The following is a 144,179-nucleotide window of genomic DNA, read 5'->3' as shown; positions in this document are numbered from 1 at the left end:
CTGAATTCAACATGACGGGAATGGTGTAAGCATTTCATGGTGAGGTCATATCATTTGAATGTGGATTTGGAAGAAGAGTAGCCAAGGAATAAGCATGTGGTGGATTTGCATTGAAGTTTGGATGTTGTATACGGATATAACCAGGGATAGAACAAGCATCCAAACAGATTAAGTTTAGAATAATTTGGAGTTTGAATGAAGAGAAACTCATATGGGGATTTGTTGTTTAGGATAGGAGTGGGAAGATGGTGTATGAGGATATTGTTGTTTGAAAAGCATGTGACCAAAATGATAGGGGAAGGTTAGCGTAGTGGAGTAGGGATAATCCTGTTTCAACAATATATTTGTGACGGCGTTCTGCTATGCCATTTTGTTCAGGGGTATGAGGTGGCGTGGTATAATGTGAAATGCCATGAGACTGGAGAAATGGTAGAAGACCTTGCACTCACCACCGTTATCACTATATAACGAGATAATGGAGTGTTGGAAGTATTTCTCAACAAGTACCTTGAATTGGGGAAATATTTTGGCAACATCACTTTTATGTTGCATGGGATACAACCAGGTGTACTTGGTAAAATAATTGACATAAATGACATAGTAAGTGAATTTGTCTATGTATTGATGAACATGACCCCATACATCTACATAAATAAGTTGAAGTGGTTTGGTTGCAACAAAAGAATTTGAACCAAAGGGAAATTTATGACTTTTATTAATTGAACATGAAGGACAATGAACATTGGAAGCAAAATTTGAGCTAAGACCTAACTTAGAAGTGATAGATTTGAAAACTTGAAGAGATGGATGACCGAGTTGGTGATGAAGGTTGAGAGGTGATTTCTTGACAGTAGCATGGAGGTTGAGCTTTGGAGGTAAGTGTGTATGGTAGACCCCTTTAGTTTTCTCTCATCGCATTAGACGCACCCCCATACACAGATCCTTCACAAAGAAATGGGATGGAAAGAATTCCACCGAAACTTGGTTAGTATCACATAATTGAGAGACAGAAACAAGATTTCGGTGTAAGCATGGTACATGTAAGAAATTGGGCAGTAACAATTTTTTGTAAGGTGTATTTATGCGTGTGTTACCAATATGTGAAATAGATAAACCTGTACAATTACCAAGGACAATTTCATCTGGACCACCATACTCTGATATGATACATTGTGAAGGTTGTTCCGATCAGAAGTTACATGATTGGAAACACCGGTGTCAAAAAGCCACGAGGGAGATGGAGGAGCTGATGTCGTGATATTGGCAATAGGTGGGGTGGATTTGGTAGAGTTAGTGGACATAATATTGTCTCTCAGAAAACGAGCTAGCTTGCGACAATCCCTTGTGAGGTGTCCTGGGATGTTGCAAAATTGATAGAATTGTTGTTTCTGTTAAATGATTACCAATAGAATGAGTAACAGACCATTGGGACTGAGGACCCCCATTTGATTGGCTAAAGGAGTGGGATCGATTTCCCCTAGTGGAGAAATAGTTATTGGTGCGAGAATTGAACCCTTGGTTACGAGAGGTGTAATTGACTGTAGTCGGAATGGATTCAAGAGTGGACGGGGTTTCCTTGAGAACCCGCTCATAGTCAGTGAGTTTGTCAAATAGTTCTGCGTGGGAGAGTAGGGCGTCTCTTACTTTAATTGCAACAACAATGGTGCGGTAATTGTCACCAAGTTGAGAGAGGATATGCCCATGAGGTCTTCTTCAGATACATGACTTTGGGCAAGAGCCAAATCATCCACTATTGCTCGCATCTCCTGAAGAAACTCTGTAATAGAGTGAGTTCCTTTTGGGTTTTTGGGAAGTTTGGATTTTAAAGAAATGATGCTAGACCTTGAGGATGAGGCAAAGCTCGAGTTCAGTCGATCCCATGCCTCTCGAGTAGTAGAGGTTGAGGAGATGAGTGGTTAAATAGAGTCGGAACAACTCCCTATAATTGCACTAAAGATCATCTGATCTTTGCGATACCATGAGAGGTATTATGGATTGGGTATTGGTTTCCCATCCTTGTCGTTGACCAGCTTGTCTGGTTGTTTGGAAGGTCCGATGATGAAATCTTCAAGTGCAAGGCTGATAAGAGTAGATTCAACTTGTTCTCTCCACATTGGATAGTTGTGGGTTGTGAGTTTGGTGTTGAGATGAGTGGCAGTCGTGATTTGTTTGGTAGCCATCGATGAGCCGTAATAGAGAAAGAGGGAAATTAGGGCTAATTGTGAAGAGGATCAGAAGATACTCGTTAGAGCAATATGCTCTGATCCCTATTCTAATAAATGAATAGTTTTAATCTCCTTTTGCCAAGTGTCACTCTAATACAACTCCTCATTAATATTATGTCATGTGTCATGTAGATATATTAGACAACTCATATCAAAATTCAAATTTATATTTTCTAATTATATGTTAAATTTGAAGTTATAATAACTTTAAAATTTTGATATATCTCTTAATTAATAATTTATTTAAAATAATTGATTATAAATTTTTATTATAAAAGTTTAATTAATTTTATAACCGTTGTTCCCACGGGTTATAAACTAGTACCATATAAATAAATGATTCTGAAATTGTATGTTGATTGCATTATAATACACGAGTACACAAAAATGGCATATATACCAATGTATGCTAACAAACCGGAGACGTAATAGGAAAATGTAGCCCTGTCGAAAATACCCGTTACCCGAATTATCCGTCCGATTTTTTCGGGTATCGCGTAATTCAGGTCGGGTTAATCGGGTGTCGGGTTAATCGGGTATCGGGTTAATTTTTTCAGGTATTTGGGTAACCCGATTTTTTTCAGGTCGGGTAAAGGGTAAGTGTATTGGGTTTCGGGTATAACCGAATTACCCGAAATATATATAACAAATAATGGCCCAATATCCCTTTTATCCGTCTCAATTCCCAAATCACAACCCAATTTCCCTCGTTCTATTTTCTCTACGTCAAAAAACCCTTGTCTGCCTCTTCGTTCGTCACCGTCGATCAACTTCAGCTGGTCGTCGCCACCTCCTCGCTGGTCTTCAGGTGGTCATCGGCTCGTCGCCGCCTCGCCGGTCATCAGGTGTTCGTCGGCTCGTCGCAGCGTCACTTCAGCTCGTCACCACTTCAGGAAAAAATCACGGATTTGAACTTCAAACTCAAATGTAAGTTATAACAACCAACTGATTCTCTTTTTGACATAGAAAATTAGAAAACTAGTGCAACTTTGAATGAGGCTCTTGTCGCTTTAAAGAAAAAGCAAAAGCAAAAGCATTGCTTTTATTTTACAGTTTATAATTTGTTGGGATTCATCTTGATTATGCTTGGCATGGCGATATGGCCCTATGTCTGTGTGTGTTTGGGAAACTAATAGTATTATTTGTTTTGGCTTTCGTTCGGTTATATTTGTTTTCCAAATCTGATGATACTCTTCTGTGGATAAATTGGTGGGTTTTACTATAGAATTGAGAGAGCTTGATCCACAATTATTGCTGAATTTTTTTGAACTTTGTATTGGGGTCTTGAGCACTTTTATGTTATTTGAGGTGTTGCTTGTAAGACCCTAAAAATTAAGTCATGAAGCATATATGAAAATATATGTAAATTGTCGAGTACTTTTAAATTGCTGAGACTCTCAAGTCGTGAAAATCATAAGTGGGTGTCAAGAACCCAAAGGGTAGTATGATATGATAAAAAAATATATCTATATAGTTATGGCACCATTTGGCAACAAGTTGAAAGTACGATGGCTAAATAAGTAATTTAGCATATGTATGGAGTTTAAAGTAAAGGGTTGTGTGGCATGGAATGCATGGTTTGATTTAATGATGATACCTCGTTACCTTGTCTATTACGACCCTTGGAAAAGTACATTGTGCATATCGATATAATATTTAATTGGTAACAAAAATACGTTGGGTGATGAGAAGTACTTCATAAAACATTATGTTTATAATATAAGAATAAGCAAATGAAATTATATTTCGAGTAAAACAGTTAAAAGAGGTCAAATACATAACTGGACAATTTCTTCAAAATTTATCTCAGCCTTCTAAATTAAGAAATATGCTATTCATATTTTCATTGAAATATTTTGCTAGCCTATTATTGATGAAATATGCTATCCATCAGCAGTTTATCTGTTTTTTTCCTGTTTATAATTTTTTTTTTCCTGTTTTTTTTCCTGATTTTTATGTTTTTTAACAGTTTTAATGTTTTTTTTCTTGTTTTAGATGTCAAAAACGGATGACTATATTGAAGTGGAAGATGAGATGATTGAAGTTGACAACCCAACCAATGATCAAGTTCTACAAGAAAAAGAGAAAAAAACTAAAGAATTCAACCCAAGATCGAAAGTTTGGAAAGAAATTGAAAGGTATAAGGACGAAAAGGGTGTTCAAAGATGCAAATGTAAGCATTGTGGTGGCGGGAATTACAACCGCGAATCAGGTGGTTATGTGACCAAAATATAGGTTATCATTTAACTAAATATAAACCTTACTTGGCTAAACTTAGTGGTGGGCAAACACAACTAGCTTTCCAATATGGTAATGAAAACAAATTGTCAGCTTGAAAATTTGATCAAAATGAGAGTCGGAAAGCTCTAGCTCACATGTTGGTAGTTGATGAACTTCCTTTTAGCTTTGTAGAAGGTGCAGGCTTTAGGTATTACCATAGTGTTACTCAACCATTGTTTAAAGTTCCATGTAAAAGTACAAACACAACGGATGTCTACCAATTGTTTGTAGACAAAAAAGAAAAAATTCGTGACTTTATTAAAAAAAAATGTTGGTAGAATATGTTTGACCACCGAATACTTGATATCTCAAATATTATTGAGTAAAAAATCTCAATGTTCAAAGTTTGAGCACAACATACTTATTTCATTAAATTTATTTTTAGGTGCCATTATAAAAATAAATAATAATAATAAAATCGGGTAATACCCGAATTACCCTTACCCGACCCACTACCCGAATTACCCGAATTTAGTTTGGGTAGGGTAACGGGTAATTTTTTTAATATGGAAAACCCGAATTACCCGACACCCGAAAAATTTACCCGATTAACACCGCTAGGAAAATGTGTAGAAATATACAGCTGTGATCGACTAATTAATAAGCAAAATATACAACATATATGAAGTATATCTTATCTCTTGATAGGATTCTTACGATTACTCCTATGGTCCTATGATTGATCTTCTATAACTTGACTAATTAAATTATGACAACATGTATAAAGGAAGGATTCTTATGATGAATCTCCTATAATTTGGCTAATTAAGACAACATCTACAGTTGTAATTACTAACAAGTAGAGCTACATTTAGCCACACAATCTTTTCATTAGTAAAACGTAGTTTTGGACAAGTGAAGCCGAATCTTTCCGTATGACTCTAACCGGGTCCTTTTAAACTTTGGAATTATGGAACTAGGAGATCTGTTTTTCAATAAAAATAGCTAACAAGCTAAGTTCAGAAAAAGTGAAACCTGTACATATACTTGATACAAAGACTGATCTATACAAGATGTCAAGTAGAGTGAATCCTATTTAATATTATATGAATAAGTCAAACTGTTGATTCTGCATCACTATCTTGTGCATGTATATCGAAAGATCTTCTTAAGAGGCGACTCCATATCTGCATTTGAACTTTGACATGAAACTTTTCACGAACAATACGAACCATGGACACCAAAAGGGCAAATGCCATTGTCACACCACTGATAAGAAAGAGACCACGAAACCCATAAAGATTCAAGATTTTGGGTGAAGGAGAAGAAAAATCCTTTGGCATCAATGCAGATTGAAGTTTTAACCATTTATCCTCTAATGCTTTCAATGTCCCGTCTTCCCGCATTTTTGCTATCTCAGTCGACATCTCTCCTGCCAAGGCTGAACCTTTCTGGAATGCCTACAAACTTGGCAACATCAGACATGTAAAAGAGGATCCAAGTAGAGTGATGGAAGAAGCCAAAAGGATTAAGATTCTTATATATAGAGAGAACACTTACAAAGCCAAAACCATTGGTGGTGGATGCTGTTGCTATCAACGAAAAGTCAGAAGCTGGATACATTGCAAGGACTGTTTTGATGTAAAGGATCTCATCGATGATTGCATCAACACTTCCACTTGTTAATGCTTTTGCGTAGGCCTCGGGTGTATATAGGTTTTCAATTTTGGCACCCCCAAAGTTCAAGTTGTTAAAGGCAGCTCCTCCGAATGAAACACCCAGGAATCCGATAGATATCTGATGCATTCCAATCTGTTGTACAGTTAAAACTGAACTCAAAGTTGCAGTGTAACTTGACGTGAGAACAAGCACTACGAAAACCCAAACAGTTACCACGAATCTTGATAGATTACTTTGCAACTTCTCCCCTGAATCATCAAGTTTTTGTGGGTGTTTGTTAGAAAGGTGAAGATTGATATTAAGGTTCAAAAGATCAAATCTTTAAGTAAAATGAGATTGGAGTAAAGAGTTCAAGAGCTTACTGTGAGCATACACAAGGGTCGAAAAGGCAAACCAGAGAGTTGTTCCAATTTGCTGTCCTGCTGAACCTTGAAATTCTTCGTTTATACGATGTTCGATAAACCAAATGACAAACCCTAAAAAAAGAAAGAAACAACCACTTGTGATCCAAAGATCTGCACTAAGAGGATCTAGAAAAATCCACATGTTTTTCTTGGCATTTCGGGCTATTGTGCCAGTTCCCAGATCACTGAAGGGCAATGTGAAGTCCACATAGACAGATCTATTTGCTGTGATAGTTATATCCCCAATAACAGCATCATATTCCTTAAGATAGATTTTGTTGATTAGATCGTTGTAATTCATTCCATCCTTATAAGGGTATGGAATAATCTCAACGCCTACTCCACAATCCAAGGCAATGAACGCAGCATTGAAAACATCCCCACAAAACCCACTCACACCCGATATATTTGTTTTCGGATCAACAGTAAGTTGTAGTAAACTAGGGAATGTGCCGAAATCTGGAACCAGAATTCTCAGCTTCTTATTGCCATTTGTTTCTAGAATCCTACGCTTTGGAAATGTTGCAGTACTCCCTCCTGGCCAAATCATACTTTCCAGGCCATGATTGGAAGTGGAATTCTGTTTTCCTATTTCTTTCACAAACTCAGCACCATTAGCCATCATCCAGAACCCTACCCTCCTACCACCCTTACCAATCACATTCACCACTTCCATGGCTTTGGTGATTGTTCTCCCATTCATAAGCTTGAATTCACCACCTAAACCATGGAACTTGACTCTTAACATCTCATCTAAAAGTGATGCACGGATTGATGAAGACATGCCAATTAGGGTTGTATGTACCTTCTCAATAGCCATGGCGAGTGCATAAACTGCATCATATGCCCATATACCATTAGAATCTACCTCCTTGTACTCCATAAACGGGTCCAAAGCAAAATGTTCCTTTCTCCATTTCGAAACAAAGTTATGAAGCTTTCTTGATGCTGGAAAATACGATCTGAAACCCACAGCCCCCTGCATTGATTTGATTGCTTCAGCATCCATGGAATCCAAGAAGTTGGTAGTCTTGCTTGTTATGATCCACATGTATCCTTCATCCATCATGCCCAACTCTTTTGCTTTGGAGAAAATACCAGTTGTTAGAGAAGCAGGTGTATGCATGACAACAACCATGGCTTGCATAGTTTGAAGTTTGTGAAGCTCTTCACTTACTTGTTCTTTGCTAGCACAGGTTGAGATTAGGCTAGTATATGTAACGTGTATGTTTTTCTCTTGAAACTCTCTAGCCATATAAGTAGCCATTTCTCTCCCGTTTTCAGTGTCCTCACAGATAACAATCACATTCTTTGCTTTAAAAGATTCAACCATGGCAGCAATGCCTTTGAACTGAGTGGTTTCATCATCTGCGATTTGAAGAAGATTATGATTCTGATTTGAAAATGGAGTTGTTGAAAAGGAAAGAATCGGTACGTTAGCTTTGTCTCCCAAAACCTCCAAGAATCTTGCTTCAGCTGTTGATTCGGGACCTATTATCGCTTGCACTTCAGTGTTCTCCAATAGATCAAGAGCTGAATGTCGATGAACAGTATATTAGTTTAAAAAATTAATAAAGGTTACAAAAAACAAAGAACTAAAAATAAGAAAAAAGACTGCACCAGTGGACAACACAAGCAGGGGTTCTCCTTTGGTATCCCTGGTTGTAAAAGTTATCCTTGTTGTGTAGTGAGGATTGGTTCTGTAAAAGTCAGAAATAGCCATGGTGATGCAACTATAAACGACCTTCCCAACCCATGAATCCATGTCAAGAATCACTCCCACCTGTATGTCCTTGTAAGATGGATCTTCATGTGCTGTTAAAAGGATTTGAAAGCTAAGCAACATTAATAATATCAGAAATGGTAATGACCTGCAATACGTCATTGGCAACACAAAGTTTAAGTTTCCTGCAGCTCTTGGTACATCAGGATGACTAACACTATTGCAAGTGAAGAAAGATAATGGAGTCCTTTCAAAATACGAACATAAACAAATAGGAGAAATATCTGATATCATATGACAGCTGGTTAGTTGACATTTGATTTTGAGCCTAGCCGCCAGGACGATATTGACATGAACTAGAGAAATAAATTCCTGGTCAGAGCTCTTTAATTTAGTTTAAACTCTAAACCGTTGACTGGTCAGAGCTATGAGCATTGATTTTTATTCAAGCATTTCGTCCAACACTTCTTGTGCATCTATGCAACCATGAGTGTAACCATGCCAAGACCCATCAGATGGGCTGGCAACAATCCCGTCCTTCAGGCCGACCAGGCATGAAAAGAGGCCTGAGAAGTCCACTAGCTAACCAGGGTGCAGGGTGTGCGGTGGACAGGCCTTCGAAAAATAGGGACTGAGTTTTAAGTTTTAACCAAATTATCAGTTAAAATGTTATTATATATATATATATATATATATATATATATATATATATATATATATATATATATATATATATATATATATATAATTTTATCAAACTTAATCATAAAACCAACTGAGTTTTAAGGTGTGATTTTTTAAACAGATTGCTAATTCAAGTTACATTTTCAGCCTATGTTCCATGTTTTACGATCTATCCCACCTCCCAATTTTTTTTTATCTATAAGTTACATACTTAGCCCTCAACTTTTATAAATTTGAATTTGTATCTTTTATTAATTTAATTTACTTTTTAGTTTCCCTCGTGACAATTCGTCTCTAACTTTTTTTATATATATAAAAGGTCAAATTAAGGTCTCATTTTTAATCTTCGCACGGAGCCTATAAAAATCAACGAACAGACCTTGCAACTAAGGTGCTGTTTGTTTTTTCGAAGCGAAAATTCATGAAGTCTGCGGACCACCTCTGCAATCCTCTGTAGCAGAAGAGGTGGAACAAACGGCTGCAGCCTATAATAAGAAGCATGTTTGTTTTTTAACATCTGCAGACTGCTGCAGTAAACTGAAATTTAAATAAACTAATTTTATAAACTGAAAATAGTTCTCAACACCGAAATTTAATAATTATAGTCTTAAAACATTGAAATAATAATAAAAGGAACATGTAAAAAAACAAAAATACAAAACTTTTTAAAAAAAAAAACTTAAAAAAAATGTAAAAGAAGCTAATAGTTTTATTCTAGAAAAAAAAACTAATTTTAAAAAACATTAAAAAAGAAAATAATAAAAAAATTAAGAAAGTATTGCAAACGATGTCTACAAAGTTCATAAAAAATTACACATGTTAAAAAAAATGCAACTGAAATTGAAAATATTATTAATAGAAACGGTAAAAAAAATAAAAAAATCAAGTTAAAAATAATCGTGGAAACTATAAAAATAAATTGTATCACATCCGTAAATAAAAATTTAAGAAAATCAAAGTTTAAAAAAATAAGTTATACAAAAATTCTTAAAAAACACATGGAAAAAATGAAAGCTGAAGAGGTTAGAAGAGGCAAGTCAAGTGTTGCGCCACGCAGCACACGCACAGAGGTTTTGTAGTCTGAAGCCTTCCAAAAAACAAACTGCTGCGAGATGGAAAGTGCTGCGCGTGTGCTGCGCCGCGCAACAATAAGTGGTTTGAAGAGGTTTTTATAAAAAAACAAACAACACCTAAGTATTAAAGGGAGCTACTTAGACCATTCCCGTTGGCATGGCAAATAAATGTGAAGTCGGTTGGCTACAAAGTTAGAACAAAATCATGAAACTCCACCGACCGGCTTGACACCCCAACTTGAGAGTTGGCCATTTTTTTAATCATCTATTACACGTGTCACACACACAATTATATGGTTAGATTTTTTTTTGGATAAAAATTATTATCTAAATAAATCTATAATTATCTTATTTAAAAAATGTAAGCATTCTTAATCTTTTCTCTATAAATAGAGTATAATATTGATGTACTTCAATATCTAATCTTGATTATCTATTCCTAATCTCTTTTGATTTCGTATTTTCTACCATGGATACTTCGTACCCAAATTTTATCTGAATATTGGAGACTCAACATTTATCAAGTTCTCAACACTATGGAAACTCTCAGTTATTTTTTTTCAAATCCAAATCAAGTTCATGTCTCATAAAACCACTAGCAGCGGAGTACTGCCGCTGATGGAGACCAAAAGTAGCAGCCGAGGGCTGCTGAAAACCGCTAGCAGCAGATAGTTGTGGCTGGCAGTTGACGATGCATGGCGGAGCTCCAAGAAATCTCGGTTGTTGAGCCAAAGTTGGAACGAGGGCAGAAACACCACCACAAAATGTTTGATTGTGTCCTTGAGCACTTTAAGAACATGCAAAAGAATTAGAGCTAGCGGAAACATTAGAATTACCCCTGGAAGCAAATCGCCCATTATTTTTTACTCTATTAAATTTATTTTCGATTTTCCAATGGTGGATGTGGATGAGTACAGTGTAGCGGAGGACATGGGGAGGCATCACCAATGGGATTAATTGATTATTCACGGGACTCATGAAGGAGGAGCATGTTCTTTGCTTTAAGGAAAGATGGGAATGGATTCGTATTCGTGAATAATCAATTGATTAATTGATTATTCACGGGACTCATGAAGGAGGAGCATGAAGGAGGAGCATGTTCTTTGCTACAAGAGAAGTTGTCCTTTCAGTACCGAGACTTCGACAACACGAAGCCCCCGACATTTGATGGTACTCAGGATCCGATCATAGCCATGAGGTGGCTATCCGACGTGGAGGGATGTTTCTTCATGTGTTCATGTCCTGCTGACCAGAAGGTCAGGTGTGCTCTAAACCTGCTGAGGTCTGGAGTAAAGGATTGGTGTAGGTTGATGACTGGATCATATTCGGATGAGCAGTGTGCTGCGGTTACTTGGGATCAATTTTGGGATATGTTCCGTACCCGTTATGTCCCGCGGGTTGAGCGGGAGAGACTAGCGTATGAGTTCTTGGATATGCGACAGGAATCAGATTCGGTGACGGAGATCACCCGCATGTTTACTGAGAGGGCGATGTTTTGCCCAGAGTTTGCTTTGGAGCAAGCTCAAATGACCCGATATCTGAGCATGCTCAAGACGGACATCATACAGTTCGTGTCCACGCAGAGATGTGATACATTGCTAGAGTTACAGGAGGCCGCCTGGCGGCGTGAGTTGGAGATTGAGCTTCAGTTGAGGGAGCAGAGACAGGCCCCGACGCAGTCACTGCCTGCACCGAAATGATTTAGGGCCGCTGATTACAGACAGGAGAGTCAGAGGGCTCGTACTTGTGGAAAGTACGACAAGGTACATGATGGGGTTTGTCAATCTTCTTCAGGATGCCACAAGTATGGCAAGGAGGGTCACATAGCGAAGGATTGTAGGCAGCAGAATCCAGGGGCTGGTGTCAGGCTTTGTTACCATTGTGAGCAGGTGGGCCATATGAAGGCCCAGTGTCCCCTACTAGCTGCCAAGCCGGTGCAGGCTCCAGCGCCAGCTACACTAAGGATTACTGGCGGGGGTCAGGGTAGAGCAGAGCCTCCGAAGGCTCAAGGATGCGCCTTCCAGCTTACAGCCGAGGAGGCCAGGACAGTACCTGATGTGGCGACCAGTATGTCTTTTCTCCTATCTATTTGTTTATGATTGTATTATGAGCTTTCGTTTTCTTTATGCATAAGTTATTAGGACATAAGAGGGGTTAGGGAGAATTTATTGTCAAGGGATTGTAGATGGTTAGGATCCGAAGATGCATTCGAGGATAAGGAGTTAGGATAGAGAATCGCCAGTCTAGGACGAGCAGTTGTAATTCAGAAATTTAGAGGTCATCAGCGGGAATTCGGATTCTCTTGAAGTTCGTTACTTCGTATCAGGAGGATTGTCTTGCGTATGTTAACCCCTCTAAAGTTAAGAATGGTAATACTCGGTTGGGACGGTTAAGTCGCGTATCAGCTTCGCCACCAGTGGGTGGTGGTTAGTGCTCTAAGTGGGGGAGAATCAGGAATTCTCGGATGGGACGTTAACTATTGAAGATGTTGTCTGTTGCGGTTCGGATAACGGTTTCCAGAGTGGTTAGGTTGAGGCGGTCGAGACATGCAGGAGACTTTGTATGGGTTTTGTTAGTTATATGATCGGGTACTGAGTATATGTTATGCGGTAGCAATCAGTAGGTCTGTTTTCTGGTAGTGAGTATGATGTTTAGTGATAATAACCCATGGGACCGTATGTTATGCGATTGCTAGTTCTCACCTATAGAATGCTCTTAGGAACTGTTGGTGGTTATGAAGGAGAGCTTGGAAACTCTGGCGTGGCAACTTGTTCTATAAGTGGATAGTGTAGGGTGAGGTTTCAGTACCGTGACACTTGTTGGTGTTGTGAAGGACATTGATTAGGCCTTCTTGGGCAATGGATGAGGTGAGTATCTCCAGGATGGAGTGTTGGGCAACTGAAGTAATGACATCGGTGTCGATAGGTTATCGGGAGCATTCCAGTCATGAGTTAAGGGTCGGAGAGAGCATACCAAACTCATGATGTGGGCTCAGAAGCAATCCAGACCTATGCTGAGGATCATGTAAGGGTATTCCAGTCATAGGTTGTGGGCATAAAGATTGTGATGGTTATGTCTCTTGTAGGAGCGCGTTCGGAATGGATGTATTGTTGAGATTCGGGGGAGTTGTACTCGGTTGTGACGAATCAGAGGATTGTAGATGAGACGCAAGGATAGATCCTTGGATGTCAAGTTATGAGTAGACATGAGTTATGTTCATAGAGGTATTCCAATCTAGGGTATTCCATCCTGAGGATGACCGGACCCTATGATTGATTGGACCTAGTATGTTTGGTATTCCAACCCGAGGGTTGATTGGCCCAAACATGTGTATGATACGAGGGTATTCTATCCTAGGGATGACTGGACCCGTCGTAGGCATGCCTGGTATTCCAACCCGAGGCTGATTGGGCTAGGTATGAGTGTTCGTACTTGTTAGTTGGTTGTTCACGTGAGTTGTTTCGGGAGCTGAAGGATGCATTATCTTGTCAGCACATAAAGGGTTCGCTTCGGGAATAGGGAAAGTTGGGATTCTGATACGTTGGATCATTAGGATTATGGTCAGGTTTGGCAAGGTGGCATATAGGTTAGACCTTCTGAAGAGGTTCGGTTAGATTCACATTGTTTTTCACGTCTGGCAGCTGCAAAGGCGCATATTGGATGAGTAGGAGCTTATATCGCTGGGAGATGTTCATGTCGGAGAGCAATTGAACTATGTAGGGAGACTAGTGGCAGCATCGGAAAGGATCCAAGTAGACTTGGGAGCGGAGTCCAGGATGCGGGAGCATTATCCTGAAATTGTTCGCCACAGCAGGCTTCGAGGACGAAGCCTAGTTTAAGTGGGGGAGAATTATAACATCCCAAGTTTTGTCGTTTATAGTCCTTGGGGATGGAAGGGTGAAGTCATGAGAAGCATAAGGGCTAAATTGCAAATTTGGGATCAAGAGGAGTACATTGCGCGTACATAAGGGTACGCTGAGCGTACTAGGCGCGCCCTAGTATGTTGGGTGTATACTTGTGTACGTTGGGCGTACTCATGATAGAAGGAAACCCTAATATTTAGGGTTTGGGTGCTATATAAACATCCTTATGGCTCATTTCCCCCACCACTTTCAGCCTCCATACCCTAGAAACGTCCCAAAACTAGTTTTGTGTGTGAGTGTGAGTTGGTGTGTGTTTTGAGCTCTTGAAGGTGAATACATTGCATCAAATATTTGGAGAAGGAAGGCAAGCTTGTAGATCTGAAGTTTCCTTGTGCTATAGAAGCTCCAGAAGGTAAAACGCTTCAAACTTTATGCTTGTATGATATAGATCTATCCATTCTAGCTTTATGGAACCGATTCTTGTCCTAAAAGTCCCAAGTTGGTGCATGATGTGATTTGGACAAGAGAAGTTGTCCTTTCAGACCCATGAAGAAGTCCTAAGTGAGAAAAATAAGGTCCCAATGGCTTAAGATGTCCCATGCATGTAGTAGAAAGGTCTTAATGGATTAAGACCATAGATTAAGAGCTTTCTTGACGTCCAAAGTGATAAAGTTCAAGACTTTATGAGTCTTAGGCACATTTGGTCGATGGATATGAAGTTTGGGCTTAAGTGGTTAAGCCATTAAGCACTTATAAGAGTTTTGGTACAGACTCGTGTACGCCCTGCGTAGGGAGTAGTACACCCCGCGTACCGAGTCAATGGCCCCGTTTTTCAGTCAACACGAGACGAAGTACGCCCCGCGTACCAGAGGGGTACGTCCAGCATACGACCCCCTGTTGGGCTTTTGCGAGTTAGGCTTCGGGATTGGGCCACCTTTGGACTAGTTGGACTTGGGCTTTGATGGGCCCTCTGGATAAGAGTATTTTGGGCCAGTTTTGGTAGTAAGTCTTTAAATGAGGCCCAATTAGGGAGTTGGGCCCAATTTGGAAAATTGGGCCAATAATGGGCCTTGTATATGTGGACTTGTGGATCATGGATTTGGTATTGTGCCTTGGCCTAAATTAGAGGAAAGGAAAAATGGACTATGATTGGTTGAAGGACTCTTGGTCAAATTAGCATTTCAGTTTATTGACTTAACATTCGTTATTTGGATAGTTCGGGATTTTTGGTGAGACAACGATTCGGGAATTCGATTCTTCAGTTCATATCAACATTGGAAGGTGAGTTATCCTCACTATATCCAAGGGTCTAAGGCACCAAGGCCGGCCCTTTGTTTATCATTATTCGGATTTGTTGCGGTTATGATAGGTTAAATCGATATCCTGGTAGATAAGATGGTTATGCTTAGTGACCTGTAGTTTGATCTGACTGTCTGTATGCTGGTAGGAGATTACATGTTATATGTGCACATGATTGATTGGTAGTTTAGGTTATTCCATCTCGAGGATGATAGGACCCTAGTAAGTTGCCTCTATACATTGTTATATAATTATCTGATATATGTGCACATGTTTGATTGGTTATGGGCATTCCAACCCGATGGTTGTGGTCCGAGAGTATTCCGTCCCGAGGATGATTGGACTCGTAGTATATTGGTATTCCAACCCGATGGTTGACTGGACCCATAGTATGTTGGCATTCCAACCCGATGGTTGAGGGGCCTGGGGTATTCCAACCTGATGGTTGACTGGACCCATAGTATGTTGGCATTCCAACTCGATGGTTGAGGGGCCTGGGGTATTCCAACCCGATGGTTGATTGGACCTATAGTTTGTTGGCATTCCAACCCGATGGTTGAGGGGCTTGGGGTATTCCATCCCGATGGATGATTGGACCCATATTATGCTGTTTGTTATTGTATTTGTATTGTTGTGTGTATGGGTATTTTGGGGGTAACTCACTAAGCCTTCGAGCTTACATTTATCGATTATTGTTTCAGGTACAGCGGATGACCGCGGGAAGGCAAAGGCGTGATCGTATACTTCCTCGATTTATGATTTTGATAACTGGTAACTCTGATATGAAACTATTTTATAAACAATTTATAATAAGTTAATGGTTTTGAATGTTTTAAAAAGTTTAAATTGGCTTGAATTTTTATGGGTGTTACAAGTTGGTATCAGAGTCTTGGTTTGAGTGAATTGGAGGAACACTCGTGTGAATCCAGTCTCAACCTAAGGAAAATATTTTCAAAATGATTTTTAAATGGTTTACAAAATAAGAAAAGGAGGATGCAAGTGTACGATCAGTCGGAGCCAGTAAGTAGACCCCAAAATACCATACAAGTTATCTGATATTGTGATATGTTAGAACAGCATGCTAATGATAGGATAAGGATCTTCAGGAATTGCATGATAGAATTGCCTGATTATATGATGCATGCCTGATAGCCTAGGGTTTTCCTTATATGAGATTGACATCATTATTGTAGTTACTTAGTGTATGCATCGCGGCCGTACATAATTAAGATCTTATAGCCTGAGAATGCTTGGTTTGGCCTTATTTCTTGTTCTTGTTTGATGAAGGGCATAGGGTAGGATCAGGTATTCGAAAGTCTATAGGGTCCAACGTTATGTATGGTTAGCATACACGAGTGTTGCAGGGTTGGTGGACATTTCATGGATGGATGGGTTGTTTGGATGAGTCCGCCAGTTATGAGATATTTAGCCTTCCTCTAGGAGTGAGGACTGAGCGCATGCCATGCTTACATATTGTTTTAGGTCGTTGTGATGATACTTGAGACAAATATGGGTATGTGTGGAAGGTAGTATGGGCCCGTACTACTGAAAGCACAGGACCCATACGTGTAGCAAGGAAGTCACAACCCCTAGGGTTTTGGTTGGGAGTTGGTTCTCGGATTTTTATGTGGAATATCTTATATCTTTTCGGTAATGTTTTCAACATAGTGGTTATCTTATATGTTTTCAACATGGTGGTTACACGGCAATTTATGATTGGATCCGAGTCAGGATCAGGAGAGGGCGGACAGGAGGCGCGGACAGTGCCCAAGACTATCAGCCAGATGAGGCCACACGAGATGGATAACAGGATCTGGGAGATCCTACATGATGAGGTTGCTGCTATGTTCCGGGCTCAGTTGTCGGAGATGTTTGGGTCTATCAAGACCGCTATGCTGGAGTATTTCGATGATCGCTGTGCAACCCTCACTGAGGCGGCTGCCGCAACAGCCACATAAGTTGTATCGGCGGCAGGGTTGGGAGCTAGTCGAGCTTTTCAGTACCGAGACTTCGACAACACGAAGCCCCCGACATTTGATGGTACTCAGGATCCGATCGTAGCCATGAGGTGGCTATCCGACGTGGAGGGATGTTTCTTCATGTGTTCATGTCCTGCTGACCAGAAGGTCAGGTGTGCTCTAAACCTGCTGAGGTCTGGAGTAAAGGATTGGTGTAGGTTGATGACTGGATCATATTCGGATGAGCAGTGTGCTGCGGTTACTTGGGATCAATTTTGGGATATGTTCCGTACCCGTTATGTCCCGCGGGTTGAGCGGGAGAGACTAGCGTATGAGTTCTTGGATATGCGACAGGAATCAGATTCGGTGACGGAGATCACCCGCATGTTTACTGAGAGGGCGATGTTTTGCCCAGAGTTTGCTTCGGAGCAAGCTCAAATGACCCGATATCTGAGCATGCTCAAGACGGACATCATACAGTTCGTGTCCACGCAGAGATGTGATACATTGCTAGAGTTACAAGAGGCCGCCTGGCGGCGTGAGTTGGAGATTGAGCTTCAGTTGAGGGAGCAGAGACAGGCCCCGACGCAGTCACTGCCTGCACCGAAATGATTTAGGGCCGCTGATTACAGACAGGAGAGTCAGAGGGCTCGTACTTGTGGAAAGTACGACAAGGTACATGATGGGGTTTGTCAATCTTCTTCAGGATGCCACAAGTATGGCAAGGAGGGTCACATAGCGAAGGATTGTAGGCAGCAGAATCCAGTGGCTGGTGTCAGGCTTTGTTACCATTGTGAGCAGGTGGGCCATATGAAGGCCCAGTGTCCCCTACTAGCTGCCAAGCCGGTGCAGGCTCCAGCGCCAGCTACACTAAGGATTACTGGCGGGGGTCAGGGTAGAGCAGAGCCTCCGAAGGCTCAAGGATGCGCCTTCCAGCTTACAGCAGAGGAGGCCAGGACAGTACCTGATGTGGCGACCAGTATGTCTTTTCTCCTATCTATTTGTTTATGATTGTATTATGAGCTTTCGTTTTCTTTATGCATAAGTTATTAGGACATAAGAGGGGTTAGGGAGAATTTATTGTCAAGGGATTGTAGATGGTTAGGATCCGAAGATGCATTCGAGGATAAGGAGTTAGGATAGAGAATCGCCAGTCTAGGACGAGCAGTTGTAATTCAGAAATTTAGAGGTCATCAGCGGGAATTCGGATTCTCTTGAAGTTCGTTACTTCGTATCGGGAGGATTGTCTTGCGTATGTTAACCCCTCTAAAGTTAAGAATGGTAATACTCGGTTGGGACGGTTAAGTCGCGTATCAGCTTCGCCACCAGTGGGTGGTGGTTAGTGCTCTAAGTGGGGGAGAATCAGGAATTCTCGGATGGGACGTTAACTATTGAAGATGTTGTCTGTTGCGGTTCGGATAACGGTTTCCAGAGTGGTTAGGTTGAGGCGGTCGAGACATGCAGGAGACTTTGTATGGGTTTTGTTAGTTATATGATCGGGTACTGAGTATATGTTATGCGGTAGCAATCAGTAGGTCTGTTTTCTGGTAGTGAGTATGATGTTTAGTGATAATAACCCATGGGACCGTATGTTATGCGATTGCTAGTTCTCACCTATAGAATGCTCTTAGGAACTGTTGGTGGTTATGAAGGAGAGCTTGGAAACTCTGGGGTGGCAACTTGTTCTATAAGTGGATAGTGTAGGGTGAGGTTTCAGTACCGTGACACTTGTTGGTGTTGTGAAGGACATTGATTAGGCCTTCTTGGGCAATGGATGAGGTGAGTATCTCCAGGATGGAGTGTTGGGCAACTGAAGTAATGACATCGGTGTCGATAGGTTATCGGGAGCATTCCAGTCATGAGTTAAGGGTCGGAGAGAGCATACCAAACTCATGATGTGGGCTCAGAAGCAATCCAGACCTATGCTGAGGATCATGTAAGGGTATTCCAGTCATAGGCTGTGGGCATAAAGATTGTGATGGTTATGTCTCTTGTAGGAGCGCGTTCGGAATGGATGTATTGTTGAGATTCGGGGGAGTTGTACTCGGTTGTGACGAATCAGAGGATTGTAGATGAGACGCAAGGATAGATCCTTGGATGTCAAGTTATGAGTAGACATGAGTTATGTTCATAGAGGTATTCCAATCTAGGGTATTCCATCCTGAGGATGACCGGACCCTATGATTGATTGGACCTAGTATGTTTGGTATTCCAACCCGAGGGTTGATTGGCCCAAACATGTGTATGATACGAGGGTATTCTATCCTAGGGATGACTGGACCCGTCGTAGGCATGCCTGGTATTCTAACCCGAGGCTGATTGGGCTAGGTATGAGTGTTCGTACTTGTTAGTTGGTTGTTCACGTGAGTTGTTTCGGGAGCTGAAGGATGCATTATCTTGTCAGCACATAAAGGGTTCGCTTCGGGAATAGGGAAAGTTGGGATTCTGATACGTTGGATCATTAGGATTATGGTCAGGTTTGGCAAGGTGGCATATAGGTTAGACCTTCTGAAGAGGTTCGGTTAGATTCACATTGTTTTTCACGTCTGGCAGCTGCAAAGGCGCATATTGGATGAGTAGGAGCTTATATCGCTGGGAGATGTTCATGTCGGAGAGCAATTAAACTATGTAGGGAGACTAGTGGCAGCATCGGAAAGGATCCAAGTAGACTTGGGAGCGGAGTCCAGGATGCGGGAGCATTATCCTGAAATTGTTCGCCACAGCAGGCTTCGAGGACGAAGCCTAGTTTAAGTGGGGGAGAATTATAACATCCCAAGTTTTGTCGTTTATAGTCCTTGGGGATGGAAGGGTGAAGTCATGAGAAGCATAAGGGCTAAATTGCAAATTTGGGATCAAGAGGAGTACATTGCGCGTACATAAGGGTACGCTGAGCGTACTAGGCGCGCCCTAGTATGTTGGGCGTATACTTGTGTACGTTGGGCGTACTCATGACAGAAGGAAACCCTAATATTTAGGGTTTGGGTGCTATATAAACATCCTTATGGCTCATTTCCCCCACCACTTTCAGCCTCCATACCCTAGAAACGTCCCAAAACCTAGTTTTGTGTGTGAGTGTGAGTTGGTGTGTGTTTTGAGCTCTTGAAGGTGAATACATTGCATCAAATATTTGGAGAAGGAAGGCAAGCTTGTAGATCTGAAGTTTCCTTGTGCTATAGAAGCTCCAGAAGGTAAAACGCTTCAAACTTTATGCTTGTATGATATAGATCTATCCATTCTAGCTTTATGGAACCGATTCTTGTCCTAAAAGTCCCAAGTTGGTGCATGATGTGATTTGGACAAGAGAAGTTGTCCTTTCAGACCCATGAAGAAGTCCTAAGTGAGAAAAATAAGGTCCCAATGGCTTAAGATGTCCCATGCATGTAGTAGAAAGGTCTTAATGGATTAAGACCATAGATTAAGAGCTTTCTTGACGTCCAAAGTGATAAAGTTCAAGACTTTATGAGTCTTAGGCACATTTGGTCGATGGATATGAAGTTTGGGCTTAAGTGGTTAAGCCATTAAGCACTTATAAGAGTTTTGGTACAGACTCGTGTATGCCCTGCGTAGGGAGTAGTACACCCCGCGTACCGAGTCAATGGCCCCGTTTTTCAGTCAACACGAGACGAAGTACGCCCCGCGTACCAGAGGGGTACGTCCAGCATACGACCCCCTGTTGGGCTTTTGCGAGTTAGGCTTCGGGATTGGGCCACCTTTGGACTAGTTGGACTTGGGCTTTGATGGGCCCTCTGGATAAGAGTATTTTGGGCCAGTTTTGGTAGTAAGTCTTTAAATGAGGCCCAATTAGGGAGTTGGGCCCAATTTGGAAAATTGGGCCAATAATGGGCCTTGTATATGTGGACTTGTGGATCATGGATTTGGTATTGTGCCTTGGCCTAAATTAGAGGAAAGGAAAAATGGACTATGATTGGTTGAAGGACTCTTGGTCAAATTAGCATTTCAGTTTATTGACTTAACATTCGTTATTTGGATAGTTCGGGATTTTTGGTGAGACAACGATTCGGGAATTCGATTCTTCAGTTTAGATTGACATTGCAAGGTGAGTAATCGTCACTATATCCAAGGGTCTAAGGCACCAAGGCCGACCCTTTGTTTATTATTATTCGGATTTGTTGCGGTTATGATAGGTTAAATCGATATCCTGGTAGATAGGATGGTTATGCTTAGTGACCTGTAGTTTGGTCTGACTGTCTGTATGCTGGTAGGAGATTACATGTTATATGTGCACATGATTGATTGGTAGTTGAGGGTATTCCATCCCGAGGATGATAGGACCCTAGTAAGTTGTCTCTATAGACTGTTATATGATTATCTGATGTAGGTGCACATTTTTGATTGGTTATGGGCATTTTAACCCGATGGTTGTGGGCCGAGAGTATTACATCCCAAGGATGATTGGACTCGTAGTATATGGGTATTCCAACCCGATGGTTGACTGGACCCATAGTATGTTGGCATTCCAACCCGATGGTTGAGGGGCCTGGGGTATTCCAACCCGATGGTTGACTGGACCCATAGTATGTTGGCATTCCAACCCGATGGTTGAGGGGTCTGGGGTATTCCAACCCGATGGTTGATTGGACCTATAGTATGTTGGCATTCCAACCCGATGGTTGAGGGGCCTGGGGTATTCCATCCCGATGGATGATTGGACCCATAGTATGATGTTTGTTATTATATGTGTATTGTTGTGTGTATGGGTATTTTGTGGGTAACTCACTAAGCCTTCGAGCTTACATTTATCGATTATTGTTTCAGGTACAACGGATGACCACGGGAAGGTGAAGGCATGACCGTACACTTCCTCGATTTATGATTTTGATTACTGGGAACTCTGATATGAAACTCTTTTGAAAACAAATTGTAATAACTTAATGGTTTTGAATGTTTTAAAAAGTTTAAATTGGCTTGAATTTTTATGGGTGTTACACATTTGTTGTCCATAATCCCGAAATAAGAAAATTCTTGAAACAGGATGTTACAATGGGCGGCGGCATGATGAATAAACGACGGCAGCAAGAAAAAGGCCAAAAAAAAAAGATGAATTCTAGTGAAGTTTGTCTAGATCTGGTAGGGTGATCGGAGAGTGTCATATGTATGGTTTGATACCATGTTGAATATTGTTGAAACCCGTTAATTAGGATTATGTATATTACTATCAATATATATATATATATATATATATATATATATATATATATATATATATATATATATATATATATATGCATGAGCAAACGGACCGAACCGGCCGGAAACGGTCCGACCCGGACCCGAACCGGGAACCGACTTCGGCCAAAATCAAGAACCGAACCGGCCCGGCGGTTCTACCGGTTCCGGTTCCGGGTCCAGTTTTTTGCCGGTTTTCGGTTTTGGAACCGATATGATTTGACACGCTTCCTTGCGAGGCTTGTAAATCATTCAGTTTTTAACCAAATCAAGCGTTTTTATAGTGTAAATTTAACTACAAAACCTACACTACATGTAGGAAAAAGATTCAGGTCAAAAAAACTTAAATTGAGTGAGTTATGCACATTTGAACAACAAAGTCAGATTACGTTTAATTGTTGTAACATAAAAAAATTCTGATTTGACACCTTTCCTTGCGGGGCTTGTAACTCATTCAATTTCTAACCAAATCAAACGGTTTTATAGTCTAAACTTAACTACAAATCCTAATCTACATGTAGAAAAAAGATTCAGGTCAAAACAAGTTAAATTGAGTGAGTTATGCACATTTGAAGAACAAAGTTACATTACATTTAATTGATGAAACATAAAAAAAAATTCTGATTTGACACCCTTCTGTGTGGGGCTTGTAACTCATTCAATTTTTAACCAAATCAAGCGTTTTTATAGTCTAATCTTAACTACAAATCCTATTTTACATGTATGAAAAAGATTTAGGTAAAAAAAGTTAAATTGAGTGAGTTATGTACATTTGAACAACAAAGTCAGATTACATTTAATTGCTGAAACATAAAAAAAATTCTGATTTGACATCCTTCTTTGCGGGGCGTGTAACTCATTCAATTTTAACCAAATCAAGCGTTTTTATAGTCTAAACTTAACTACAAATCATAATCTATATGTAGGAAAAAGATTCAGGTAAAAAAAAGTTAAATTGAGTGAGTTATGCAACTTTCAAAATTTGAGTGAGTTATCCGGTCCGGTTCCCGGTTTTGGGCCGGTTCCAACGACCGGTTCTTATCGGGTCCCGGTTCCAAAAATTGACGAAATTATAGTACCGGTCCCGGCCCGACCGGTTCCATCGGCTTCCGGGACCGGTTCCGGCCGGTTCCCCGATCCATATGTTCATCCCTATATATATATATATATATATATATATATATATATATATATATATATATATATATATATATATATATATATATATATATATATATATATATACATACACACATAAGTTACTAGGCATCTATACACAAATTTTAGGCAACAGAAGCATTCATAACAAACCCTAAGTGTACATACACCCTAAGATTATAAACTAAAGAAGGGAGTGGTTTACTTACCTTTTGAAAAACTCAAATTTGTCACTTGATTCCTTGATGAATTCGATTTCCTTGTTGCTCTTGGAAAGTCTAGCACCCAAAGTAGAATGCCTGTAATGGTTCACATCCAAAAGACTAAAAACCCTGGAACTTTAAGAGAGAGAGAGAGAGAGAGAGAGAGAGAGAGAGGAGAGATTGGAAAATCGGTTTTGTCAACCTTATGGAGAGTATGGACGATTTCTCTAAGGCCTAGAGGGGTGTTTATATAACTGTAATATTTATCAGATAACCATAATTTGAATTAATTAAATAATCAGATTTAATTCTGATTCAAATTTTTTCCTTATCTGTTACATGGATAGCTTTTGGAAGTTTTCTGGACCCTCCATAAAACTGTCCACTCTATGGACCATCCATAATATTCATGTTGCTTAACTATTGAACAATTATCATTCAGCCCCTATAGCTTTTGATTAATTTCAATTAATTCCAAATTAATTCTAGTTAATTATAACTAGTTTTTAATTACTCTAAAAGGACTTTGTTATTATTCTCAAACTTATACTAACTATTTATGACCTTAGACACCTATTTCCAACAAAATCGATATGAGTTATGTTCTTCTATTTCATGATCTTAGTGTTTGCGACTTAAGAGCACATATTTAGATATCTGCAGTTGGTAATGGAATTGGTTTAGTTGAATATTTAAACTAAATTCTCTCTTATTTCATAAATTCAGTTGCTGGGTGTTAGTTCGACCACGGAATTAGATGTCATAAATTCAAATCTAGGTTCAAAAGTTAACCAAATGTTCTCCTATTTTTTACTTTGATGATGACTTCTCTTGATATCTTATGTTTTTGATTTTGCAATTATGGTTGTGTGTGATTATTAGTTCTAATAGGTTTTGAGGAGGGAAAGCAACAAAATCGACAGGGAAAGGGGTGGTATTTTTTATGGTTTACATAATAAAACAAACGGCAAAAAGGGTTGGGAATATCACCAGTGTAATAGGGATGGGTAGGGGTGTCAAAAAAACCCGAACCCGATTAACCCGACTCGACCCGAACCCGAATAAGGTACTTAGGGTCGGGTTTAATAGGGTCAAAATTCTAAATCGGGTCATTCGGGTTAACCCGACAAACCCGAATTGTATTTAGGGTTGATTTTTTTTAAAAAATCGGGTTGCGGGTTAACCTGATTAACCCGAATAAGGGGCATACTATAATTTTTTTACATATTGTATCCCCCACATGTGAAGTACGAACACATGTTCTTTGAAATAAGAAAATTATTATGCATAATTTTTAGCAAGAAGGTGCAAGCTTATAATTTTGAGCGTCAGAGATAGCCACGGATTGAGGGTCTGGTAAGAGATGCTCAGATTGAGGGTATGAGACCAGAGAACTGGAAGTTGGAGAAGATTAAGGGCGAAAGCGCTCGGTTTGTTCAGGATAGCCACAGATTGTTGACCTGTTACGGTCGGGTTTGGGTCCCGATGTCCGGAGGGGTCCGACAGACAGTGATGGAGGAGGCTCATAAGTCTCGCTTCTCTATTCATCCGGGGGCCACCAAGATGTACTGTGATCTGAGTTCGAGTTATTGGTGGCCGGGCATGAAGCGAGATATCGCTTGGTTTGTTGAGAGGTGCTTGACCTGTAGGATGGTCAAGGCCGAACACCAGAGGCCGCATGGTAAGCTGCAGCCCCTGGAGATTCCCATGTGGAAATGGGAACGGATCACGATGGATTTCATCACGAAGTTGCCAAAGACGGCAAAGGGTTTCGATGCTATATTGGTCATCGTGGATCGACTGACCAAGAGTGCCCATTTCCTAGCTATATGGGAGAGTTCATCGGCGGAGAAGTTGGCCGACCTGTACGTCCGCGAGATTGTCTCTCGCCATGGGGTTCTAGTTTCCATAGTTTCCGACCGGGATGTCCGATTTACTTCCCGTTTTTGGCAGAAGTTCCACGAGGAACTAGGTACCAGGTTTCATTTTAGTACAACGTTCCATCCGCAGACTGATGGGCAGAGTGAGCGGACCATATAGACCCTCGAGGATATGTTGAGGGCGTGCGTCATTGATTTTGGTGGGAGTTGGGATTCCCACCTACCGCTTATAGAGTTCGCCTACAACAACAGCTATCATTCCAGTATTGGCGCTCCGCCTTTCGAGCTGTTGTATGGGCGGAAGTGTAGGACCCCAGTCTGCTGGGGCGAGGTTGGGCACAGAGTGATGGGTCAGACAGAGGTAGTCCTGCAAACTACCGAGATGATGCAACAGATTAGACAGCGACTGCAGACAGCTCAGAGTCGGCATAAAAGTTATGCCGGCCGACGCCGATCTGAGCTGGAGTTTCAGGTGGGTGACATGGTTCTCCTGAAGGTTTCACCCTAGAAGGGAGTGATCCGCTTCAGGAAGAGGGGAAAATTGGGTCCCCGCTACATCGGGCCATTCAGGATTGTTGCCAGGGTTGGCAGGTTGGCTTATAGGCTAGAGCTTCCGGAGGAGCTTAGCCGAATCCACAACACATTTCATGTTTTGCAATTACGAAAATGCGTTATGGACCAGGAGGCAGTGGTATCGTTGGATGACATTCAGGTCGATGAACGCCTGAACTAGGTGGAGAGGCCGATGGCTATTTTGGAAAGGAAGAAGAAGATTCTGCGGAACAAGGAAATACCTTTGGTAAAGGTACAGTGGGAACATCGGAGGGGATCCGAGTGGACATGGGAGCCGGAAGCGGAGATGCGCGAGCATTACCCGACATTGTTTATTCCGACGGACTTCGAGGGCGAAGTCTAGTTCAAGTGGGGGAGAGTTGTAACGCCCCGATCCTCAGGTATTATTTAAATAAGAAGTATTGGATGAAGCTCTACTCGACAAGTCGGTCGACCTACTCGTCGAGTAGCAGCGGGGTGGGATCGCGTGATAAGTGACCTACTCGACGAGTCCATATTGGGACTCGGCGAGTAGGATCTGGCAGATGAAACCCTAATCCCGGGGTTTTGCACCCTATTTAAGGAAACATAAGCCTCCTTTGGCCTCTTTGTAGTCCTTGAGAGCTCAGAAAAAAACCCTAATTCGTGTGGTGTTCATTCTTGTGTGTGTAAAGCTTTGGAGAGGAGATCTTTTGAGGAGAGAAGCTTGGGGAAACAAAAGGCTAGGAGCAAGGAGGTGTGGGAGATCAGAAATCTACCTCAAATAGCATCATTTGGAGGTATCAAGTCGACACCTTTTCTCCTTTTTCTTTCTAGACCTCTTTTAGTTGAGATTTAGGGTTTTTATGGTTTGGTTGAGATGGTAATGTAGGATATGAGCTAGATCTGAAGTTGTAACTTCAGATCTGTAACCTTCTTGGGTTCTAGAGTCATAAAGCTCTGATTTTGGTCGAGAATGAGGCCCTCCTTGTGCATAAAGCCCCATTAAGAACTTAGTTTTGGCATTAAGAGCCTTATTAGTCATGCATGCACGTAAAGTTTGCAACTTTACGTGAAAAGCATGCTCTAGAAGCTTAGATCTATGATTTGGAGCCGCTGCTTGGCTTAAAACAAGTCTGTATGGACAAAGGACTGAACGGACTCGGCGAGTCGCAAGGTTGACTCGGCGAGTCACATGAAGATGGCCGTGAACTCGACGAGTTGGATGAACAACTCGGCGAGTCCTATGAAGATCACCATAAGACTCAACGAGTTGAAGAACAATTCGGCGAGTCGGATGAGTTTTCCCTAGGATATCCATGCGTATGTGCCCGTCGAGTGGAAAGGAGGGAACTCGACAGGTGGCCTTAGAGTTTGATCGGGAATCGAAGGAACTCGACGAGTCACCCCGATGACTCGGCGAGTGAAATGTGCTTCGAGGAACTCGGCGAGTAGCCAAGGGTACTCGGCGAGTTGGGGGTCAACATGGACTGTTCACCTTGACTGAGGACTTTGACTTTGACCAGGGGTTGACTGGTGGCTTATGGAGTATCTTATAGAGTTAATGACTTATGAGTATATTGTACTATGGTCATAGGTGGTGGAGCATGTGACAAGTGATCCGGGAATTGGAGTTTACCTTTCGAGTCGACATCTGCGAGGTGAGTCATCCTCACTATATCGATAGGGTCTACGGCACCAAGGCCGGCCCTTTTGTTGTTTTGTTATGGTATGCTACATATGGTTTGGTCTGTTAGATCAGAATCAGGGTAGACAATATCTTATGCTTTATGATCCGTAAGGATTGGTATGTTAGTGACCTGCTAGGTCGGTACTCTCGTTACAAGAGGATTCTATGGTTGATGATCAGTGTGATAGATATGTTTGATGTTGTATATGCCAGTATATGATAGTTATGTGAACTTGGTTATTTGCTTATTGGTTGGGTTGAGGCGGTCCTGCTTTGTGCTGAAGGCCAACATACCCTATGAGCGGTCCGGGCAGACTGCAGGCCCACGAGGCGGACCAGTCATGCCGAAGGCTCGGGATAGACTCTGATAGACTGAAGGCCAGGTAGGGCGGTCCAGTCAGGCCGATGGCCCAGTATGTATGAATAGATTCAGTTAGACTGTAGGCCCGGTAGGGCGGACCAGTCAGGCCGATGGCCCAATATGCATGATTGATTGATTGGTTGTTACTGATATGGTATTGTCAGTGTGATATTGGTATTTTGGGGATAGCTCACTAAGCCCTCGGGCTTACAGTTTCAATTTATTGTTTCAGGTACTTCAGGAGATCGTGGCAAGGCGAAGGCGTGACCGTACCGCTCCTCATCCTTATGATATGAATTTGGGACACTCTGATGGATATTGATTTGAAAACATTTTGTAAACAATACTATTTGACTTTTATTTATGGTTGGAAAAGTTTAAATTTGGCGTGAAATTTTTGGATGTTACAAGTTGGTATAAGAACCTTGGTTTGAGTGAATTGGAGGAACACTCGTGTGAATCCAGTCTCAAACCAAGGATATTTTTGGGAAGTAAGTTTTAAAAATGGTTTTCAAAAGAAAGGATGGAGGATGCAGAGGGTACGATCAGCCGGAGCCTGTAAGTAAACCCCAAAATACCATACAGTTATTTGATATTCTGATATGTTAGAACAGCATGCTAGTGCTAGGCTAGGGATCTTCAGGAATCGCATGATAGATTTGCCTGATTATATGATACCTATTAGCCTAGGGTTTCTTGTATATGGGATTGACATCATAACTGTAGATGTTTAGTGTATGCATCACGGCCGTGTATAGTTAAGATCTTATAGCCTGAGAATGTTTGACTTGACCTTAGGGTAGGGCTGGATATTCGAAAGTCTATCGGGTCCAGCGTTATGTGCGGCTAGCATACACTAGCGCTGCAGGGGCTGATGGAAGTTCCATGGAGGTGTGAGTTGTGCAGAGCTGTGGGATCAGTAGTGAGACAGGCGATGTCCCCTAGTAGTGAGGGTTGAGCGCACATTATGTTGAGTATAGTATTAGGGAGTTGTGGTGATACTTGAGACAAATATGGGTAGGTGTGGAAGGTAGTATGGGCCCGTACTACTGGAAGCACAGGACCCATACGCGTAGCAAGGAATGTTGGATTAATGTCTAAGTCCATAACTATAATTGGTAAGACTTGACCCGACCCGACATGGTCCATTTGGGTTGCATGGCATCATGCATTTGGATAGACTATAATGAGAGAAATAACACTTAAGGTTGGTTAATATATTATAAGTTCTAATATATTAATAAGGTTATTTAATTAGTATTGATCAAGAATTAATTTGGAATTAATTAAGTGATCAAAAGGAGACTAATTAAATATATGGGCTGATTGTGTAAATCATTCGTTCTTATATATGTGGGCTTATGATCCAAGATTCCTTATGTTGGACTAAGTCCATGGGGTGACCCATGGATACTCCATGGAGGTTAAAATCCATGGAGCATAAGGAATGGGTAAAGTTATGAGTTACATGGTGTAACCCTAATAGCCACCATATAAAAGAATCCCATGGCTCAAGAAATCGTGCACTAATGTGTGAATATGAGGGCTAGACGATTTCAAGGAGTGTTCCATTTCTCTCAAGTCATTCCATGTGCATTTGGTGTTGTGTGAACCATTTGAGGTGTCACACTTGGGGCACTAGGCACTCAAGCTTCATGGAGACAAGCTACATCAAACAAAGGTATGTATTCTATCCATTTGATTACCCAAGTATCAAGTATTGTATGCTAGATAGGGTAATACCTTGGAAAGTTCATAATTGCATGTATAATAGAGAAAACATAGATCCAAGGTATTTAGGGTTGCATGTACACTTAGGAGTGTTAGAATGCGTAAAACCCATCAGTGGTGTCAGAGCCAAGACTTGTTTTCTTGTTATACTTGCAAAATTAGCTGAAAAATCGAATTGTATTAGTTTAAAAGTTATGCTAATTACTTGAAATTTTTTTTTTGATGTGAATTATCTTTGTTCATATGAGTTTATTAGATTAATAGAAAAGTTAATTGATTATGTGTTTTCAATCCATTTTAATCTAAGAGTTGATTCTAAAATGTGTTTTTGTAACTTGTCCTCAAGTTATATGAAAAGTCACATTTAAGTTTCATAAAACTCATAAAAAGTTGGCAATGGTTACAAAAATGAAGAGTCTTGTCCTCATTAAATGGTTTTATGACTCCATAACTTGTCCTCAAGTTATGGAGGTTCAAGAGTCACTTCATTAAATGATAAAATGTGTAACCTTAATTAGTTTCATAAGTTACAAAAATAAAGAAAAGTTACATTCTTTTATTAGGTTAAAGTCTTCCATAACTTGTCCTCAAGTTATGGAACTTGAAGAGTTTTTTTTTTAATTAAAACTACTTTAAACACATAAGTTATGGAATTAATTAGTTTTGAATATTTTCAAAACTTGCCCTCAAGTTTTGGAATTTGTAAAGTTTTCCCCATGAATACTTTAATTCCAAGTTAGCCCTTAGAATTTTAAAAGTTAAAATTCAACCCTTATACTTTATAGTATTATAAGTTAATAATAAATATATGTATAAGAGCAAGTCAGTCTTACCGTTAGTAGGCCTCATTCACGAAGTCGGTCTATAAGGGGGGTATAAGGTTACTGCCTATAAAATGGCAGTTTAATGGGTGTCCACTCTCACCCACCGCTTCCTTGACTGGTGGAGGGTCGTTAGCCGAACGGGTAGGACAAGGACTATAATTCTCCCTTCATTAAAAGTATTAATGATAAATACTAAGTAACTAAACACTTATAAATTCCCAATCTTAGTTACTTAGGAAAATGTGAATAAGGTGATAATCCAAGAAATTACACTTTGCACTTTGTTTAAACCGTTAGTGGAGCGTGTGTGGTTAACCGGCACACTAACCTGGATTTAACAAAGTAGGCAAAGGGTAACTTAATATTTATCATAGTATCGGTGGAGCTCGTGTGGTTAACCGACACATCGATTGAGGGGTAAATATTAAGGGTACCAAGTATATTTGCATGGTTACTTCACACCTTGTTTTGTGATCCTCGGCATCCCAGTCACAAAACCTGAAGGGCACACTCGAGATTGAAACATGCCATTGAAAAGTTCAATGAATCTCAAAAGATCTAGGAGTTTCAAATCCAATTAAAAACCTAATTACATTATTTCATTTTTCATGGTGGAAATTGGTAAATCGTCATTTACCTACCTTCAACTATTTTATAACTCGGATTACGGCATCCCTCTTCCAGTTATAAATAGGTTGTTGGATCCTAGCCTTAATATTTCATATTGGGTGTTATATTAAGGACTTTAGATCAACTATCTTGAATATCTCCCAAAAGATGTCTAGTTCAGACATCTATGATCTTCCCAAATCTCTTGGAATTTACTTCCTCCACCTCCTCCAATTATTCTCCCTAACCCACAAGTTCAAGGTCACTCAAGCCCTAATGACAAGAAAGGTCTATGTGTGATCACATCTTAGAGATGAACTCACATATTGACAAGCTGGGAGAGTTGGGTGTCAAAGTCTTGAGAAAGTTGGATGTTCAATCACTTTCTAAGTCACATAGTGAGTTCCTTTGGGACTACTATGAAACAGACTATGACATGAACCTTAATGATCATATCTATTTGCTTGGTGCTGCTAAATCAGCAATGATTTGGAACGATAGTAAAGCAAATTTGATTAGAAGATCAACTTCCCAAAAACTTTATGGACAGTGACAATGGTGACACTGGAAATCCAGAAAAAGCATTCTCTTCCCAATGGAAAGGGATTGGCCATAGTCAACCCGGTTGACCAAATGGTAAGGAGAAAGGCTAAGTCTGAGATAGTCCCATTACCAAGGGGTCCATATGTTTATTTTGCCAAAGGAAGGAGCGTTGATTGCAAAGCTGCCAAGTTTACCTAAGGATGTTAAAGTCAATAAGTCTGACTCTACTTCAGGTAGAGCCCATTATCTAACTCTGTTAAGTTTCTATTCTAAGATCCTCATTACATGATGTGACTGGGTCACATGTTGATGTTTTAAGAATCAAAGAATAGAGAGAAAGCTTAAAGGAAGTATATGCTGATTCTGATCGCGTAGGTGGATTTCGATCGCATCAGAATTTTGAAGCTGTTACTTAGGAGTTATGATATATTGCTTAGGAATAGATAACAACAAGTTTTTCCGTATGCATTTGCACTATAAGGATAAGTTTTTTCCGCAAAGTTTTGAAATAAAATAAAAGTTTTTAATTTTATATTTATTTTAAATATCCTTACAAGTGGCATTTGTGAAAAATGGTTGTTTATATGATTCCATTGATAGCAATATTTGAAAAAAAATGGACTTGATTCTTTCGTTTGTGGTAGTGTCATAATTTACCAAATAAGGAAAGATTATCATTCCCAAGGCTTCAGTTGGATAGAAACTTGGAATCATGCAAGTTGAATAGTATGATGAATGAGAACTTTCAAGCATTGGAAAATTAAGACTTGTTCACATGGATGTGTGAGTCAAGTTAAGGACTAAAGGGATCGAGTACACATTCTTGTGCACTGGTCAAGTCCACCACAAAGCTCGTTAAGACTATTCGTCATGATTTACTAAATTTTAGTAAATATGGTTATACTTACAAGTTTAAGTATAATTCTGAAGCATTGGAAAAGTCTCAATGTGTGGCAGAACGAATGGGAAGAATCAAATTAGGCAGACAGATAAAAGTTTCTCAAATCTGAAAAGATGGGAGAGTACTTTAGTATCATGTTTTGTGATCATCTTAATGATTAAAGAACCACATCACAATTGGTCTTCTAAGGACATCTTAGTGCATTCTTATGACTAAGAAGAGGAGTCATGAATTGTTGAAATGGTTAAATCAAGAAGATGAGTCATACTTCGTTTCAAAACAAGTCTTAGAGTCATACTCCAAGACTATAAGTTGAGTGATATATCTTAAAGAAAGGTTTATAACACTTGTTTGTCTTGATAAAGAATCCGCACTATCTCTTGAATATTTGGCAAGATAGTCTTATATGTCAAGAGGACAGTGGGAGTCTTAAAGATCCTAAAAAGAATTTCAAGAACTAATCAAGAATAAAACCTGAGGTTCTTCACTAGCACACGACTTGAGGTTTATAACCTATCATGTTGACATATTCTATGCCCATTCCAGTTAAAGTTGGCTTTGCATAGGAGTTCTGAAAGTTCTCAATTGGTTGCATAACAACTTGGAAGCAATGGCAGGCCCTGTACTGCCAGGTGGCAAGAAGTTAAGATTGCATAAGTTCAGTCCATATGAGTTTGGATTTGTCATTATCCTTGTCTTGTGACTATGGTTTTGACGATTCACATGGATAAGAACACATACACCATAAAATCTAAGGGTCATAAGGTTTCTCTCCGATTCATGAAAATGATGGTGAGGAAACACTTCCACCAAGTAGATTTGAAGCAGATGGCAAAAGGTCTAAACAATTGAGACTATGATTACGGCATCCCTTTTCATAGTTCTGAAATTGTTTAGACACACATGCATGCTATCTAAGGAAAGGTGTATGATTTTGATAAAATTTTATCAAAGCATCTCGTATCAGAAATCTGAACTTTGGTAAGGAAGTCAATAAAGTATTGATTTCTAGAAGTCCAGCTGATTTCTGAGTACATGTCAAAGCTAGTGGGAGCATAAGTGTTATGCTAATAATCATCATGTTAGTGGGAGCATGATAATTATTGTTAGTGTTGAAAGTTAGCAATGTTAATTATAGAAAACAAAAGTTTCAATTCGTGAGGCTGCAGGGATTGAAAAAGTTGTTTTGCTATAATTAAGGGAGAGGATATACTTCATTTCAGTTCTAAAGGCTTAGATTGAGACCTTAATCATCTTTAGTCAAGAATATATATATGAATTTCATGTTGGATTGGTTCAACTTAAGGAAATTCTATATATTGCGTTCTCAAAATTCGATTATGATTACGACATCCCTCTTCATAGTCAAATTTTGAAAACATGGCAAATAAAAATATTATAGCAAAAGACTGGTCTAGAATCATGTCTTTATGTGAGACATCATGAATCGTGTACCATTTGCTTTGGGTACAGGATCGATTGCGTGTGCTATAATATTTGTCATTTCTAAATTTTTTCCAAATGCCTAGAGGCATTAAGAAGGGAAAAGGTCTAGAATTGGATATGACTAAAATGATTAAGCAATTGTCGAGGACAATCTGAGGTTTACCAAAGATTGGTTGCGCAGGGACAGTTGAAAGTATAGTGCTAATTTTGGAAGGACCATATTGACATATTCTGAAAAGAGGCATCTCTTATTTAGAAGTGATAGTCAAAATGAGAATATGGAGTTGTCTCCATAGGTGGAAGTTATCTGTGTAAGATTAGAAAACTTAATGCAAGAAGCATGTCCAAAGCAATGTACTTTGAATATGAGACTTAGTTTCCATGGAGTTGATCTCCATTGGAATACCTTATAATGGCTGTTGACAAGTCTTTGTGACTTTGTACATATTCATTACAGGAGGGTCAGTGCATATAAGTTTAAAATCTAAACAGATTTCGATAAATGACAGGAATTTGAAATTCTCACATTTTTCGATAAGGATTTGGGAGTGTGAAATTAGAATCATTGAAATTATGTTCAATTGGTTTATTTCACAAAGTAAGGATCATAGACAAACATAGAGTGCATACTTGGTGTATGGCAAAGCTATTGTTTAAGAAAAACATAGTGTACATGCTTGGAGCATGGGACAACTAGTGTTTTTAATTCAAGTATAAAGTTGATAAAACCGAAACAATGAATAATGAGTAATCAGTATGGTGATAAATAAAAGTGTTTATTTATATTCATAGGGTTTGATACCATATTTGATTCATTTATTCTTGTGTTTCACTTTGCATGTTTTGACTTCCAGAATAACTAAGTCGCTCTTCCTGAATGATTAAGTTATTCAAACCATCCACAGTCGGTCATATGTTGGAAGTAGATATGAATCAAGACTGTCATGGGTTGGTTTGTAGAGGTCCAAGTTGGTGGACAAAGTGGTGCTACAACACTCATGAGTGCTCATAAGTTCTGAGTATTGGATTCAACTCGCGCTCATTTGAATCACTTCATGGATTTTATCACGAGTGATCATGAGACGATAATATCTTATATTCTTCAAACCTAGAGATATGAGTTGTTACTATGAGTTGGTTGTACATTGATTGCACGAAAACGCATTCGGTAACTCGATGTTATAAAACGTGCCTTTGTGTCTGATTCAACAAGTAGTAGAACAAGCCATATGAGTCGAAGTTTATCCATTCCTTTTACCTTCGGGATAAAAGCGATATCTGTGGGCCCCTCGATGATTTAAAGATGATACATGTGAGTGCTTGGCCAAGCCAGGACTGATTTGATTTGTTCAATCAGTCAGTCATCATGAATCGGAAATCGGGAAACAACAAATGGACAGAGAGAATGATTGATAATCCATGTCTCAGTCCATATGATATCTAGAATGGAGGAATATATGATCCCTTATCTAATGGACAAGTCATTGACAAAGGTCAGAGTTCATCGACAAGGTCAGAGTTCGACAGAAGCTTTTGAGAGCTACGATTGCTGATCGGTTCCTGAAGTCATACGCAATAATAGTTTTAGACTTATCCAAGTGGGAGACTGTTGGATTAATGTCTAAGTCCATAACTATAATTGGTAAGACTTGACCCGACCCGGCATGGTCCATTTGGGTTACATGGCATCATGCATTTGGATAGACTATAATGAGAGAAATAACACTTAAGGTTGGTTAATATATTATAAGTTCTTATATATTAATAAGGTTATTTAATTAGTATTGATCAAGAATTAATTTGGAATTAATTAAGTGATCAAAAGGAGACTAGTTAAATATATGGGTTGATTGTGTAAATCATTCATTCTTATATATATGGGCTTGTGATCCAAGATTCCTTATGTTGGACTAAGTCCATGGGGTGACCCATGGATACTCCATGGAGGTTAAAATCCATGGAGCATAACGAATGGGTAAAGTTATGAGTTACATGGTGTAACCCTAATAGCCACCATATAAAAGAATCCCATGGCTCAAGAAATCGTGCACTAATGTGTGAATATGAGGGCTAGACGATTTCAAGGAGTGTTCCATTTCTCTCAAGTCATTCCATGTGCATTTGGTGTTGTGTGAACCATTTGAGGTGTCACACTTGGGACACTAGGCACTCAAGCTTCATGGAGACAAGCTACATCAAACAAAGGTATGTATTCTATCCATTTGATTACCCAAGTATCAAGTATTGTATGCTAGATAGGGTAATACCTTGGAAAGTTCATAATTGCATGTATAATAGAGAAAACATAGATCCAAGGTATTTAGGGTTGCATGTACACTTAGGAGTGTTAGAATGCGCAAAACCCATCAAGGAACTCACAACCCCTAGGATTTGTGAGTTTTGGTCTCCCGATATTATGTTGTGTATCTGATGTCTTGAACGTATCTTTCAGTATGGTGATGACGAGACGTTTTGCTGCTGGGTCCGGATCACGATCGGGATCCGGATCAGGGTCGGGACAGGGGGACGGAGGGCCAGAGGTGCCGGTAGCACCTGAGCCTGTGGTTCAGATGGGGACTGAGGAGCTGGATACCAGGATCCGGGAGATTCTGCATGATGAGGTCGCTGCGGCTTTCCGAGCGCAGCTACCAGAGATGTTTGGGTCGATCAAGACCGCGATGGTCGAGTATTTTGATGAGCGATATACAGCTCTGGCAGAGACAGCAGCTGCTGCAGCCACTTCGGCTGTAACTGCGGCAGGGGTTGGAGGAGGAGCCGGCAGGGCTTTCCAGTACCGGGACTTCGATAATACGAAGCCCCCGACATTTGATGGTACTCAGGATGCGATCAGGGCTATGCGGTGGTTTTCTGACGTGGAGGGCTGTTTCTTCACGTGCTCATGTCCTGCTGACTAGAAGGTCAGGTGTGCTCTGAACCTGGTTAGGCTCGGGGCAAAGGACTGGTGGAGATTGACGACATGTTTATATTCTGATGATCAGCGGGCTGCTATTACTTGGGAGCAGTTCCGGGATATGTTTCGCACCCGCTACGTTCCGCGCGTGGAACGTGAGCGGCTTGCTCAGGAGTTTTTGACATTGAGACAGGATGGGGAGTCTGTGATGGAGATTACCCGGATGTTCACGGAGAGGGTTATGTTTTGCCCGGAGTTTGCGTCAGAGCAGTCTCAGATGACTCGTTATCTGAGTATGCTCAAGACGGATATACGATAGTTTGTGGCTACACAGCGTTGTGAGACCCTCCTGGATCTACAGGAAGCCACGAGGCGGCGTGAGTTGGAGATAGAGCTGTAGCTGAAGGAGCAACATCAGGCACCGGCACAGTCTCAGCCGGCGCCTAAGCGGTCTAAGACCGCCGATGCACGGTCTGGGGGTCAGCAGAGCCGCACTTGTGGAAAGTGTGGCAGAGTTCATTCGGGAGTGTGTAGAGCGGGAGGGGGGTGCCACAAGTGTGGCAAGGAGGGGCACTATGCCAGGGACTGCCGTCAGTCCGTCCCTCTAGCAGATATGAGGATTTGTTACCATTGTCATCAGGTTGGTCATGTGAAGACCAACTGTCCGCAGCTCGCCGCTAAGTCGGCGCAGGGTTCCGCGCCAGCCACTGTGAGGACTGGAGATGGGAGGCCAGGCAGGGTGGAGCCTCCGAAGGCTCAGGGTCGCGCCTTCCAGCTCACGGCCGAGGAGGCCAAGGCAGCACCGGATGTGGTTGCTGGTACGTTTCTATTCTCTGTCTCAGTTATTGTATTGGTGTTATGCTTATTGATTGTACCTGTGGTTAGGTACGTTTTTAGTGAATTCTTTGCCCGCTTTGGTATTATTTGACTCGAGGGCGAGTCGGTCGTTTGTATCTCAGAATTTCTCTAGAGGGTTCAGTGTGCCGATAGGTGATATTGAGTGTCCGTTGCGAGTTTCGATCGCCAACGAGCACGAGGTTTCTGCTTCTTCGGTTTACCGGGGATGCGAGTTGGAGATTTTCGGGGTGTCCTTCCCGATAGATTTGGTTCCTATCCCCATGGGGGATGTGTGCGTGATTGTAGGGATGGATTGGCTTAGCCGTTTCGGCGCCATGATCGACTGTGAGAGACAGCGGGTGGTGGTTCGAACCCCAAGTGGGGAAGAACTGGTAGTATATGGCAAGGGCATCAGGTTGGGATCAGGGTTTTGTTCGGCAGCCAGGGCTCGACAGTATATACAGCACGGGTGTGCCGATTATTTGGCGTATGTAGTAGATACGCGGGTTAGGGAGCAACTCTAAGTTTCAGAGGTTCCGGTGTTAGAGAGTTTGCTGATGTGTTTCCAGAGGAGTTACCCGGAGTGCCTCCGGAGAGGCAGGTTGAGTTTAGGATTGATCTAGTGCCAGGTGCGGCCCATGTCGCTAAGGCGCCGTACCGACTGGCACCGCCAGAGATGCAGGAGTTGTCATCTCAGTTGCAGGAACTGCTGGGTAAGCAGTTTATTCGTCCAAGTAGTTCACCCTGGGGAGCACCGATCCTTTTCGTCAGGAAGAAGGACGGTTCGCACAGGATGTGCATTGACTATAGGGAGCTGAACAAGTTAACGGTGAAGAACCGTTATCCGCTTCCGAGGATAGACGATCTTTTTGATCAGCTGCAGGGTGCATCTTGGTTTTCCAAGATTGATTTGAGATCAGGATACCACCAGGTCAGGGTGAGGGAGGAAGACGTGGAGAAGACCGCGTTTCGGACTCGTTATGGATCTGATGAACCGAGTCTGCAGACCGATGCTCGATCGCTCGGTCATTGTGTTCATAGATGACATCTTGGTATATTCCCAGACCCGAGAGCAGCATGAGGAGCATCTCAGGGAGCTGCTGGAGGTACTGCGACGAGAACGGCTGTATGCCAAGTTCTCGAAGTGTGAGTTTTGGTTACGAGAGGTTCAGTTCCTCGGACATCTCGTTAACCAGGATGGGATTTTGGTCGATCCGGCCAAGGTGGAGGCGGTTATGCAGTGGGAGACTCCGAGATCTCCCTCAGACATCAGGAGTTTCTTGGGTTTAGCAGGGTATTATCGGAGATTCATTCGTGATTTCTCCAAGGTTGTCGTACCCCTCACTCGTCTAACGAGGAAGAGAGTGGATTTCCGGTGGGGACCTGAGCAGCAGAGGGCGTTTGAGACACTCCGACAGCGGTTATGCGAGGCGCCAGTGTTGACACTCCCCGAGGGAGTAGAGGATTTCGTGGTATTTTGTGATGCGTCCATCACAGGCTTAGGGGCAGTCCTCATGCAGAGGGGGCGGGTGATAGCTTATGCATCGCGGCAGTTAAAGCTGCATGAGACGAGATACCCCACGCACGATCTTGAGTTGGGAGCGGTGGTCTTCGCTCTCAAGATTTGGAGGCACTATCTGTACGGGGTCCGTTGTACCATATACACGGATCACAAGAGTTTGAGGCACATTATGGATCAGCCAAACCTGAACATGAGGCAGCGCAGGTGGTTTGATGTAGTCAAGGACTATGATTGTGAGATCCTTTACCATCCTGGTAAAGCGAACGTGGTTGCGGATGCTCTAAGCCGCAAGTCAGCTGGGTCCTCGACCCCATCCAGGTGTATGAGGATAGCGGTGGATTCCCCACTGGTGGGTCTGGTAAGAGATGCTCAGATTGAGGGTATGAGACCAGAGAACTGGAAGTTGGAGAAGATTAAGGGCGAAAGCGCTCGGTTTGTTCAGGATAGCCACAGATTGTTGGCCCGTTACGGTCGGGTTTGGGTCCCAATGTCCGGAGGGGTCCGGCAGACAGTGATGGAGGAGGCTCATAAGTCTCGCTTCTCTATTCATCCGGGGGCCACCAAGATGTACTGTGATCTGAGTTCGAGTTATTGGTGGCCGGGCATGAAGTGAGATATCGCTTGGTTTGTTGAGAGGTGCTTGACCTGTAGGATGGTAAAGGCCGAACACCAGAGGCCGCATGGTAAGCTGCAGCCCCTGGAGATTCACATGTGGAAATGGGAACGGATCACGATGGATTTTATCACGAGTTTGCCAAAGACGGCAAAGGGTTTCGATGCTATATGGGTCATCGTGGATCGACTGACCAAGAGTGCCCATTTCCTAGCTATACGGGAGAGTTCGTCGGCGGAGAAGTTGGCCGACCTGTACGTCCGCGAGATTGTCTCTCGCCATGGGGTTCCAGTTTCCATAGTTTCCGACCGGGATGTCCGATTTACTTCCCGTTTTTGGCAGAAGTTCCACGAGGAACTAGGTACCAGGTTGCATTTTAGTACAACGTTCCATCCGCAGACTGATGGGCAGAGTGAGCGGACCATACAGACCCTCGAGGATATGTTGAGGGAGTGCGTCATTGATTTCGGTGGGAGTTGGGATTCCCACCTACCGCTTGTAGAGTTCGCCTACAACAACAGCTATCATTCCAGTATTGGCGTCCCGCCTTTCGAGCTGTTGTATGAGCGGAAGTGTAGGACCCCAGTCTGCTGGGGCGAGGTTGGGAACAGAGTGATGGGTCGGACAGAGGTAGTCCTGCAAACTACCGAGATGATACAGCAGATTAAACAGCGACTGCAGACCGCTCAGAGTTGGCAGAAAAGTTATGCCGGCCGACGCCGATCTGAGCTGGAGTTTCAGGTGGGTGACATGGTTCTCCTGAAGGTTTCACCCTGGAAGAGAGTGATCCGCTTCAGGAAGAGGGGAAAATTGGGTCCCCGCTACATCGGGCCATTCAGGATTGTTGCCAGGGTTGGCAGGGTGGCTTATAGGCTAGAGCTTCCGGAGGAGCTTAGCCGAATCCACAGCACATTTCATGTTTCGCAATTGCGAAAATGCGTTATGGACCAGGAGGCAGTGGTATCGTTGGATGACATTCAGGTCGATGAACGCCTGAACTATGTGGAGAGGTTGGTGGCTATTTTGGAAAGGAAGAAGAAGATTCTGCGGAACAAGGAAATACCTTTGGTAAAGGTACAGTGGGAACATCGGAGGGGATCCGAGTGGACATGGGAGCCGGAAGCGGAGATGCGCGAGCATTTCCCGACATTGTTTATTTCGACGGACTTCGAGGGCGAAGTCTAGTTCAAGTGGGGGAGAGTTGTAACGCCCTGATCCTCAGGTATTATTTAAATAAGAAGTATTGGATGAAGCTCTACTCGACAAGTCGGTCGACCTACTCGTCGAGTAGCAGCGGGGTGGGATCGCGTGATAAGTGACCTACTCGACGAGTCCATATTGGGACTCGGCGAGTAGGATCTGGCAGATGAAACCCTAATCCCGGGGTTTTGCACCCTATTTAAGGAAACATAAGCCTCCTTTGGCCTCTTTGTAGTCCTTGAGAGCTCAGAAAAAAACCCTAATTCGTGTGGTGTTCATTCTTGTGTGTGTAAAGCTTTGGAGAGGAGATCTTTTGAGGAGAGAAGCTTGGGGAAACAAAAGGCTAGGAGCAAGGAGGTGTGGGAGATCAGAAATCTACCTCAAATAGCATCATTTGGAGGTATCAAGTCGACACCTTTTCTCCTTTTTCTTTCTAGACCTCTTTTAGTTGAGATTTAGGGTTTTTATGGTTTGGTTGAGATGGTAATGTAGGATATGAGCTAGATCTGAAGTTGTAACTTCAGATCTGTAACCTTCTTGGGTTCTAGAGTCATAAAGCTCTGATTTTGGTCGAGAATGAGGCCCTCCTTGTGCATAAAGCCCCATTAAGAACTTAGTTTTGGCATTAAGAGCCTTATTAGTCATGCATGCACGTAAAGTTTGCAACTTTACGTGAAAAGCATGCTCTAGAAGCTTAGATCTATGATTTGGAGCCGCTGCTTGGCTTAAAACAAGTCTGTATGGACAAAGGACTGAACGGACTCGGCGAGTCGCAAGGTTGACTCGGCGAGTCACATGAAGATGGCCGTGAACTCGACGAGTTGGATGAACAACTCGGCGAGTCCTATGAAGATCACCATAAGACTCAACGAGTTGAAGAACAATTCGGCGAGTCGGATGAGTTTTCCCTAGGATATCCATGCGTATGTGCCCGTCGAGTGGAAAGGAGGGAACTCGACAGGTGGCCTTAGAGTTTGATCGGGAATCGAAGGAACTCGACGAGTCACCCCGATGACTCGGCGAGTGAAATGTGCTTCGAGGAACTCGGCGAGTAGCCAAGGGTACTCGGCGAGTTGGGGGTCAACATGGACTGTTCACCTTGACTGAGGACTTTGACTTTGACCAGGGGTTGACTGGTGGCTTATGGAGTATCTTATAGAGTTAATGACTTATGAGTATATTGTACTATGGTCATAGGTGGTGGAGCATGTGACAAGTGATCCGGGAATTGGAGTTTACCTTTCGAGTCGACATCTGCGAGGTGAGTCATCCTCACTATATCGATAGGGTCTACGGCACCAAGGCCGGCCCTTTTGTTGTTTTGTTATGGTATGCTACATATGGTTTGGTCTGTTAGATCAGAATCAGGGTAGACAATATCTTATGCTTTATGATCCGTAAGGATTGGTATGTTAGTGACCTGCTAGGTCGGTACTCTCGTTACAAGAGGATTCTATGGTTGATGATCAGTGTGATAGATATGTTTGATGTTGTATATGCCAGTATATGATAGTTATGTGAACTTGGTTATTTGCTTATTGGTTGGGTTGAGGCGGTCCTGCTTTGTGCTGAAGGCCAACATACCCTATGAGCGGTCCGGGCAGACTGCAGGCCCACGAGGCGGACCAGTCATGCCGAAGGCTCGGGATAGACTCTGATAGACTGAAGGCCAGGTAGGGCGGTCCAGTCAGGCCGATGGCCCAGTATGTATGAATAGATTCAGTTAGACTGTAGGCCCGGTAGGGCGGACCAGTCAGGCCGATGGCCCAATATGCATGATTGATTGATTGGTTGTTACTGATATGGTATTGTCAGTGTGATATTGGTATTTTGGGGATAGCTCACTAAGCCCTCGGGCTTACAGTTTCAATTTATTGTTTCAGGTACTTCAGGAGATCGTGGCAAGGCGAAGGCGTGACCGTACCGCTCCTCATCCTTATGATATGAATTTGGGACACTCTGATGGATATTGATTTGAAAACATTTTGTAAACAATACTATTTGACTTTTATTTATGGTTGGAAAAGTTTAAATTTGGCGTGAAATTTTTGGATGTTACATTTTAAATTCATTCTATGTACAAAGAGTTTACTTTTTAAAACGTTACATTTTAGGTCCTTATATATATAAGTTATTTGCTAAAATAAACAAATATTATTTTATTTCTATTTAAACCCGATTAACCCGACTAACCCAACCTGGTTAACCCGAAACCCGTCTAACCCTAACCCGACTAACCCGCACCTTAATAGGGTTGGGTTTAGGGTCAATTTTTTTTAAGAAAAACCCGGTTAACCCGACCCGTTTAACCTGAAACCCGATCGGGTTGACCCGATTAACAGCCCTAGGGATGGGGAAGAAAACAAGGTGGATGTAGGGTTGGTGGGGCCCACATTAAAGAAAGGAAACATCATAATTTTAAACATATTTAATACTTTTATTTTGACGATGTTAGTGAGAAGGACTTGATTCAAAACAAGTTGAAACCATAGGGATCAAAAATGCAAAAAAAAAATATCTTTCAGGGCCTGATCCATACATTTCATATAAACATAGGGATCATTTTTTGTATTTTACTCTATATTTTATCATATTTAACCTTTTCATTAATTACTATGACAAGGAATTCTGGACGATATAAAAGATGTGTTATCCTAGGTTGAGCATAGACAATGTGCAAGACACATTGTTACAAACTTTAAGAAAATGTTTAGAGGGCACATTATTCTTGCTTGAAGAAAATGAAGCATTATTCTTGCTTGAAGGTGTGAATAAAAGGTGTCATGGCGTATCAATGTGAAATGTAAGGAGTATATAATAAATTTTAAAGTATATTTCCATCTCAGGAAAGGCCTGGTGCGTCCTTATATAGGCGCGACGCGTGGGGTCAAGTCGAGGTCAACGGAAGTCAATGGTCTGGTCGCGGCGCGTGTATTGAGTACGGCGACGCGTCAAGGTGTCCAGGTGGTGGACACATGTTGAGATATCGAGACACATGGCGGAAGGAGTCAACACGTGGAAAGGTTTGATCGATACACGCATAGACACAGCACGTCTTTTGAAGTGGTGTGGCGCGCTCCTTCAGCAGACCTTGTGTATATATAGTTTGTGTGTGTGTGTGTTGTTTAAAGGGTTTTTCACACACTTCATCAGGAGAGCCTAAAGAGATGAATTCTTGTCATATCTTAGTGCTCTAATATTTTCACTGAAAAATAGATCTCGTTAAATGTGACTTGAGAATTAAAGACCTAAAATCAGAGTTATGGAGCATCTAGAAATTGATGGAGCATCATGACTCATGATGCTCCATCAATTTCTAGATGCTCCATAGTATTGTCAAATGCTCCGACTCTCATTTCATGTCTTCAATTCTCAAGTCACGTTTAACAAAATCTATTTTCCAGTGAAAATAGCTACTAAGTTTAGATAAGACGTCAATATTATATATATTTGATACACATATTGATATTTACAAGATGTTAAGTATAGTGAATCCTATTTAACTTTATAAACATAAGTCAAACTGCTGATTCTGCATCACTATCTTGTGCATGTATTTCAGAAGATCTTCTTAAGATGTACCTCCATATCTGAATCTTAATCTTGACATGTAATTTTTCACGAATAATACGAACCATGGACACCAGAAGGGCAAATGCCATTGTCACACCACTGATAAGAAAGAGACCCCGAAACCCATATAGACTCAAAAATTTTGGTGAAGGAGAAGAAAAATCCTTTGACATCAATGCAGATTGACGTTTTAACCATTTATCCTCTATTGCTTTCAATGTCCCGTCTTCCCGCATCTTTGCTATCTGAGTCGACATCTCTCTGGCCAACGGAGAACCTTTTTGAAATGCCTGCAAACATAGCTACATTAGAGTTTTGGAAGAAGCCAAAAGGATTAAGAGTCTTATATATAGAGAACACTTACAAAGCCGAAACCATTGGTGGTTGATGCTGTTGAGATCAAGGAGAAGTCAGAAGCCGGATACATTGCAAGGACTGCTTTGATGTAAAGGATATCATCGATGATTGCATCAACACCTCCACTTGTTAATGCTTTGACGTAGGCCTCAGGTGTGTATAGGTTTTCAATTTTGGCAACCCCTAAGTTCACGTTGTTAAAGGCAACTCCTAGTGAGGGAGAAACACCCAGGAATCCGATAGACATCTCCTTCATTCCAATCTGTTGTACAGTTAAAAGTGAACTCAAAGTTGCAGTGTAACTTGACGTGAGCACAAGCACCACGAAAACCCAGACAGTAACCACGAATCTTGATAGATTACTTTGGAGCTTCTCTCCTGAATCACCAAGTTTTTGTGGGTGTTTGTTAGAAAGTTGAAGATTAAAAGTAATGGTCAAAAGATCAAATCTTTAAGTAAATTGAGATTATAGTAATGAGTTAGAGAGCTTACTGTGAGCATAAACAAGGGTCGAAAAGGCAAACCAGATGGTTGTTCCAACTTGCTGTTTTGCTGAACCTTGAAATTCTTCATTTGTACGATGTTCAATAAACCAAATGACAAACCCCAAAAAGAGAAAGAAACAGCCGCTTGTGATCCAAAGATCTGTACTAAGAGGATCTAAAAAGATCCAGATGCTTTTCTTGGCGTTTCGGGCTATTGTCCCAGTTCCTAGATCAGTGAAGGGCAATGTGAAGTCGACATAGAGAGATCTATTTGTTGTGATTGATATATCTCCAACAGCAGCATCATATTCCTGATACAATCCGATATCTTATGATTAAAAAACAATCTAACTGCTCTACAAATAGTGTGACAAAGTATCTTTGATGATACAGTTTTGCTAAAAAGAGGCACATACCTTTAGAGCGATTTTGTCGATTAGATCATTATAAGTCATTCCATCCTTATAAGGGAGAGGAATAATCTCAACGCCTACTTCATAGTCTAAGGCATTAAAAGCAGCATTGAAAACATCCCCACAGTAGCCGCTGACAGATGACAGATTTGTTTTGGGATCAACAGTCAGTTGTAACAAATTCGGGAATATTGTGCCAAAATCTGGAACCAGAACTTTCAGCCTTTTCCCATTCGTTTGCAGCATCCTGCGCTTTTGATTAATACTTGTAGCTCCACCTGGCCAGATGATACTTTCCAGACCATCATTGGAAGAAGAAGAAGAATTTGCTTTTCCAATTTCTTTAACAAACTCACCACCAGTAGCCATCATCCAGAACCCAACCCTCCTATCACCCTTACCGATCACATTTACAACTTCCATGACTTTGGAAATGGTTCTCCTATTCATAAGCTTGAATTCACCACCTAAACCATGGAAGTTGACTCTTAACATCTCATCTAAAAGTGATGCACGGATTGAGGTTGTTTGTACCTTCTCAACAGCCATGGCGAGTGGATAAACTGCATCATATGCCCATATGCCATTATAATCTACTTCCTTAACCTCCATAAAAGGGATCAAAGAATAGTGTTCCTTTCTCCATTTGGCAACAAAGTTATTAAGCTTCCTCAATGCCGGAAAATAAGATCTGAAACCCACTGCTCCCTGCATTGATTTGATTGCTTCAGCATCCACGGAATCCAAGAAATTGGCAATCTTACTTGTTATAATCCACATGTATCCTTCTCCCATCATGCCCAGCTCTTTTGCCCTCGAGAAAAGATCAGATGCTAGAGAAGGAGGTGTATGCATGACAAAAACCTTGCCTTGCATAGTTTGAAGCTTAAGAATCTCTTCCTTGATTTCTTCATGGTTGGCAGTGGTTGAAACTAGGCTTGTATATGTGACGTGTATGTTTTTCTCTTGGAATGCACTAACGATATAAGTAGCCATTTCTCTCCCGTTTGCTGTGTTCTCACATATAAGGATCACATTCTTGGCTTTAAAAGATTCTACCATGGCTGCAATGCCTTTAAACTGAGTGGTTTCATCTTGTGAGATTCCAAGAAGATAAGGATTCTGATTTAAAAAGGGACTTGTTGAAAAGGAAAGAATCGGTATGTTAGCTTTATCTCCCAAAACCTCCAAGAATCTTGCTTCAGCTGTTGATTCTGGACCTATTATCGCTTGCACTTCTGTGTTCTCTAAAAGATCCAGAGCTGAATGAATGTCCATGAATTTTAATATTAATGTTCAATATTAAAGTTTACCAAAAAATAAAAATAAATAGACATTACCAGCAGACAAGGCACGCAGTGGTTCTCCATTGGTATCCCTGGTCTTAAAAACTATCCTTGTTCTATAGTGAGGATTGGCTGTATAAAAGTCAGAAATAGCCATGGTGATGCAAGTATAAACAACCTTCCCTACCCATGAATCCATGTCAAGAATCACTCCGACCTGTACGTCCTTGTAAGATGGATCTTCATGTGCTGTTAAAAGGCTTTGAAAGGTAAGCAACAGCAATATCAGAAATGGAAATGACTTGCAATTCGTCATTGGCAACACAAAGTTCAAGTTCTCTGTAGCTTTTGGTTCATCAGGAACACTATATATTACAAGTGAAGAAAGATAATGGAGTCCTGTAAAACAAGAACATAAACAAATTTAAGCAATATATATATATATATATATATATATATATATATATATATATATATATATATATATATATATATAATCATGACAGATCTTCAACTAGTTGCCATTTTAGGCCGCCTTGAAAATACTGACGTTGCCTACAGTAGTAAATTCCTGGTCGGGGTTGTTTGGTCAAAACTATTGACTGGTCAGAGCTATCTTTAAATATACATGAAAAACTAAACGTGAAGAAAAGAGATATATCATATCTCCGAGCATTTCGTCGACATTTGTTGTGCGTCTCTTTTATTTAAATATAGATACAAAATTGAAAAGATTGGTTGTTTGTCAACAACCATGTAGCCATGCCAAGACCCATCAGATGAGACTGACGATGATCCTCTATTGAGCCATGTATGGCCTACACCATGAAAGCTCTGACATGGGTTTCTGTCTTCTTAGGAATCAAGAATATAGAGGTAGGAGGCTATAGAACACATCATGTTCAAGTAAGGTCGTGGTTGTTAATCTCAGCTCTCGCATCTGGTTATAACTGTTCCTTAATTAGAGAGTAGATACGCGAGCCGATGGTGAGAACTGGGACGAGATCATTTGCAGACTTTAATAAACGGAATAATTTTTATATTTTAAGATGAAGGGGGCCTGGCTTTTTGGACATGAACCCGACCTTTTAGGCCTGTTTCCACGCCCAGATTTAGTTTTATCTTTTTTTTTTTTATATTATTTTGAATTGAATTTAAATTCAATTTTTAACTATAAAATATAAAAAAGACCTTGGGAAATTGGGTTTGAGATTAGATATTAATAATCTTTGAACAATATTAAAATAACTCGGAACAATTTATAAAAGATTATGAGAACTTTTTGATCGGGCCATCAAACATTACTCATTAATATCTTGCACACTAGTTGTTGAATTTTCACATTTGTTTACATAATGAAGATGTGTAACGTCAAGTTTAGTATATGTTCCTTTTAAGTAATTTTAATATTTTCGATGTTGGATCTCTGGTGGCCACGACGTGGTGATTGAGTCCCACGGCGTCGTCAAGGCCAGAGTTTTCGTAGACTCTAAGTTAGCATCACAGCGTGGCCGCTGTTTAATGACAAACCCTAATCCGGGGGTTGAGCCCCTATTTAAGGGAATGTGATGGCTAGGGTTGCCCATCCTCAGCCTCATTCACTCTCCCTTAGCCTCCAAGAGTAAACCCTAGCCTCCATTGCTAATCTTTGAGCTTTTGTGTGTTTTGGTGGTATTTTGAAGAAGAAGAAGAATGCATCTTTGAGCTTGGTTTCAGCAAGCAAATCCTCCCATCTACCTTGAGCACGTTTCTGGACTCTTGTACGTCCCCAAGATCTAATCATTATGAAATTTATCTCTAGATCTAGCTCTTTTGTCCCTAAATCTTCATGATGTCAGAAATTGGAACGTTGAATCTCACAAAGTTGGCAACTTTATGGATCCATGTGATCATTCTAGTGTTATATGTTCCGGATCTGAGGATTTATGTAGTTTTTGGTTCCATGCTCAAGTGTAAGTCCTTATTGCCATGTTTTTTACCTAAAAATGGAAGGGGCGTGCATTGGACATGCATGTCCATAAAGCTACGATTTTTAGGGCTTGTTAGGAATTAGGGTTTGTGATCTTGACTTGTTAAGGTGTCTTGATGGATAAAGTTGGAAACTTTATGCATCAAGATCATGGGAAGGACCAGATCTGAGCTTTGGAGCTCTTGAAATTGTAAGAAAATTACTTAATGGATTAAGTTGTTCAGACCAGTCCCCACGACATAGCCTTAGGTTGCCACGACGTGACGACTGGGTAGGAACCCATCTGCTTTGTCGTTTAGCAGCCATGACATGGCAATCTGGAAGTTGACTTTTGACTTTTGACTGTTGACCGTTGACTTTGACCAAGTTTGACTTTAGGTCATTTAGGTACCATTTGGCAGAAGAACTGGGTGGAACAGAACTGGACTGAACAAGATTGGACTGGACTGGACAAATAATTTGTATAACGTTTGGTAAGACTGGAACAGATGTAACATACACGTTTTGAAATCGTGTTTTAAGTAAATAATATTATGAAATATTATGTGATATTGAGTATTGAGTTCTAACGGATAGTTTTTACTAGAAATAAAGTAATACTATGTTTAGAATCACTCGCAAATATTGGAAGTTTTATGAGATTCCAATCAAAAGATAAATATCGAAATTTAACGAAAATATAAAATTTGAAATAAGTAAAATTTTATTAATGAAAATTGTAGATAATTTCGTTAGAAACATTTAGGCGAAAACCTCATCGAAATCTGAGTTATAACAAAGAAGTCATGACCAATCGAAGATCCGCGACAAAACCGGCACGACGTCGAATGACGTAAAAAGTGAGTTTTTGATAAACTACTTTTTAGCCTTGGTGATCTTAATGAAAGTCGTAGCATTTGTTAAACCGAGAATTTTCATAAAAAGAACGCCCAAATCTAACTTCGTATGAGGAAGTTATGATTTTTCTAAGTTTCAGCTTAGCAGTAGACAGCTAAAAACTCGAATTTTAGATCGAGTGATTTTTAGCCGACACAACCTAAACGAGAATCGAAGGTCTCGTCAATAGTAGTACAACGGTAAAAAGACAGACGAAAATGGACGTCGGATGAAGAAGTTATGAATTTTTAACGGATTTTCCTGTCTCGGTCTGTTAAAAATAATAATATTAAAAATAAAGTCAAAATTATCCGACGAAGTCTAAACGAAAGTTGTAGAATATATTCCCTCCTACGCGTGCATATAAAGAACGTCAAAAACGGAGCCTGTATGCGAAAGTTATGGATTTTAGAAGATTTGGGCTCATTTTCCGAGGAATCTCGCAAGGATAAGGTCAGGCCACGTCATCGGATCCTCGCATGCATACCCCGTGCCCGACATGCGTGTCGCTTGCTGATTTGACCGAAGAAGTGGTCCAATGGCCTTCCGACGCGCCTCGCTTCTGACTCCGCCCCGTGTCCGAAGTGTTGGACCAATCCGAAGTCGGCACGTACCCATCTCGCATCCGAGCCTCGCCCTTCTGCCATGTGTTCCGAACCTCGCAGCCACCTGCCCTCCTTTCCTCTCGCTTCGGATCCGGACCTCGCACTATAAATAGTGCCTGCGAACCCTCCCGGCTAATGTTAGGAAATTTACACATTTTCACCCCTAAATCCATATTTCCACTATTTCAACTTCCCCCGAAGCCCCGGGATTATTTCCAACGCCCGAAACACGCCCCGAAGTTCCCGAGAAGCCCGAAAAATTTATCTTTTCGGTTTTGAAGCTCTACCTTCGCAGAGCCCGGTTTTCAACGAAGAAAGCTAATTATAGTAACGAAGTGCTGCCCAAATTACTATTTTAACCCCCAGTTATTTCACGGTAAGTTTAATATATAGGAACAATTGTATGTTATGTGTTATATGTGTTATGTGTTTTTCCATGTTATCATCTCGTGTTATTATTTCTGCTATTTTTATAACAAAGCTATACCTCCGACCACGAAGTGTATGACATAGGCATCACTTGAGTATTGGTATGTGCCGTTGACCATGAAGTGTATGGCATAGGCATCACTTTGGCTTCGGCAGTATGCTAAGATAAGGCTGAAAGCCTGAATAATCTAGCAAAATGATATTCCTGAGTATTTTCTGTGCCACTTGTGCTGAAACTTTATTGATTGTATATCAAGTATGGAAATTGTTATGTCTCATTGATTGATATGGAAAGCTTTTCGCATTATTCACATATGCCTTTGTTGTTCCTTGTTCCTTCTTGCTTCTGCCATATTGAAGTGTATATATGACATAACGTTATATTGTATCTATTATTGAACTCACTAAGCGTCATCGCTTACCCATCTCAATGTTTAACAAATTTGCAGGAGATAAGTAACCAGTATAATCGTATACTGTTGGAAGATTTTTGAATAGTTTGAAACTATTGTACTTTGTACTCATGTATGTATAACTTATAGTATCCTGGGAAGTTATGTAACATATAAAAATTTGTAATAGTCAGTTTGTATCCAGTCTTATGTAAACAAGTTATCAATGTAAAATATTGTTTTTATGAATATGCAAGTAGCATGTTTTGGGATAACAATTGTCGAGTATGAAAGTTTGGGTTTTTCAGAAATACAAAAGTTTAGAAAGGGGTTCTTTCAACAGAACAGAACAAGTTGTCTGAAACTGTTTGGTAACAATAGAACTGGACAAAACAAGATGTAAAAATGACCATACTACCCTTTTGCAAAAAAGATTCATAATAACTCTAATTAACATACATAACTTCAAAATAAACATTTTTATTAAAAAATTATTTAAAATTCTCAAATTAAAAAAAGTTCTAATACCAAATAATCAAAATTGTTTCAAAATTAACAAAGTTCTAAACCAAAATGGTTCCAAAAATCCTAAATTCTAAATAAAAAAGGTAACAAACTTCAGTTGTCTTCTACCAATATAGTCTTTGCAAAAAGTGGTTTGGTAGCTGCGTCCAAGCTATTCCACATCGGTAACAAGTTGTCGAGGAAGACCTTTAGTGAATATATCTGCATATTGGAATGCAGATGGAACATGTAGTACACGGATATGTCCGAGGGCAACCTTTTCACGGACAAAATGAATATCCATTTCAATGTGTTTGGTCCGTTGATGTTGAACTGGGTTTCCGGCGAGGTACACAGCTGAAATATTATCGCAATAAACAAAAGTCGCCTGTTTTAGAGGGGTGTGAAGTTCGAGTAACAAGTTTAGTAACCAACATGTTTCAGCAACTACATTTGCAACACCACGGTACTCGGCCTCGGCGTTTGAGCGTGAGATAGTATGTTGACGCTTTGCAGACCATGAGATTAGATTATCTCCTAGGAAGATACAATATCCAGATGTGGATAGACGGGTGTCAGGGCAGCCTCCCCAATCGGCGTCCGTGTATGCGATGAGCTGAGATGGTCGTGAAGGGTATAAATGAAGCCCAAGGTCAAGAGTGCCCTTTAGGTAACGTAAAATGCGTTTCAGAGCATTATAGTGTGGTTCGCGGGGACCATGCATAAACAGACAAATTTATTATACGACATAAGCAATGTCCGACCTTGTAAACGTAAGGTATTGAAGAGCCCCAGCTATGCTTCGATAGGTTGTAGGGTCGGTTAGAAGAGAGCCGATGTTGGCACTTAATTTGGAGTTTGTGTCGACTGGGGTGGCAACAGGCTTGCAGGTAGACATGTTGGCTCGATGTAGAATTTCCTCCATGTATTTGTGTTGTGTAAGGAACATGCTGTTGTTGGTGCGTTTGACGGAGATACCCAAAAAATAGGATAGAGGACCAAGGTCGGTCATGTCAAACTCACATTTGAGGGCGCTAATAAGCTCATCTTTGAGACTCTCGGTGGAGGTGGTGAGAACGATGTCATCCACATAAAGAAGTAAGTAAGCTAAGTCGTGACCGCGTCGTTAGAATGAAACTTGTGAATTTCCATTTACAACCAGTCGGGCTTTATATCTTTCGAGGGTGCCGTTAGAATGAAACTTGTGACGAAATATCCAGTGGCAACGAATAATGTTTGCATCGGGAGGACGCGGCACCAAGTCCCAAGTATTTTGTTTAAGTAATGTGTTATACTCAGTATGCATGGCATTATTCCAATTTTGATCACTTAGAGCAGCCTTATGGTTGGATGTGATTCGAGAAATAGAAGGATTTTGAGAGTGTAGAGAGAAACGTTGTTTTGGTTTGACAATGCCACTCTTTGAACGAGTTTGCATGGGGTGATTAGAGACTGATGATGTGGGGATTGACGTGGTGGAAAGAGGTAGCGATGGGGGTGGAATGGTCTGTTTAACAGGTGTGGGTTCAGGAACTGGTGAAGGTGGGCTGTGTTGAGTAACCGAGGGTGAGTTGGCAGCAGTGGATGGTGGGGTAGTTGGGTTGTCGTTTCGAGGGAACGAAGATTGGGGGGGGGGGGTATTATAGAGTGTGGAGTGATATATGGTATATGGGGAGGGTGGTATGTCGATAATGAAGTCATAGGAAGAAGGAATATATTTATGTAGTGATGAGAAAGGGAATGTGTTTTCGTCAAAAGTGACATGTCGGGAGATTATAGATTGGTTTGTGGAGAGCGAGTGACATATGTAGCCTCGGTGATTAGAGGGGTAGCCGAGAAAAACACAAGGAATGGATCGAGGTGCCAGTTTATGAGGGGTAGTTGAGGAGATGTTCGGGTAACAGAGACACCCGAAGGTTCGAAGATGTGTATAAGATGGTATCCGATTATATAAAAGTTCGGTTGGAGTTTTGTTACAAATGGTGGTGGTGGGCAAAATGTTGAGAAGGTAAGTAGCAAGAGCAAGAGCGTAATTCCAATATGACGGAGGAAGAGATGCTTGAATGAGGTTGGTACGAATCATATTGTTTATGGTACGGATAATTCTTTCGGCTTTACCATTTTGAGGTGAAGTGTAAGGACATGAAAACCGGAGTTGCATGCCTTGTGTGGCACATAAGTGATGAAATGAGGAATTATTAAACTCACGACCATTATCACATTGAAGGGTTTTGATTTTCTTATGAAATTGAGTTTGAATTAAGTTGTGGAATTGTGAAAAGATAGAGAAAACTTGTGATTTTGTTTTGAGAGGAAAGGTCCAAATAAAATGAGAAAAATCATCAAGAAGAACAAGATAATATTTATGTCCTAATTTCGATGCAACAGGTGATGTCCACAGATCAGCATGGATAATATCAAATGTAGAATAAGTAGCAGACTGAGATACAGAAAATCATAAACGGGAATGTTTGCCCAAAGCACAAGCATTACAAGACATAGAGTTTTTAAGTTTCGTACTAAAAGGAAAATTGCCAGAACAAAGTAAATCAAAAACTGCAGATCCGGGGTGACCAAGACGGTTGTGCCATATGGAAGGAGAGATAGTATGCAGCGTGACAGGTGTAGATGACACGTTAGAAGAAAGTGAAAACGGGTACAGATCACCGGAACTGTTGCATCTCGCGAGAATCTTCTTCGTTTTGAGATCCTTCAATGAAAAACCAAAGGGGTCAAACTCTATGGAAACATTGTTGTCACGAGAGAATTGTCTAACAGAGATTAGGTTTTTGATAATAGTCGGAACGTGAAAAACATGGTTTAAGTGGTAGGAGCGATTTTGATGAGTAACAGTAGAAAAACCGTGACCATGAATCGGAATAGAATTGCCATTACCTACTAAAATATAACATGGTTTACTTAAATTAGATACTTTGGAAATCTTACCTGAATCATTTGTGAGATGAGAAGTGGATCCAGTGTCCATGTACCAAGTGTTATCTGGAGGTTGAAGTTGCATTGTGTGGAACGCATGTACCAGGTCTGTAGGGGTCATAGGAACTCCTTGCATGTTGTTCGGATGGGCCATATAGTGGGCTTGATGGGCTGATTGTTGCTGATTGCGAGACTGAAATCTGGGAGCCGGACCAAGAATGCTTTGTTGACCTGGACTTATTGGTTGTTGGACTGTCGGGTAAGGGCATGGCGGTGAGACCATTTGGCTCGCAAGATACAATGCAGCTTGCTGCCAAGGATTGTTTTGTGAGTAGGTTGATCGACCTAGTCCTCGACCTCTGTATCCACGACCTCGTCCACGCCGCCACAATAATTGCCACGACCTGCACTATTGTTTGTTTCACGGTTGTTTGGAATTCCAGACGAGGTTTGAGTGTCTGATACCTGAGCATTAAGAGCCTGAGGTGTGTGGGAATCTTGCTTGATTCTTCGAGTTTCCTCCGGAATGAGTTGAGATCTAGCTTTGTTAAAACTGGGAAGCGGGTCCGATTGTTGAATGAGTGTAGCGATGGTGTCGTAATCACCTTTTGTAAGACCTGAAACAAGTTGAAGTACCATCTTATTCTCAGAGATTGATTCTTTAGGCGAGCACAATATTCGGTGACGTTTGCAAAAGCTTCAAGACGTGTGCTGTTGAACTGTTCCTCTAAGTATACACCTCTAAGTATACAACCCGAGTTGCTTTGTTGTCCTGAAAAATCTCAGCGAGTTGTTGCCAGAGTTCTTGAGCAGTGGCGCCAGGTTTCATAATTGTTTGCCTGAGGTCGTTGGAGATGGTGGAGTAAATCCACTGCTTTACTATGGCATCCAGACGGGTCCATGTCGTTTCATCAATTTCAACAGGACGTGGAGTCTCGGAGTCAATGTGATCAAGCACATTGTAAGCACAGGCTTGTATGTAGAAAAGTTCTGCCCATGATGCATATTGACCTTTGCTATGATCAAGAACAAGAGGAATCGAGTTCTTGATGTTGTTAATACCAAAAGCCGGGTGAAAGGGGGTTTTGTTTGCATTACTGGTATCACTAGGACCTGTCATGATTTGAATAAGAAGAAAAGAGAGGGATATTCAGATAGAAAAGCGACAGGAGAGGTGCAACAGAGAAGAAGAAGCAGGTGGGAAAAGAGGGGTTCGGCGGCTAGGGTAGCTCTGATACCATAAAGAATAGTATAATATCTTCCCGTGCCTTCTCATTGATAAGAGGAGAATATTTATACAATTACAGGTAATCCCAATAAACTAGGAATGGGATAAATACTATGTTTATAGATAAATACAAATAATATAGATAAATACAAATATTATATTTCACTAAGAAGACCCCCTCTACTCAGTCAAATATGACTCAGTCAACAACTATCAAATAACCTCTTAGCTGTAACTTACTCAAAAAAGTAATTGCAACAATTTAGTTAACTTTAATCGGAAAAATCAAGGTAGAATGCTATAAAAAGAACACCAATCAATGTTAGTATTTTCCTTGTGCTAGAAATTGAATGGCAACTAAGGTTTATGAAACTGAGAAGCGTAAGTGAAACCTAAAACCCAGTTTGGAAATAAGATATTCCACTCTTATAAAATGTCAAAAACTTTAAAGGCTACAACAAAGTGAGGCTCACTCACACAACAAGTTGATGATACAATAATATAAGATGAGATAACCTCGTGTTGCATTGATTACCATAAATTCCTTATTTCCATGCTAGTACTCCTAAAACCATGGGTAGATTGGACATTACCATCAATGGACTATATATATAACCTCTCATAGTCAATAAATGGAGATTTGTTTGAAGAGCTGTATTGGCAAGAGTGTGAAAAAGGTACGATTTAGATTATGCTTTCTTGGACGAGACCACGTGCCATCAAAAGTGATTATTGCTTACTTAAGTTGTGCTTACCTCTGAACAGATGCATATCAGCACATGTTGTAATTTCAACATAAGATATGGAGACGACTTTCGAATCAAATACATGTCTTGAAGCTGCTTCCCGTTGTTCCATGATGAGCTGTCAACTACAAAGTTTTTATTTAAATTAAAAACATATATTTTCATATAAGCTACAAACAATTACACAAAAAAATATATAAAATAATGAAATATATTTTCAACAAATATGTGATGTCATAGGTAGAAAAGGTCTTTCAGTATTACATAAATGTATCAGAAGGTATTGGCGTATGGGACATCAACAAAAGCACATGATGAATATTTGAGAATGAGTGAAACCAGGGCCGATGCCTTGATTTTGAAGGTACTGTGCGAAAAATGAAAAATAGGCCTCTAAATCAAAACCTTTTATACATAACCAAAATTCATTAATATTATAATAAGCCGATAACTGTTATAAAAATATTCAACACAAAAGAACAACAGTTTAATCAGGTGTGAATTTGATTTTTGAATTGGTCGAAGAAAAATATTAGAGAACAACGTGCACTGAATTGCCGACAAACAAAGCTATTGGGTTTGATCGTACTAATAAACTCAAATGACAATCCCTTAACAAAGAAGCAGAATAGGAGTATTACACTTAAGGGAGGCATTACGAAAATTGAAAAATATAAAAAGTTTTTATTCTCTTTAATGCTATAAAATAGATAATAAAAAAGCATGTGTTGTTATTTTTTTCCAATGTTTCTTTTCTTTTATACTTTTTTTAGTTTTTATTTTCCTTATATGTGCCTCCAAAGTTAAAGTTAGATTTTTTTTTTGGACAGCGAGACGAGAATAAAAGTTAGATTTTCTTTATATGTGATGCAAGTCTTTGGGTATTAGATAAATGGTCCGTTCTAATAGATCAACCGGCAACGTGGGCACAAAAAATAAGTGAAACTATTTTTTTTTATTTAAAAAAAAAAAAGGAAAGCCAATAATTAAAAATAAAAAAAAAAAAAATCCAGGTTCAGGAAATCTAGAAAAAAAGTATAACAAAAGAGGCTTACGGAACAAGGACTTGTGGTCGTTTAGATGAAGATGGAAAACACACTTTGCTTAATTAGCCGGTGAACTCGAAGCCATTTTTGAAGATGTTTTTCGTAAAACTAATATATATTGATATATTAACTATATAAATTTGCTAAATTTCGGGGTCCCATTTTTATCGTGCCATGTGTGGTCGCACACCAGAACTAGGGGTGTTCAAAAGTATCCGCATCCGGAAAATCCGATCCGAAAATCCGATCTTATATTATCCGAAATTTCGGATACCCGAATTTTCGGATATCCGAAATTCGGATATCCGGTTTTTCGGATTCGGATACGGATAACAATTTTGTAAAATTTCGGATATTTCGGATATCCGAAATCCGAAAAATATGATTTTATTTTGTGTTTATTCTTTATTTCAAAACACTTATATCTTATAGTATCTTTCTTTATTAATAACTAAAAATATTCATAATATCATTAGTTAAACTACTTATTTAATACATCTGCCTTTGTATTGAAATAGCATGCTCGTCACGAGAATTAAAGAACAGAAGCATTCATGCATTTGTTTTATTTTAATTTGGCGTAAGATTAACAAATTAGTACTATCATAACGATTTAGTACTATCATATAATATTACATATAAAATGACTATAAGTTGATGATTATATATGTGATTGGAGACTCAATGCAACAACTTTTTTTACATGTACAAAATAAAAATGAATTGGTTTTTGTTAATCAAAAACAAACTGTTTATAAATTTATGTGGTGTGGATGCTTAAATGCAACATATTAACATTGATATTAAATGAATTGGTATTTAGTAATTACAAAATTTTAGACTTTTCGGATATCCGTTTTGGTATCCGAATCCGTATCCGAATTTCGGATATCCGGAATTTCGGATACGGATTCGGATATTAAAAATTCACTATCCGAAATTTCGGATATCCGGTTTTGAACACCCCTAACCAGAACCCCTTCAAGAATTGATTGAAACTTTAGCATGGGCTCATGAACGCACACCTTTGGCCAATTTGATTCGTTGGAGAGATAAATCGGTGGCACTTTAAGGGTTCAGTGAAACCGTTACAATGGATGCTCTCATAAAGTTCCTAGAGGGTTCCTTTATGCTTTAGTCAATAATACCTTAGAAGGCCCAATGAAGATGATTTGGCAAGACTACTCCATGCAAGGGAAGAACGTGATGGATTTCTATGTATGACGGTGACAACAACAAATCCACTCACCTGGAAAGGGAACAAAACTACAAAACAATGTTCTCTCTGGCTCACTTATGCAAAAAGAATGATATTCTGCTCATTTAGCCATACACAAGATTTGCATTAGTAAAACGTAGTTTTGGTCGAGTGAAGTCGAACTTAACCGGATCCTTTTAAACTTTGGAATTATGTAACTATGAGATCTGTTTTTCAATAAAAAAAAAATAGCTAACAAGCTAAGTTCAGAAAAGAAGTCAAAACTCTACATATATTTGATACAAATATTGATCTATACAAGAGGTTACATACAGTGGAATGCTATTTAACTTTATAAGAAGGGAAAATGACTTACAAGCCCAACGAAGTTTCAAAACCGTTCAAAAAAACTTCAATCATGTTTTGTCTGTTCAAGAAAACCCAACGAACTTAACCTTTTGTTTAAAAAAACTCAACGAAGTTTCCAAACCATTCAAAAAACCTCAATCATGTTTTGTCTGTTCAAAAGATTAAGTTCATTGGGTTTCTTTGAACAGACAAAACATGATTGGGATTTTTGAACGGTTTGGAAACTTCGTTGGTCTGACAAGTCATTTTCCTGATATGGTAATAAGTCACGTCATTTGTTTCTCTTATTTGACTTCCATAAAATTGAACAAAAGTGTAACTTAGTTGGCCTTTTTTTAGACAAAATGTTAAGTTCGTTGGGTTTTCTTGTACAAACAAAACATGATTGGGGTTTTTTGAACGGTTTGGAAAGTTCGTTGGGCTGGTAAGTCATTTTCCCTTATAAGAATAAGTCAAACGGTTAATTCTGCATCACTATCTTGTGCATGTAATTTGGAAGATCTTGTTAAGATGCCCATCCATATCTGCATCTTAATTTTGACATGTAACTTTTCATGAATAATACGAACCATGGATACCAAAAGGGCAAATGCCATTGTCACACCAATGATAAGAAAGAGACCCCGAAACCTATAAAGATTTAAGATTTTTGGTGAAGGAGAAGAAAAATCCTTTGACATCAATGCAGACTGACGTTTTAACCATTTGTCCTCTAATGCTTTCAATGTCCCCTCTTCCCGCATCTTCGCTATCTGGGTCGACATCTCTCTGGCCAATGGTGAACCTTTCTGGAATGCCTGCAAACTTTAGCTACATCAGACATGGAAAGAGGATCCAAGTAGAGTTATTGAGGAAGACAAAAGGATTAGAGAATGTTAACAGGACACTTACAAAGCCAAAACCATTGGTGGTGGATGCTGTTGAGATCAAGGAGAAGTCAGAATCTGGATACATTGAAAGGACTGTTTTGATGTAAAGGATCTCATCAACTATTGCATCAACACTTCCACTTGTTAATGCTTTTGCATAGGCCTCAGGTGTGTATAGTTTCTCTATTTTGGTTCCCCCAAAGTTCAAGTTGTTAAAGACAACTCCTCCCACTGAAGAAAGACCCAAGAATCCAACAGACGTCTCCTTCATTCCAATCTGTTGTACAGTTAAAAGTGAACTCAGTGTTGCAGTGTAACTTGATGTGAGCACAAGCACCATGAAAACCCAAACCGTGACTACAAATCTTGAAAGATTACTTTGCAACTTCTCCCCTGCAGTTTAAAATTACCAAGTTTTTGTGGGTGTTTGCTAGAAATCTGAAGATTGATATTAATGCTCAAAAGATCAAATCTTTTAGTAAATTGAGATAAGAGAAAAGAGTTATCAAGCTTACTGTGAGCATAAAACAAGGGTCGAAAAGGCAAACCAGAGGATTATACCAATTTGCTGTTTTGCTGAACCTTGAAATTCTTTGTTTGTACGATGTTCGATAAACCAAATGACAAATCCCAAAAAGAGAAAGAAACAAGCACTTGTGATCCAAAGATCTGCACTAAGAGGATCTAAAAAGATCCACATGTTTTTCTTGGGGTTGTGGGCTATTGTGCCAATTCCTAGATGGCAATGTGAAATCGACATAGAGAGATCTATTTGATGTGATTGATATATCTCCAACAGCAGCATCATATTCCTGATACAATCCGACATCACATTAGCAAAAAAACAATCTAACTGTTCTACAAATAATGTGACAAAGTATCCTTATTACTACAGTTTTCGCTCAAGAAAGACACAAACCTTAAAAGAGATTTTGTCGATTAGATCATTGTAACTACGACCATCCTTATAAGGGTAAGGAACAATATCAATACCTACTCCATAGTCTAAGGCATTAAACGCAGCATTGAAAACATCCCAACAGAATCCACTCACACCCGATTCATTTGTTCTTGGGTCAATAGTAAGTTGTACTAAATTCGGGAATGTGCTAAAATCTGGAACCAGAATTCTCAGTTTCTTGCTATTCGTTTGTAGAACCCTACGTTTTGAAAAGATTGCAGTCCCACCTGGCCACATGCTACTTTCCAAGTCGTGATTTGAAGAAGAATTTGGTGTTCCAATTTCTTTCACAAACTCACCACCATTAGCCATCATCCAGAACCCAATCCTCCTAACACCTTTACCAATCACATTTACAACTTCCATGGCTTTGGAGATGGTTCTCCCGTTCATAAGCTTGAATTCACCACCTAAACCATGGAAGTTCACTCTTAACATCTCATCCAAAAGTGATTCACGGATTAGTGACATGCCATTGGTTGTCTGTATATTCTCAACAGCCATGGCTAGTGCGTAAACTGCATCATATGCCCATATACCATTGGAATCTACCTCCTTAAACTCCATAAAAGGGTTCAAAGAATAATGTTCCTTTCACCATTTCGAAACAAATTCGTGAAGCTCCCTTGATGCAGGAAAATATGATCTGAAACCCACAGCCCCCTGCATCGATTCGATTGCTTCAGCATCCATGGAATCCAAGTAGTTGGTAGTCTTACTTGTTACAATCCACATGTATCCTTCCCCCATCATGCCCAGCTCTTTTGCCCTGGAGAAAAGATTGGATGCTAAGGAAGGGGTTGTATGCATGACATACACCATGGCTTGCATAGTTTGAAGCTTAAGAAGCTCTTCCATGATTTCTTCATGGTTGGCAGAGGTTGAAATTAGGCTTGTATATGTCACGTGTATGTTTTTCTCTTGGAATGCACTAACCATATAAGTAGCCATTTCTTGTTAGGATCGAGACACTTAACACACGACTCTAAACACACACACAGCTCACGAAAAACAAGAACACAAGGATGAACATGAGGGATTTAACGTGGTTCGGTCCTTCTCTGACCTACGTCCACCGGTAACTAGGAATTTACATTTCTTGGTGCTAATCTGCACTCTTTCTTTGTTACACTAGATACAAGTTTTACAAATGAAAAGAAGAAGCCTATTTATAATATTTTGAGTCGTAAGCCTTTTCTTCCATTCACATACATGTGAAATTGATAAGGCCACCATTGTTGAAATTCTACAGCCGTAACAATTTTTCCATGTTCACATGAGAGTCCTTGTTTCCTGCCACTTCTTTTGACTAACCCACTGGCTTCACACTCAACAATCTCCCACTTGAAGTCACGGAACAATCTTCACATGTGCTTCAACTGTGCATCTGTATTTGATCTTAACTCCTTCCTAGTTACCCTGGCCTTCTCTTCAATTAACCTGAAGGCCAGTTGAAGCTTTCGTTAGCTCCAACGCATCAGTCATGGCTAAGTCTGCCACTGACCTGTTCTCTGTCTCCATCGGCTCCCACTGAAATGAACTGCCCGATCCTGGAACATCCTGAGAACAAACGACACTCTCCATGTGAAGCAGATAATCTGGAGAGACTTTTACAGATGGAATACTGGTTCTCTTAACCCACTGTGTTCTGGGTATTCTAGCTGAAACAAAGCCCATGCTCCCACTGCTATGAATGCCCTTGACTGGTTTTTCTGAACCGTTCCAAACACGTTCAACCTGAATCTGACCTGTGACTCTGGGTTTGCCATCTGCAAAGCAAATCTTCTTCTGTCCACGAGACTCTATGAACCGGATTTTGTTTTTCTTCTGAACTGGGACGGTTACTCCCTCAGACGGTAAACTAACCATATATAATGAACCCCTCTTATGTCCACGAGCTATCACAAGATTTCCTTTGACAACCTTCCACTGCCCATTCCTGAACTTAACATCGTGTCCCTGTTCATCCAACTGCCCAACAGAAATCAACTGTTTCTTCAGACTTGGAATTACCTGGACATCCTTCAAAGTCCATGGACCGACTGGAGTCTTCAGATCTAAGTCACCTATGCTCGTCACATCAAGAACCTCATCGTTCGCCAGTCTTACCTTACCAAAATCTCCTTCTTTTAGATTCTGCAGTGCTTCACGGCTGTGGGTAGCGTGAAATGAAGCACCCGAATCCATAACCCAGGAATCCACATTGCTCTCCACACTACAGATCAAAACATCATCATCTGAATGGTCTACTGCAACGTTAACTTCTTTCTTGTCTTTTGGACATTGATTCCTGAAATGTCCAACCTCTTTACAGTTCCAACAAGTCACATCATTTCGAGTCCTCGACTGACTCCTTCTCCTGTTCCCGCTCCCACTACCTCTGTTATTTCTTCTACCTCTGACCGCATTCAATTGTTCACTTGATGATTCCGCGGAATTTCTTCGTCTGACGTCTTCGCCTAGAATTAAATCCCGAATTCCCTCAAAAGTGAGCTCTTTCGATCCTGCAGAACTAGTAACGGCTGTAACTGTTCCAGACCAACTGTCAGGTAATGATGATAACAGTAGTAAAGCTTGAACTTCGTCCTCAAATTTTATTCCCACTGACCCATGTCTGGATAAAATCGAGTTCAAATTGTTGATGTGTACTGTAACTGAACTTCCTTCCCTCATCCTCGTGTTGACTAGTTCCCGAATCAGGAAGACTTTATTTGCTGCCGACGGCTTCTCGTACATATTAGACAATGCCTCCATGATTCCCTTTGCCGAGGTCTCCTTCAAAATGTTGAAGGCAACATCCTTTGACAAAGTCAGTCTAATAAATGCCTTGGCCTTCTTATCCAAAGTCTCCCAGTTTGCTTGTGTGATCGCCTCCGGTTTTTTACCTAAAACTGCGTCCAAGTCTTTCTGTACGAGCAAATCTTCAATTTGCATCTTCCACCAACCAAAATCTTTCCCATCAAACTTCTCAATCTGAAGCTTACTTCTTTCTGCCATTTTCTGAAAGATTAGGGGCTAAACTGCAATTTTCTGAAAGTTCAGGGGCTAAACTGCAATTTTCTGAAAGTTCAGGGGCTAAACTGCAATTTTCTGAAAGATTAGGGGCTACAGTGTTGCTACAATGTCATCTTCTCCGGCTGAACTCCGGTCTACAGTGTCGTCTTCTCCGGCGGAACTCCGGTCTACAGTGTCGTCTTCTCCGGCCAAACTGTTTTTCCGGTCACTATTCTGGTAACCTTTGACCGGCGATTTGGACGTCTTCCGGTGGTCAAAAAATTCAGAAAAAAATATTTTCGGAATCTTCGGAACGAGACCTTTCCAACGGTATACACCAAAATCGTTTTTGACGAAAAAAAATTTCGACCAAAAACTTAAAATCACCTTCTGGAGCTAAACCAACGCTCTGATACCACTTGTTAGGATCGAGACACTTAACACACGACTCTAAACACACACACAGCTCACGAAAAACAAGAACACAAGGATGAACATGAGGGATTTAACGTGGTTCGGTCCTTCTCTGACCTACGTCCACCGGTAACTAGGAATTTACATTTCTTGGTGCTAATCTGCACTCTTTCTTTGTTACACTAGATACAAGTTTTACAAATGAAAAGAAGAAGCCTATTTATAATATTTTGAGTCGTAAGCATTTTCTTCCATTCACATACATGTGAAATTGATAAGGCCACCATTGTTGAAATTCTGCAGCCGTAACAATTTTTCCATGTTCACATGAGAGTCCTTGTTTCCTGCCACTTCTTTTGACTAACCCAATGGCTTCACACTCAACATTTCTCTCCCGTTTGCAGTGTCCTCGCAGATAACTACCACATTCTTTGCTTTAAATGATTCTACCATGGAAGCAATGCTTTTGAACTGAGTGGTTTCATCTTGTGCAATTCGAAGAAAATTAGGATTCTGATTCAAAAAGGGAGTTGTTGAAAAGGAAAGAATCGGTGCGTTAGCTTTGTCTCCCAAAACCTCCAAGGATCTTGCTTCAGCTGTTGATTCTGGACCTATTATCGCTTGCACTTGAGTGTTCTCCAAAAGATCCAGAGCTGAATGTCCATGAACAATATATAAAAATTCAACATTAAAAGTTTTCCAAAAAAGAGTATTAAAAAAAAAAGACAGTACCAGCAGACAAGGCACGAAGTTGTTCTCCTTTGGTATCCCTGGTTATAAAAACTATCCTTGTTGTATAGTGAGGATTGGATGTGTAAAAGTCAGAAATAGCCATGCTGATGCAACGATAAATGACCTTCCCTGCCCATGATTCCATGTCAAGAATCACTCCCACTTGTACTTCACTGTAAGATGGATCTTCATGTGCTGTTGAAAGGCTTTGAAAGCTAAGCAAGATCAATATCAGAAATGGAAAGAACCTGCTACCCGCCATTTGCAACACAAAGTTTAAGTTTCCTACAGCTCTTGGTTTATCAGGATGACACATTAAGTAACTATTACAAGTGAAGAAAGATAATGGAGTCCTGTCAAAACAAGAACCTAAACAAATATAAGGAATATATAATCATGCATGAGCATTTCAGGTCATCAATTAGTTGACATTTAATTATGCCGCCATGAAAATACTGACATTGACTACAGGAACAAATTCCTGGTCAGAGTTGTTTAGTCTAAACCATTGACTGGTCAGAGCTATCAGCATCAATGCAAACCTATACAAAAAGGATGGATCAGATACGGATGGATTGGGGAACGGGTCAAATGGCTAATTCAAAGTGTGGATGAAAAAGGATTATAGATCTTTCTAACGTTTTTTTTTAATTGTATATTAAATTAAGTATAGATGCAAAACGGACCAAACATTACAGTTGATAATATCCGGAACCATGAAAAAGTCTGTTAATCAAACTCTGGTTAGATGCTCTGTTAACCACACATGGGTTTCTGAGTTCTTTAGAATCAAGATTCAAGAATACAGAGTTCAAGTAAGGTCCTGACTTTCGTTCTGTCGAATATTCTTATAAATCTTCTTTCATTTGATCATACGCGTGCTGACGTGGGACAAGATCATTTGCCGGGACGAAAAAGGGAGTCACACAATCTAAAAGCGCAAAACAGTATTATATACAGATAAATTATTAAATGAAAAAAGAAAATTATCCATTTTTTAAGGTCTTATATGTATGTTGGCTTTCCCATGAACCCACAAATCCGCATGTACAAAAAAATGATTTTGCTCAAATCGTTAGTAACATACAACCATTAATGCACGAGTACAAGTCATTGGCATGTCAATGGGTGGTGGGGGCGGTTTGGGCTATGGCCCAAGGGCTCCAAATTTCTCGGGCCCAATTTTTATATATTTTATTATTTTAGTATATTAAAAAACCATGATATATCATCAAAACGAAATCAACGAAGAAGACTAAGGAACATGAGATTTTTTTAGAATAATCACTGCATTGGACCTTTCATCACCATTGTTCGAAGAACTCCATGAATCGGTTTTGATTTTTTTCAACGGTAACAAAAAAATCTTTATAATAAATCGATTATGAGTTTTCAACGCAACAATCTAATTGCGGATTTTTTATTTCAATTTATGTTTTCTGTTTTCTGTTTTCCGATTTCAATCTTTCTTAATTCATCAATTTTGATAATCTGATTTCATGCATCCTTTCAAAAAATCGATTTTGTAATCGTGGAATTGTATTCATCTTAATCTGATTTCAGACAGCCTCATTGATTCTTATTTCTGATTCGTGTTAATGTGATTCCTAACTCGTGGAAATTGTAAGATTTCGTTATTGATTTCCACTTATTTGATGTTAGTTTCTGATAAAAAAAAAAAAAAAACTAATTTATATGTTTTCTTTCTATATTTTGCAGATAACTTGAAACTTCAACATCATAAGTTTTGAAATCCTAGTTCTAATAAGATCAAGATCCTTCTCAGGGAAAAGAATCCTAATCGACAAGAAACAGGGAGTTCTCCAATTGTCCAGTCAAAGACTTTTATTAATGCATAAAAAATTAAACAACCCTATGGAGCATTATTTATAATGTCTTGCTAATCCTATTTAGATACCAAAACCGAATCCTAGATTATAGGAATCCTAAACTGAAACAAACTAATATTCTGATTACAAGGAAAAACTAAATAAAAGGAAACAATTAAATTATCTCTTGAATGTTGATGCCTATCTCCTGCGATGATAGACTTGACCAAAACGCCCTCGGGTTGTATCATTACTCCCCTCCCAAACACACACCTTGTCCTCAAGGTGGAACTCAGGAAACCGCACATCCATTTCCTCCGATTTTCCCATTGGCAAATCCTTCCAACGAATCAAAACCTCTCGACCCATGACTCCATTACAAACACCTTCCACTTGATCAGGTTGCAATAATACTTCAATGTCATCGGTCAAAGTAGCAGGCAGCTGTGGAAACGCTTCACGGTTCCCTATTGCCTTACGTAGCTGCGAGACATGGAACACGTCTTGAATACGGGCGGAGGGGGAAGTCGTAACTTATATGCTACCCTTCCTATACACACCAGAATTTCAAAAGGACCAAAATAGCGGGTTTCCAACTTTTCATTTATACGCCTAGCCACCGATTGCTGACGATATGGTCGTAATTTTAAGAAAACCCGCTCCCCAAATGCAAATTCCACCTCCTTTCGATGCTTGTCTGCTTGACTCTTCATGAGCCGTTGAGCCTTTAACAGATCACCACGTAATTCCAACAAAACACGATCCCGTTCTTGAAGATATTGATCAATAGTACTAACCGGCGTCCGTTGAGTCCCGTAATGTAACAGATGGGGAGGATCACGACCATATAAAACCCGAAAAGGGGTAGTGCGAGTGGAAGTATGAAAGGCGGTGTTGTACCAATACTCGGCCCACGATAGCCAATGAACCCATTTTTTTGGTGAATTAGAAACAAAGCAACGAAGATAAGTTTCTAAACAACGATTAACCACCTCAGTCTGTCCGTCTGCGGGTGGTAGGCTGTGCTCCTTTTCAAATGAGTACCCTGCAAAAGAAACAATTCCCGCCAAAATAAACTAAAGAAAACCTTATCGCGATCAGACACGATAGACTCCGGAATTCCATGTAACTGTACGACCTCCCGGACAAAAAACAGTTGCAACTGTCAAAAGCAGTGTAAGGATGTTTTAGAGGAACGAAATGTGCATATTTACTCAGACGATCAACCACCACATAAATAACCGTAAACCCATTTGACTTAGGTAAACCATCTATGAAATCCATGGTCACTTCAGACCACACTTTATTGGATAATTCAAGGGGTTGTAATAGACCGCAAGGCGCCATGTTAGAATACTTGGGGCATTGACAAACATCACATTCCGCCACCATTTTCGCCACGTCACTCTTCATCTCTATCCAGAAAACTTCCCGTACCATGCGTTGATACGTCTTCTGCACAACCGAATGCCCCCCAACCACACCATGGTGAAATTCCAGAAATGACCTTGGAATCCAGCTTGACCGTCGATTAAGAACCAATCGCCCTTTATACAATAAACGATTGTTTTTAATCGAATACCCCAACGTTCCCTGCTGATCAGACAAAACGCGGTGCGTGAGGACCTGCAATCCTTCATCCTGTTCCACTTCTTTCCACAACTCATCCCAATTGATCTTGCATGCCGACGCATTTTTTATATGTATTTTTTATATTTTTTTATATATTTTCGAAGTAAAAATAATCAAATAAAAAATTTTTTTTTTTATTTTTTTATATATATTTTCGAAATTATACTTAAAAATCAAAAAAAAAATGTGAAATTTTTTTTTTAATTGTAAATATATATTCGAAAATTATACTAAAAATGAAAAAAAAAATATCAAATAAACAACTAAAAAGAAAATGTGAAATTTTTATCAAATTTTTTTTTAATTTTTTTTTATTTTTTTTTAAAATAAAAATCAAAATAACTAAATATTAAGCGCAATAACTCCCCGGCAACGGCGCCAAAATTTGACGAGCGGTCGTTGTCGCGTCAAAAATAAACCTTATTTCCACTAATCTAGCGAGTGGTAAGTAAGGGTCGGATCCAGAGGAGCTTATGGTTAATAGTTTAGTTACTATTTTGATTTAACGATAAAGAAATAATGATTAATTTGAGATTTATAAATATGATGACAAACAAAAAATATATGATTTTAATTCAATTAAAAAAAATGATCGCTTCCGGTTTCAGAATTAATAATTATATGAATTAGAAATGAGTGTTATTAATTTTTCATAGTCGATTCAATTAAAGTCTAAGTCCAAAATAGAAAATAAGTGTAACCGCACCCTCCGTCCTACACACCGCTATTGGATGATTTGGCACGGTGGGGAGATCACTTAAAATTATTTTAAACTTGGAATAATTAATTGATAAATGAATAAAATAAGTGTAACGATTTTATAATGTTAAAAACATAAACAAAATCCACAAATAATATTCAACAAATTCAAATGTTCACACCCAAAAATAATACAATAAGTAAGAATTAAAACCTACTCCCGGTTGCGATCACGAGAGGATTTAGCCGCGCATTGTAGACTTATACAAACTCATATTTGTATTCTTGAATTCTTGATGTCTTGATCTTGAATCTTGAAAAGTCTTGAATCTTTGATGGCTTGAATTCTTTGAAAAAGAAAAGAATTTGGAAGACTAAAATGCTTCCAAAAAAATATAGAAATTTCCTAAAGAAGGTGGTGGTATGAAAGTAGGTTGGTATAAGAGGTATAAGAGGGTGTGTAAGAATGTAAGAGGTGTCTTAGAGGTAAGAGGTGTGTAAGAATGTAAGAGGTGTGTTTGAAATGGTGATTTTGAGGTGGTATTTATAGTGAATTTTTGGAAAATTAAATACCAAAAAGAATGAAATAAAGCTAGGAATATTAAGCTTTTAGATTGGATCTAAGATCCAATCTAAATCTTATGAAAAAGAATTCAAAAGAATTAAAAAGATGGAATTATTTGGATCTAGGAATATTAAGCTTTTAGATTGGCTCGGCCGACTCCAGCTGAGCTCGGCTTCGGCTTGGCTTGGCTTGGCTTGACTTGGCTTGGCTGGGGCCTTTTCTTTTCTTTTTCATTTTTTTTAAATTAAATAAATTCAATTTAATTACTATAAATTAATTAGAAAATAATTAATTATTTCCCACTAATTTATTTTAATTAAACCTCATTAAGTAATTTAAATTCTTTTTATTTTTATTTTTAAAAACATGATTTTTATATATTATTTTTATTTTGATTTTATTAAAAATACATTTAATTAAATTAAATTATTTAGAAAATAATAAAATTATTATTTCCTAAATGAATCATTTTAATTAAATTATAATTATTTTAAAAATACAATTTTTTATTTTTTTATTTTGTTTTCTCGTCTTTCCAAACCCGAACATCTTCAATTCTTTTGTTTTCAATCTTGATTTCTCTTCGTATAATTCCTTGAACTTCTTTTTGCATCTTTTTGTACCATTTTCATCATATTTACCACCTACAAACATAATTCAAATACAAGTCAAAGTAGCACCATTCTTAGATAAAATCGGTTATTTTACATAAATTATAGTATATTAAGCGTGATGTAAAATATACCGATCAGACGCCAAAGTCCCAAGCTGAACCGAAACCTCTCTGTGAGACAAGGCGTCAGCCACACTGTTCTCTTTCTCGGGCCAATAAACAATATCGAAATTATATCCCAAATTTTTTGACAACCATTTTTGATGGTCTTCCGTGATGGCTCGTTGTTCTAGTAGATATTCGAGACTGCGCTGATCAGTCCGAACCAGAAACTTCCTCCCGAGTAAGTAGGGACGCCACTTTTTAATAGCAAAGACGATAGCCATGAGTTCCAGTTCGTAAACCGACTTCATCCTAGCACGAGTTCCCAACGTATGGCTATAAAAGGCTATCGGTCTGTCATCTTGCTTCAAAACCGCCCCAAGACCAAACCTTGACGCGTCTGTCTCAACAACAAAAGTCTTGTTAAAATCAGGTAAAGCCAAGACAGGTAACTGAGTCATCGCTTTCTGCAACATCTGAAAAGCTTTAGTGGCTTCTTTCGTCCATTTAAAACTATCTTTTTTTAATTGATCTGTCAATGGCCCAGCTATGGTGCTATACCCTTTCACGAATTTTCTATAATAGCCGGTTAAGCCTAAAAAGCCTCGTAGTTCCCGAAGCGTAGTAGGGATCGGCCATGACAACATTGCTTCAATTTTAGCTGGATCCGCCGCCACTCCTTCTGTTGAAACAATATGCCCCAAATATTCTATCTGGCGTTGTGCAATAAAACATTTCTTCCGATTAGCATATAGTTGATTGTTTTGCAATACCTCCAACACAACAGACAAATGCTTGACATGTTCCGCCTCGGTTTTACTATAGACCAAAATATCATTAAAAAAACTAGCACAAAACGACGTAAAAAAGACTGAAAAACCTTGTAAATCAAAGATTGAAATATAGCGGGTGCGTTGGTTAAGCTAAACGGCATGACAAAAAACTCATAATGCCCTTCGTGACTGCGAAAAGCAGTTTTTGGAACATCTTGGGCCTTGATGCGTATTTGATGGTACCCGGATTTAAGATCAAGCTTGGAGAAGAAAGTAGTGTCATGTAATTCGTCGAGTAACTCGTCAATGACAGGAATGGGGAATGTGTCAAGGACAGTCGCCTTATTAAGTGCTCTGTAGTCCACACAAAACCTCCAACTTCCGTCTTTCTTTTTTACCAATAAAATCGGGCTCGAGAAAGGACTAGTACTGGGTTGAATTATACCCGCTTTGAGCATTTCATAGACTATCTTTTCAATTTCATCCTTTTACGCGTGGGGATAACGGTAAGGACAAACGCTAATGGGTGTGGTGCCCTCGTGAAGAGTAATTGTGTGCTCATGGCAGCGGTGAGGAGGTCAACCAGACGGCATGTGAAAAATAATTTCAAATTTCTTAAGAACTTCTTGAATAGCCGGGGGTGGTAACGGTGTTGGTGATCCAATTTCTATCGAATTCATGTGAACTATAAACCCCGTATCCTTATTGTGGCATAGCTTGAGCATTGACTTACAAGAAACCAATGTTCTTGTTCGACTTGGATCCCCCGTAATAGTAATTTGACGATTTCCATCCCAAAACTTCATCTATAACTTCATCTATAACTCCCGCCAATTTACCGTCATGTCACCAAGGGTTTGTAACCGGGTAATGCCCAAAATAACGTCTGACCCCTTAAGTTTAAGGGATAGAACTCTTCAACCACCGGTAGTTATGGTAAGTTCAGTAACACCCCCTTGCATGTACCCTTACTTGTTTCCCACATACCGTTTCCCAGCCGTACTCGGACTGCACCTTTTTCTGACACCGTCATTCCCAATTGCTCAACGACCTGCTTAGAGATGAAGCTGTGTGTTGCTCCACTGTCAATCAGGACTAGTACCGGTAATCCCCCAATTGAACCCCTCACCCTCATGGTTTGTGGGGGCGTAAGCCCACTTACCGAGTTAAGAGATACCTCGATTTCATCTAAGTGTGCATGTTCCAACCCGTCCCAGTCTCTCCTTCATCTTCCTCTTGTTCATCAACGATTAATACTTGTAAAGCCTTACTGGGACAGCGATGGCCTGGGGAAAACTTCCCATCGCAGCGAAAACATATGCCCTTGGCCCTTTTCTCAGCCAATTCCGCCTCCGTCAGTCGCTTAAACGGTCCGACAGCATTTGTCGGACTAGCGCCGATCGTGGTTTTGACCTGCCTGCATTGGTTGAAGACTGGTTGTTAAAAACTCCTCCCATTCGACTGGCCCCGCTAATGTTAGACCGAGCTACCCCGCCACTTGACTTGGTTGTACCGAGATTGAACCGATTTTCATCGGTCATAACGGCGAGAGTCGTGGCTATAACCAGATTTGCCGGTTTTAAAATTCGTATGGCGGAGCGTGTATCCTCCTTGAGTCCATTCACGAAGGGGCCCTCTAAAACACTTTCTGGTATGTCGTTTAACTGACATGATAACCTTTCCAAATTACTTACATAGTCTCGTACAGTTCCTTCTTGTTGAGTGGCAAGAAACTGATGATCGAGGTTGCCTTCCCCGGTTAACTGGAAACGCTCCAGCAAACGTTCTTTTAATTCCTCCCAGGAACGAAATGGATTTCTTGCTTGGCTCCAGCGAAACCAAGCCAAAGCCTTGCCGTCCAAGCAAATTGCTGCTGCCTTCAGTCGATCACGTGCTTCGATATCTTGGAGCTCAAAAAAACGTTTCACCTTGTAGATCCACCCAAACGCATCTTCACCTTCGAAAATTGGAGCCTTAAGCTTTCGAAATTCACCCATTTGTCGCCCTCCTCCTTTGTTCTTGTCGTCTTTTGGTCCCTTCTTGAACGGACCAAACTCGAGTTCGAAATCAGTTTCGTCCTTGTTTTCCTCCTTATCTTTCTGCCCTTTAACAGTTTTTGTTAGGCTGCTGATGGCTTGCAAGACTTCCGTGAATTGTGCAGCATTCTCCTTCCGGGTGAGTTCAGCCTCTTCTTGGATCTTGGCCACATCTTGCTCCAAAGCTGAAACACCAGCCTCCAGACCTGCAATCTTCTCAGCATTGGTTTTTGACATGGTGACCAGAACCGAATGCTCTGATACCAAATAATAAGATCAAGATCCTTCTCAGGGAAAAAAATCCTAATTGACCACCTGTGTTTCGAGAGAAACAGGGAGTTCTCCAATTGTCCAGTCAAAGACTTTTATTAATGCATAAAAAATTAAACAACCATATGGAGCATTATTTATAATGTCTTGCTAATCCTATTTAGATACCAAAACCGAATCCTAGATTATAGGAATCCTAAACTGAAACAAACTAATATTCTGATTACAAGGAAAAACTAAATAAAAGGAAACAATTAAATTATCTCTTGAATGTGATGCCTATCTCCTGTGATGATAGACTTGACCAAAACGCCCTCGGGTTGTATCAAGTTCCTGAAGCCTGGAAAATAATTCATAAATCCTTATCCTTGGTAGGGATGAAAGTGGGTCCAAAACCGAACCAGTTGACCCGGACCCAGAAAACCCGGAAACTAGAATTGACGTATTATAAGAACCGAGAACCGGACCGTTATACGGGAACCGGTTCCGCTTCAGTTCCGATACGGGTATCAGACCGGGTACATTGGGTACATTGGGTATGAAAACGGTTGGAATCGGAAATTGATAATTGGAACCGGATTCGTGCATTAGACCCGAAAATAACCCGAAACCCAAAAATGGAACTGGAAACTCGGAATCGTGATCGTGACACACTTGGAAAATGAAAGAAAAAACAAATTGTGAACCTATCTTACTTTCAAATTGTTATAAAATAAACTGTGCATTTATCATTTATGTGGTTTTGAACAACCTAACTTATTTTTCTATATTATTTCTTCTACTATACCTATTTCAAGATGAGGCAAATATGTACAAACTGGTCAATTGATGTGATTTTCAAACATAAATGAACCATGAACCAATGCCTATGTCATATGTTACGATATAATAAAATTTAATTAGAATATGTATATCCTAAAACCAATATATTACAGTATACCACTTGATAGCACATGGGTCTCTTAAAATCATCAAATTACCCTTTTTTGAAACCTCTGATAATGGTGTCTAAATTGTGTGGTTAGTGCATTTGCTCTCATCGTCTTCCTTTGACCTTTTTATTTAAACTTCATTGATTGTTGTCTATGCATAATCAGATGAAATAATCACCGAAAAGAAAAAGGATTAAAAATGCCTTTTCTTTGTTATTTCAGGTGATTATATGATCTGTGATGCCCTGTACTCTCACACAGATAATATCTTGCAACAGTGACATTATGCTCTACCTTTTCAGTTCTCCTTTTATCCATTAAAGTTTGCAATTTCAATATTAATTCACAACTTGAGGCCGAAGCTTCATCATTTCCTTCAAGACAAAGACTCCATTTAAAGAAGTCATGGGGGATGCATGTACTCTTTCTGTCTTCTGTTGTTTTTGCCCTTGGACATACAGTTGTTGCTTATCGAGCAAGTTGCAGAGCAAGAAGAAAGCTCATGCTTTACCGAATTGACCCTGAATCAGTAAGTAATAAATTAATAATCACTTATATTCAAAGATTATGCTTCATCTAGGCTTTGAATGTAATTTCTAATGTCCAAAGATTATGCTTCATCTAGGTTCTGAATGTAATTTCTAATAATTAGGTTCTTTTAAGCAAACTTTTAGTCCCAAGATCACCAACACCTAGTGCTGGTAGAATACCAAAAAGTGACAGTGAAGTCAGAAGAAAACCATTCGGGGGAAAAATCGAAATGATGGTGAACTTCCAGTTAGATTACTAGCATATGTTGATTTGAGTTTCTAGTCGATGTCGATCACAGGAGAGGAGTAGAGATTTTTTTTTTTTTTTGAGTATCCCTTGTCGATCAGTAATTCATCAGTAGGCGTATTTTTTGAGCAACACTTTCAAGCCCACTAAACCGGTTCCGGTTCATTAAACCTGAATGAACCCAGTTCCAGTTTTTTTTACAAACCCGGTTCTAAAGCCCGGAAAACCCGGACCCATTGGACCCGTATCCGGAATACCCGGAACCCGGATAAAGCTAATTTTTAAACCCAATACCCGGACTGTTTAAGCATTTTCCGGTTATACCGGTTCCGGTACGGTTTTTCGGTTTTATAACTCATCCCTAAACCTTGGTGTTGGAAAACGGCCTTGGTCATAGTAGCATTATTGTCTTTGTTACCTTGTTATAAAAATTGTGATTGTAGAGGTGCTAATATGAACCGGGCCTCCGATCTGCTTAAACCGAACTGGACCTATCCTGGCTTTTATCGGGCTTTTTAAGACCCTTTCCTAGGCCAAAATTTATTTTTATCCTTTTCTTTCTATTATTTAGATTGAATATTAAAAATGTTGAATAATTAAGATTTTTAATTTCACGTTAGATATTAATAAGCTTTGGACTAGATTAAAAAACTTGGAACAATTTACAGAAGATTATGGAAACCTTTTGACCCGAGTGATTGGTATCTTCATTATCATTACTCATTAGTATCTAATATTTTGCTCATAGTAGGCATTTTTTTCATTGTTGTTTTTATGCATTTGTTTGCATACTGAACATGTTATGACTTGTAAGAACATTTGGCACTGTTTTTTGGTCATATATACCTAGCATTGCTACATCCTTGTCTTCGACCTCTCCTTCTCATTTAATGTTGGAAAATTGAGTATGATTTCCTGCAATATCATCTCTGTCGATTGCACCTTGAGAACTATTGTATCCAATACCCATCATGAGTGGGTTTGAGCTATGAAAACTACCCATATAAAGGTTTTGAGAAGAATTTGGAGAGATAATCAACTTTACTATGAATCTTCATGGCTACATACAAAATAAATCGAGCCAACTTAGAGCAAGTTACTACAACCATTGATCCACAATTTCTAACCCTAACTATTTACACCAAAAAATAGGAAACATGACCAATAAAATAGCGATCGATAGGTGATTTGAATTATTATGGTAACAGATATAATATATTAGAAACTAGTTGTAAGATTCGTATATTATACGTGTTAATTAAAACAAAATGTTAAATACGAATGATTAAACGGGAAGTTTATTTTAATTCGAATATTGAAATAAGTAAAATTTATGAGAAATTTTTTTTTTTAAAAAGACATGCAAAAAAAATTAAAATTATGTGTTTAGTTGTTAGACCCGTATACTAAACATGTTAATTATAATAAAATTTTAAATACAAAGGTTTAAACTGTAAATTTATTTAAAATTGAAATTGATGTTTAAAATTTGAAATTAATATAATCATTTTGGTATGTTTAATTTATGGAAACTAAATTAATGATATATTGAAAATTGAAAAATGAAATAAATAATAAGTGAAAAATAAATATCTCAAAATTATAACAAAATGATATGTGGCAGAGAATGATAAATGGCAAAATTATTTTCATTTATTAAGAATGATTAATTAATATTATATCAAGTGTGTATTAAATGTGTGATAGGTTGCACTCGACTATTTAATATTATCATTGAATGTCATAAGTTAGAGCTTAATGGGGGCACTAAACCTTTGTGTACATATAGTCGATGGTCCCCAAGATACAAAAATACACAAACATTTTCTATACAATCTTGATCCCATCATCTAAAATTGTTTGAAGACCATCACACACCAGTTCTAGTTAGTTGTCCAAATTCCGCATCATAAAGACGTCACAATCAAGGAATGATTTCTTTTATGTCTTAGTGATTCAATAATATGGTATTGATCTATGCTTTATAGTATTTTGCTAACAACCGACTCTTATAAATAAATAACAAAAAGAACTACCAGAGAATCTGGATTAAACCCAACATTAACAAGCCATTAGGAAAAGCAAAGAAAAAAAAGGTCTATCAAATGTCGATAAATTAATACTCCAAACACCAAAAAAGTACACCAGAAAGTAGTTTGGTGAAATATCTAACAATGATCATATGAGTGATCCTAGAAAGGAAAGGGGGTAACAAAGTGTAGTAGTCCAACGAATAAATAGTGACATAATGAATGGCATGGTTGTACTTGTTATTGGTATCATCTTCTTTCAACCACCAGTTTTAGGGTTGAGAATCCTCATTATGAATGCAAGCTTTCCTCCAGCCAGCATTGTGTAGGTGAAATGCAGTTTCTCATGAATAAAATAAAGCAAGAATATGAAAAGGGCCACAGCCATTGAAACCCCGCTTATAAGAAAAAGACCACGACACGCTTTAAGGTTTAGGATCTTCAATACAGGCTCAAAATCCTTTGACTGTGGATCTGATTTCAACCACTTACTCTCCAACTTTGCTAAGGTCCCATCTTCTCGTAGTCTGGAAATCTGTCTTGATAACTCAGGGACCAAAGGGGAACCTCGCGGGAATGCCTGTGAATGAATTACAACTTAAATTAAGCTAGGAACAACAACAAGTAGAGTTCATCTATAAATTCAAATTTGCTAGATTAAATAAATGGTAGAGTGAAGACACTCACAAAGCCAAAACCATTAGTAGTCATCTTAGACACGACCATGGAGTAGCCAGATGGATACAGTGCAAGGAATTCCTTTAGGTAAGGAATTTCATCAACAATTTCATCAACACCATTGTTCTTGCCCCCACGAGACAAAGCATTAGCATATTCTGATGTTGTAGAATATGGCCTCAAACTGGTATCTTTAAAATTCAAGTTACTAACAATATATCTCTCTGCAAAGGAACCATCATGGTATCCAATTGAGTCGCCCTTTGATGCTAACCGAATTTGTTCAATGGTTAATAGTGAACTCAAGGTTGCAGTGTAGCTTGAAGCAAGTACCAGCACTACAAACAACCACACACTTACTACAAATCTTGACAAATTGCTCTTCAACTTCTGCCCTGCAATTTCCACTACCAACTTAAATATAACTTATAGCAAGATTAAGGAAAAATAAACATTAAATACAGTAGACCAGAAATTTGCCAGTCTTAACTCACAACATTATAGCTTTAAAATCTCTCTCACTCTTGCTCTCAAAATCCATTTTCTCTACACTAACTTGACCGCCATAGCTTGGGGAGGGTTCCCATGGTTTATGCTCGTTACCGAAGACATTGTGTGGATGGAAAGGACAAAGGCTTAATTGGTTGAATTCTAGATTTGACATTCGAAGGAAATTGTTGGAAGAAAAATGGTTACATATTAGTATAGCTAAGACAAAATATCTTTGGTGGATTTTAAACAGGGAACATAATAAGGAAGAAGTTGCAGTTTTACACTCAAAGGAGAGTTTCAAGTAGTTGTATGTTGTGATATAAGGAAGGGGATGTAAATGACAACGTTGCCCACAATATAAGGGAGAGATGGTTAAATCAAAGTGTGGTCATCAGAGTATTGAGCAATAAGGTCCTAATGAAATTGAATGGAAAATTCTAGAAGGTGGGAATTCGGCCAAACATGTTGTATGGATTAGATCAGAATGTTGGCCAATAAGGTGCAAAATAGGAAGATGGAATTTGCAGAAATAGGGATGCAAAGGTGGACATATGGTAAAACAGCGTAGGACAAGATATCAAATGATCTAATTACAAATATGTAGGAAGTTGTGTCGGTCACCGATATCTCTGACATGTCAAAATGAAGCAAGCGACAACTACGATATAGAGGCTAGAGACTACCTCGGTCGATGGGGTGAGGAGGAGAGAACAACCGATGAGGAAGTGGGGAGATAGTTTGAGGTTGACATGAAAGAGTTAGCACATATTGCAGACATAACATTAATGGAGTGGGAATAATGGCATTGAGACATATAATTAGGATAATGGAGCTGTATTGGAATTTAGTTACTTATTTTAAGATCATGTGCAATTGCAAGGTATAAAACTAAAGTGACCAAGATTTCGCCTTGGAAATATATAATATTAATCTAAATTTGATACATCTAAGTACCATATTGAAAGTTTCAGAAGAGAATATTCACCAACTAAATAATAATAGGATTATATTAAGTGGATCATTAGAAAGTGAAACTTGGTGGGGAGGAGATTTGATTCCCTGCATCCACCAGATATGGTGACAGGGATGGCCAACCCCCATCCCATCCCTTGTTGGAAATAACTGAGGAATAATCAAGTTGGTTATTTTCCTTGATCCTACGTGCAGGGGAAGAAACATAAAGCGGGATTACAAGGTTTTTCTCTTATTAAGTCTTCAAAGGCATTAACGAAGACAAGAGATGGATCAAACCCGCACATGCATACCTATCTCACAGTGGACATGAGTTCAATAAATGGCATGATTTAGGCGAACTATTCACTTCGCACGCCACATCGGGAGCTAATGAGCTTTAATTTTTGGCAACTTTGGTTCGAGTCGGTTGGACCGATCCGGTCAACGCGTTACCGGTGTTGACTTTTTGGATAAGTAGACACAATATTCTGAAAGCCTACAAACACATGATAAAAACTCCAAGTTTGAATCGGATGAGATATCAGATAACGATATCATCAAATTCGAATTAGAGTTGCCACATGGTATGTTGGCACCACTCTAATTGCTTTTCGATTTTAGCATAATAATGTTGACAAATGTATTTATTCCAAATGTCACTCGAATATATAATCGTTATTTGTCTTTATGTTGACGATATATGTTAATCATTGGTATTTACCTAGAAGGAATTATTGGGACGAAGAAATAGCTATCCTCAAACTTTAAGATGAAGATCTAGGAGAAGTAGATACCCTTATTGGAATCAAGGTGAGAATGACAGGTATTCAAATTTCTCTAATTCAATCTTAGCATTTTAATATTAAAGAATTCAACACTCCCTTTTATTTAAGTGTGAAACTTAATGTGAACCCTAGTCAAGTAGTGACTCAAAATATATAAGTTTAATCGGTAGAATGATGTATGTCACACATTGCACTCGACCTAACATCACATCCACCGTAAGAAAACCGAGTTAGTATATTGTCAACCCATGGACTATGCACTAGAAGGCCGTCTGAAGAGTACTATGATACCTCAAAAGGACAAGTACTCTTGAGTTGACATACTTGTCATCTCCCGGAATACTAGAAGGTTATTCTGATGCTAGCTAGATAGATCACACCAATGATTCTAAATTCACAAGTGGTTGGTTTAATACTCTAGCTAGTGGCATTATTTCTTAGGCGAGCAAGATATATATATATATATATATATATATATATATATATATATATATATATATATATATATAACTCACATAACGATGAAAGTTGAGCTTATTCCTTAGCAACAACAAACAAAGAGGCATAGTGGATAAGAGATATACTCTTAGATATCCGATTGTGGGATATTACAATGCCATCTATACCTATATATTGTGACAATGAGGCCACACAATCTAAAGTATAGAATACGGTGTATAAAAAGAAGTCAAGAAATGTTGGTCTGCGACACAATGTTGTAAGACAACTTATTGAAAGTGGTACAATCAAAGTTGTATGTGTCAAGACAAGTAATAACTTGGCAGATCGATTTATCAAACCTCTGACGAAAGATTTGGTTACAACCACCATGAGAGTCATGGGTCTAACGCCACAATATAATTGGGTGATGAAAAACCAACTTGACATTAGTGCTCATAATTCTCAAGTTTAAAGGGTAACAATGAAGTCACTAACAATATAAGGTACCCTAAATAATGACAAATCCATGTGAGGTAGGATAATAAGTCATTGTCGAGAACGTGGTTTAGTTAGAACTCTTCATGAAGTATTAAAGATATCTAAGCAATGAAGATGTCGTAAATTTTTTCCTATATGATCTAGAGGTGGTGCCAACTCAAATGAAGATTACTGGACTATTTTCTAAAGGGCCATGAAAAGGGTTTATAGCACATGTCCATACAAACGCTCAATGAGAATGCAAAGACGACAGGTGATATGTGGGGGTAAACCTGAGAGGTCACAAGGTTCTTGATTAAAATCATTAACGATACCATTGAATTGGTCTCTTATTGTTTATCATATCACATTATGTTGGGGTTTAATCTTTATGACACGTAGGTGACGTCATCTGGATAAGTGAAAAGAAACTTTTCAACTTGGTGGGGGGATTGATGGAAATAATTGTAGGAAAAGTCAGGGTTTGTGGTGGAGATCTGGATACCAACTTGGATCGTTATAACACTTTCCGAACTGATATTTCTACCCTATGCTTGGGTTGCAAGAAATTCAACATAGGATAATCCAAGTGGACACTTACGATTCTAGGCACAGAAATCGTAAGCCAAATTGCTAGAAAGATTCTGTGAAAGTTTGAAGAAAATGAGAGCTAATTTTTGGATCATCACTTCACAACACAAAGAGTCGTTTATATAATAAACGAAATTAGGTTTACATTAGGGTTGGGCGGTCATTAGTTGCTTTGGAAGCAAGTCAGGATAATCCGGATTAATGAGGATTTAGGGTTACCAAAACTAACGAGTTTCTTTAGTTTTACCATAATCACCCTCATTAGTTGCTTTGGAAGCAAGCCAGGGGCTCTGTCCCTTGGACCCCGCTAGGGGAGTTGCCCCTAGACCCCGCCAAAGGGATGTCGCCCCTTTGGTAACCCCGGACCCAGGGGCGCTTTCCCCGAACCCCCGACTTGTCGTCGAACCGGCTTCTAATTCGATCTTATACATGCGTGCACTCCGCACCAACCCGTACATATATTAGAGTACAAATTATGAAGCCCCTTAGCTCATATGTTAGTTCCAGTTACATAAAATGACATGGTGACACTAAAATCACCAACAATAATTGATGAATAATCAAGTTGGCTATTTTCATTGATCCGACATTGGTGGAGGAAGAAACATAAAGTGTGTTTATAAGACTTCTCTCTTGTTAATTCTTCAAAGGCTTTAGTGAAGACAAAAGATGGCCAAGCCCACACATGCATGCCTAACCGGGCCATGGACATGAGTTCGCGAAATGATTCTATTTAGACGCACTTTGCACTTTGCAGGCCATATCGGTCACTAAGGAGCTTTTATTTTTGACAAGTTTGGGTTGAGTTGGTTGGATTGTCCCGATCAACATTTTGACCGGCGTTGACTTCACAGATAAGCAGACGAAACATTCCATAAGCATCAAGAAACACTTGATAAAAACTCCAGGTTTGAATAAGATAAGATACAAGATAACAACGTCGGCGGATTCCTATTCAAAGTGCCACGTGAGAGCATGTAAGAGACCGGACGTAGTCATCATATCCGTTTCTTTGGGGGATTCGGTTTTCTCGTATACAGTATAAATAGGACCTCTTAGGTACCATTACTTCACACCATAAATCACAACCTCCCTTGTTCTCTCTTCTCTCCCTTTGTAGTTCACAACTTTCTTCCCGATTCCGAGTAACGAGCTTTACATTTCTCGCTTCTTCTATAGTTGTTGGACGAAGGATACTTTGCATCAAATCCTGGATTTTACGCCGAAGCTTACAACCTTAGAGAGTTGTAAAAACCTTTAAGGTATGTAACTTATTCCGTGCAACCTTTTATCACTCAAGATCAACAAACTCGAGGTTGATTTTAATTCGTCCGACAACGGGACCGTCTTCCTTCTACCTTTCTTATGTAAGCGTAATTATAGTAACCAAATATCTTGGTGTATATATTTTTTGGATTTTTTATTGGCTTGCAATCAAGCTTTTATGACCTGTAATTAAGGCTGAATATTTGCATTTTTTGTGTGCTTTTCCTTTTTTACCCCTGTAGAGCTTATGTATATAAAGTGGTCTATATTGACTAAAGACACCCAAGTTGGGTTTTCTTCACTGTTGTTTTTCATCTTCTTTCGCACGCATTCTTGTTCTCTTTCTTTTTCCCCTGTATAGTCTTTTATGTATCAGAGCTTTATCATGGAATCTGAATCGACCATGACTAAGGATTCTGGTTCATCAGCAATGACTAATTCTCATCCTCTTCCTGTTTTCTACAACCCTAATGCCATCATGGCTCACACTCATCTTACCAAAGAAAACTATGTAAACTGAAATACCCTCTTCAAAACCCTTCTACGAGCCCACAAACTATCGTTTGTTATCGACACAAACCCACCCCCCAAAACCCTAGCCGATGCAAAGAAAACCCAGATCATGACACATGGAAGAATGCAACAGACTTGATCTGCTGCTGAATAAAAGGCACTGTTATCCCTGCCATTCAATCATACATGAACTCCTGTGATACTTGTTAGGAACCGGACCGGGTACACGCAGCGGAAACACACTATCACACACACACAAACTCACGAAAATAAAGCAAGAAGAACACAAGGATTTTACGTGGTTCGGATTCGGTGCAAATCCTACGTCCACGGGCTGCAACTAGAGAATTTTATTAAAACTCACAAGATTACAATTGGCTTGACACTCTACACTTGATGTTCTCTCAAGTTTTTGCACACCAAATATGCAAAACATACATGCATATATATAGGTGAATGTTTGCCATGTGAAAACAGAAAGAGTTGTAACCAATTTAAAGTCTACCAACTTCAAGTTTGAACATGTTGAATGCACCACTTATTTTCCAACTTTCAGTTTGAATTTGATTCTTTTATTTCACATGCATAGCCACATGTTTTCAACCTTTCATATTTTACCTAACAATCTCCCACTTGAAAGTTTGAACAACATGGTCCGTCTCTGTCATCCAACTCCAGTAATCTTAAAACAACCAAGTCTTCCAAGCCTCCAGTTCCTAAGAACAAGCTAAACTTAGTCCCATTTCTCTAATTGCAGCCTCCCCTCGTCTTCAAGTACTAGAAGGGCCAGTTGAAGCTCCCACTAGCTCCAACTCAGTCGTGGCTAATCCCACCACCGACTCATCCTCTGTCTCAACCGGTTTGGACACTCCACCAGATCCAGAGATACACCGAGGACCACTAACACTCTCCAAACTTTGCAAACTTCCAACAAGAGAGAATTTTCCAATCTTAGTCTTCAAAACCCAACGGCTCTTTGTAACTGTACCCGGAACACACCCCGTGCTCCCACTGTCACAGAATCCCCTGAATGGTTTAGAATTTCCGACTCGTTCAGCTAACATCCCCTTGGCTCCAGAATTCATGTTTGCAAAATGAACTCTCTTAGCAGTAGATTTAGCGAACCAGATTTTGTTTTGCTTAATCGGGATGGTCATACTTCCCTCAGGTACCTCAACCATATACAATGACCCACGCTTCATACCTTGAGCAATCACCGAATTACCATTGACCACCATCCATTTACCACCACCAAACCTTACTTCCAGTCCTTGTTTATCCAGCTGACCAACAGAAATCAATTTTTTCTTCAGCTCCGGAATAACCCTGACATTCTTCAGGCTCCATGTAGTTCCCAATGAAGTAACTAGATCAATATCTCCCATGCCCGTTACTTGAAGCATCTCGTCATTTGCTAACCGTACCTTTCCAAAATCTCCTTTTTTTAGATTCACCATCGTTTCCCCGTTGTCCATGGCGTGAAACGAAGCCCCTGAATCCATGACCCAAGAGTCCACAGAACTTTCCATATTGAGTATCAGTGCATCATCCTCAGACACACTCTCAGCACCAGCAATGTTTAATTCTTTCTTTGGACATTGACTCTTAACGTGTCCCACCTCTTGACAGTTCCAGCATTTCACATTCTTCAAAGTTCTAGAAGAACTTTTTCCCCGACTCTCACTGCTCCTGCTATTCCCTCTACCTCTTCCGACATTTAATAAATCAGAAGAAGAAGATCCACCTTGATTCTTGCGTCTGATATCTTCGCCAAGAACCAAATCTCTAACCCCTTCAAAAGTCATACCACTGGTCCCCACGGAACTCGTAACAGCAGTAACTGTTCCGGACCAGCTATCAGGTAGAGAAGCTAGTAGCAGTGATGCTTGAGTCTCGTTATCAAATTTAATTCCCACAGATGATAATCTGGACAGAATTGAATTTAGATTGTTAATGTGAACCGTAACTGAGCCTTCCTCATTCATCCTTGTAGTGAACAACTCCTTCATCAAGAACACCTTGTTAGCCGCCGATGGCTTCTCATACATATTTGACAGAGCCTCCATCATACCACGCGCCGTGGTTTCATTCATGATGTTGAAAGCAACGCTCTTCGTCAACGACAATGTAATAACCGCCTTGGCTTTCTTGTCCTTTGAGTTCCACGCATCTTCAAAAGCTTTTTCCATTTTCTCCGGTTTGTCTCCGAGTACCATGTCCAAGTCTTTCTGACATAGCAATGCTTCTAATTGCATTTTCCACCAGCTAAAATCAAAACCGTTGAACTTTTCGATTACAACCTTGTCTTCAGCCATTACGACAAACAAGATACAAATCAGGTACACTCGTGCGTGATAAAAAAAATGATTGTACCCTCCAAACCTCGCTAATCTGGCTCTGATACCAGTTGTTAGGAACCGGACCGGGTACACGCAGCGGAAACACACTATCACACACACACAAACTCACGAAAATAAAGCAAGAAGAACACAAGGATTTTACGTGGTTCGGATTCGGTGCAAATCCTACGTCCACGGGCTGCAACTAGAGAATTTTATTAAAACTCACAAGATTACAATTGGCTTGACACTCTACACTTGATGTTCTCTCAAGTTTTTGCACACCAAATATGCAAAACATACATGCATATATATAGGTGAATGTTTGCCATGTGAAAACAGAAAGAGTTGTAACCAATTTAAAGTCTACCAACTTCAAGTTTGAACATGTTGAATGCACCACTTATTTTCCAACTTTCAGTTTGAATTTGATTCTTTTATTTCACATGCATAGCCACATGTTTTCAACCTTTCATATTTTACCTAACAATACTGCCCCAGCAGCATGGAATGTGTTGGCTAAGAGGTTTGGCTCCACATCGGCCATCCAAATTGAAAACCTATAAGACTGCCTTCATAACCTCAAGAAACCAACAGACCTCTCTGTTTCAGACTATCTTCTCCAAGCCAAATGATCAATCTGACTGCAAATGATCAATCTGGTTTGGTTTCTGGACGAAACTTGGTAATTAATAATAAATAATTGGAGTTATTATTCGCAACTAATCAACATATAATTCTTAATATTATTTGCCTAATTGACTGCTTGTCTATCTACTCTGATATCCAACATCACATCACTGACACATTAATTTCCATCACTACATAGGATTATATTATGGGACTCACTAGAAAGCGGAACTTGGCTGTGTAAAAATTAAACTAAAATGGGACGTGGGAGCTTACTGTGAGCATAAACAAGGGTTGAAAAGGCAAACCATAAGGCTGTTCCAATCTGTTCTGATGGCGAGCCTTGAAACTCTTCATTCGTCCGATGTTCAAGAATCCAAATGACAAAACCGAGTAATATAAAGAAACAAGCAGATACAAGCCACAGATCTGAACTCAGTGGTTTCATAAAGATCCACATGCTTGCATCTGTGTTTCGAGACAGCGTTCCAAGGCCAAGATCTGTGTATGGCAATGTAAAGTCCACATATAGAGACCTGTTAGCTGTGATTGTTATATCTCCAACAGCAGCATCAAATTCCTGATGCAAACATAATGCAAAAAAACAGATTATCATGCTTTTCCTGAGCATCGAACAAAGAATACCGAGTTTAAAAGGACGCATACCCCAGTATAGACTCGATGTATAAGGTTGTTGTAATTTTGATGTGCATCCTTAAATGGAATAAATTGAAGGGATACGTTGAGACCTAATGCACTGAAGGCAGTTTGGAACACGTCTGCACAAAACCCTGAAATGACTATTGAATTAGTTTCAGCATCGTGCTTCACTTGAAAAACTCGATTTGGTTCAAATTGCGTTGGAACGCCAATTCTGAGGTTTTTCTTATTCACTAATTGTAGTGGCATCCTCCTATGCGTTGGATTGGCTGTGACACTGACACCTCCTGGGATCTCCTTGTAGGGTGGATCCTCTTGTGCTTTTGTATTATGTACTTGCAAGCAGAATAACATCAACATTAAAAATGAAAGGTGTGTTCTCTCCCTGCTACTTATCTTCATTATTGAATGGTAAAATATGCTCATGTTGATGCAATAACAAAAATTATGTGATGGTCTGTTCTCTGTTCTCTATATTTCATTCGCCTTTGATGTCTCTCCTTTTATTGATTAGTCTCATGAGAAGACTTATGCCAATCAGTTGACCAAATATATATATACTCCCGCATACATCATTCAAGTCTTGAAACAAAAGATTTCACTGTCTGAATATTATATATCCTAAATTTAAGATAACAAACAGCAAACGTGCAATATTTTAGTGGATGAAGAAGGCTAATCAGTAGCTTATCAAGAAGAATTCAAATGTCTCAACTACCTGGAAATTTCTTTGTTGCATTTAATTGTATCCTATCAACGTCAACATATGGTCAAGACAAAGAGATCATCAAGAATGTAATCAAATATATAAAAATAAATCAAAATGTCAACCACACATGGACCCCTTTTCAAATGCATCTTCGAATTAGTTAACATCAGCATAAGGTTTTTAAATACGCTTAGAATTTCTAGCACTATACTTTACATGTTCAGTGGAGCAACTTCATTTGAAGTCCATGTTTTATATTTTATGAATTACGGTAGACATAAAGTAATACATGTGAAAACTTGTGGTGATAATTTATAAAGGTGAAAACCTGGCCCTAGAAGAAATATAATCTTCTTCAGGCATTTCATCAAACACTTGCTTCGCATCTCTAAGTTGGTGACATTTCCGCCATTAACCCTGTATTCCCAGTGAAAGCATCGGGCCGAAGATGGATAAAATGCAATCTGAACCAAATTCCACCGCACAAAAAATGAAAAGAAAACCATGTTAACCATTTTCTTTGGTCTCGCTTATATAAAAAAAAACTTAGTTATTTGTCAGACAACCATGTAACCATGCCAAGAACCATCAAATGGGCTGGCAACTCACTCTGTTACATGGTCATGGCTCATCAACCAGACATGGGTTTCTGTCTTCTTTGAAAAACAAGAAACAAGAATACAGAGTTACGAGCCTATAGAACAGATTCTTCTCTCAAGTAAGATCCTGTTGGTAGTCTTACTTGTTATGATCCACATGTATCCTTTACCCATCATGTCCATTGTCCAGTTCTTTGGCCATGGAGAAAACATCGGTTGCTAGAGAACGCGGTGTATGCATGACAAAAACCATGTCTTGCATAGTTTGAAGCTTAAGAACCACTTCCTTGATATCTTCATGGTTGGCAGAGGTTGAAATTAGGCTTGTATATGTCACGAGTATGATTTTCTCTTGGAATGCACTAACTATATAATTAAGTAGCCATTTCTCTCATATTTGCAGTGTTCTCACAGATAAGGATCACATTCTTGGCTTTAAATGATTCTACCATGGCAGCAACGCCTTTCAACCCGGTGGTTTCATCTTGTGCGATTTGAAGAAGATAAGGATTCTGATCCGAAAAGGGAGTTGTTGAAAACGAAAGAATCGGTATGTTAGCCTTGTCTGCCAATACCTCCAAGAATCTTGCTTCGGCCGTTGATTCTGGACCTATTATCGCTTGCACTTCAGTGTTTTCTAAAAGATCACTTTAGTTGTTATTTCTTTGGAAAATTTGTTTAAAACCTCTCTAATAAAATGAATTCTTCAACAAAAAGTTCGAAAAACGTTTGAAAAATGAAATCGTCCATAGTGTCTCTAGAGAGAAAGTTCTCCAACAAAAAATTTGAAAAATGGAAGAAAAAAAAATTACGTTTTTATACCCCTGAAAAAGGGGAAATCACAGATGGACAAGTAAAATCGCAGATTGACTCTGCGATTTTGGTGTCTATTTTTGTAATTTTGGTTTTTTTGCTATTTTCCACAAAGTAATTAAGGGATTAGTCTATTTTTATAATTTTCTCATATTATAATCATGCATGACAGGACATCAATTAGTTAACATTTAATTATGCTGGCCGCCATGAAAATACTGACATTGACTACAAGAACAAATTTTTGTGGTCAGAGCTATCAGCATCAATGCAAGTTATCAACATCACTGCAAACCTATACAAAAAGGATGGATCCTTTTTATTTTTAATTATACAAATAATTAAATATTAAATATAGATACAAAATGGACCTTTTGGCAACATTGTAAATTGTAACTGCAGAAGAGAAAGAGATAATATCTGCAAGCATTTCATCTAACACTTGTTGTGGGTAGGAGTGTATAGAATCGATCCAGTTCAAGTAAGATCGAGCACTTTGTTCTCTCAAATCTCCTTATAAATGTTCCTTGATTTGATACGCAAGCTACTGTGGGACATGATCATTCTCCGGGAGCAAAAAAGGAGTCACAGAAGCTAAAAACCGCAAAACAGTATTATATACAGGGAAATTATAGAATGAAATAAGAAAAATCATCCTTTTCATTGAGGTCTTATATGTATTTTGCCATGAACCCAGAAATTCGTAGATAGAAAGAGATGGTTTTGCTCAAATGATAAGTAACATACAACAGTTATTGCATGAGTACAAGTCATAGTAGCATTATTGTGTTTGTTACCTTGTTACATAAACTGTGATCGTAGAGGTGCACACATGAACCCGACCTTGGATCTAACCAAGCCTGAATCGGACCGGACCTGGACCATGCGGCCTGGTACTTCGGTTTTCAATTTTAGGGAGAATTTCATATATACCCTTATTAAACGTTAAAATATCATATTTGTCCAACCTAATATCTAAATATCATATTTGACCTTCTTAATCTTTAAAATATCATATTTGCGCAAACATATTTTTTTAATATTATAAAATCATTAAAACTTAAATAATAACTAATAGTACCATATTACCCTTACCTTTTAAATCATAGAAACTCCACCAACAACTAACTTGAAGTTTGCCATCGGAAACAATATGGTGTCATAGTGTGTTCATTCTTTTTGTTAGAAGTCAAACCCAACTTAGTCAACAAAGTCAAACAAAGTCAAAGGGGTTAAAAATCAAAGTCAAGAATGGTTATCAACAACTTTCTTAGTTGTTAAGTTGTAACATCCAAAAATTTCAATAAATTTTAACTTTTCAAAAACACCCCATTTCTTCCATAAAGTGTTTATAAAACCGATCTTTCAAAAGTATTATTCAAAATCAGAGTATCCAAAGATCCAATGTCATAAAAACAGGAAGATGTGCACGATTACGCCTTCGCTTTCCTACGATCCTATGAAGTACCTGAAACAATAAGTTGAACCTGTAAGCACGAAGCCTAGTGAGTTTCCCCCAAAGTACCACCACATGACATAACAACAATAGCATGCATATGTGAGCCTTCAACATGAATAGACCGCCTTGCAGGTCTACAGACAATCTGGACCGCTCTCAGAGCCTTCAGCATGACTGGACCGCCGCATCGGGCCTACAGCCTATCTGGACCGCTCTCAGGGCCTTCGACCTGACTGGACCGCCTCGCAGGCCTTTAGTCTATCCGGACAGCCCTGGGTGTCTTGGCCTTCAGCACGAACCAGGACCGCCTCAACCCAACCGACCATAACACATCAACATATATCATAACAATCAATCAATAACAGCAGATACAAGTAGTCATACAGATCTAATAGATCACTACAGAACATCAACATCCTATCTACCAGGATACAGATCTAACATATCACTACAGGATAACATCATCCTATATACCAAGATACAGATCTAACATATTACTACAGCATAGCAACATCTATATACCAGGATACAGATCTAACAGATCACTACGACATAGCAACATCCTACATACCAGGATACAGATCTAACAGATCACTACAGCATAGCAACATACGATAAACCAGGATATCAATCCAATGGGTCGGCCTTGGTGCCTTTGACCCGTAAGTACAGTGAGGAAAACTCACATCTTAGTCTGACAAATAGCTGAACAATACACTGCTCCGAATACCGACTCTACATGTCACTTATTCAACATATAGAGACCAAGGCTTAACTATTGCTCAAAATACCCAAAATACCCTTAAGTCAAACTTAGTCAACCCTGTTCAAAGTCAAAGTCAATGGTCAAGGTCCAAAAGTCAATAATTCTTCGCAGCGGAGTACGTCCTACATACCAAGAGAGTACGTCCAGCGTACTCTGATGTTGACCAAAAGCGGGGCGATGACCGCATACGTGCAGCGTACCACCAGGTACGCCGAGCGTATGCAGCCAAGTCCCAAAGCTCCATTAACAGCTTATTTCATTAAGCCCTTACGTCCACAACTCAGATCCAAGCCCAAAATGATGTCCTAAGTCATAAAGTTTCCAACTTTATGACTTTGCATGGCTATAGAGCACTTAATGTCCAAAACCCTAAGTTCTTAACCCAATAAGACATTACAACTCTTGCATGGAAGGGATAAAAAGGCCAAGATCACATTTTTATGGTTCATAATAGCTCCATAATGGATAAAGTTTCCATCTTTATCCATTAGAATGGTCCCAAAAAAAAGATCTAATCTTTAAGTCTCAAAGGGACCCAAAAGTGCAACTTTTTCAACTCAATTCATTAAGTCCAAGTCTCCAACTTTATCCATAACAAGGTCACAAACTTTCAAGATCTAAACTTTATTCACTTAAAGTGACCAAATTTCGTAACACTCAAAACTAACTAGATCTTACAATTTCATCATCAAGATTCAAACTTTATACCTCTAGAAGAAAGATCAAGGTGAACAAAGTCTGGATCTACAAGCTCCACCGCAACCAACACTTCTTCAATTAGTTCCTTCTTTTCCAAGGTGCACCAATCAAAGCACTTAAAAACACCTTCTTTTTTGCTTACAAGGCTCAATCTAGGGTTAGGATTTCAAGAGAGGTGTTGGAGAGGTGGAGGCTGAGAATAAAATGAGTTTGGGGAAGTTAAGGAGCTTAAATAGGGCTCAAACCACAAAAATAGGGTTTGGGCACTGATCATGTATGCCCAGCGTACTAGGGATGCCCTAGTACGCCCAGTGTACACGTTGAGTACGCCTGACGTACGCGGCTCAACCTAAAATCGCTTTAACTTCAAACGATCATAACTTCTTCGTTCCAACTCCGTTTCTGATGTTCTTTATATCCACAGAAAGGTGTTGAAGAGCTCTACAATATTATCTAAACGTCTTCGACTAAAAAATTCTCGAACAAAAGTCCATATTTCATGCAAAGACCCGGCCTATGACTTTTCCCTTTCTACCCTTCGGCCCAGAACACAATTCAAGGGTAAAATCTCTTAACTATCATTACATCCATCCATAAGGACTAAACTTTGCCTCCTTAAGGACCAAAACCTTACACAATCGACTTCCGGTCCATGGCTCAGAAATGGCGGGAAACAGGATGTTACATAAGTTTTCTTAGTTATGAAATGGCGGGAAACAGGATGTTATATAAGTTTTCTTAGTTATGAAATATTTTGAATCATTTAATTTTGAATCATAAAAGATATAATTAATGATTCTAAAATATATGAGTCTAAGTATTTTTAGATCATAACAAATTAAGGATCATAAACAAGTTGAATCAAAAGTTTTTTTTGGATAATAAATATTTTGAATCATCACATTTTGGATCATATGATGTTTAACATTTTTTTAAAAAATTAATATTTCTTAAAATTAAAAAAAATATTTAAAAAAACTTATATTTGAAATTTTTTTTACAAAGTCACTAGTATACTGAGTAGAAGCATCCTTTAAATTTTAATGATTTTTGGATTTTTTTTTTGTGGGTTTTTTATTTATTATATATATATATATATATATATATATATATATATATATATATATATATATATATATATATATATATATATATATATATATATATATATATATATTCAGATTTTTGTAGAGAATTAAATTTTAAAAACTTTGATTTTTTCAGATTTTTTTTTCAAAAAAAAAAAAGGTTATAGCCAAAAAACAAAGTAGGTGGAATAAACATCTCTTTTATTAAAACTAAAATATAATGTCTTTTGAAACATGTATAAATCTCATTACATAAAGTGAACCGGTGACACTAAAATCACCAACATAAGTATTATAATATAAGGTTTAATTTCTAAAACCTTATAATAAACATCTCTTTTATCATATTAGTTATTTTTTAGTAACATATATTTTTCTATATCTTTTACAATATAATTTTATTCATGCGCAACGCGCGCGAGTATTCGACTGGTTTTAAAATAAAGCAAAGATGCGAGGTAGCTTGTGTCCTAGTGCTTTTTGTGTTTGTATGGTAATTTTTTTATGCACCAAATCCATTGATGGAGGGGTTTAACTAACATTTTTCTTTCCCACTAATCCCTTGTTAATCCCTTGTTAATATATACATATCCTAATTTTGAGATTGTTTCTTCTAATGGTGTGACGAGAAATCATGTTAAACGTGTTAAAAGGATTTATTTAGTTTATTTAGCTTATTTAGCTCGTTCCAATCTCCAAACAATATTGTGAGACCACCCCGATATCAAACCCCAAACGAGAGCCGAACGAGAGCCGGTGCCAAAAAAAACGTATGTTTCATTTCAAAAAAAAAACATTGATCGTTCCGATATGTGTCCCAAGAAAGCCCGAACCGGCTAACACCGACCTGAGATGTTTGGTACTACAAAATGTTTTTTCTAATTTGAAATATTTATTGACTTATTGCGGTCTTGTCATCACTAATAAACTATTTTAAGTGTTTGAATAAAATAATATCAAAATGACTTATGGACTTACATACAAAGTTTTTGATACGTTAATTCCTCTTAATTCATGCAGCCTTTTCATTAAAAGTGGAAACCTAAATACTTTTTACTGCTATTGTATTTTTTTTAAAAGTCAAATAATATGGAAGATGACATTTTCTTTATTTTTAGACGTATAAACAGCAATGTTTTAAAAACCGGTTTTTTAGTTGAACCGGTATAGTGACCGGTTCCCGGTTTAACCGGTTCGACCGCCGGGTCAACCGGTTTCTATAATTTTCATATTTTTTCCTATTTTCCTATACATACATACATATATAAATCATGAATTTGACGTTTACAAGTTCAAACATTAAAAATATACATAAAAATAAGTTGTAGATCACTTAAAATACATTAAAACAACACATAACCATAAGTTTTAATGTTTTGCATCAATCCATATACGTCAAAAAGAAAATAAAGTATAATACCGAAACAAAATATAGTTTTAGATGAATACAAACATATCAAAAAACTTTATAACATTTATTATATGATTTTATTTAGAGAAAAGTAGATAGATTTAAAAAAAACATCAAAGTTTATTATGCAAATGGTTCTTTTCCTTATGTTTTTATTTAGTTTAACCGGTTCAACCGGTTTATTTTGACCAGTTCAACCGGGTATTTCTAAAAACCGGCCGGTTCAATCCGGTTCAGAAATCAACGTAAAACCGGTGATAGTTGAACCGCTCCCTTCCTCGGTTCTCGGTCCAACCGGTTTGACCGGCCGGTTCAAACCGGTTTTTAAAACATTGATAAACAGAAACATTTATCAGTTTATTACATTTTGGTAGCGAATAAGCTAATACAAACACTTCTATTTTTAAAACTTTATTTTAACACCAAATAAACTAATTAAACACTTTTAGAGAAAAGTAGAGTAAGCAATCTAAACACCCGCTACTGAAAAAGCTATCGAGTTTTCAAAAAAAAAAAAACATATTTAGATATATCGTATACTCAAATTAAAAGAGACATTGTGTTTCAAGTATCCAAATCTTTGCAAAATTTACAAAATATTTGCTCAAAACAATCCACCAGACTTGTAACCATCGTCCATCTAGCATTCCACTCCACATTGTTTAAGAATTGGACCCACATTCTCCTAAGGACTCGGTAAAAGGAAAACAAACAAATGACCACAACTTTAATTATAATTAAAGTGCTGAAAATACATCATGATATTAGAAATTGTCGTCATCAGCCTTTAATAAAATCTGCACTTCACCCTCAAAAAAATAGGATTATGTCTCAGTTTCTGCAAACATCAAAAATACATTTAGAACACTAGATTCAAACATGTATGAAGACTCTTAATAGAAAACACACAATACCTATGGCATCATCATCATCATCATCATCATCATCATCTTCTTCTTCTTCTTCTTCTTCCTCTTCCTCTTCCTCTTCATCTTCATCTTCATCTTCATCAGAATCTTTAATACGTTTAAAGAAAGTGATCACAGAACACACACAGACAAAGTGGTCAAGGAGTCAAACAACACCAAACTTCAATATTTAGAGATTCTAAGTTAGTAAAACAGTAGCATGTTTGAGAAAAGGATATGGATAATCCTTATAAGATTTTCTTGTTATGCCTCCAAGGAAGCAAACACTCCCATTGGTTAAAGTATACGTAATCGTAAAGTCTTCCTCAAGTACCCAATCAAGTAGTTGTTGTGGTCCCGTCCTAGGTTTAAGGGTTGCTAGTTTATGCTTTTTGTTTTGGCCATGGACGTGCACAATAACAGGCTCGGCTACTTCCTCCTTAATTTCTCCGATAGAAGCCTGATCGCAAATAATTTTAGTTAGTTATATTGGTTGTTGTAAATACAGCAAAATAGCATATCCCACTGCTCCAAAAGTTATACAAGTCTAAGACACAAAGATCGGCCTCCAAGCTTTACATTTAACGGTTAACCTCCTTTCACTTCAACACCTGAATCAAAACAATATGAGTTTGTGAAAAAACAATAAAAAATTAGAAAAAAGTAACGCACATCATAACATCAAACAAAACAGAAAACTAGTGTTAAAAACAATTGATATCAAAACAACCAACCAACCATCTTTCACATTATATTTTTAGAAAGGTGTTCATGAATGTAAACCTTAAACACCACTACCAGTGTATATATAAACAACCAGGCCACAATCACCACCATATTTGAAACATATTGCTGCAAAGAGTACCACTCCTGAATGCAATCTCATAAATCCGATTTCAAACAAGGCAGGCTTTAGTAACATGCAGATGCAGGAGGCAGATACATAAATTCACAAACAGAAAATTAAACAAATAATTCATATACATGTACCGCATACCTAAAAACAAAGTTCTAACAGTCTTCCTTACCAACATGGAAAAGAGAAAACACAACTTTAAATCTAGACCAACACTTGCACATCCTCTTTCCTAATAACAAACACACATTGGGATCCAACCTGTGAGTGTAAACCTACTTGGGTGTGAACCTGCCATGAGTAGCTGCACCACCCTCTTTTGTTGACAAATGAATGCCTCCTTTGTTGACAATAACAACTAGAATTGGCAGCTTCTTTATTTCACACGGTGAACACAATAAATTGTCACAGTACTTATAGTGGCTAGCTTTAGTATAAATAGAAGTTGTAATATCAGTTGTAAGACACCACAAACAGAGAGTGTAGTGTGTAATACTTAGAGTGAGTATTAGAGGGTTGTTTCTTTTTCTTGTAATATTGAGCGTGTAAGCTCTTTTCTTTTGTTCTAGTTCTGAATAAAAGTGTGTTTCAACCCCAACAAGTGGTATCAGAGCTTGGTTAAGCTCCGGGGGAAGCATTCTCTGTTTTTTTGGTCGAAAATTTTTTGTCTCAAAAACAATTTCGGAGTACACCGTTGGAAAGGTCTCGTTCTGAGGATTCCGAAAATATATTTTTTTAAAATTTTTTGACCACCGGAAGGCCTCCAAATCACCGATCAAAGTTGGTCAAATCTGCCGGAAAAGTCGCCGGAAAAACCAGGGTTCGCCGGAGAAGACGACACTGTGGCAAACACTGTAGCAGTGACGTCAGCAGCTGACCAAAGTTCTGGAAATTGCAGTTTAGCCCCTGTTCTTCCGGAAAGTGCAATTTAGCCCCTGTTTTTCAGAAAAATTGCAATTTTGGTCCCGTTTTTCAGAAAAATTTCAATTTAGCCCCTGTTTTACTTCTATAAAAGTTCTGTTTGCCCCCTGAACTTCTGAAAAGTTCATATTGGTCCCCATATTTCAAATATATATATATATATATATATATATATATATATATATATATATATATATATATATATATATATATATTCTTACTCGTGTATGCCCAAGTATATGCCAAGAATGACTACACCAACCTCGTCATCTTCTCAAGCCGGAGTTGAAAGTTTTCAAAGGACCGGGAAAGACGGTAGCGCTACGTTACACTATCCAATGCGCACGAAGATGAACTACGCGGTGTGGGCCATAAAAATGCGAGTGAATTTACAAGCACAAGGAGTATGGGATGTAATTAAAAATGCAGAAACGGACGAACGTAAAGATCGGATGGCTCTTGCGGTTATTTATCAAGCAATTCCAGAGGACGTACTTCTGATGTTAGCTGAGAAGGACACAGCTAAAGAAGCATGGGAAACGCTCAAGATGATGCACATGGGAGCCGATCGGGTCAAGGAGGCTAAAGCTCAAACCTTGAGAAGTGACTTCGAGGTGATCCGGATGAAAGACAGTGAATCGGTAGATGATTTTTCCATGAGATTGAATACTATCGTAACCGGTATTCGATCTCTAGGTGAAAAGATTGAAGAAATTACGGTTGTGAAGAAGTTTTTGCGAGCCGTACCGATACGATTTATACAAATCGTAACATCGATCGAGCAATTCGGAGATTTGAAGAATATGACGGTGGAAGAAGTTGTGGGTCGTCTTAAGACCCATGAAGAGAGACTTCGAAGCTATGGAGAAAAAGAAGAAGGACCTTCTCTATTGCTTACACATGCCGAGTGGGCATCTCGTTCGAAGCAAACTGGCGAGAGAAACTCGTCAAACACTTCAAGAGGACGAGGAGGACATGGTAACCGAGGCCGGGGACGAGGCCGAGGTCGTGGACGTGGCCAAGGAGGTGGACGCGAGTACAATACAAATCGGAATGACCATAATCCTTCTCGAAAGGATAAAAGTAAAGTCAAATGCTTTACTTGTGAACAATTTGGTCATTATGCTTCGGAGTGTCCAAACAAGAATCGACGTGAGGAGGCAAACCTCACTCAAGCCAATGAAGAAGAGCCTATTTTAATGATGGCAACCTCACAAGAATATGCACACAAAAAAGTGTCTCTAAGAGAGAAGATTTGTGTTAATCTTCTTGCATCAGGAGAAAGTCGAGTCGAGTCTGAGGTATGATATCTCGACAACGGTGCTAGCAATCACATGACTGGAGACCGCTCAAAGTTTCGCGAACTAGATGAGCACGTTACGGGCCATGTGAAATTTGGGGATGGTTCGACCGTCGCTATTTTAGGAAAAGGGTCGATTTTATTCGATAGCAAAAATGGCGACCAAAGACTCCTTAATGAGGTATATTTCATTCCAAGTCTAAAAAACAATATTATTAGTCTTGGACAAATGACGGAGGAAGGGATTCGGGTCATAATGGATGGGTCGGATCTGACATTGTTTGACAGAAACAAAACTCTACTTTTGAGAGTTAAACGATCCCCAAACCGGTTATATAAAACTCCTTTAAGGACCGGTAGACCGACTTGTCTTTTAGCAACAAAAGACGAACCAGCTTGGATATGGCATTCTAGACTCGGTCATGTTAACTTTCTCGCCTTAAAGAAGTTGTCCGAAAAGAATATGGCAATCGGAGTCCCAAAGATTGAGCACCCAAACCAAGTATGTGAAGGATGCGTTCTTTCCAAACAAACCCGAATTCCTTTCCCGGATCATGCAGTTTTTCGGGCTCAAAAACCTCTACAACTTGTTCATGCGGACTTATGTGGTCCGATCACACCTACGTCTGTTGGAGGGAGTAAATATTTTCTCCTTTTAGTAGACGATTTTAGCCGGTGGATGTGGGTTTACATGCTATCGGAGAAGTCTCAAGACTTGAGCGCTTTCAAACGGTTCAAGTTGATGGTTGAAAAGAATTCGGGTTATAAAATAAAGACACTTCGAACGGACTGAGGGGGAGAGTTCACTTCAAAAGAATTCTCATTATTTTGTGAAGAAAATGGTATTCAAAGGCATCTTACGACACCATATTCGGCTCAACAGAACGGAGTTGTAGAAAGGCGAAATCGGACTGTTATGGACAGGGCAAGAAGTCTGCTCAAAGGTAGAAATGTTCCGGGAGAGTTTTGGGGAGAAGCGGTTAGACATGCAGTTTATCTTCTCAACCGCCTGCCAACAAAAGTACTTCCCGACAAGACGCCTTATGAAACGTGGTTTGGCAAAAAGCCCAACCTTGAACATCTAAAAGTTTTTGGTTGTGTTGCTTTTGCTAAACTTGTAGGTGGTCACCTGAAGAAGCTTGATGATCGAAGTAAGAAGATGGTGTATTTAGGTGTGGAAGATGGAACTAAAGGCAACCGTTTGTTTGATCCGCAAGACCGAAAGTTGCGAGTTAGTCGCGATGTTGTTTTTGACGAAAAAGAAGAATGGAATTGGTACGAAAACAAAGAAGAAGAGATGGCGACTCCTAAGACCTTTACCATAATTGAACCACAACCCCAAATACACCTCGAAACACCTCAAAATGACCCCGAAATCAATCTGGAACAACCAAACAGTCTAGGAATCGATGCTATCCAAGTTGGACAACCATATGCTGAATTTGACGAGCCTGAACCAGCTCCACATACTCCTGTCTCAGCCCCGTTTTCTTCAACCTCGCCCCATATGGAAAGCCCTTCTAGTGAGATTGGGCCAAGGGGATTGCGTCCGTTAACCGATATTTATTCTGAAACCGAAAATGTGTTCCTTGAACCCGGAGAATTGTTGATGATTGCAGCGGATCAACCCTTGAATTTTAAAGAGGCGGTAACCTCTAAGGCATGGCAGGAGGCTATGCAAACAGAGTTGGATGCAATCGAGAAGAACAAGACATGGCAACTTACCGATTTGCCACCCGGACACAAAGCAATCGGTTTGAAATGGGTGTTTAAAGTGAAGAAAGACAACTTGGGAAAAGTGGTGAAGCATAAAGCTCGACTTGTAGCAAAAGGATTTGTACAAAAGGAAGGAGTCGACTTTGATGAAGTTTTTGCACCGGTAGCACGACTTGACACCGTAAGGCTCATTCTTGCCTTAGCAGCTCAACATGGGTGGGTTGTCCACCATCTCGATGTCAAATCGGCTTTTCTCAATGGAGATCTCAAAGAGGAGGTTTATGTCACCCAACCAGAAGGATATGTTGATAAAGCAAACAGTCACAAGGTGTTCAAGCTTTATAAAGCTCTTTATGGTCTACGACAAGCTCCTCGAGCTTGGAACATTCGTTTGGATAAAAGCTTAAAAAGGCTTGGTTTTACAAAAAGTTCACAAGACCCAACTGTTTACAAAAGGAACTCAAAAGACAAAATTCTTATTGTTGGTGTCTATGTTGATGACTTGATCATTACCGGGTCGAACACTAATGATGTTGTCGAATTCAAAGAACAAATGAAGAAAGAATTCGAAATGAGTGACTTGGGATTACTTTCTTACTACCTTGGAATCGAAGTTTCGCAAAAGAAGTGGGGAATATCTTTGCGACAAACGGCTTATGCAAAGAAGATTTTAGAGCAATTTGGGTTGCTGGATTGCAATCCGACAACGTCACCAATGGAACCTAAGTTGAAGGTTAAGAAGGATGAAGATGGTGAAAAAGTTGATCCAACTTAATATAGGCGAGTGGTAGGTTGTTTAAGGTACTTGACTCACACTCGACCAGACCTGTCATTTTCGGTTGGAATTGCAAGTCGTTTCATGGAGGAACCAACCACTTTGCATTTCCAAGTTGTGAAACACATCTTGCGATACGTAAAAGGAACTGTTGATTATGGAATCAACTATGGAAGAGGTCGTGAAATTGAAGATTTGGTTGGTTTTACCGATAGTGATCTTGGAGGTGACCCTGTTGATAGCAAGAGCACAAGTGGAATGATTTTCTATCTGGGAAGGAATGCGATAACTTGGCAATCCCAAAAGCAAAAGACTGTTGCTTTGTCCACGTGTGAAGCCGAGTTCATGGCAGCTACAACAGTAGCATGTCAAGCCATTTGGCTTGCTAATCTCGTGAAGGAGCTCACGGGACATCATATTATTCCTATCACCTTATATGTCGATAACAAGTCAGCAATCGCATTGATGAAAAATCATGTGTTTCATGGTCGAAGCAAACACATTGACAATCGTTATCACTTCATACGAGAATGTGTTGAACGTGGGCAATTTATAGTGGAATATGTCAACTCGAAGGATCAACGGGCGGACATCTTTACAAAGGCTTTAGCATACGTGAAACATGGTGAAATGCGAAACATGATCGGAGTGACGAATCTCGAGCCAAGTTAGGTTTAAGGGGGAGAATGTGAGTGTAAACCTACTTGGGTGTGAACCTGCCATGAGTAGCTGCACCACCCTCTTTTGTTGACAAATGAATGCCTCCTTTGTTGACAATAACAACTAGAATTGGCAGCTTCTTTATTTCACACGGTGAACACAATAAATTGGCATAGTACTTATAGTGGCTAGCTTTAGTATAAATAGAAGTTGTAATATCAGTTGTAAGACACCACAAACAGAGAGTGTAGTGTGTAATACTTAGAGTGAGTATTAGAGGGTTGTTTCTTTTTCTTGTAATATTGAGCGTGTAAGCTCTTCTCTTTTGTTCTAGTTCTGAATAAAAGTGTGTTTCAACCCCAACACAACCAACACAGGATCAAACACACACCAAAACAACCTCCCCAAACACAAGCAGATGCATACAGCTGCCTTCCAGTTAATTTTCATCACAGACAAAAAAAAAATCAAAATAACATACATACCAAACATCTAATATCCACATGAAACATACACAAACAAAGCTTGTGAACGAAACCACAACAAAACGATGAATATCATCAAGGTAAATCAAAGTGAAGATTTGCATCATCATCAAAACCAAAAAAGGTCAAAAAAAAACAAATCTTTCATCGAAACAGAGCATGTAGATATTCAAAAACAAATGAAAGAGAGATGATTGTTATCCCAAAACTTCATTGTTTCAGAAGAGCAGTAGTTAGGGTTTGGACGAGCACAGCAAAAATTAGAGAGAGAGAGAGAGAGAGAGAGAGAGAGAGAGAGGACAGATTTGTCCCCTTCGTTTGTTTGTTGATAAATACAGAAATAAGGTCGGGTTCAGGCCGGTTTGTGGTATTCCATCCTAGAAACCGATAGTCCATAAAAAGGAAAAGAAAATACATAATAAGGCTATATATATATATATATATATATATATATATATATATATATATATATATATATATATATATATATATATATATATAGAGAGAGAGAGAGAGAGAGAGAGAGAGAGAGAGCGCTAGGTTCAAATGTGGATTGATAACTATTGTGTGGTTGTAGGGACCAATCAAAATTTAGCAAACAATAAATCATTAATTAAATCAGAAAGGTTATATTTGTAATATTACATATATATGTTAATTAATATCTAAATTTAAGAACTGAAATCCCTTATTTTCAGCAATCAGTTTCTAAATTACCCTATTAAAACCCACCTCTCACCACTTAGTCGTACAATTACCGCTTCACTGCTTCACGATCGCGACATTGCATCTTCACCTCTAACCCACAAAATCACAAACCCATATGATTCAGACAGTCACAAAGTCATGTTGAAGAAGCCAACTAGGTTCATTTGGAAGAATCTGATGTGTATGTTACTCGGGTTTAAGATCAAGATTCAACCGGCTTATTTTTTGTGCCTCCTGCGATTGAAGAAGAAATGGCGGTCGAAGCTGCCCCTTGCACCGACGATGATGGTGTTGGTCAAAGGAGACCTCTACGCATTTGTTGTGTGTGCGACCAGACACTCTCAACCGAGCCTGCTTCCATCGCTCCGACTATTGCGATTAACCTTCATCTTCTCGATTTCCAGTTCCATTATCCTGAACCTTCTGATTTTGTTTATGGCAGAGCATCTTCAATTTATGTTTGAAGATACTCCTCCAATCAAGCATAAATTCATCAATAAATCAAGAAAAGTCACAAATTGAGGATGTTAAATTGTCAATCTGATTCATTATTGAAATCTCGTTTCCCTCATATCGATGTCTTCTACTCCTTGAACATATGTTGCTCCTTCAAATTTAATTTTCTCCAGGTATGTTGTCTTTCCAATTAGTTTAAGGGACTGATATTTGGGATTTTGGTATAAGAATTTACATCTAGAACAGTTCCAGTGATATGAAGCGAAGTATTATTCCATTACAGTTCAAAACCCTAACTTTTATGTTTCTTGTTAAATATATTCATCTAATTGATCATCGATTTGAATGGTAGCAATTGAGAAGGCAGGTTTCTGAGTTAAATTTCATAACTAGAAAGTTGATTCATAAGTCCATATGTCTAGTCAATGGTTTCAGACATTATAATTTTTTATTTTCACATAGAGTAATGTGATTTATTTGATTTAGCTGATAAATGTTATTTTAAACCTGTAAATTCTTTCAGAATTTTGGTCAAGCAATATTCTTTCAGAATGAGGAAGACTTGAGATAAAGGATGACAAATATTCTTTCAAAAGTATGAAGGCCAATATTCTTTCAGAAGTAGGAAGGGTGATGTTCTTCACATGTAGACCTGCAAATAGATCAGACCTAAATAACCAGAAGATAAAGGAAACTTTAGTTTTATTCTTTAAGAATACCTATTATTTTACAATGCTTGTTCTTTAAGAATGAACTTGAATTTTAGATAAAAAGAAGTTAATTCTTTCAGAATAGGTATTTTTTTATTGTATGTTGAAGTATATTCATTCATGTAAGAATTCCTAATCAAAAAAAGTTTTGTATGTTCATTAATGAGTAAAGTCATGTTATTATATATTCATTCTGTAAGAATAGATATTTTTTTTTATTGTATGTTCATTATTTAAGTTATATATCTTAATTCTTGTTAGAATGCATAATAAAAAAAAGTTATGTTAGGTTCTTTATCAACTTTTAACTCCATAAGCTTGATAATCAATTTTGAATCGTGAATTTATAGAAAGCATGTGTATTTGTTTGGTTAGTAGCAAGAATATCTCACATTCCTTATTTTATTGTTAACCAAATTGACATAATTACCCTTACAACCATTTTGAGTGTATTATATTATACATGCTACCCTATTTTAATATCCTACACCTTAAATCATATCCATTTATTCTTTTAATCTAGTGGTCTAAATCAATCCCTACATCCACACAGTATATACCATCCACAAAATAACCTAACCCTATATATATATATATATATATATATATATATATATATATATATATATATATATATATATATATATATATATATATTAATGCACATAGCCAATAGTTGAAATTCAATGGATCCGTCAACTATCGTCAAGTTCTATATGTTGTATATTTTTGGCCTCTAGGTATGTTTACCCTCAATTGTTGGTTATGGAAGTATTGTTCATAGCGGGTTCGGATTTGGCAGCTGTCTTTGGTTATTGGGAGTTCGGATGTCAGAGCAGGTTGTTTAGATTTTCAGGTGTGACTATGGATCTACATAGTTTTTTTAACACCCGGTTCCAGGTATGGTATTATTTTCAAGTATTTATGACAACTTACTTTCGAAACCACGACGTGGTGGAGCCTCACCACGATGTGGCGTCGAGTTTTGGGGCCGCGGGATTTAATGAGTCACCACGACGTGGTGATTGGGCCACGACGTGGTAGCGGCTGTTTGGGAAAAACCCTAGAGTTTAAGGGTTGAGCCCTATTTAAAGATCCTTAACCCCCCCCCCCTCCCATCAGCCTCCATCTCTCAAACCATTCCTTGCAAACCCTAGATCCATTTTGTGATTTTTAGCCTTAAAAGTGTGAGTTTTTGGTGCTTGTGAAGAAAGAAGGTGGTGGGAGACCTCATTAGGAGTACAAGGCAAAGAAGATCCAGGAGTTTACCTTCCTCTAGCATCTCAAGGGGGTATTAAGTCTTCATCTTGATGAGTTTATGAGTAGATCTATGGATATTTCCCTTTCTTTCTCTAGATCTTGTTGCCTTAGGTTGTTAGACTTCATAAAGCTTGCAACTTTATGAGTCTCCAGGCCATTTGGAGCATTTGGATCTTTGGATCTAGTCTAGATTTGAGTTTTTGAGTCATGCATGGAATCTTGGCCTTTTTGCCCTATTTTGACCTAAAAAGAGTTTTAGACATGCATTGGACATGCATGTCTGAAAAGCACCGACTTTTATGGTGTGATTGGAGTTAGAAACCCTCTTGTAGCTTTTGCTCAAGTAAACCCATGAATTGGACAAGTATTGGTGAAGCCATGAAGTGTTTTGGATCTTAAAAGTCGATATCTATACATTTTGGAGGGTTCTATTTGATAAAGTTGGAAACTTTATCCATTTAGACCCTATTTTGGACCAGATCTGAGTTGGAGGCATTTTGGAATCAAAGGAAATGGTTGAATGCATTAAGTTGCTGAAAACCTCGGAACCACGACGTGGTGGCGGGTTGATTCACGACTGTTTTGTCGTATCCGGTACCACGACGTGGTACAAGGGTACCACGACGTGGCGATCAGGCTGAGTTGAATTTTCTTGACCTTTTGACCGTTTGGATAAGCTTGACCTTGAGGGTATTTTGGGTATTTCAGGATTTTGATGGATTGATCACTTGGTGAATGTAGGCATTGAGTAGATAGTTGAGATTCGGAGTCGGGCCTTATCAGTTCTGTTCATCTTGTGAGGTGAGTTTTCCTCACTATACTTAGGGGTCGAAGGCACCAAGGCCCGCCCATTGGATTGATATCCTAGTAGTTCTTGATATGTTGAGTATGAGTTAGATATGCATGCTAGTTTGATATACTAGTCTGGTAGATCTGTAGGACTACCTGTGATATTGCCTGATTATCTGTATGTGTATTTATTTGTTACATGTCGACATGTTGTGTGGGTTGGGTTGAGGTTGTACTGCTCCGTGTTGTAGCCAACAAACCCTGAAGTATGCCAGATATGAGCTGAGAGCCAGGGAGGGCATGCCAGACTCATACTGAGCCAGTAAGTAGACCCCAGAGGAGAATGTGAGACGCATCCTCGTCTTACACTCGCTTCTATCCTGGATATCTGAATAACTCTCCCCCACTTAGATTCAACTAAGTCCGCTCAACATATGAGAATTGAAGGATTCCCAAACCGTCTCCCGTTCCAATGATCAATCTGCTGACGGCCGGTGCTTAACAAAGCTTTAACACCATGAATAATCCTTCCAAAACAACACGATTCCTAAAAAGTAGCTAACACTTCTTGAATCCCAACAATGCCAATGACTCTAGCTGTTCAAACTGATATCACACTCAGACCTCAGAGTCCAAAAGTCGGATACTCCCACAACACTTTTAGCGGCCACTTCTCTCTTCCTTTGACAACCCCAAAAACCTTTCCAAACATAATTGCTAAGGTTACTGGAACCTAGTCATAATTCCCTCGTTCAAGCCCTTGAACCAACCCCGAAAATGACTGGAGCAGGTGCACTCACTGCTCCTCCCTGATTGTCAGACAGTCGACATCCTTTTCGCTCACCTGAACACAACGAAAATATAACGGGCTTGCTCCCTATGGGCAATCCTCGATGATGGGGCCAAACCTGCTACACCAATAGCAACCCAGATCACTGAGCAGATTCCTACAACGACTCAGAGAAATCACGGTACACGCGGAATCCGTTCTGCAAGAGACGTCCGTCTGAAGATCTCTCCAAGATTCCTCGACATGCTGAATGGCATCTGAAAACCCTTGCTAACCCAGACAATAGCAGAAAGCCGACCCGAGATCTAACCTATCATAATTCCAAACTGATGCAAATTCTCGACGTCCACTTGAAGTGGCAGAAGATAGCATATCTACAAACATCTGAAGGAATCCTAACTACCTTCTCCTGTGATACCTCGACCACCCTGAGAACATGATGCAATACCTCATTCCGATCCAAATGACAATCCAACCCTTGGAACGAAACTTCATCGCGCAGTTTCTACAAGCATTGCACTGGATCCGACCCTGCTGGCCTCTCAAAAGCTGATCCAAACTCTTGGGTCTCCGCCCAAGACCCTCCAATAAATTCACCTGACCTGAACCTCTCTCATTGAGGTACTCCTAATCAATCTTCCATCCTCGGCTCTGTGATCTATATCATTTAGGGTCTCGCACCCTGACACTCACCCAGCTCAATCGCCAACGGCTGGACTACAATAGCCGGAGCATCCTCTGCTCTAAACCGACTATAAACTATTCCCATGACATAGTTTCAAATCCCAAAGCGCAAAAAAAATCGCACAATCAACCCTTGCCGCATGATACAAGAGATCCAAGGCGAACTCGAACTCTTGGCAGTCCTTCCGCTAACTGGCTCACCACCGGAGCCGGGACCAAACCCTGGTCCTTCCCCTCGCGTGCTTATCCGCATTCTGCACCGCAGCTATCCCCACTATCAGAACATAACCAAGAATTCCCCTTCCCTTCAGCTTCTTAGATTCTCCAAGACTCTCACTAATTCGAGTATGGATCCTATGCTTTCAGTAGTACGGGCCCATACTACCTTCCACACCTATCCATACTTTCCTTAGCAATCCTCCCGAATCCTCTAAGTCACCTATCCCACTGATGCGCCAAATATCTGCCAAACAACAACATAATATCCACCGAAGCACCTACTAGGCTTCCCCCTAGGCTCCCAACCTCACGGAACCGCCCCAACTAACTCACTGGAGCATATCCTAGGCTTTCCTAGGTTCTCAACCTCGCCCTGCCATCAGCTGCTGAGGAACTCCCCATGATGCCAACCATCCACCTCCTGGATATCGTCATATCCACTTAGTAGCTGACTCCCATCATTCCAGAGTTCCACAAAGCACAAAGCAAGCAGCATTCGTGCAGTAGCACTCCGATCCAAAGAACTATCATAAAACTTTTCGTCCACATGTCGCGACTTGCGCTGTCCACATCCATCCATCCTCACTGTCGGCCGCCTTATGCATGCAAATTATACACAGAACAGGATCTAATAGACTGTCGAATAATCGACTCTACCCTAGGACCACAACCAGACAAGGAACAGGAAATAAGGCCAAGTCAATAATTCTAAGGCTATAAGATCCTAACCGTATACAACTTTCAAAACATACACATTGCAGTTACAAATACCAATTATCATTCTCATTCCAGCATGACATCCAATATCCTCATGGCTACAAGCACCACATATCAGGCCAACCTATCGCTGACCACTCAGCACTAGCATGCGATTCACAGATTCATAATCAGATCATAACAGATAACAAATGTGGGTATTTTGGGGAAACTTACTCGAGCTCGGCTGATTGCATGCACCATACCCTTTCTTGTCTTAGAAATTCTTTACTTAAAGCATTTTCCTTAACAGATCCTCAGTTTGAGTTCAGACACACCCGAAAGTATGTCCGAATCACTCAAACCAAGGCACTGATACCAACTTGTAACGACCCAAAAATCAAGGGTAAAAAGTTCATTTTTGTTACAGCTAAAACATTGATACCATTTATTTCAAACATGCCAAATTCTCATTAAGTAAAACATTTGTCAGAGTTCATCCCAAAATCAATCATTGCGGAAATCATAGGTGTGTGCGTTGCGATCAATCCGAGCCCTTCATTTCCAAATTGATGAAACCTGAAACCAAAACTGTAAACCATAAGCACAAAGCTTAGTGAGTCCCCCAGAGCATACCCCACACACACAATCCACATAACACATATCTTGTTAGCTATAAAAGCTACTTGTATCACATTTCCTGCTAGCTATAGAAGCTACATATAACACATAAGCCATGCATACCAAAAACCTGTAAGGATGTTGTGGACTCCCCCCAGGATCTTACATCATTGTGCCATGGACTACCCCGCATGGTCTTATATCCAATGCCACGGGCTCCCCCCGAGGTCTTCCATGCAAGTATCACAAAGACAACTAGAATTACACATATCATATAAACATATCATATATCACAGAAATAACTACACATAACACAAATAACCTGTAAGGATGCCGTGGGCTCCCCCTGGGGTCTTACACCATTGTGTCATGGGCTACCCCACATGGTCTTTACCTAGGAATGCCATGGGCTACCCCACATGGTCTTACATCCAATGCCAAGGGCTCCCCCTGGGGTCTTCCATGCAATAGCATACAATCACATAGCATATCAAATCACAGAATGACTCACACATATACCCTAATTGTTGGGTCAAAAATATGGTTTATACTTTGCTTTTCTAGTTGATTGTAATTTTTTGTAATATTAAATGTGTTTACGGTCAGGTTTACGGCCAGGTAGTGTTTACGGCCGTAAACAGGTTTACGACCGTAAACTCTGTTTACGGCCCAATGGGTGTTTACGACCGTAAACTCCGTTTACGGCCGTAAACCCAAGGCCGGCCCAGTCGAGTATATATAGGGGTGAGGGGTGTGAGGAATAGATTGATGAACACTAGAGGAGCTTAAGTGTGTGCATTTGAAGGTGTTCTAGAGAGAGAAAGAGAGAGAGAAGAGAGTGTGTGTTAGTGTGTGTGAATCTTGTATCTGGATCTTCATTCATATCAATATATACAAGATTCATATTATTCTTCTTCTCCTTCTCTTCTATTTGATCTGACATCATCCGTTTGATTGGGATTCCGCACCATCAAACGGATCGGATTGATACACAGGCAAATTAGGGACTAACAATTGGTATCAGAGCTTGGATTGTATCACTCATCTTTGTCAGATCTGGAGCCGATTTGATCTTATTTTGGAAAGATTCTTGCGTTTTTGGATAGATCTCGAAAAATTAGGGGGGGTTTGTTCTTCGCGTTTTTCGTAAAAACGAGTTTTTGATTGAGTTTTGGAGCAAAAAGGGTAAAAAAAAAACGTTGTTTTTCGTCAAGAACAGCGATTTCTGGAGAGTTTACGGTTCTTGAAGAGTTTACGGTCTTTGAAGGGTTTACGGTCCGGAGTTTACGGTCGGCGGCTTGCGGCTCGGCGGTTTACGGCTCGGATCGTCTGCGCCTCGGCTCGGTTTGCGGCTTAGAGAACGGCTCGGTTCGGCTCGGATCGCGGCTAGGGAAGCCGGCTCAGCAGCAGCAAGCAGAACAGCGCCTTTATTAAAAAAAGGGGGGACGCGAAAGTGAGGATGCCGGGAATCGAACCCGGAACCTCTAGTTCATCAAGTCACGCGTCTTACCAACTCTTCCAAGCTGCACCTTTGTTCATTCCTCCCATTTGTAATTCTTAAACACTCCTTTTCGCATCCAAGTTTCGCAATTTGACAAATTCATCCCAAAATTAAATTTCTTTTCATTTTAAATTCCATTTTCAACCAAAAATTTTAGTTTTTAAATTTTGACTTTTATTTTTGACTTTTTACTTAAAGTTTTGACTTTGACTTTAAAGTTTGACATTTGACTTTAAACTTTGACCTTCTTGTTTGACTTTTAAATTTTCAAATTTAGCTTTTCGGTTTGACTTTTAAGTTTGACTTTTCAAGTTTGACTTTTCAAGTTTGACTTTTGAGTTTGACTTTTTAAATTTGACTTTTGAGGTTTATAGTCAAAGGGCATTTTTAAATTTAAGTTTGACTTTTAAGTTCTAGTTGTGCTTTTAATAGTTTTTGAAGTTTACGAGGGAATTGAAGACATGAAAGAGAGTCGTCAGGAGATGTTAAGACAAAATTTCAACATGTTCGATTATATCCCTGGAGAAACCCTGGAAGCTCAGTTGCAGCGTTTTACCACACTCACTACTGAGATGAATATAGCTGGGATCTTCTTGACCAAATCTGAGATAAACAAAAAGCTATTGAATGCACTTCCGAAATCATGGGATATGAACGTGGCTGACATCAAGAAGACAAAAGATCTCAATCGTCTTAGTCTTGCTGTTGTAATTGAAGAACTTGACGCTTTGAATTGTCGAAAAACAATGAGTTCCACAAACCTTCCGGTCAATGAAGTTTCTTGTTCTTAATCATGTGAAGTTTCATGTTCTCAATCATGTGAAGCCACGATTAAACTTCTTCGTGAACATAATGATTTATTAAAAAGAGAAGTTGAGGACCTGAGATATGAAGGTTAGCAACTCAGGAAAGGACAGAAACCCCTAAAGGCCCAGTTAGAAACAAAAATAAAGGACTTTAGGAAGCTTCAGGAAGAATTCAGCAACAAGTGTGAAAATTATGACTATATTAAGAGACAACTTGATGTTGTAACCGAAGAACTTGACGCCTTGAAAATTAAGTGTGGAAAAACTGATGTTAGTTTCAAAAATTATACTGCGTCAAGTAAGACAGTCGACTCCTTATTTGAAACCCAATTAAAATTCAAAGATAATCAAAACAAGGGTCTAGGGTATGATAGTGTTCCTCCACCTTTCAATCATAACTACACATCCATCCGTTCGACAGAGGAAGAAATTGACAGGGAGGCACATCTTCAATATGGCAAACCAGCTGGTTTTGTATCAGGAGGCATTATTAATGTTGATAATCCTGATGCTCCTGATGTTTCTGTTACATGTGCAGGTAAAGTAGTAGAGGATGAGAACAAGGAGAACACCATTGAACAAACCAACATCTCCTTGAACTCTGAATCGGTTGCTTCGAACTCAGTTGCTTCTGATCAACCTGCTGTTCAGAAATACAGGCCACCAATTCCAGTGAAACAGAGTGCCTGCTGTAACTGTGCGTGTGGGAAAAGCAAGAGACAAGGCAAGGATACGCCACCAGGGGCAGGAAGAAACAACTTCACAGTGAAGAAAAAGACATGTTTTCACTGTGGAACACCTGGACACATTGCCAGAAACTGTCCAAATTGCGCATACGTTCCTTACTACGCACAAGGCTGGCAGAACGCGCCAAGAGGGAGATACTCCAAAAGAAACCCCTCAAGGTCACGTTCAGACCATGATGACTGGAACGCGCAGAAGGCCAAGAATCCAACTCCCAAGGCTAAGAAGGAAATGTCGGCCAAGAAGCCAAATCCAAGAGATGCTCCCGTGAAGTCAAAATCAAAGTCATCTCAACGGCCGACATCAAGATCAAAAGCAAGTACTGAGCCACCCATCAGATCGAAAAAGAAATGGGTTAAACCCAACTACAAATGGGTTCCAAAGGCTCACTCTCCCAAATCAACTAATGACTCTAATATTTCTTCATCTTCTGTTTGTGATAAACAGGATATGTCATGGGAGAGAGTACCGTGCAAGGATGACAAAGGTCGACCCAGTTTCAAAATGGACTGGGTTCCAAAGACCAACTGATCCCGCTCTGTGTCGGAGTAGCTATGGAGGCATATCATCAGACTTCGGTTTGTTGGTAGTGGCTGTTCCTGGCACATGATAGGAGACATCTCTCAACTGTACAACACTCAGAACATTGTCTGGGAGTATGTGTCCTTTGCGGGAAAGGAAGAAAAGAAGGGATCACACATGGGGTTAGTGCTTAATGACATGAAGAATTTTCGGATCTGTTCTGAGATTATACGTGCTGTTCTAAGACCTTCTGGATGCAAATTCAATCGGTGACTTATGGTTTGAGTTTTCTTCTCTATACTCCTGAGTTTTTCTTAAGCTGATTCGCTTTAAAGACTATTTTTTGTTTTAGGATAGTTTAAATTTGCGCATTTACTTTCGTTTCTCTCCTATGCACAAATTTAGGGGGAGAAATAAAAACAAAACAAAAATTAGAAAATCAGAAAATCCAAAAATATGTTGGTTATGAAATGAGTTTGAGGGAGATGTTTTGGGAAGTGATATAATCAAGTGATAACAGGCAATCTGAGTCTGCGTAACGTACCCAAAGTTGAAGGGTCTATGCTCTGGGTTTGATGTGCTGGTAGGCACGAAAGATTCTAAGGGGACTTGACTAGGCATAGTTGAACTTAAGAAATTATTAGACTTGACAAATCTTGACCTAGTTAGATCCGTTTAGCCTGACAGTACGACGCTCGGATAGGTTGAGCAGGGAGATATATATGGGAATCTACTCGTCACATTAAATGAACTCGTACTTGGAACCGTGGATTAACTTTTCCTCGATGTGCGGATTTTGTCCTTAATTTCGGTATTGATGGGGCGACTGGTAAATTCCGATGAGTTAGGTCTGTAGAAAATTGTTTTCTTTCTCTTCTTATCTGTCAGTCATATGTTACCTCCTTTACGTGATTGGAAGAGATCTGACCTGGACTGCAACATACGCAAATCTATTTCTCTGCAAATTATATCTATGAAATTCCTCCTATTTGTTAGCCATATGCTGTCTCCTTTGCGTGACTCACAATCCGACCTGGTACACAGCATATGCAACCTTCTGCTTCTCAATCCCTCTAAAATTATAATTAACAATAATCTGAATCTATCTTCTCTCTTAATGATCGTCTGCTCACCCGATGTAAGGAGTACTCTGGAAGTCCTTGATTACTGGGGCATATCAGGAAGCGGGAAACATGTTCCAGTACAATTAACAATTGAACACTTACAGATTGTCTGTAGATCTCGCTGCTCAATTTAGGTGGACAACAATATCCCTGGTCGTCGTCAGCTGAATGGTCCCTAAGAAATAATATCTAGGAACTTAGGTTCACCTTGTCTTATAACAAATAGTATGTCCTAAAATTGTCACAATTTTTCATGTTTAAGTGGACCACAATACCGACGATCGACCAGACAAAGACGTGAAGATGAAAGGTACCGACAAGTGGATTATGACTGTCTAAAAACTTTGATCCCAAATCACTCTTAAAGTTAGATATCATTTTTATTTTTGTTAAATTTGTTCATAGTTTTCTTTTAATTTAAATATTAGGGGAAATTCAAAATTCAGAAAATTAAAAATCCAAAAATAGTGTTATTTCTGTTTTATTTCTTTTTCAGAAAATATGAAAAATCCAAAAAAAAAATAATAATAATAATAAAAAAATAATAAAAAAAAAAAATAATAAAAAAATATATATATTGTTTCTGTTTTAGTTTGTGTGCTAAGTTTTCTTTTAGTTTTGTTTTGTCTTGAAAAGTGATTTCAGGTAAAGATGAAACTCATGGAGTTTGTGTCGAAGATTTCTGAGCCAAGGCTTCATCCGTGAGCATCGAAGAATTCTCATTCGAAGGAGCAAGAAATGAAGATTATTCTTTAAAATTCAATCTTTCAACCCCAGAAGCAAGGTGAAGCTGAAATTGAAGATTATGTGACGGATTGCATTGAAGCCTCCTCAATCAGTCCGCTGCTATCTTGAACCTGCTGAAGTGATCCAAAAGATTTGTTCTCTCTGATGTTCTCTCTGAAGATTCTCAAGCTGAAAGCGCTATTTTTCAAGAATCAGTACGTCAAGCCTCCTCACCCAATGTGCGTTCAATGCCAAATTCTGAAGAAAAGCCCAACTGCTCAAGATGAAGTCATTCATTGAAGATTCATCAAGTTCATCTTGAAGTCGTGAAGAATTTGAAGATTAAAGCTGAAGCCAAGCTCCCAATAAAGATTATGAAGAAAAGCCAGCTAATTTTTAGGGGGAGCTTGTTGGGTCATTTGAGACAAGAAAAGAAAGCTATAAACCAAGGGGGAGATTGTTGGGTCAAAAATATGGTTTATACTTTGCTTTTCTAGTTGATTGTAATTTTCTGTAATATTAAATGTGTTTACGGTCAGGTTTATGGCCAGGTAGTGTTTACGGCCGTAAACAGGTTTACGACCGTAAATTCTGTTTACGGCCCAATGGGTGTTTACGACCGTAAACTCCGTTTACGACCGTAAACCCAAGGCCGGCCCAGTCGAGTATACATAGGGGTGAGGGGTGTGAGGAATAGATTGATGAACACTAGAGGAGCTTAAGTGTGTGCATTTGAAGGTGTTCTAGAGAGAGAAAGAGAGAGAGAAGAGAGTGTGTGTTATTGTGTGTGAATCTTGTATCCGGATCTTCATTCATATCAATATATACAAGATTCATATTATTCTTCTTCTCCTTCTCTTCTATTTGATCTAACATCATCCGTTTGATTGGGATTCCGCACCATCAAACGGATCGGATTGATACACAGGCAAATTAGGGACTAACACTAATAACATAATGGGTCGGCCTTGGTGCCTTAGACCCATTGGTATGGTGAGAAGACTCGCCTCGCACTGCAAAAGCTTCCCACATGAATTCTTTAGTTGCTTCCCTGCCAGCTTCCCGAGCTGTCGCTACCAATCAATATACCCAATTAGCAATTGGGTCCCATACTATAATCCTTAATCCATGCATGGGGTAAAATGACCATTCTACCCCTGGCCCAGTATGATCCAACACTAAGGCCCAAACCAAAAACAAAAGCCCAACATTATAATGTCCATAAAATCATCAATGGCCCAATTTTCCAAATTGGGCCCAGACATTCCTAATGGACCCTATACTAAAGCCCAATATTCTCCTTAGTCAATAATCCTGACCCAATTGGCCCACAAAGGCCCACAACAACCTAGTCCAAGAATTGGCCCAAACCGAGGCCCATAATGCCAAGTTCATTTCTATATTGGGCCACAAGGCCCAATAGGCCCAACTATTCCATTATTGGCCCAAAGATGCATTTCAAGCCCAACTATCAGCAAATCCAGGCCCAAAACCATTAGGGCCTAAAGGTCCGAAGTCCACAAAGGCCCAAGTCCTCCTAAGAGCGTACGCCCAGCGTACCTCTTCTGTACGCTTAGCGTACTGAGCAAATGGACTGTACGCGCAGCGTACTACATAGTACGCCCAGCGTACAAACAGCTCATGCACAACATCCATTAAGTGCTTAATACTTGATCCAACAAGTCCAAATCACAGATCTGAGCTATACTTAATGTCTAAACCCATAAAGTCACTGACTTTGTGACTTTGCATGTCCCAAACAAACCCAAACTCCAAAAATGGCATTCTACTTCCATAAAAGTGACCCTAACTCAAGCATGAATCCATTAAGACCATCAAGATGGCAACTTTCTGCCTTAGGGACTCAAATAGCATCAAGGGTGGCAACCCCAAGCCTAAAAACGGATTTGGAACCATAAAGCTCCATTCTTGGGACCAAAAGATCCAAAAACTCAACATAATAGATCTAAGCATTCAATGGTCAAGTTCAAAGCTTTATACCTTCATCAAGCTGAGAATGAGTCCTAAAATCCAGATCCATAAGCTCTTTCTTGATTCTCATCTTTGCATCAAACTTCATCTTCTTGAAAATGGGTCAAACACCCCAAAAATGGACTCCATAAGCTTAAAATGCAACCATGGATGATATATGATGATTTTTAGGGTTTAGAGGGGTGGAGACTGAAGATGTTAGGGTTAGGTTATGAGATAAGGAGTTTAAATAGGGTCCAAGACCCTAAAATAGGGTTCTGATCTGACTGGAGTACGCCCAGCGTATATATGGTACGCCTAGTGTACATATGGTACGCCCAGCGTACTCCGGGGAAAATTTGCGATACTCCTGGTCAGTACGCCCAGCGTACTCCAAAAGTACGCCCAGCGTAATGCCTTCTTCACTAGTACTTCCAGCGTACTTGGCTAAGCCTGAAACTACTAAACTTCCGAAGGCCATAACTTTTTCGTTATAAATCCGTTTTCGATGATCCTTATATCCACGGGAAGGTAACGAGAAGCCCTACACTTCTATCAAATCATATCTTCCTAAATACCTTCTGAATAAAATTCCATTTCCACAAAAACCCAAACTGCCATTTTACCGAAATACCCCTAGGCTCCGAAACACGAACCAAACACCCGAATCATTTCTAATACATCACCCGCACCCAAAAGGGCTAGATCTTACCTTCCCAAGAGCCATAATCCTTATAATGACGACCTTCGAGCCACCGCCTCAGACTAGGAGTCAATTCGGAACAGAGTGTTACAACTTGTCAAGAAGTCAAGTGTGTATTAAGGTTTTGGGCACAACTTCTGGATTTAGGATTGGTTGAAATTCACGATTGGTATCTTTTGAGTATTCTTTCTGTATGATTTGGTGGAGTTCCTAGTCAGGGACTAGGGGTAGGTACGATGATGGATGATCATCCGTCTTAGAGTATGGTTTCTGGAGTTTAGGCTGATGGGTTTCCAGTTTGGGGGGTTTATTGATGGAGTTAGTTGTAGTTCCAGTTTTTGAGAATTTTTCCAGTTTGAGTGGTTTTCACTGGGAGTTAGGCCTTACAGTTAGGGAGAGAAAGATAGTGGTTGCAGTTTAGTATTTTCAAGATTATTAGGTTATTTGTAGGCAAACTGTGGGTTTCCGAGTGATCTCTCGAGTTTTCTGCATAGATGTGTTGATTTCGAAGTGGTTAGAGGGAGCTTATGGAATATGTTGGCGTCGTTTTCAGAGTTTCTAACCAAGACAGATATCGAGGACGAAATCCAGTTTAAGTGGGAGAGAGTTGTAACATCATGTTTCAAGAAGTTTCTTATTCTTGGATTGTGGACAAGAAATGGATCGAGTAAAGGCCTTGGGCTTCAATCGAATAGGGTTTAGACCTTAGTGGGTGTTGATAATAGTGGTTGTATCATCTAAGCCCTTGGTTTGTGTATTGGAGTCAAAGGGAAAAATAGGAAAACTAATATTCCAGGATTCTTGCATGGATTATGGTTTTTAGTTCAACATGTGTTAAGCCAAAATTAGCTAGATATAAGTGTCGGGCTCGTCAATACCTTTCTGTGGATATAAATATCGCCAAAAATGGAAAACGAAGAAGTTATGGATGTTTGAAGGTGAGGTGGATTTGGGTGAAAATCGTCACCACGACATGGCGAGAATTGCCATGGCATGGTAGTTACCACAACACGGTGATCAGTCAGGCCCAAGCTCACGGTTTTTAGGATTTTCAACAAATTTAAGCGTAAGGTTCAGACTTTTTGGCCATTTTATCTGTAACACCCTGTTCGAGATCATTCTGTGATTCAGGGTCGTGGGTCGGAAGTTGATTGTGTAAAGGATTTGGGCATTAATGAGGTGATTTTTAGACCTTTTGGAAAGAGGTAATGATGGTTATGAGATCTAACCCCATGAATTTTGTTTTGGAGTCGAAGGGTAAAAAGGGAAAAGTCATAGGCCGGGTTCTTGCATGAAATATGGATTTTTGTTGGAGAAGTTTTTAGTCCAAGATATTTAGATAATATTGTAGAGCTCTTCAATACCTTTACGTGGATATAAAGAACATCAAAAACGAAGTTGGAACGAAGAAGTTACGACCGTTTGAAGTTAGGACGATTTTTGGGTCAGCCGCGTACGTTGGGCGTACTGAGTATGCCTGAGTACGCTGGGCGTAAATTTAGTACGTTGGGCGTATGCGACCAGTGCCCAAACCCTATTTTTGTGTTTTGAGCCCTATTTAAGTTCCTTAACTCCCCCAAACGCATTCCATTCTCGGGCTCCACCTCTCCAACACCCTCTCTTGTAACCCTAACCCTAGATTGAGCCTTGTGAGCAAAAGGAATGTGTTTTTAAGTTCCTTGGAGTGTTATTGGTGCACCTTGGAGAAGAAGGAACTCATTTAAGGAAGTGTTGGATGCATTGGAGCTTGTAGATCCAGACTTTGTTCACCTTGATCTTTCTTCTAGAGGTATAAAGTTTGAATCTTGATGATGAAATTGTTAGATTTTGCTAGTTTTGGGTGTTATGAGATTTTGGTCACTTTAAGTGCATAAAGTTTAGATCTTGAAAGTTTGTGACCTTGATATGGATAAATTTGGAAACTTTATCCATCTAAACATCATTTTGATTCAGATCTGAAGGTTGGAGACTTGTACTTAATGGATTATGTTGAAAAATATGCACTTTTGGGTCCCTTTGAGACTTAAAGACTAGATCTGGTTTGTTGGAACCATTATAATGGATAAATTTGGAAACTTTATCCATTATGAACCATAAAAATGTGATCTTGGCCCTTTTATCCCTTCCGTACAAGAGTTGTGATGTCTTATTGGGTTAAAAACTTAGGGTTTTGGACATTAAGAACTTTATAGCCATGCAAAGTCATAAAGTTGGAAACGTAATGACTTAGTACATCATTTTGGGATTGGATCTGAGTTTTGGACGTAAGGGCTTAATGAAATAAGCTCTTAATGGAGTTTTGGGATTGGGTTGCATACGCTGGGCGTACCTGGTGGTACGCTGCGCGTACGTGGTCAACGCCCCACTTTTGGTCCACATTAGAGTACGATGGGCGTACTCTCTTGATACGTAAGGCGTACTCCGCTGGGAAGGAATATTGACTTTTGGACCTTGACCGTTGACTTTCAGTTTGACCAGGGTTGACCAAGTTTGACCCAAGGGCATTTTGAGTAATTTGATTTATTGTTTCAGATTTGGGTTACTGTTAATTGTATAAGTGACCGGTAGAGATAGCTTTTAGAGCTGTGATTGGTGCAGCTATTCTTTTAGACTATAAGGTGAGTTTTTCACTATATCCATGGGTCGAAGGCACCAATGTCGGCCCATTATTTGGTATGTGGAATGCTAATTGTCTTTTTTATACTTGCTTGGAAGACCTCGGGGGTAGCCCGTGGCATTTGTATGAAAGACCATGGGGGTAGCCGATGGAACTTGGATGTCAGACCATGGGGGCAACTCATGGAATTTCAAGGAAAGACCATGGGGGTAACCCATGGCACTTGGATCTTAGGCCATGGGGGTAGCCCATGGCATTTCAGGGAAAAGGCCATGGGGGTAGCCCATGGCAAATGTATGTATGGTATGTGGTATTTGGGGAACTCACTAAGCTTTGTGCTTATGTTTTTCAGTTTATGTTTCAGGTACATCCGGTACTAAGGACAAGGGCCTACGTGATGGCACAACATCCCCCAGAGTTTTCCGCATTGGAAATTAATGATATTACTCTGATGTTTAAATGATATATTCACTTTGATCGATTTTGGAACAACTCATTTGTATGATTTATTGTTTTATAAATGAAAAAAATACCTTGGATTTTCGGGACGTTAGAAGTTGGTATCAGAACCTTGGTTTGAGGGATCCAGGCACACTCTTGGGTATGCCTGAACTTAAACTGAGGAATTGGTAATCTTCTGAAAGAAAATAAGTTTCTAAAAAGATTTTTGTAAAGAAAATAAGTTTCTAAAAAGATTTTTATAAAGAAAAAGGGGGTGTGATGTGTGCAATCAGCCGAGCTCAAGTAAGTGATTCCCAGAATACCCATACATGTTGATATGATATATGATGTGAATGTTCACATGCTAGGATAATGCTAGGGATACTTTTAGGAATTGCATGATAGATTGGCCTGATATGTGATGCTATGTAGCCTAGGAAGCATTGGATGCTATGATTAGGAATATGTATCGGTAATAGTACTTGCTAAGTGTATGCTTTAAAAATTGTATACGGTTACGATCATATAGCCCTAGAATGATTGATTTGGCCTTATTTCCTGTTCCTTGTCTGGTTGTGGTCCTAGGGTATTCGATAGTCTATTTCATCATGGATTGTGTATAATTTTCATGCATAAGGCAACCGGAAGTGAGAATAGAAGTTCCTATAATGGTAGTAGCAAGTGAGTGTGAGATGCCCTTTATTTGTTTTATGGCTTGGAGTGTTACTGCACGAAAGCTACTTTCTTTGTTCTTTGTGCTTTGTGGAACTCTTAGTGATGTGAGTTAAATATTAAGTGAATATGTTAAGCCACATATTGCAAAGGTTAAATAATCTCAGAGTGACGGATTTGACTCTATTGAGCAGTTCTTGTCTATTCTTAACCATTGTAGGGTTGAGTCTTTTACTCGAAGGATTATCTAAGCTTTGTTGCATGTGATTGTATTCATGAAGCGGTTAGCTAACATTATTAGGAGTTTTTCAGTAGCTGATGGAAGGGTGAGGTTGGGAACCTAGGAGGGCCTAGGAAGTGCTTTAGCGAGTTGGGTTGCGTTGTTTAGAAGGTACTTGGAGTACCGATTTGAGAAGGTGACTTGGAGGATTAGGGATAACTCTTGAGGACAGTATGGGTAGGTGTGGAAGGTAGAATTGGGCCCGTACTAATGAAAGCAAAGAATCCATACTCAAATCGAGGGGAGTCATAGAGAATATAGGAAGCATGTAGGAAGAGGATTCTTCAAGTATGTTCCGATTATTGTATGGTCGCTTTTTAGTATGGTGATGAGCTCTCGTGGAGGAGGTCTAGGCTCTGGTTCAGGATCAGATGTTGGCATTGAATCGATGGATGAGCAGACGTGGGATTCATCTCGACAGAGATCACCCGCAACATTTTAGAGTAGACTCATGTGATATTTGGTTTGGTCAAGGAAGGGATTATGGAGATTTTGGATAAGCGCCTGGGCACGTTATGCACAGAGATTTTGGCTATTGTGGGGGCTCACACTATTTCCTTCTGCAAGTTTTGTGCTTGTGGAGCTCCCGAGTTCTTTAGGGAGAAGGACCCCCTTGCTAGTAGGAGGTGGTTAGTGGACATGGTGAATGCTTTTCAGTCGAGCTTCTACCCCGAGTGGTCGAAGGTTAGATTGTTTCTTGTCTTCTAAAAGACAGAGCCCGGGATTGGTGGGAGGAGGTGGACTTCGCTTTGGGAGGCGATGCCATTGAGACGATGACTCATGGGGAATTTGTGACCCAGTTTAGGGCAGAGTTTGCACCAGCTATCGAGGTGCAACAGTGGGTGATGGAGTTTTAGCACCTTCGACAAACGATTGAGACTGTGGCAGAGATCACTACCAAGTTTAGGGAGAGGGCTCTTTTGGTTTCGCAGTATGCCACAAACGAGGAGATGAAGAAGGCAAAGTACCATGATATGTTGTGAGATGGTATAAGGGAGTTTGTCAGCTTTTCAGCTTGTCGGACTTTAGAGGACATGATAGCTAGAGCCTGAGAGCGGGAGAATGATTTGGAGCACCTCAGAAACAGGAAACCAAAGCAGGTGCAGAAAATTGGGGGTCCTGCGAAGAGACCCAAGACTTTTAATCAACGAGTGAGAGGCCAGCAGGGCCGAGGTCAGTGCAACATGTGCGGCAAGCATCACGATGGAGTTTGTTGATTTAGGGGTTCGGGTTGCTATAAGTGTGGCCGGATTGGTCAGGTCAACAAAGATTGTCCCCAGGGGACGACTCCGTTATGTTTCCATTGCAACCAGGTGGGCCACGAGAAGGTCGACTGTCTGATGTTATGGGGTGGAGCAGTTTGTGTACCTGCTCCAGTTACTTTGAGGATAACTGATGGTCACGAGGGCATAGTGGATATTTTCGTAGTCAACATCTAACACTACTAGGATAACATATCCAATGGGCCGGCCTTGGTGCCTTAGACCCCTTAGTATAGTGAGGATAACTCACCTCGCAACTGTCGTCTGAAACTAGAAAGCTCAACTCCCGGATCACCAACACGAACTCCCCCACCTATAGCTACCATAAAACCCTTTTTCATAAGTTTCCAAATTACCAAAATACCCTCAGAAGTCAGCTGGTCCACTCTTGGTCAAAGTCAAAGTCCACAGTCAAAGTCAACAGTCCATGTTGACTCGACTCGTCGAGTGTAGATCACCGACTCGTCGAGTCCTTCCTGAACTCGAGAAGTCGTGAAATCCTTGGTTGGCTCGTCGAGTTCCCTACAACTCACCGAGTCCATGCGTGTCTAAAGGTTCGGGAGAAACCCTAGCCGACCCGCCGAGTCATTCGACTGACTCGCCGAGTCCAAGGCATTATTCATCTGACTCGCCGAGTTGTTCATCCAACTCATCAAGTACATGACTATCTTCATATGACTCGCCGAGTCGTTCATACAACTATTCCGAGTCTCTTCAGTCCTTTATTCATACATACGATTTTAAGCCATGCTAAGGCTCCAAATCGTAGATCCAGCTTCCCAATGCCCATTTATCACGTAAAGTTGCAAACTTTACGTGCATGCAAGGCTCTAATGACTCATAATGCCAACTCTAAACTTGAAATGGGGTTTAACTCACAAGGAAGGGTTCATACTTGCTAAGGCTGTAAGCTTTATGGACCTAAAGACCAAGGAGAGTTCAGCTCTGAAGTTGCAACTTCAGATCTTAGCTCACACCCAAGAATAGTTTCATAACATGATGAAAAGCCCTAATCTTCAACCCAAAGGAGATCTAGAAGGAAAGAAGGTCAAGGTAACGACTTGATACCTTCAAATGGTGTTATCTGAGGTATATTTCAGGTCCATACAAGCTCCTTGCTACTAGCTACTTGATCTTCAAGCTCCTTTTTCTAAGAATCTTCTTCCCAAGGGTTGAAACACACAATGGAGCACACACACACATATTAGGGTTTTGCTGAACTCTCTAGAGCCTGCTAAGGGAGGCTAAGGGAAAATGGTCCTTTAAATAGGATGCAAAACCCCATAAATTTAGGGTTTCGCCCTCCAGCTCCTACTCGTCGAGTTCCTTATTGGACTCGGCGAGTAGGTCACTAAAACACGCGACCCAACCCGCTGCTACTCGACGAGTTGGGCAACCAACTCGTCGAGTAGACCTTGAAAACAAGAAAATTCTTATATAAAAATCGATACCTGAGAATCGGGGCATTATAATTCTTCCCCACTTGAACTGGACTTCGTCCTCAAAGTCTGCTGCGGCGAACAGTTCCGGATAATGCTCCCGCATCTCTGCCTCTGGCTCCCACGTCCACTCAGACCCCTTCCGATGCTCCCACTGTACCTTCACCAAAGGTATCTCCTTGTTCCTCGGAATCTTCATCTTTCTCTCCAGTATGGCCACAGGCCTCTCCACGTAATTTAGTCGCTCATCGACCTGAATATCATCCAACGACACAACCGCCTCCTGATCCATGATGCACTTTCGCAGCTGCGAAACGTGGAAAGTGTTGTGGATCCGACTAAGCTCCTCCGGTAGCTCTAGCCTGTAAGCCACCTTGCTAACCTTGGAAATGATCCTGAACGGCCCAATATATCGGGGACCCAATTTTCCCCTCTTCCTGAAGCGGATCACACCCTTCCAGGGCGAGACCTTCAGGAGTACCATGTCACCGACCTGAAATTCTAGCTCGGATCGGCGCCGGTCGGTGTAACTCTTCTGCCGACTCTGAGCGGTCTGCAGCTGCTGTCTAATCTGCTGAATCTTCTCGGTAGTCTGCAAAACCACCTCCGTCCGACCCATAACACTGTGACCAACCTCACCCCAACAAACCGGGGTGCGACATCCCCGCTCGTACAACGGCTCGAATGGCGGGGCGCCAATGCTGGAATGATAGTTGTTGTCGTAGGCGAACTCTGCAAGTGGTAGGTGGGAATCCCAGCTCCCACCAAAATCAATTACACACGCCCTCAACATATCCTCGAGGGTCTGAATGGTCCGCTCGCTCTGACCATCATTCTGCGGATGGAATGCTGTGCTGAAGTGCAACCGCATGCCCAGCTCCTTGTGAAACTTCTGCCAGAAACAGGAGGTAAACCTAACGTCCCGATCAGAGACAATGGAAACGGGAACCCCATGGTCAGACACGATCTCGCGAACATACACGTCGGCCAACTTCTCGGCCGACGAACTCTCCCGAATCGCCAAGAAATGGGCGCTCTTGGTCAATCGATCCACGATGACCCATATAGCATCAAATCCCTTCGCCGTCCTCGGCAGCTTGGTAATGAAATCCATCGTGATCTGTTCCCATTTCCACATGGGAATCTCTAGAGGCTGCAGCTTACCATGCGGCCTCTGGTGCTCGGCCTTGACCATTCTTCAGGTCAAGCACCTCTCGACATACCAAGCGATTTCTCGCTTCATACATGGCCACCAGTAACTCAAACTCAGGTCTCGATACATATTGGTGGCCCCCGGGTGAATAGAAAAATGAGACTTATGAGCCTCCTCCATGACCGTCTGCCTGACCCCACCAGACATTGAAACCCAAACTCGACCGCATCGGGTCAATAATCCCCGACTATCCTGCACGAACCGGGTATTCTCACCCTTGATCCTCTCCAGCTTCCAATTCTCTGGTCGCATGCCCTCAACCTAGGCATCTCTGATCAAACTCACAAGCGGAGAATCTACAGCTATCCTCATACATACCGCTGGGGTGGAAGGCCCAGCTGACTTGCGGCTCAAAGCATCCGCAACCACATTCACTTTACCAGGATGGTAAAGGATCTCACAGTCGTAGTCCTTGACTACATCCAGCCACATGCGATGCCTCATGTTCAGGTTCGGCTGATCCATGATATGCCTCAAGCTCTTGTGATTCGTGTAAATGGTACAACGGACCCCATAAAGGTAATGCCTCCATATCTTGAGGGCGAACACCACCGCCCCCAGCTCCAAATCATGCGTAGGGTATCGCGTCTCACACGGCTTCAGCTGCCGCGATGCGTAGGCTATCACTCTTCCTCTCTGCATGAGGACCGCCCCTAAACCTGTGATGGATGCATCACAGAACACCACAAAATCTTCAACTCCCTCCGGGAGTGTCAAGACTGGGGCACCACCGCTGTCGGAGGGTCTCAAACGCCCTCTGCTGCTCAGGGCCCCACCGGAAATCCACCCCCTTCCTCGTCAGACGAGTGAGGGGTACTAAAATCTTGGAGAAATCCTGTATGAATCTCTGGTAGTACCTTGCCAATCCCAAAAAGCTCCTGATGTCTGAGGGAGATTTCGGAACCTCCCACTGCATAACCGCCTCGATTTTGGCCAGATCGACCAAAATCCCCTCCTAGTTAACGAGATGTCCGAGGAACTAGACCTCTCGTAGCCAAAACTCACACTTCGAGAACTTGGCATACAACCGTTCTCGTCTCAGAACCCCCAATAACTCCCGTAGATGCTCCTCATGCTGCTCTCGGGTCTTGGAATACACCAAGATATCATCTATAAACACTATGACCGAGCGATCGAGCATCGGTCTGCAGACCCGATTCATCAGGTCCATGAATACTGCTGGCGCGTTGGTGAGCCCAAACGGCATCACCACAAACTCGTAATGTCCATAACGAGTTTGGAACGCGGTCTTCTCCACGTCCTCCTCTCTGACCCTGACCTAATGATACCCAGACCTCAATTCTATCTTGGAAAACCAAGATGCACCCTGCAACTGATCGAAGAGATCATCTATCCTCGGGAGTGGGTAATGGTTGTAGCACCTGGTTCTTGGTACGTATTCTTTTTATTAATTCTTTAAATATTTTGCATTTTGGCCTTGGACTCGGCGAGTTGAAGGATCAACTCGCCGAGTAGAAGCGAGAAGGGACGCGGGACTTAAGTGATGAACTCGGCGAGTCGGGTCCCGGACTCGGCGAGTAGGTGCTGTTCGGACCAAAAACCCTAATCTGAGGGTTTGCACCCTATTTAAGCAATGATATGACGGCCATATTGTCCCTTATGCTCCCAAAACACTTCTCATTGAAACCCTAGCCGTTTGTGCATTTTTGATGCCATTTTTGGTGTTCTTGTGTGGTTGTAAAGCTTGGAAGGAAGAAAGGAGCTTGGAACCTGAGTTGGGGACAGTAGATCCAGAGATTTTACTTCATTTTCAGCAGCTTCAAGGTATGATTCCCCTGTCTTGACTCATCTATGTGTTATTCATCTTTAACTTGGGATTTCTTTGGATTGCTAAGTCATGTTTTGGTATTGGAAGTGTAGAGTGGGTTTTGACTTCAGATATGGGCCTTAAGAGGGGTTTCATGGCATAAAGGTGCCAACTTTAGGGCCATGAGAGCCCCATGCTCATTGTAGGACACTTTATGTGGATTTTTGAGCTAAAAACCCCATGCATGTGCATCAAGTTTGGAACTTTACGTATAAAGTGGACATTAGGAGGCCAGATCTATGGTTTTGGTGTGCTAGATCCCATTTAAATCAACTGTATGGAATTGGTCAAGACTGGACTCGGCGAGTCCGTTCTTGGACTCGGCGAGTCCAAGGCAATCTTCTTAGAACTCGACGAGTTGTTCATCAACTCGGCGAGTCGAGGACAGATCTTGTTCATCAGATGAAGGTGGACTCGACGAGTTGTTCATCAACTCGGCGAGTCGGATGAGTTTTCATGTGACGTTCATATGAGAGAAGAACTCGTCGAGTTGACGGCCCAACTCGACGAGTAGAGTCGTGGATAAGGACAAATGGAAGGTTAGGGACTCAGCGAGTTGGCTAGCCAACTCGGCGAGTCAGGTCAACTAGAAGTTGACTTTGACTTTGACTTGACTTGATCAGGGGTAAAATGGTCATTTTACCCAAAGAGTAGATATCAGACTCTGATTGTGTGTTTTGTGGGATTTATAGTCGGAGGATTTCCGGAGCAGCAGCAGTAGATAAAGAGTTCCCGCACAGATCAGCAGCTACTACGAGGTGAGTTACCTTCCAGTAGCGGTGGGTCTACGGCCACAATGTCGGCCCACCAGTAGGGATCGTATGATAGATGTTTGTCTTTGTGATATTCATCTGTGTTGCTGCTACCTGATATGTTATATGCTAGCGTGATATGATATGTGATAGTGATAGAGATTCGGTTGTTAGGACCGAAGGGTAGGTTAGGCACCCCAGATATGCCTAACAGTATGTTATGATTTGTTTAGCTGCTAGCATGATATGTTATACGAGATAGAGGTAGTAGAGGGGGGAATGGTCCCCGAGATTCGGTTGTTAGGACCGAAGGGTAGGTCGGCACCCCAGATATGTCTGACAGTAGATATTGCTATGATATATGTGACAATAGTAGTAGGGGTGAAATAGTCCCCGAGGTTCGGTTGTAGGACCGAAGGGTAGCCAGCACCCCAGAATGGCTCGACATGGGTAGGTCAGCACCCCAGAATGGCTTGACACGGGTAGGACGGCACCCCAGAATAGCCGCACGGGTAGGTCGGCACCCCAGAATGGCCGTACCGAGTAGGTCGGGCACCCCATAAATGCCTGGCAGTATGTATGCTATATGATTGTATGGTATGTGGACGATGAGGGGGAACTCACTAAGCTTTGTGCTTACAGTTTACAGTTTTTTTTCAGGTACCCCTTCAGCGAAGGGGAAGGAGCTGGCGCGGTAGCGGCACATCATACACACACACATTGGCTTTTCCGCATTATGAGATGTTCTGGGATTGTACTCTGACATTATTATTATTTTTATGATTTGGTTTTCAGACACGAGATATGTTTTATGAAATGATATGATCGGATGATGTTTTACTACAAATGTTTCGCAAACCACTTATTTTAAATGAAATTTTTGGGCGTGAAAATTGGGTCGTTACAAGTTGGTATCAGAGCCTTGGTTTGAGGGATTCGGACACACCTTCGGGGGTGTCTGGACTCAAATCGAGGTATTAAAAGATTTTTATAAAGAAGTGATTTTCTAAAGGCTAAGTAAAGGAGCTTTGAGAAAGAACAAGGTGTGTGATGTGCTCGACTGGCCGAGCTCAAGTAAGTTTTCCCCATAGTACCCATACAAGTTTATGTTATGTTTTACCAGTTTCAGTAGAACAGCATGCTAGAATAGGACTAAGGATCTAGGAATGATGCCTTATGTGCCTGCTTTATGTGTTTCAGCTTTATGAGAATTGCATGCTAGTATTGAGTAGACAGTAGTAGGATAGCCTGTTTAGGTTATGCCTGATAGTATGAGCTTAGCATGGTATGCTAGTACAGTTTCTTGTTATGAGAATAGATTGCTTGAGTAGTTTCCTTTGTCTGAATGTTGCTTGCTTTGTGCTTTTAGGAGTTCTAGTTGTCTTTCACTAATTAGTAAATGAATATGTTAAGTTACATATTGCAAGGACTAAATAATTTCAGAAGGCTGGGTCTAGCTCTATTTCGCAGCTCTTGTTTGAGTCCAACCGTTATAGGGTAGGATCTCTTATTCGAAGAATTATCTAGTCTGAGTCATATGTAATAGTATTCGCGAGCTAGTTAGGGGAAGAAAGCAGGGACTTCTTATGCAGCTGATGACGGAGAGTGGGTTGGTGGTTACCTAGGGCAAGCCTAGGATGAGATTGGCATGAGATCAGCAGTAGTAGTAGAAGGGACTTAGTGGAGTCGAGGCAGTTCTTGAGGACAGTACGGATAGATGTGGAAGGTAGTATGGGCCCATACTACTGTAAGCAGAGGATCCGTACTTGAATTGAGGAAGGCTGAGGCGAGACCAGGAACCTTGCAGTAGATGTGATCCCTCTAGATGTATCAGTATCACTGACAGTTGTCGTTATGTATTGCAGAATGGTGGTACTACGTTCGAGGCCAGCAGTTGGCAGTTCGGGAGAGGGATCGGGTTCGGGTTCAGGTTCTGAACCAGTGGATGAGAGGCTACGCGAGTTCATCGCGTCAGAGATCACCAGAGGCATCCTTGAGTCGACCCCCATCATTTTCGGGTCGATCAAGGAAGGGATAGTTGAGCTGATGGAGGATCGCCTCAGGGCGTTCAGGAGTGACATGGCGTCTGGCCAGTCAGGATCTCGCACACTGTCCTTTAAGGACTTCAGGGGCAGTGGTGCGCCAGACTTCCATGGGGCGAAGGACCCCATTGTTGCCAGACGATGGATTGCAGACATTGAGTCTGCACAGCTGACCAGCTTCTGCCCTGAGGGGTCAAAGGTACGATTTGCAGCAGGATATCTGAGGGACCGGGCTAGGGATTGGTGGGAGTCGGTTGGTGACTCTTTGGGAGCCTCGGCTGTTGAGGCTATGACATGGTCAGACTTTGTGACCCGGTTCAGAGCGGAGTTCGCACCTGCAGTGGAGCTCCAGCAGTTAGCCAGGGAATTCTTGGATATGAGGCAGACCACGGAGACTGTGGCGGAGATCACCGCCAAGTTCCGGGAGAGGGCGTTACTGGTGCCCCAGTATGCGGGTGATGAGGACATGAGGAGGACCCGCTATCATGACATGCTACGAGCTGACATTCGGGAGCATGTTAGTTTTTCAGCTTGCCCTACCCTGGATTCCATGATTGCCAGGGCAAGGGAGAGGGAGATTGATCTGGAGCATATCCGGAAGAGGAAGGCAGAGGAGGGGCAGGTTACAGGGGCTTCGGGGAAGAAGCCCAAGGGATCAGATGATGGGCCGAAAGGCCAACAGAGCCGAGGCCGCTGTAGGAAATGCGGCAAGGCACATGAGGGGGTCTGTAGGTTGGGAGCGTCTGGCTGCTACAAGTGCGGCAAGACGAGGCACTTCAGCAGGGATTGTACCGCCCCTGCACATGTTATTCAGACGTCTGAGTTGTTGTGTTTCCACTGCAACCAGAGGGGCCACAAGAAGGCCAACTGCCCCCAGTTGACAGCAGCAGCGCCAGTGAAGGCGCCAGCTCCAGCGACCCTGTGGATTACAGATGGCCGGCAGGGCAAGGCAGAGGCTCCGGTGGTGAGGAGCCGGGCCTTCCAGTTGACTACCGAGGAGGCACGCGCCGCACCCGATGTGGTGACGGGTATGATTCTTTCCCTCTGACTTATTTATATGATGTTTATGATATTAATATGTGCTCTGTGTATATACGTTTAGGATCGTTCCATGTGAACGGTATCCCAGTATAGGTGTTGTTTGACTCGGGTGCCACCGATCATTTGTTTCCCTTGCGCTTAGCAAGAGGTTCACTGAGTCTTCAGGCATGTTGGATTGCCCTTTAGAGGTAGAGATTGCCGATGATCGATCGGTACGAGCATCAGCGGTGTTCAGAGATTGCGTCCTGAGGTTATTTGAGGAGCGCTACTTGGTAGACTTGGTTCCCATTCCGTTGAGTGGGAACAAGGTGATTATAGGCATGGATTGGCTCAGCCCTAACGGGGCAGTGATAGATTGCGCACAGCAGCTAGTGCGAGTCAGGACCCCAGGTGGGGGAGAATTAGTGATCCACGACGAGAGGCCACAGTGTGGACCCACAGTATGTTCAGCAGCGAGAGCTAGGCGCTACCTTCAGCAGGGCTGCGCCGGGTATGTCGCGTATGTTATGGATACCCGGGAGACGGGTAAGGAGACGGTGAGCGAGGTTCTGGTGGTGCAAGACTACGCAGATGTGTTCCCAGAGGAGCTTCCTGGGATACCTCCGGAGCGACAGGTGGAGTTCAGGATCGACCTCGTTCCTGGTGCGGCTCCGATAGCCAAGGCACCATATCGGTTGGCTCCTCCCGAGATGCAGGAGTTGTCTACACAGCTGCAGGAGCTGCTAGACAAGGGATTTATCAGGTCGAGTAGTTCGCCTTGGGGAGCCCCGATTCTGTTTGTGAAGAAGAAGGACGGGTCGCATCGTATGTGTATAGACTATAGGGAGCTGAATAAGGTAACGGTGAAGAACCGTTACCCACTCCCGAGGATTGATGACCTCTTTGACCAGCTACAGGGAGCATCTTGGTTCTCCAAGATTGATTTGCGTTCAGGGTATCATCAGATGAGGGTCAGAGAGGAGGATGTGCAGAAGACGGCGTTTCGGACGCGTTATGGCCACTATGAGTTCGTGGTGATGCCTTTCGGGCTCACCAATGCTCCTGCCGCGTTCATGGACCTCATGAACCGCGTGTGTAGACCGATGTTAGACCGGTCTGTGATAGTGTTTATTGATGATATCTTGGTTTACTCCAAGAAGCAGGAGGAGCACGAGGAGCATCTGCGAGAGGTTCTAGAGACTTTGAGGAGGGAGAACTTGTATGCCAAGTTCTCCAAGTGTGAGTTCTGGTTGCGCGAGGTGTAGTTTCTTGGACACCTTGTCAACCAGAACGGGATTTCGGTAGATCCGGCCAAAGTGGAGGCCGTGATGAGATGGGAGATTCCAAGGTCTCCATCTGAGATTCGGAGTTTCCTGGGATTAGCTGGCTACTATCGGAGATTCATCCAGGATTTCTCCAAGATAGCCTTACCCCTGACCAGGCTAACAAGGAAGGCCGTGGTCTTTCGTTGGGGGCCTGAGCAGCAGGCCACGTTCGAGACACTGAGACAGAGATTGTGCGAGGCGCCAATCTTAGCCCTGCCAGAGGGCATGGAGGATTTTGTTGTGTACTGCGATGCGTCCATCTCAGGTTTGGGCGCAGTATTGATGCAGAGAGGGCATGTCATCGCCTACGCGTCGAGGCAGCTGAAGCCTCACAAGGCGAACTACCCGACGCATGATTTGGAGTTGGGGGCCGTTGTTTTCGCCCTCAAGATTTGGCGTCATTACCTCTATGGGGTTCGCTGAACCATTTACACGGACCACAAGAGTTTGAGGTACCTCATGGATCAGCCGAATCTGAACATGAGGCAGCGTAGGTGGATGGATATGGTAAAGGATTACGACTGCGAGATCCTTTACCATCCGGGGAAGGCCAACGTGGTGGCCGATGCGCTTAGCCGCAAGGCAGCGCCGATCAGGGATATCTGCATGCGAATAACAGTGGTGACTCCGCTATTGGAGCGGATTCGGGAGGCCCAGCAGGAGGCCATGAAGGAGGAACATCGGAAGAGTGAGCGTATAGTGGGTCAGGTTTCCTCCTTCCACTATGACAGCAGGGGATTATTGACATTACACCGCAGGGTGTGGGTTCCATACCTCGGAGGCGTGCGCCAGGTCTTGATGGAGGAGGCGCACAAATCCCGATTCTCCATTCATCCCGGGGCGACGAAGATGTATAGGGATCTTCGTCTGGACTATTGGTGGCCCTGCATGAAGCGGGATGTGGCATGGTACGTGGAGCGGTGCTTGACCTGCAGGAAGGTCAAGGCCGAGCATCAGAGACCACACGGCAAGATGCAGCCGTTGGATATTCCGCTATGGAAATGGGAAGACATCACGATGGATTTTATCACCAAGCTTCCCAGGACCGCGCGGGGAGTGGATTCGATCTGGGTCATCGTCGATCGATTGACCAAGAGCGCCCACTTTATCCCGATTCAGGAAGCATCTCGGCCGAGAAATTGGCCGATATCTATATCAGGGAGGTGGTGGCGCGGCACGAAGTGCCAGTTTCGGTGATTTCGGATAGGGATGTGCAGTTCACTTCCAGGTTTTGGAAGAAATTCCACGACGAGTTGGGTACTCGTCTGCATTTCAGCACCGCCTTTCACCCGCAGACGGATGGCCAGAGCGAGCGGACCATCCAGACTCTGGAGGATATGCTGCGGGCATGTGTTTTAGACTTTGGAGGTAGCTGGGATACCTACCTTCCGTTGGCGGAGTTCTCGTATAATAATTACTATCATGCGAGTATCGACCGTCCTCCCCTCGAGATGTTGTATGGGAGGAGGTGCAGGACCCCGATATGTTGGGGCGAGGTTGGCCAGAGGGACATGGGGAGCACCGAAGTAGTGCTCAAGACGACAGAGAAGATTCAGCAGGTCCGGAGCAGGCTTCAGACTGCTCAGAGTCGGCAGAAAAGTTATGCCGACAAGCGCCGATCAGATCTGGAGTTCCAGGTCGGGGATATGGTTCTCCTGAAGGTGTCGCCATGGAAGGGCGTCATCCGATTCAAGAAGCGGGGCAAGTTGGGCCCCAGGTACATTGGGCCCTTCAGGGTTGTAGCCCGGGTGGGCATGGTGGCGTACAGGCTGGATCTGCCAGCCAAACTCAGTCAGATCCACAGCACTTTCCACGTCTCCCAGCTGCGGAAGTGCCTGGTGGACGACTCAGCAGTGGTGCCCCTAGAGGATATTCAGGTTGATGACAGCCTGAACTACATTGAGCGGCCTGTGGGGATTCTCGACCGGAAGTCGAAGGATTTGAGGAACAAGAGAGTGGAACTCGTGAAGGTGCAATGGCAGCACCGGAAGGGGTTGGAGTGGACTTGGGAGCCGGTGGACGAGATGATGGAGCATTACCCCGAGCTGTTTCAAGAACGAGCAGCTGACTTCGAGGACGAAGTCTAAAATAAGTGGGGGAGATTTGTAGCACCTGGTTCTTGGTACGTATTCTTTTTATTAATTCTTTAAATATTTTGCATTTTGGCCTTGGACTCGGCGAGTTGAAGGATCAACTCGCCGAGTAGAAGCGAGAAGGGACGCGGGACTTAAGTGATGAACTCGGCGAGTCGGGTCCCGGACTCGGCGAGTAGGTGCTGTTCGGACCAAAAACCCTAATCTGAGGGTTTGCACCCTATTTAAGCAATGATATGACGGCCATATTGTCCCTTATGCTCCCAAAACACTTCTCATTGAAACCCTAGCCGTTTGTGCATTGTTGAGGCCATTTTTGGTGTTCTTGTGTGGTTGTAAAGCTTGGAAGGAAGAAAGGAGCTTGGAACCTGAGTTGGGGACAGTAGATCCAGAGATTTTACTTCATTTTCAGCAGCTTCAAGGTATGATGCCCCTGTCTTGACTCATCTATGTGTTATTCATCTTTAACTTGGGATTTCTTTGGATTGCTAAGTCATGTTTTGGTATTGGAAGTGTGGAGTGGGTTTTGACTTCAGATCTAGGCCTTAAGAGGGGTTTCATGGCATAAAGGTGCCAACTTTAGGGCCATGAGAGCCCCATGCTCATTGTAGGACACTTTATGTGGAGTTTTGAGCTAAAAACCCCATGCATGTGCATCAAGTTTGGAACTTTACATATAAAGTGGACATTAGGAGGCCAGATCTATGGTTTTGGTGTGCTAGATCCCATTTAAATCAACTGTATGGAATTGGTCAAGACTGGACTCGGCGAGTCCAAGGCAATCTTCTTAGAACTCGACGATTGTTCATCAACTCGGCGAGTCGAGGACAGATCTTGTTCATCAGATGAAGGCGGACTCGACGAGTTGTTCATCAACTCGGCGAGTCGGATGAGTTTTCATGTGACGTTCATATGAGAGAAGAACTCGTCGAGTTGACGGCCCAACTCGACGAGTAGAGCCGTGGATAAGGACAAATGGAAGGTTAGGGACTCGGCGAGTTGGCTAGCCAACTCGGCGAGTCAGGTCAACTGGAAGTTGACTTTGACTTTGACTTGACTTGATCAGGGGTAAAATGGTCATTTTACCCAAAGAGTAGATATCAGACTCTGATTGTGTGTTTTGTGGGATTTATAGCCGGAGGATTTCCGGAGCAGCAGCAGCAGATAGAGAGTTCCCGCACAGATCAGCAGCTACTACGAGGTGAGTTACCTTCCAGTAGCGGTGGGTCTACGACCACAATGCCGGCCCACCAGTAGGGATCGTATGATAGATGTTTGTCTTTATGATATTCATCTGTGTTGCTGCTACCTGATATGTTATATGCTAGCGTGATATGATATGTGATAGTGATAGAGATTCGGTTGTTAGGACCGAAGGGTAGGTTAGGCACCCCAGATATGCCTAACAGTATGTTATGATATGTTTAGCTGCTAGCATGATATGTTATAAGAGATAGAGGTAGTAGAGGGGGGAATGGTCCTCGAGATTCGGTTGTTAGGACCGAAGGGTAGGTCGGCACCCCAGATATGTCTGACAGTAGATATTGCTATGATATATGTGACAGTAGTAGTAGGGGGTGAAATAGTCCCCGAGGTTCGGTTGTAGGACCGAAGGGTAGTCAGCACCCCAGAATGGCTCGGCATGGGTAGGTCAGCACCCCAGAATGGCTTGACACGGGTAGGACGACACCCCAGAATAGCCGCACGGGTAGGTCGGCACCCCAGAATGGTCGTACCGGGTAGGTCGGGCACCCCAGAAATGTGTGGCAGTATGTATGCTATATGATTGTATGGTATGTGGACGATGGGGAGGAACTCACTAAGCTTTGTGCTTACAGTTTACAGTTTTGTTTCAGGTACCCCTTCAGCGAAGGGGAAGGAGCTGGCGCGGTAGCGGCACATCATACACACACACGCATTGGTTTTTCCGCATTATGAGATGTTCTGGGATTGTACTCTGACATTATTATTATTTTTATGATTTGGTTTTCAGACACGAGATATGTTTTATGAAATGATATGATCGGATGATGTTTTACTACAAATGTTTCGCAAACCACTTATTTTAAATGAAATTTTTGGGCGTGAAAATTGGGTCGTTACAATGGTTCTTCACCGTTAACTTATTCAACTCCCGATAATCAATGCACATCCGGTGCGAACCGTCCTTCTTCCGGACAAAAAGAATCGGTGCTCCCCATGGAGAACTGCTAGGTCGGATGAACTGCTTGCCCATCAGTTCCTGCAGCTGTGACGACAGCTCCTGCATCTCAGGTGGCACCAATCGGTACGACGCCTTGGCAATAGGAGCCGCACCAGGCACCAGGTCGATCCGAAACTCGACCTGCCTCTTCGGAGGTATCCCTGGAAACTCCTCTGGAAACACATCTGCAAACTCCCTGACCACCGGAACATCGGAAACCAAAATCTGATCCCTGGCTCGCGTATCCAATACATACGCTAGGTAACCTGCACCCCCGTGTTGAATATACTGTCGAGCCCTGGCGGCTGAACAAAACCCTGATCCCACTCGGGTGTCCTCGCCATATATAATCAACTCTCCCCCACTTGGGGTTCGAACCACTACCCGCTGACCCTCGCAATCAATCATGGCACCGAAACGACTGAGCCAGTCCATACCTACAATCACACATACATCCCCCATAGGGATCGGAATCAAGTCTATCGGAAAAGGTACCCCAAAGATCTCTATCTCGCACCCTCGGTAGATCGAAGAAGCAGAAACCCCGTGTTCGTTGGCGATAGAAACTCGCAACGGATACTCTAGCTCGCCCAATGGCACTCTGAACTCCCTACTAAATGTATGAGATACAGAAGACCGTCTCGCCCCCGAGTCAAATAAAACCAATGCAGGTAAGGAGTTCACTAGGAACGTACCTAATAACAAGTATAACGGATAAGCATACAACAGATATAACCAATGGGAGTAATGATAGAAACATACCAGCAACCACATCCGGTGCTGCCCTGGCCTCCTCGGCTGTAAGCTGGAAGGCACGACCCTGAGCCTTCGGAGGCTCTGCCCTGACTGGTCTCCCATCCGTGATCCTCAAGGTAGTCGGCGCTGGAGTATGCGCCGGCTTGGCGGCTAGCAACGGACAGTTGGACTTAACGTGGCCAATCTGATCGCAGTGATAACATAACCTCATGCCCTGAAGTGGGACTTCTTGGCGACAGTCCTTCGCGTAATGCCCCTCCTTGCCACACCTATGGCACCCACTGCCAGCTCGACACACACCAGAATGACCCTTGCCACACTTCCCACAAGTTCGGCTCTGTTGACCCCCAGTCCTAGTATCAGTGGTCTTAGACCACTTCGGCGCCGGCTGAGACTATGTCGGGGCCTGCCGCTGCTCTCTCAAGTGCAGCTCAATCTCCAACTCACGCCGTCTGGCGGCCTCCTGCAACTCTAGAAGAGTATCACATCGCTGGGTAGACACAAACTGACGGATATCCGTCTTGAGCATGCTCAGATAACGGGTCATCTGAGCCTGCTCTAAAGCAAACTCCAGGCAAAACATCGCCCTCTCAGTGAACATACGGGTGATCTCCATCACCGACTCCCCATCCTGTCTCAAACTCAGAAACTCCTGTGACAAATGTTCCCGCTCAACCCCCCGGAATGTAACGGGCGCGGAACATGTCCCTGAACTGCTCCCAAGTAACAGCAGCTCTCTGATCATCAGTGTACGACCCAGTTGCAAGTCTCCACCAGTCCTTGGCCCCGGACCTAAGCAGGTTCAGAGCACACCTGACCTTCTGGTAAGTAGGACACGAGCATGTGAAGAAACACCCCTCCACATCTGAAATCCATCTCATAGCCTTGATGGGATCCTGCGTCCCATCAAAAGTAGGGGGCTTCGTGTTATCGAAGTCCCTGTACTAAAAGCCTCTACCAACTCCTCCTACTGCCGCTGATACAGCTGATGCAGCTGTTGCGGCAGCTGTCTCTGCAAGGGCTGCATAGCGCTCATCAAAGTACTCCACCATGGCGGTCTTAATCGACCCGAACATCTCCGGCAACTGTGCCCGGAACACAGCAGCAACCTCATCATGCAGGATCTCTCGAATCCTGGCATCCAACTCCTCTGTACCCATCTGCACCACCGACTCAGGTGCTGTCGGCCCCTCCTGGCCTCTGTCCCCTGATCCTGATCCCGAACCAAATCCAGCCACAAAGCGCCTCGTCATCACCATTCTGAAACATACCACAAGATATCAGATAATCCATATGAATAACTGGGAGCCAACTCCCTACTAACCCTAGGGATTGTGACTTACTTGACATGCATATGGGTCCTGTGCTTTTAGTAGTACGGGCCCATACTACCTTCCACACCTACCCATATTTGTCTCAAGCATCACCACAATGCCCTAACTTAATGCACAACATGGCGAGCGCTCAATCCTCACTCTTAGAGGAATGCTAAATATCTCATAACTGACCTACCGATCCCACACAACTCACCCATCCATGAAACTTCCACCAACCCTACAGCACTAGTGTATGCTAGCCATACGCAACGCTGGATCCTATAGACTTTCGAATATCCAATCCTACCCTAAGCTCCCAATCAAACAAGAACAAAACATAAGGCTAAATCAAACATTCTCAGGCTATAAGATCTTAATTGTGCACGACTGTGATGCATACACTAAGCAACTACAGTAATGATGTCTGTAACATCCGGATACCCAGGTATCTTATTTTAAGTATTTTGTTGAATTTTAGAAAGGGACTCGGCGAGTAGGCGCTCAGACTCGAAGAGTGGAATCGCACTTCTGCCAGCCTGGATTTAATGAAGGGACTCAGCGAGTCCATGCGTGGACTCGGCGAGTCCGCGCTGTTAAATGAAGCCCTAATTTTCGGAGCTTGTGCCCTATTTAAAGGCCCTTATGGCCGTCATTTGAGGCCACCTTGTTCCAAAGAAACCCTAGAGAGAGTGAGGAAGGCTTGAGTGCAAGAAAGGGCTTATAATCTTCATTTTGGGGTGATGTAGGCATGTACTCGCCGAGTCACTCTAGTGCACTCGGCGGGTCTGGTCAATGTTGACGGTTGACTTCTGTTGACTTTTAGGGATTAGTAGGTGTTTGGACTTATGAGCCATTAGAGGGGCAGAATGGTCTTTTACCCTTCTTAGAGAACTTATAGAGAGGAGTTGGCCTAGCCTTTAGAAGTTGTATTAATTAGAGAATTTATTTATGTGATTAGGTGAAGGCTAGTACAGTATTTCAGAGTTCGAGGTTTACCGAGTTACTCGAGGTGAGTCTTCTCACTATACTTTACCTAGGGTGGTAATTAGAGTTATGTGACAGAGTATTTTGTATGCTTTTGCATGATGTGATTTCTATGTGATTTATGCTATGTATGTTACAGAGTTTACAAAGTTAGGACCGGAAGGTCCACAGAGTTAGGGCCAGAGGGCCCACAGAGTTATGGGACTGGAGGGTCCCACTAAGACACATTGACCAGAGGGTCAAACAGAGTTATAGCCTCGAGTGGCTAATATGTGTTGTGTGTGGTATTTTGGGGAACTCACTAAGCATTTATGCTTACAGTGTTTTGTGTTATGTGTTTCAGGTACCAGTGAGGATCGCGGGAAGGCGCCGGCATGATCAGTACACACTATTGGAGTTTTATACATTATGATCTTGGGATGTGTTTTTATGGATTTGATATGTGATACATTGGGATTCGAGAATATTTATGAATGAAATTATATTTTAAAAAGTGAAAAATTGTTTTGAAATTTACGGTGTTACAAGTTGGTATCAGAGCGTTGGTTTGAAGGATTCAGGTGCATCTTCGGATGAATCTGAACTCAAACTAAGGAATTGAGAAAGTTTTCATAAAATAAACAAATTTTCTAAAAGAGTAAAAAGATTTTGAAAAGAGCAGAGCAGAGTAGTGTGTACGATCAGCTAGCGCCTGAACGGTGATTTCCCAAAATACCCTTACATTATGTGTTATAAGATGTGTTATGATATGATATGCATGCTAGAGTAGGCTAGGTATTACCATTAGGACTAGAGTGGCCTGATCTGTGATGCCTTAGCCTAGGAGTTACTGCTACTATGAGATGCTTCGAGAGTAAGTAGGTAGCAACGAGGAACTTATGAGTGGTTTACTAGAGAGTAGCCTGAGTTTAGTGAGATATGGAGTACTGGTGACCTGGGATCCAAGGAGGAGGACTTAGGGTGAATACTGATGCGGTGTGGACGGTAGTATAGGGCCCGTACTACTGAAGACACCGGAGCAGTGCGCACTGTAAGTAAGAATCCTTTGGGTACTAAGAGAGCAAGTAGGGTCGAGTATCGAGTGCGAATATACTCGAGCGAGTCTCTGATTCCTTTTGTGTTGTATTTCAGAGACATCATGGTTGGGACGCGCCATCACCCAGGGGGCAGTGGTACCAGTGATGAGGAGATCCGTAGGTTGATTCACGAGGAGGTGGCCGCGGCCATCCGAGCAGAGATACCAGAGATGTTCGGGTCTATCAAGACCACGTTGATCGAGACTTTTGATGAGCGGTACGCTGCTCTCACTGAGGCTGTTGTTGCTGCGGCCACCGCAGCCGTCGCTGCTGCCAGGCCGCAGGGGGGTGACTCGTTGCTGTACCGAGAGTTCAGCAACACGAAGCCACTAGAGTTTGATGGGACGCAGGACCCGATTGCTGCGATGAGATGGGTTTCTGATATTGAGGGATGCTTTTATACGTGTTCTTGTCCGGAGCATCTGAGAGTTCGGTTCGCGCTGAACCAGCTTCGCTTGGGAGCGAAGGACTGGTGGAAGTTTGTGACAGCGCACTACACACCTGCAGAGTCTGCCGCAGTGACCTGGGAGAGGTTCACCGCTATGTTTCATGATGAGTACGTTCCCCCGGTGGAGAGGGAACGTTTGGCCCAGGAGTTTCTGACCCTCAAGCAGGGTACTGAGTCTGTTACTGTGATCACCAGGATGTTCCATGAGAGGGCGATGTTTTGCCCTGAGCACGTGTCTACCGAGCAGGCACGTATGAGTCGGTATCTGAGTATTCTGAGGAGGGACATACGAGAGTTCATGGCGAACTCGTCATACCGGACATTTGCTGAGCTTCAGGCAAATGCCCGGAAGAGGGAGATAGAGCTAGAGACTCAGGCTAGAGAGGAGGCGGAGTCTCAAGGGAGAGATCGGCGACCGGCACAGTCCCAGCCGGCAGCCAAGCAGGCCAAGCCCACCGATTCGAGATCAGGGAACCAGAAGGGCCGCACTTGTGGCAAGTACGGAAAGGGTGACGAGGGAGTTTGTAGAGCAGGGTCTTGCTACAAGTGTGGCAAGGAGGGGCACATGGCCAAGGATTGCCCCAAGGGGTTTGCAGTTTGTTTTCACTGCAACCAGACCGGACACCGGAAGGCAGAGTGTCCGCAGTTGCGAGGGTCAGCTCAGGGAGCTTCTCATGGATCTGTCCCTGCTGCCATGCGAGCTACGGAGAGTCGGCCAGTGAAGGCCGAGGCGCCAAAGGCTCGCGGGAGAGCCTTCCAGTTGACAGCGGAGGAGGTCCGCGCAGCGCCCGATGTCGTGGCTGGTATGTATTCTTTCATCTGCTTATTTTTGGATTGTGGTGTTATGCTTATATTGTGTTATGCATAGGTACATTTCTTGTGTGTTCTGTACCTGCTTTGGTGTTATTTGACTCGGGTGCGAGTCGGTCTTTTGTGTCGTTAGCCTTTAGTCAGCACATCAGTACTCGTCGAGAGGCATTGAGTCGACCTTTGCGAGTTTCCATAGCTGATGAGAGAGCAGTGTATGCCACTGATGTGATTCGAGGATGTGTACTCGAGATCTTCGGCGTTGAGTTTCCGATTTATTTGGTCCCGATTGCTATGGGAGATGTTTGTGTCATCGTGGGCATGGACTGGTTGAGCAGATTTGGAGCGGTTATCGACTGCGAGCGACAGCTGGTGACCATACGAGACCCTAGTGGGGGAGTTCTTACAGTTTATGGCGAGGGTACCCGTTCTGGGTCGGCATTTTGTTCAGCCGCAAGAGCGAGGCAGAGTCTACAGCAGGGTTGTAGTGGGTTTGTGGCTTATGTGGTAGATACGAGAGTAGGTGCAGAGAGACCGAGGTCGGTCAATGAGGTCCCGATAGTGCGTGAGTTCCCGGATGTTTTCCCCGAGGAGTTGCCGGGTGTGCCTCCCGAGAGGCAGGTGGAGTTCCGTATCGATTTGGTTCCGGGGGCAGCGCCTATCGCCAAGGCGCTCTATCGCCTTGCACCTCCAGAGATGCAGGAGTTATCCTCGCAGCTTCAGGAGCTGCTGGGAAAGGGGTTTATACGGCCGAGTAGCTCGCCGTGGGGAGCGCCGATCCTTTTGTCAAGAAAAAGGATGGTTCACACCGGATGTGCATTGACTACCGGGAGTTGAACAAGTTAACGGTCAAGAACCGTTACCCATTGCCGAGGATCGATGATCTGTTCAATCAGTTGCAAGGAGCGTCTTGGTTCTCCAAGATTGATCTGAGGTCTGGATATCATCAGATGAGAGTGCGAGATGAGGATATCCAGAAGACGGCGTTCAGGACTCGTTATGGGCATTACGAGTTCGTGGTGATGCCCTTCGGGCTCACCAATGCACCAGCAGCATTCATGGATCTCATGAACAGGGTGTGTAGACCGATGTTGGATCGATCGGTGATCGTGTTCATCGATGACACATTGGTGTATTCGAGATCCAGAGAGCAGCATGAGGAGCATTTGAGGGAGATCCTCGGAGTTCTGAGATCGGAGAGGCTTTACGCCAAATTCTCCAAGTGTGATTTCTGGTTGCGAGAGGTCCAATTCCTGGGACATCTCGTTAATCAGAATGGGATATTGGTCGATCCGGCCAAGATTGAGGCGGTAATGAGCTGGGAGGTGCCGAGGACCCCCACCGAGATCAGGAGTTTTCTGGGGTTGGCCGGCTATTATAGGAGATTTATTAAAGATTTCTCTAAGATCGTCGTGCCTCTCACCAGGTTGACCCGGAAGGGCGTTACTTTTTCGTGGGGTCCTGAGCAGCAAGCCTCGTTTGAGACTCTTCGCCAGAGGTTGTGCGAAGCCCCGGTGTTATCCCTTCCAGAGGGAATGGAGGATTTTGTGGTGTATTGTGACGCATCGATATCAGGGTTGGGTGCAGTGCTTATGCAGAGGGGGCATGTGATAGCATACGCATCGAGGCAGCTGAAGCCTCATGAGACGAGGTATCCCACTCATGACCTG

At 41.0% G+C, this 144,179-nt stretch overlaps 5 protein-coding genes and 2 pseudogenes across 7 annotated transcripts; 2 read left to right on the top strand and 5 right to left on the bottom strand.

Moving 5' to 3' along the window:
• Positions 1 to 5,371: 5,371 nt before the first annotated feature.
• On the bottom strand, positions 5,372 to 8,462 carry LOC145138088 (glutamate receptor 1.2-like). 3 transcript variants are annotated; one of them, XM_079072235.1, is made up of 4 exons: positions 8,150 to 8,462; positions 6,488 to 8,062; positions 6,006 to 6,373; positions 5,372 to 5,905 (listed from the first exon to the last, which is right to left on the bottom strand). In XM_079072235.1, the coding sequence occupies exons 1-4, from the start codon at positions 8,412 to 8,414 to the stop codon at positions 5,561 to 5,563; spliced, it is 2,553 nt and encodes an 850-aa protein (XP_078928361.1). In that variant the 5' UTR covers positions 8,415 to 8,462; the 3' UTR covers positions 5,372 to 5,560. The 3 variants fall into 3 exon arrangements, with proteins under 3 accessions (XP_078928361.1, XP_078928363.1, XP_078928362.1); XM_079072237.1 differs by lacking the exon at positions 8,150 to 8,462 and having other exon boundaries at positions 6,488 to 7,897; positions 7,965 to 8,047; XM_079072236.1 differs by having other exon boundaries at positions 5,730 to 5,912.
• A 36,250-nt stretch (positions 8,463 to 44,712) lies between these two features.
• On the bottom strand, positions 44,713 to 47,786 carry LOC145136181 (glutamate receptor 1.2-like). The gene is made up of 5 exons (XM_079070362.1): positions 47,445 to 47,786; positions 46,108 to 47,366; positions 45,699 to 46,002; positions 45,214 to 45,584; positions 44,713 to 45,139 (listed from the first exon to the last, which is right to left on the bottom strand). The coding sequence occupies exons 1-5, from the start codon at positions 47,704 to 47,706 to the stop codon at positions 44,795 to 44,797; spliced, it is 2,541 nt and encodes an 846-aa protein (XP_078926488.1). The 5' UTR covers positions 47,707 to 47,786; the 3' UTR covers positions 44,713 to 44,794.
• A 4,551-nt stretch (positions 47,787 to 52,337) lies between these two features.
• On the bottom strand, positions 52,338 to 55,253 carry LOC145139028 (uncharacterized). The gene is made up of 5 exons (XM_079072990.1): positions 55,112 to 55,253; positions 54,723 to 55,060; positions 54,143 to 54,605; positions 52,911 to 53,272; positions 52,338 to 52,829 (listed from the first exon to the last, which is right to left on the bottom strand). The coding sequence occupies exons 1-5, from the start codon at positions 55,251 to 55,253 to the stop codon at positions 52,338 to 52,340; spliced, it is 1,797 nt and encodes a 598-aa protein (XP_078929116.1).
• Positions 55,254 to 55,826: 573 nt separating this feature from the next.
• LOC145139027 (glutamate receptor 1.3-like) lies at positions 55,827 to 65,997 on the bottom strand (annotated as a pseudogene).
• A 12,176-nt stretch (positions 65,998 to 78,173) lies between these two features.
• LOC145139026 (glutamate receptor 1.4-like) lies at positions 78,174 to 90,291 on the bottom strand (annotated as a pseudogene).
• A 7,926-nt stretch (positions 90,292 to 98,217) lies between these two features.
• Positions 98,218 to 99,276, top strand: LOC145139025 (uncharacterized). The gene has a single exon (XM_079072989.1). It carries the CDS (start codon positions 98,218 to 98,220, stop codon positions 99,274 to 99,276), a length of 1,059 nt encoding a protein of 352 aa, XP_078929115.1.
• Positions 99,277 to 101,844: 2,568 nt separating this feature from the next.
• LOC145139023 (secreted RxLR effector protein 161-like) lies at positions 101,845 to 102,432 on the top strand. The gene has a single exon (XM_079072988.1). It carries the CDS (start codon positions 101,845 to 101,847, stop codon positions 102,430 to 102,432), a length of 588 nt encoding a protein of 195 aa, XP_078929114.1.
• Positions 102,433 to 144,179: the final 41,747 nt, after the last annotated feature.

Source organism: Lactuca virosa, chromosome 9 (genome assembly GCF_052849685.1).
Source record: "Lactuca virosa cultivar CGN04683 chromosome 9, Lactuca_virosa_CGN04683_v6, whole genome shotgun sequence".
NCBI lineage: Eukaryota > Viridiplantae > Streptophyta > Magnoliopsida > Asterales > Asteraceae > Lactuca > Lactuca virosa.
The sequence above is the reverse complement of the archived record's forward strand: the minus strand, read 5'-3'. Positions and strand labels throughout refer to the sequence as shown.

What these genes read in the sequence shown, in the direction of transcription:
- LOC145138088 (XM_079072235.1), bottom strand. Translation starts at nt 8,414, where the DNA reads ATGACGTATTGCAGGTCATTACCATTTCTGATATTATTAATGTTGCTT. An exon ending in GACCCTTGTGTATGCTCACA is followed by an intron (nt 6,374 to 6,487) that starts GTAAGCTCTTGA and finishes TTGATGATTCAG; the next exon opens with GGGAGAAGTTGCAAAGTAAT. An exon ending in CCACCAATGGTTTTGGCTTT is followed by an intron (nt 5,906 to 6,005) that starts GTAAGTGTTCTC and finishes CCAAGTTTGTAG; the next exon opens with GCATTCCAGAAAGGTTCAGC.
- LOC145136181 (XM_079070362.1), bottom strand. Translation starts at nt 47,706, where the DNA reads ATGACGAATTGCAAGTCATTTCCATTTCTGATATTGCTGTTGCTTACC. An exon ending in GACCCTTGTTTATGCTCACA is followed by an intron (nt 45,585 to 45,698) that starts GTAAGCTCTCTA and finishes TTGGTGATTCAG; the next exon opens with GAGAGAAGCTCCAAAGTAAT. An exon ending in CCACCAATGGTTTCGGCTTT is followed by an intron (nt 45,140 to 45,213) that starts GTAAGTGTTCTC and finishes CTATGTTTGCAG; the next exon opens with GCATTTCAAAAAGGTTCTCC.
- LOC145139028 (XM_079072990.1), bottom strand. Translation starts at nt 55,253, where the DNA reads ATGGCCCATCCGAACAACATGCAAGGAGTTCCTATGACCCCTACAGAC. An exon ending in TTTGCCCACCACCACCATTT is followed by an intron (nt 53,273 to 54,142) that starts GTAACAAAACTC and finishes GTCACGACTTAG; the next exon opens with CTTACTTACTTCTTTATGTG. An exon ending in GGTCGGACATTGCTTATGTC is followed by an intron (nt 52,830 to 52,910) that starts GTATAATAAATT and finishes CGTTACCTAAAG; the next exon opens with GGCACTCTTGACCTTGGGCT.
- LOC145139025 (XM_079072989.1), top strand. Translation starts at nt 98,218, where the DNA reads ATGACTACACCAACCTCGTCATCTTCTCAAGCCGGAGTTGAAAGTTTT.
- LOC145139023 (XM_079072988.1), top strand. Translation starts at nt 101,845, where the DNA reads ATGGAGGAACCAACCACTTTGCATTTCCAAGTTGTGAAACACATCTTG.